The sequence below is a fragment of the Mobula hypostoma genome, chromosome 20 (assembly GCF_963921235.1).
Source record: "Mobula hypostoma chromosome 20, sMobHyp1.1, whole genome shotgun sequence".
NCBI classification, from domain to species: Eukaryota; Metazoa; Chordata; class Chondrichthyes; order Myliobatiformes; family Myliobatidae; genus Mobula; species Mobula hypostoma.
Window position 1 is genome coordinate 29,707,126 of NC_086116.1, and position 144,179 is coordinate 29,851,304.

A 144,179-nucleotide genomic window follows, 5' to 3' on the forward strand; every position below is an offset into this window, starting at 1 on the left:
AAAGCTGTTTGATGTACAGCTGCAAAATTGGAAATCTATACATTAAATTTACTGTCTAGTTTGCAGTTCATGATTGTTTCTGCCTAATGTTAGAACATAAATACTTAATCACACGAACATTGTTTTTCATCATTATGGAAAACACTAATGGCATCTAAGAAACAATAACCAAAATAGAATAGAATTACATTGACATTCATTATCTGCAAGTTTTTTTTCTACCTAGATCTTAATGCAATCTGGAATTTGCACAACAATGTTTTGCAAAAAATTATATTTACAAAATGCATTTTAGATTATAGCCATAATTATTGAATGACTCTAATTTTTAAATTGCAGCCATTTTGATGAATAGGACAGTTAATACAACTATTCACTCCATACTTGTAGTTAAAGAAACAGCAGATTTGTCTAAATAGACAAGTGAAATAGCTTTCATGCTTTTAAAATATTTTGATTGCAGCCGTTCTAAAATCAATATTGCCCAGAGAAACTGACATGAAACAAATCAATAAAAGAGGAAAGGAAAATAGTATTTGTGACAAAATAAATGGCTCTTTATTTGCAACTTCTCAAGCTTCAAAAGCAGATTTTGGAGGTAATAGCTATACTGTTCACTTTCTTATGTATTTTAGAAGTGTTCCCATCAACTAGAAGATAGCATCTGAAAAATTGTGTAAAAAGCTGACCTCTTTAAAATAGAAAGATACACCTTTGTAAATGAGTGAAACAAGGATCTATCAGCGAGATACCTGGGAATTCCTGGGTTAAGGGCATTGTCTGATTGAATTGATTACATGGGCGGGGGATGTACTCTGTGGTTTAGAAGAATGAGAGGTGAGCTTATTGGAGGATACAACATTTGTATTGGTATTAAGAGAGCAGACATATGGATTTTCTAGAGCTAGAGAAAATAAAGGGATAGCCAGTCAGGGCGGAGATAAGAAGAAATTTCTTCACCAAGTGGGTACTGAAGTTTAAAAGTGTTCTACATGAGAGATGTGGAAGCTCAGTCACTGAATATATTCAAGACAGAAATTGTTTTTTTTTGCGGATGGGGGGAGGGGTGGTGTTGATAAGGGAATCAAGAGATCTTGGATTATCAGAAAGAGGCACTGAGTTAACAGACCAACCATGATGATCAGATTTGATGCATTCCATATTGGCAAAATCTATCCATTCCTTTCTCCTTAACCACAAAAGAAACTTATCAAATATGATTTCTAATTCACAAATTCATGATGATTCTGCCAACTTTATTTACTTGTTATGCTCAGTTACCATTTCTTTACTCTGAGAATCTATCATTTTAGTGCACCGAATTGGTTAACTAGGATACAAACTCTACAAAATGCTAGAGGAACTTAGCTGGTCAAACAGCATCTATGGAGCGAAATAGAGAGTCAGTTTTTTCAGGTTGAGACCTTTCATCAGGACTGATTGATCCTGACCCAAAACATCAACAGTCCATTTCTAGGAAGAGGTACGGTCGAAGTTTCGGGCCGAGACCCTTCGTCAGGACTAACTAAAAGAAGAGCTAGTAAGAGATTTGAAAGTGGGAGAGGGAGGGGGAGATCCGAAATGATAGGAGAAGACAGGAGGGGGAGGGATGGAGCCAAGAGCTGGACAGGTGATTGGCAAAAGGGATATGAGAGGATCATGGGACAGGAGGCCCAGGGAGAAGGAAAAGGCAGGGGGGAAAGCCAGAGGATGGGCAAGGGGTATAGTCAGGGGGACAGAGGGAGAAAAAGGAGAGAGAGAGGGAAAGAATGTGCGTATATAAATAACGGATGGGGTCCGAGGGGGAGGTGGGGCATTAGCAGAAGTTAGAGAAGTCAATGTTCATGCCATCAGGCTGGAGGCTACCCAGACGGAATATAAGGTGTTGTTCCTCCAACCTGAGTGTGGCTTCATCTTTACAGTAGAGGAGTCCGTGGATAGACATGTCAGAATGGGAATGGGATGTGGAAGTAAAATGTGTGGCCACTGGGAGATCCTGCTTTCTCTGGCAGACAGAGCGTAGGTGTTCAGCGAAACGATCTCCCAGTCTGTGTCGGGTCTCGCCAATATATAGAAGGCCACATTGGGAGCACCGGACGCAGTATGTCACCCCAGCCGACTCACAGGTGAAGTGTCGCCTCACCTGGAAGGACTTTCAAATCTCTTACTAGCTCTTCTTTCAGTTAGTCCTGATGAAGGGTCTCGAACCAAAACGTTGACTGTACCTCTTCCTAGAGAAGCTGCCTGGCCTGCTGCGTTCACCAGCAACTTTGATGTGTGTTGTTTGAAATCCCAGCATCTGCAGATTTCCTCGTGTTAACAGTCCATTTCCCTTCATTGTGCAACTCCAGTTTTCCATGATCTGCAGTCTCTCTTGTGTTTGTGTACATCTGCTTCTGTTTCTTATATTCTTAAGTCTTCTACTCACCAAAGTCAATACTGAAAGTCATTTTTCATTGATGGAACGCAGGTTGAGTTTCATAATGTTTGCATGTGTAAACAAGCTGTCTTATTTTTATTGCTATCCCAATATCCAATAAATTAAGTAAACTTTGAATCTGCTCAGTGACGTAAAATGAGAATGATCCATGTTATTCTTATTCATTATTACTTGTGCACAATTGCAGCCATGCAGAAAATCCTTTTTCATTTTCACTGGAATTTTTCATCATACCTACAACTTCTACCATTTTAGTCGATACTTAGACCTACTACTCCAAATACTTGTCTGACATGTTATTATCATGTTTGCACAGCCCTATTGCAAACCCAATATGTATTGATTACTCTGGTGTCAAAAACAAACAATAGAAGAGGGATAATCATCATATCAATTATTTTTAAGAGGTAATTACATTGGTATATTGGAACCAATTCTTATACCTGCTCAGTGTTACAATTTCCTGCTCAGATATGTGTTGTTATCTCTGGAAAGAACAGAAATTTCTTTCATTAGAGGCAACGATGAATGAACTGGGCATTTTTTGTTTTACTAAACTCGTATCAGATTTATGGAAACACTTGGCTATCTTTTGCAAAACAAACCAAACACTAAGAATCCTTTGGGCATTTATATTCTCAGAAAAGCAAACCTGATGCTCCTTTGCATCAACATCTTCGACATGGTAAATCAGAGGCTTACTTTCTTCGTTAAGAGCTCCCACGTAAAATACATCTAACTTGGAACAATAATAAATGAACAATTCCATTAAGTACCAAAACAAAATATATCAATAACTTTCCTGAAATTTTAACAATGGACATATGGCAGTTTTCTACTGTGGAAAAAGTTGGGTTTAATAGTTTGTTGACAAATCTACAGTATAATCTGCCAATATTCATCTTCTCCAAGACTGGTGCGTCAAGAATATATATGTGAGGTAAACTATAACATTATTACCATAAGGCAGAGGGTCCATATAGCTACTTTACAGTTGGCATTTGGATAAACAATAAAACTAGAGGCAACATTACCCAACTAATCACGGCATAGAATTTGATTCTCCTACATATCGCTGCTCTGCTTGAACTTAAGCAGAACAAATTCAAAACTAAGATAGATTATAGGAGGGAGATTGAAAATCTGTTTGAGTGGTGCCACAACAACCTCTTACCCATTGTTAGCAAGACCAAGGAACTGATTACTGACTTGAAGAGGAGAAAACTGGAGGTCCCCGAGTCAGTCCTCATTGGAGGTGGAGAGGGTCAGCAACTTTAAATTCCTGTCCTGGGCCCAATATGTAAATACAGATACAAAAAAGGCACAGCAACACCTCTACTGAGGAGTTTGCAAGGATACGGCATTACATCCAAAACTCTGACAAACTTGCAGAGGTATGTGGTGGAGAGTATATCGACTGGCTGCATCACAGCCTGGTATGGAAAATGCTCCAAAAAGTAGTTATACAAGCCCAGCCATCATGGATAAAGCCCTCCTCTCTATTGAGCACATCCGCAGGAAAGTAGCATCCATCATCAAGGACCCCCATCAACCAGGCATGCTCTCTTCTCACTGCTGCCATCAGGAAAAGGGTACAGGAACAGTTATTACCCCTCAACCATCAAGAACCTGAACTTCACTTGCTCTATTACTGAACTGTTCCCACAACCTATGGACTCAATTTCAAGGACTCCTCATCTCATGTTCTTAATATTTATTATTTGCTTGCCTGCTTGCTTGTCTTTCTTTCTTTGTATTTGCAGTTTGATGTATTTTGCACACTGGTGTGGTCTTTCATTGATAGTATTATGATTAATGGATTTATTGAGTATACCCACAAGAAAATGAATCTCAGGGTTGTTTATCGTGACATATATGTACTTTGATAATAAACTTACTTTGAACTTTGATTGCTGAAGAAATGTAAGAAGCATTTGAATTCTTCATAGTAGCTTGAATAAGCATTTCAATATGACCCTGGTTTCTCTGTTGCTGATGATATACAATACACGAAACAGAACACATAGTTATTCACTATCTTCCTAGGTAATGATTGTAAAGCCATCTAGACTCGGTGAATGTTTACAGATTCATATTGCTTAATATATTATCTGAACACATCTGTTGCTTATCAGAGGCAAAATGCTGAATAAATCATGGGAAAAATATGTCTCAGAAACAAATGATGCCAAACATCCAAACCAAATGGACCACCTGATTCTACATGCCTGAATGCCTTCTGGAATGCAATCTTGTGGAACTAATCCATCACCATCAACAGTAATTAATTAAGTGTTTCTGTTAAAGCAAATTCTGCAGTTGACAGGAAGGAAGTGACAGCTAACTGGAATCCAACCAAGTACAGTATTTAGTTTTCACTGTAGGTGACTTATTTAAAACCAAGACTTGATAAACAGGATGAGTGAATAAAAACAGTAGTTCTGCTACTTGGCATAAATTTCACAACTCAAGGCACCTCTGTTAAAACTTATTCTACAAGACACCCTCTTCAGGGAGAACTATGCTGAATTGTATCTGATTAATGAAGCTGAAACATTTTTAACGTATTTTCAAAGAGTATGCCAACAGACGCTATTGTTTGAAGATTAAAATCCTCTTCAAATAAAATTTTCAACCTCACCAACAGAAAACACAGACATTTTTTTTTCTGTGAAATAAGCTATTTATACACTTTTAATATCTACAATGACAAAATTATTTTTCAAAACTTAATATGTTCAGGAAATAGAAAATTAATGTAAGATTACAGAAATATTCAAAGTTCAATGTACATTTATTATCAAAGTATGTATGCAGTATACAACCATAAAATTTGACTTCCACACAGTCATGAAAGAAAGAACATTTTCCAAATATTGTTATTGAGACTTGAAATCTTCATTTCTGGATACCATATTTACCAATACTAAATTGAAATTAATTTTGAACATACTTGACTATTGGGCATAATACATTTCACTATGACTATTTAAAGCATCCTCCAAGAGGATTACAACCAAGTCGTGGTTTGGAGGCGTGCATGCTTCAATGACCCAGAGAGCTATTCCGGCTGGGGTCAGGGCTTTATGCTTTGACTCTTGGTAGGGTCACCCATGCCAGACAGGTCAAAGGGTTGAGGCCAGACTTGGTCCACCAGTCCTTCAGGTTCGTGGGTTCAGCTCAGGGCTAACAACCCTGACCGGTCAAACAAAACTGTTACAGAAGCAGCAATGAAGAAACCTTCTACATTTGAGGGGGATGGTATTCCTGAGTCTCCACCCAGGACTTGCATGACTGACAGTAAACCGAGAGGAAGCTACTGACACGATGAAGGAAGCCATGGACACCGCCAGAGATGGTGGACCTTCATTGCTGACCTAGACGCCATCAGTGTAACACGCCAAAGAAGTTACAGCACACCAAGGATAATTTAGTATTTCCAAGTTGCAATAAAAGATGGAAAAAAGATTATTTATGTAGTTCATCACAATACTGTTAATCTTTCTGAAAATATTGTGGTTATAAAGTTTGACAAAATTAAATAGTTATGCAAATTTGTAAAAGAATCACTAAGATATTTGGAAACTGTGTTCTAATGGGGGCAAGTCTAATAATTTTCAGTAACTAGACTTGAAAATAACAGAAAATTCTGGAAACACTCAATGGTTCAGACCACAATCAAGAGAAAATCTGCATTTGCTGGAAATCCAAGCAACACACACAAAATGCTGGAGGAACTCAGCAGGCCAGGCAGCATCTATGGAAAAAAGTATAGTCGACATTTTGGGCCAAGACCCTTCAGCAGGACCCATCAGTGAAACGAGAAACAGAGCCAACGTTTCTGGTTGAAGAGCCTTTGTCAGCACTGGGAAGGAGACAAAAGCAGCTTATTAAGCTGCAGGGAGGGAGGGGAAGGGAAATGTTTTTGAAAGGGTAAAACCAGAATGACATGGGGATCAACTGGACATGGGGTTATCTGGTCCATGACTGAATGGGAGCAGATAGAGAGTCAGATAGACAGAAGATGAGAGCAGGAGGATTTCAGTGTGGGCATATTCTCTACTCCCACAGCAACATAAAAATGCAAAAAACCTAGCTAATATTATGAATGAATGACTGATATGGAGAGAATTCAAAGCACCTAAAGTTGTAGAATTCAATATTATGTCCAGATGATGAGACGCCATCTTTCAAGCTTTTTTGCATTTGGCCTCTTTATGACAGTGACATCACACACAAAAAAAAAAATCTGCTTAATTGGAGTATCAGGACCAATACATTTTGGCCTAATTAAGTGGCTGCCACAATTAGCCAAAGTTTCATGGAAATGCTTAAAAAGCAATAAAAACATCAGCTACCATTTAACTGAGAAACAAATTATGTATTTAAATGAAACAGAACAAATTAGACACTACCAATACTGCTACTGTACTATAACACTGTGTATTATAGTGCAGTGGTGTAAAATGGTATATTTAATACCATCATTCCAAATAAACTGACTCCTAAGCTCCGGAACCTGGGCCTTAGCACTCAGATCTGCAGCTGGATCTTCAACTTCCTCACAGACAGGACCCAGGCCGTGAAAATAGGGGACAAACTCTCCTCTACAATCACTCTGAGCACCGGTGCCCCACAAGGCTGTGTACTCAGCCCCCTGCTGTACTCACTGTACACCCATGATTGTGTAGCTAAGTTTCCATCGAACTCAATATAAGTTTGCTGATGACACAACAATTGTAGGCCATATCTCGGGTAATGACGAGTTTGAGTACAGAGAGGAAATTAAGAACTGGTGGCAAGGTGCGAAGACAATAACCTATCCCTCAATGTCAACAAGACGAAGGAATTGGTTGTTGACTTCAGAAAGAGTAGCGGTCCGCACCAATTTACATCGGTGGTGCGCAAGTGGAACAGGTCAAAAGCTTTAAGTTCCTTGGGGTCAATATCACAAATGACCTGACTTGGTCTAACCAAGCAGAGTCCACTGCCAAGAAGGCCCACCAGAGCCTTTACTTCCTGAGAAAACTAAAGAAATTTGGCCTGTCCCCTAAAACTCTAATTTTTATAGATGCACCGTAGAAAGCATTCTTCTAGGGTGCATCACAACCTGGTATGGAAGTTGTCCTGTCCAAGACCGGAAGAAGCTGCAGAAGATCGTAAACACGGCGCAGCACATCACACAAACCAATCTTCTGTCCTTGGACTCACTTTACACCGCATACTGTTGGAGCAGTGCTGCCAGGATAATCAAGGACACGACCCACCCAGCCAACACACTTTTCGTCCCTCTTCCCTCTGGGAGAAGGTTCAGGAGCTTGAAGACTCGTACGGCCAGATTTGGGAACAGCTTCTTTCCAACTGTGATAAGACTGCTGAACGGATCCTGATCCAGATCTGGGCCGTACCCTCCAAATATTTGGACCTCCCTCTCGTTTTTTTTTGCACTTCCTTACTTTCCATTTTTCTATTTTCTATTTATGATTTATAATTTAAATTAAAATTATAATTATAATTTAAAATTTTAATATTTACTATCGATGTGTAATCCTGGGAGCGGGAAGCGCAGAATCAAATATCGCTGTGATGATTGTACGTTCTAGTATCAATTGCTTGGCGACAATAAAGTATAAAGTATATTAGTTCCTAATAATTCATTGTACATCTTTTGATTGACTGTAAAGGAACAAAATCAGCAGACGTTTAGTGTACATAATGGATGCCTTCAGACAATGCTATCAATGATTTCATCCTCCAAATCTTCAGTTGTTTTGTAACATTCAAGATGACTGTTGATAATTTTCAGATTTTTCATTGCTCCTGAATTATTGAAGTAGTGAAATCATTTTTTATTCACTCCCAGTCATTTCTAGCATCTCCAAGCCTGAATGCTTGAAACCGCATTGAGCAAAACAGTTCCGAATTGTCTTATTGCTTATTTCTCGCCAACTATCAGTGACAAAAATCACTGGTTTTTGAATACAAGCACATGCAACTGACACCATTTAAAGATTGCTCGCTCTAAGCACGGTGTAACGTCTAAGAACAGCATGCAGCTGGTGCTAGTTGGAAGCTGTTCGGCAACAATCTCCTGCCCTAATTAAGCAGCATCGTGTCCCAAATAAACAAAGGGACTCCCAGCTATTTTATTGAATAGTTTTCGTTCTTTAAGAGTTGTCCCAAATAAGCAGGCACCCCGATTAACCAAAGGCAGTCTAAAAAAAATAATTCACTCATGTTCCTCACGAAATGATAACCACCAAATATTCTCTAGTTCATCTGTATACAACTCTGGACTAGGCAGTGTGGTTGACCCATAACTGTTCTTGAAGCAGCCTTACAAATCTTTCAATTTGGGAACATAAGAAATGGGAAAAATCACAAAGATGAGAAAATATGCAGATGCTGGAAATCCACAGCAACACACAACACAAAATGCTGGAGAAACTTAGCAGATCAGGCAGCATCGATGGAAAAGAGTGAACAGTCAACATTTCAAGCTGAGACCCTTCATTGGCACTGAGGAGAGAGCTGCCTGAATAAAAAAGTGGGGAGGAGGGTAAAGAGGTTAGCTAGAAGATGATAGGTGAAGCCTGTTGGGTGGGAAAGGTCAAGGGCTGGAGAGAAAGAATCTGGTAAGAGAGAAGAGTGGAGCACAGAAGGAAAGGAAGGAGGAGGGGACCCAGGAGGAAGTAACAGGCAGGTGAGAAGAACAGCAACATCCATGCTTTCTTAATAAAAATTGACAATTTTGTATTTATTTATAAAATTCAGAGACAGATACACTGCTGCAAGAATTTAAATTTTGTGTATATTTCAAGACAATGATTATCAGCATTTTAATATTTATGTTCCACTGAAGTCAAAAGTTCTTACCAAACAATCATCCTCTAAAACATTAAAAGGACAGAAAATAGTATCAATTAGGCACGAGTTGAAATAATAGCGCAACTAGAAATATCTATTTTTGCTTTTGTTGTATTCAATTTAACTTCAGCCCAAAGTATGACCAGTTTAATCTGTACACCAGAGAATCAATATAATTTGTGATCCATTAAAAGTTCTTATAACAAAGGAGAACTGAAGTGAACTCATGTTTTCAATAGCACTCACTGGACTAGTAGTTTGATTCATTATTCCTTTCCAGCAGATGAAATCAGAAGCATGATTAAATAGTTATACTTGGTCTTATTTTCAATATAATCAGGTACAACGTGAATGCATAATTATCATTTGGTCTTGTGCAATAAATCTGCACTTCTTAAAGATAAAGTGATTGAAATATCACTTCCATTGTCATCCAGTTTCCTTTCCACTCATTTCAATGTTTGGAAAATTATGGCACACACCCAAGTAAAATTCTTGTCTCCATTTTCTTCATTATAACATTGAGAAGGATATATTGCATTTTTTAAAATCAAAAGAACTTGAAGGTGTAGAAATACCAAATTGTGCTAGTAACAAATGAGCAATTTTTCTTTACCTTGGCATAACTTAATGAACAACATCTTCACAACATCACACATTATTGCAGACTCCCAATTAGTGCTGTGAATTAAGATTTTCTTTTGTAATAAATGGCAGAATCAACAGGAACTCACAGAATTTTGGTAGTCTTAATCACTGAGCAAAATGGGCTACATTTTATTTTATCTTTTTCTCATTAATGTGCGTATTTTTTCTAGTGCCACTAATTTTGTTTCCATTTTAATGTAAAATGGAGGTAATCGAGAGATATTAAATCCAATCCCACTAAAGCCAGAAATATTGAACATTATCCTATGTGTGTTTCTGTACTGTGATACGTAATTTGGATCCATTTCCATTAGGTTGTGTGTGTATTCTTCGGTGCCAACTTCTCCTGGTTTAAGATCTTCCCTCTTGTCATACCTATCACAAAGAAAAAAAAAGGACAATTTTTACAGATAAGATTCCCTGGTCCACACATCCCTCTCCACGGATTTCCCACCTGGCACTTATCCCTGTAAGCGTAAGTGCTACACCTGCCCCTACACCTCCTCTCTTGCCACCATTCAGGGCCCCAAACAGTCCTTCCAGGTGAGGCAACACCTCACTTGTGAGTCTGTTGGGGTCACCTATTGCATCCGGTGCTCCCAGTCCGGCCTCCTCTACATCGGTGAAACCCGACGCAGATTGGGGGACTGCTTCATCGAGCACCTCCACTCCGTCCGCCACAACAGACAGGATCTCCTGGCTGCCACCCACTTCAACTCCGCTTCACATTCCCATTCAGATATGTCCATACATGGCCTCCTCTACTGCCAAGATGAGACTAAACTCAGGTTGGAGGAGCAACACCTCATATACCGTCTGGGTAGTCTCCAGCCCCCGGGCATGAACACCGAATTCTCCAACTTCCGGTAATTCCCTCCCCCTCCCTTCCCCCATCCCTGTTTCACTCTGCCCCCTCCCCCAGCTGCCTATCACCTTCCTCATGGTTCCACCTCCTTCTACTACCCATTGTGCTTTCCCCCATTCCTTCTTCATCTTTCCTGCCTATCACCTCCCTGCTTCCCCTTCCCCACCCTTTTATCTTTCCCCTTACTGGTTTTTCACCTGGAACCTCCCAGCCTTCCCCTTCCCACCCTCCCCCCCACCGCCTTTATAGGGCCTCTGCCCCTTCCCTCTTCAGTCCTGACAAAGGGTTCCGGCCCGAAACATTGACTGATGCTGCCTGACCTGCTGAGTTCCTCCAGCGTGTTGTGAGTGTTGCTCTGCCACCCTTGTCATTCTGGAGATGTGCAGCCCTTTCATCCCCCGTCTCTTCATCTCTTCTGCTGTTTGTTGTTTGTCTCTGATCCTGGAGACGTGCATGCCTCTCCTCCTCTGTCTCTTCTTCTCTCATCTTTTTTTGTCCTGACTCTTTGATCCTGGAGTCATGCGGCCTTGGCCTCATCCGATTCTTGTTCTCTACCTCTCCTTGCCGCTTCCCGAAGACGTTTAGCGTCATCTCTTAACCATAATGTCCCCCTTCCCTTTCCACCTGGCATACTTAGGCTGACCTTTCTTATAAACCTAATGCAGGATAGAAGATATGAAGCACTAACACCAAAGGATGCTGACGATTCTTGGTGATGTGGTTGGCGCTCTCCTAAATGGATGTGATATAGTCACCGCTGTCCTTTGACTGCAGCAAAGGGTTTCATGGATGTCTCGAAGTACGTCATTACAATAAGGTTTAATTATCTCTTATTGATGGGTCCCAGTTAGATCTGTCCCAATCCTGCACATGCTGATGGTGATTAGCAGAATGTGACCCCTCGAAATAGAGCTGCCCTGCCCTTTTGCTCCGGTAGGTGTCTCTGCTGAGGCTGCCCGTGCACATGCGTCAGGCTGTCGCATCCCGATTTCCATGATGGCCGATTGGGTCTCGGGTGAAAGGCAGCCTGTTGATTTTTGGCGAATGAGCAATTTTATACAAATATATAACCCTGAACTTTGCCTGCATTCTGCAAGTTAGCGCCTTTTAACTCGATTTAGCCAAAAAAAGTGCCGCTGTAATGCACCATTTGCGCTAATTGGAGATCACAAACAGACAGACAGAGCATGAGAGTTTTAGTAGTATACAGATAGAATCACTGAAAAGCTGTGGCAGGGTTTGACAATTTTATGCAAACTCATATTGCACTTGGCTGGTCAACAGCCTAATGGTAAAAACAGTGAATTTTCCAGTATGAGTAACACACATCTCCTGTGTCTCTCCCCCTCTTTCTGATCGATCCAGTCCTCTCCAGCAACATTACCCTGCTTCTCTCCCCACCCAGTTCCATCTGCCCATCTTCCACAAGCTCAATCTACAGGCTCTCCTATATATTTTGCAGCTGATTCCACCCACCCAATATTCCACCCTTGGTATGGGTCCCAGCTATGCCTGCCTTTTCCTTGGCTTTGTGGAACGATCCATGTTCCAAGACTATACTGGTATCTGTCCCTCTCTTTTCCTTCGCTACACTGACGACAGCATTGGCGCTGCTTCCTGCATGCATGCTGAGCTTGTTGACTTCATTAACCTTACCTCCAACTTTCACCCTGCCCTCAAGTATACCTGGTCCATTTCCGACACATCCCTCCCCTTTCTTGATCTTTCTGTCTCTACCTCTGGAGACAGCTTATCTACTGACGTCTACTATAAGCCTACGGACTCTCACAGCTATCGGACTATTCCCCTTCCCACCCTGTCTCTTGCAAAAATGCCATCCCCTTCTCGCAATTTCTTCATCTCCGCCGCATCTGCTCTCAGGATGAGGCTTTTCATTCCAGGACGAAGGAGATGGCTTCCTTTTTTAAAGAAAAAGGTTTCCCTTCCTCCACCAACTCTGCTCTCAAACACATCTCTCCCATTTCACACACATCTGCTCTCACCCTATCCTCCCACCACCCCACTAGGGATAGGATTCCCCTTGTCCTAACTTACCACCCCACCAGCCTCCAGGTCCAATATATTATTCTCCGTAACTTCCACCACCTCCAATAGGATCCCACCACCGAGCACATCTTTCCCTCCCTCTCCCCTTTCTGCTTTCCGCAGGGATCGCTCCCTATGCGACTCTCTTGTCCATTCGTTCCCCCCCATCCTTTCCCACCGATCTCTCTCCCGGCACTTATCCTTGTAAGCAGAACAAGTGCTACATATGCCCTTACACTTCCTCCCTCACCACCATTCAGGGCCCCCAGACAGTCCTTCCAGGTGAGGCTACACTTCACCTGTGAGTTGGCCGGTGTGATATACTGCGTCCGGTGCTCCCAGAGCGGCCTTCTATATATTGGCGAGACCCGACGCAGGCTGGGAGACCATTTTGCTGTACACCTACGCTCTGTCCGCCACAGAAAGCAAGATCTCCCAGTGGCCACACATTTTAATTTCACTTCTCATTCTGATATGTCTGTCCACGGCCTCCTCTACTGTCAAGATGAAGCCACACTCAGGTTGGAGGAACAACACCTTATATCCCGTCTGTGTAGCCTCCAACCTGATGGCATGAACATTGACTTCTCTAATTCTGTTAATGCCCCTACTCCCCTTCACACACCATCCCTTATTTATTTAATAAATTTTTTATTTTTCCCCCCTTTTTTTCCTCTCTCTTTTTTCTCCCACTGTCCCTCTGACTATAACTCCTTGCCTGCTCCCTACCCTCTGGGCTCCCCCCCCACTTCTCTTTCTCCTGAGGCCTCCCGTCCCATGATCCTCTCCCTTCTCCAGCTTTCAGAGCCACCCCTCCCCTCCCTCTTTCAAATCTCGTACTATCTCTTCTTTCAGTTAGTCCTGACGAAGGGTCTCGGCCCGAAATGTCGACTGTACCTCTTCCTATAGATGCTACCTGGCCTGCTGCGTTCCATCAGCATTTTTTGTGTGTGTTGCTTGAATTTCCAGCATCTGCAGATTTCCTGGTGTCTGCGTTTTTAAAGTCACTGCTGCGAGGCCTCTTCCAGTGATGCCTACACTGAAGAAGTTCAGATCTTCTCTTCCACAGGAGTTCAGTGAAACCCTCTCACATCCCCATCTATAATTTCTTCGGCCTTTCAACTTTTCGACCACATTTTGACTCAGACTCGCTATTACAGTCATATATCCTTCCTTGGAACGTGCCTCCACCACAAACTTACTCCAGTTAGCTTTAGGATTCGTTTTCGAGCCTCTCAATTTGGACCTCCTGAGGATCCCAGGTACTCATATTTTATTGACCCTGCCTCCCGTCAAGCTCTGAAGGCGACCCTCTCCGCCATGAGGAGGTACTTAGCATCCCTATCCTAGACCCTTCCACACCTCAGGGACACTTTCTTCGCTGTTTGTAATGGTCCTACCCGTTAATTCATCCTCCGTCGGATCCATAAGTACAATCGCCTTTTCTTGGACTTTGTCATTTTAGGCAAGGATCGCAGGATCTTACATCTGCAGGCCCCAGAGCCTGCTGGCCTCGACGCTAGCAAGCATGAAATCAATCTCAGCGGCTCCAACACCCCAGGGCATATTCAAAACCCAGACTCTAGCAACGGCCATGGACACCTTCAAAGCGATTGCACAACCACCAACTGCGACTCGAGTCTTGAACTCCAGGCCGGGTCTTCACGTGCTGCCATTGTGACTCCTGTCTCCCCTTCCCCCACCACCACTCTGCGACCCCATCTCCCTTACACTACATCATCTGCTCCTGGGCCCTCAGAGGCTCCATCTTCCTCTCACCCCAACCCTCCGCTCTCCACTGACACCCCCAGCCTCCCCCCTCCCCCCTCTGATCCCAGCTCTCATCCATGCTGGGTACGCCATGACGCTGAACTCTTCTTCCGCTGGCTCTATCTTCGAGCCCACTTCTTTGGCAAGGACTCTCCCACCCCTACCGATGACACCTTCTCCCGTCATCCACCCTCCTCCTTTTCATGGACACCCCGCTCTGGTCTTCTGCCTGCTCTGGATCTCTTTATTGCTAACTGCTGACGGGATATCAACCGTCTCGACTTCACCACACCTTGTTCCAATTCCAACCTCACTCCTTCCGAACGCTCTGCTCTCCACTCTCTCTGCACTAATCCTAACCTTACTATAAAACCTGCCGATAAGGGGGGTGCTGTTATAGTCTGGTGTACTGACCTCTACCTTGCCAAGGCACAGCGTCAACTCGCGGATACCTCCTCTTATTTACCCCTTGATCATGACCCCACTAAGGGGCACCAGGCCATTGTCTCCCACACCATCACTTATCCGCTCAGGGGATCTCCCATCTACTGCTACCAACCCTGTACTTCCCGTTTCTACCTCCTACCCAGGATCCACAAACCTGCCTGTCCAGGTAGACCCACTGTCTCAGCTTGCTCCTGCCCCACCAAACTTATTTCTGCATACCTTGACATTGTTTTATCCCCCCTTGTTCAATCCCTTCCCACCTATGTTCATGACACTTCTCATGCTCTGAATCTTTTCAATGATTTTAAGTTCCCTGGCCTCCATCGCTTTATTTTCACCATGGATGTTCAGTCCCTATATAACTCCATCCCCCACCAGGAAGGTCTCAAAGCTCTCCACTTCTTTTTGGATTCCAGACCTAATCAGTTTCCCTCTACCACCACTCCCCTCCGTCTAGCGGAATTTGTCCTTACTCTTAACAATGTCTTCTCTGGCTTCCCCAACTTCCTCCAAACTAAAGGTGTAGCCATGGGCACCCGTATGGGTCCGAGCTATGCATGCCTTTTCGTTGGCTTTGTGAAACAATCCATGTTCCAAGCCTATTCTGGTATCTGTCCCTCTCTTTTCCTTTGCTACATCGACGACTGCATTGGCGCTACTTCCTGCACTCATGCTGAGCTTGTTGACTTCATTAATTTTGCCTCCAACTTTCACCCTGCCCTCAAGTTTACCTGGCCCATTTCCAACACTTCCCTCCCCTTTCTTGATCTTTCTGTCGCTATCTCTGGAGACAGCTTATCTACTGATGTCTACTATAAGCCTACGGATTCTCACAGCTACCTGGACTATTACTCTTCCCACCCTGTCTCTTGCAAAAATGCCATCCCCTTTTCGCAATTCCTCCGTCTCCGCCGCATCTGCTCTCAGGATGAGGCTTTTCATTCCAGGACAAAGGACATGTCTTCCTTTTTTAAAGAAAGAGGCTTCCCTTCCTCCATCAGCAACTCTGCTCTCAAACGCATCTCTCCCATTTCATGCACATCTGCTCTTACCCCATCCTCCAGCCACCCCACTAGGAATAGGGTTCCCCTTGTCCTAACCTTCACCCTACTAGCCTCCGGGTCCAACATATAATCCTCCGTAACTTCCGCCACCTCCAACGGGTTCCCACCACCAAGCACATCTTTCCCTCCCCCCTCTTTCTGCTTTTGGCAGGGATCGCTCCCAACATGACTCCCTCGTCCATTTGACCCCCCCATCCCTTCCCACCGATCTCCACATTTGATTTGGCCTATGACAGTGGTCTTCAGCAAACTTGAAAATAGCACTGGAATGTGTTTAGCCACACAGTTATAAGTGTAAAGCAAGTAGAGCAGAGGGCTAAGCACATAGCCGTGTGGTGCACCATGCATCTCTCTTCATCGCATTCAGTCCTCAAGCTGGTTCTCAACACAAAACATTGACTATCCCTTTTCCTTCATAGATGCTGATTGATCTGCTGAGTTCTTACAGCAATATGGTGTTTTTTTTTAAAATCAATTTTATATTAACAGGAACATTAGGTATTTGTTGAATAATAAACTGAAGTGTATCATTAAATACAAACATGCATAAAATAAAAGTGTACTGAAAATCCATTTGGAAATAACGTACCTCCAATTTTGATTGAGTTCAAGAAACCGAGAAACACCGGTCTGAGCAGAAGCGACATCGATATGCACGGAAACAGCTGGACGGAAAGATAATGGTGAGAATGAAGCTTAGGAAAATCTTCTCCATCGTGAAATGTCCACGAAGAAAATTTCAAAAGAGTCATGAAATAAAATGCTGTTTTTGAGAAAACAGCCACAGTGGAACAAGAATGCTTAAAAAACAGAATTTTAAGAAATTGCTAAACCTAGTAATCAACGAAAAACAAAAAAAAAAATTACAGAATGCTGTGATGGCTGTAGTGGTTGAGCAAGCAATCAAGTGTTAGGTTAACAAGGCTATGTATCAGAGTCTGGGAGTCTACCTGAACACTGTGTGATATATGATGTGCAGATGAAAACTACTACTGACTGAGACTTAAGGAAAAGTGGTACGCCCAGACTGCTTAGGGTGACAAAGGTATGAATGTGTTGAATGGTTGTAGGGTAGAGGAAAGATCATGAAGTACCTTTTTAAAAGTGGTAAGAACGTGGAGAGCATTGGTACAATTGCAACAAGATGGACTAAATTGCTGGGAAACACACACAAAGTGCTGGAGGAACTCAGCAGGCCAGGCGGCATCAATGGGAAAAAAGGACAGTCGACGTTTCGGACTGAGACCCTTCAGCAGGACTGCTGAAAAGAAAAAGATGAGTAGATTTTAAAAATGGGGGAGGGGAGAGAGAAACACAAGGTGAAACCGGGGGGAGTGGATGAATTAAAGAGCTGGGAAGGGGGGCCATTACTGGAAGTTCGAGACACAGTATATGACCCCAACAGACTCACAGGTGAAGTGTCACCTCACCCCTAAGGACTGTTTGGGGCCCTGAATGGTAGTGAGGGAGGAGGCGTAATGTGTCCGGTGCTCCCTGTGTGGCCTCCTGTATATTGGTGAGACCCAACGTAGACTGGGAGACCCGTTTTGCTGAGCACCTACGCTCCGTCTGCCAGAAAAAGCAGGATCTCCCAATGGTTCCACTTCCCACTCCCATTCCGATACATCAATCCACGTATTGACTGTTGCGATGAAGCCACACTCAGGTTGGAGGAGCAACACCTTATATTCCGTCTAGGTAGCCTCCAACCTGATGGCATGAACATCGATTTCTCCAACTTATGGTAATGGTACCGCCCCCCCCCCCCTTCACCTTCACTATTCCCCATCCCCTTTTCCCTCTCTCACCTTATCTCCTTGCCTGCCCATCACCTCCCTCCTTTTCTTTCTTCCATGGCCTTCTGTTCCCTCCTATCAGACTCCCACTTCTCCAGCTCTGTATCTCTTTCACCAATCAACTTCCTAGCTCTTTACTTCATTCACCAACAACCCCGCCCCCCGTTTCACCTATCACCTTGTGTTTCTCTCTCCCCTCCCCCACCTTTTAAATCTACTCCTCATCTTCTTTTCTCCAGCCCTGCTGAAGGGCTTCGGCCCAAAACGCCAACTGTACTCTTTTCCATAGATACTGCCTGGCCTGCTGAGTTCCTCCTGCATTTTGTGTGTATTGCTTGGATTTCCAGCATCTGCTGATTTTCTCTTGTTTGTAAATAGCTGGGACCTGGTGAATTAACTGCAAATTATCAAGATTCAGTACACTTGATAAAGTTAACAACTACATCAAGATAAATCATGTCATAGTGACCGCAAGGGAGTATACCAGAAGAGTACTCCAGCACAGTCAAATATTTACAGAATAAAGGTATTTCCCTACAAATTTGGCAATTTAAGCTTTAACTCATACAATCATTATATTATCGAGACGAAGTAACTGGCCGTAAAAGTATTTGGCTCTCTTCCTGTGATTGGGAAATCAAAATAAATAAACCTACGAAAACGTGCACTGATTCGCACTTGGGCACCATTACTGCTCAACAGCAGAATGGCCTCATGGGGCGCCACGGTAGCTTAGCGGTTAGCGTGATGCTATTACAGCTGGGGATACCAGAGTTCAGAGTTCAATCCTGGCGTCCTCTCTAAGGAGTTTGCAGGCCCTCCCCGTGGAATGTGCGGGTTTCCTCCGGATGCTCCAGTTTCCTCCCATAGTTCTACAGTTAGTTCAGCAGGTCAATTACTTGTTACATACACCTGTAAGGGTACATTCCTAAATTGTCCTATGATTAGGGTTAAATTCTGGTTGCTAGAGGCGCGGCTCAAAGGGCTGGGAGGGCCTATTCCGCGCTATATCTCTAAACAAATAAAATAAAACCTTAAACAATTCAACTGGTAGCCCTCATCTTAAAGATTGAGCTACAAAAGCAAAATGATTTGAATGCTAGAAGGTGTTCACAGCATACTATTAAAGCATGAGCAACTATTAGAGATTCCTAATAAATAAGGAAAGCATTAAAAAAGTATAATAGTATATATTTTTAGTAATCTAATAAATCAAACACTTCATTTAAAACAAAAATCACAAAAAAATGCTAAAATTAGTTAATAGAATTCTGCAATGTTGTGGCAGGTGTCCAAAGAGACTCATTCCAGACAATGCTATCTCCAAAGTTCTTCTCATCTGCAAAATCTGAAGTTGATTGGCCAAGATAAAAATACGAGGCTTGATCCAGGACTGATCAAGGGTCTCAGCCCAAAACATCGACTGTTTAGTCTTCTCCATAGACGCTTGCCGACCTGCTGAGTTTATTCAGCATTTTGTGTGTGTTGCTGTGGATTTCCAGCATCCGCGGATTTTCTGTATTGTTGCTAACCCTTATAACAATGGAAATGTAAGTATGCAAGCAGATGTAATTCAACACTTACTTTGCCTTCTCTACCACGGTCTAACTCCTAGTAACAACAAACACACATAACTTGTGTCTGAAAAGATTACACTGAATGCTGGTTAGTGATTATTCTCACACAATACATGATAGCATTTACACTGGCATCAATTCAAGGAAATGAGGCCTTTTTCTGCTGGCTAATGTTTGTTTTCCAGTACAGTGTAACACAAAAACAAAGAACAGCAAGCACTGCATTATTAGCGTAGTTTTAACTCAAACTAGTAAAATGCTAATACCGACTTGTTTTTCTTCTTCCTTTACTTGTTTTCTCCGCAATATTATTTTAAAGCTTAGAACTTCTAACTTGTATGCAGTGCTGCAACCAATAATTTCCTATTTTAGTTCTGAAATGTTATGCTAACTGCAATTGTTTCCATCCAGACCCCACTGTACTTTGAAAACAAGGCATGAATTAATCATCAGCTGTAAAGTGAAAACTGAGGAAGAACAGAAATGATCACACCCTCACCTCATGATAACCCTGCTTTACTAGGGCAAATGTAAATGTGAAAATTTTAAAATACTATAAAATTAGATGAATTAACACCTTCACCAGATTATGGTTCTTAGCTAAGTGAACAAAACAGTTATTACTGGTGCACGGCAACAGCCCACAGACAGCAAATCAATAAAAACCTGATCTTGTGGTATTTCGAAAGAGGAACATTGCTATTTAAGTGCCTTTGATGGATAAACAGGCCCTTTATTTACTATTTGATTCTGAAAAATCGCTAACTATACAACTTAGTAATTTATCTGTATCAATCCAGGCAAAATACCCTCAGATTCCAAGTGAAGCTTGAATCCAAGAACATGCAGTTCAATTGAATTAGAGCTTTATTATCATTGCTGAGGACAAGGAGATTTCAGTGCTACTCTATTCAGTACAAAACAGCATACTGCAATTCAGTTACTAAAGACACAAGGATGAAATTTAAAATAATATCCAAGTTATTTAGAATGATATGTAGGTTACAACTGAATTAAAAACTAACAACTCTAAAACTAAAAGAAATAGTGGCTGCCCCTTTCAAGTATTTTTTGTAGAAGCCATGCCTCTATTCTTTATCTGCACTGTCTTCTGTGTTGTGTGTTTACTATGGTAACTAGTCACGTGAGTGAGAAGTGTGGTAAAAGCAAAGGGAATATATATCCGTGCTTTGTCCTGGGCAGTTTGGAGCTGGGGACAGACGGCTGTCATACAGTATCCTTTTGTTGAATGCTTAATTCCATTTAGTTACGCTTAATTATGCTCAAGTTTCATCGCTTCAAGATTGTATGTTTTGCCGGTTGTTGATGAAAGATCAAAAACAGTTCTTCGACTTGCGGAACACTATCACTGTAGTGATCAGAGGGCGCATCGTACAAGGATAACAATCCACACTAGGTTGCCAGCAGTGGCAATTGGTTTGTTAGAATGGCCGCTACAAGCATTGCCCATGCCCGTGTTATAAAATACCATGATTAAGTATAAAATAGCATCAAGAATTACAGCCAAGATTTTCAAGAAGTCCCATTGAAGGGTCTTGGGCCAAAATGTCAACTTTATTCCCCTCTATAGATGCTCCTGATTTAACGAATTCCTCCAGCTTTCTGTATGCTGCTCTAATTCAGAGGTAAGGATACTAGTAAATGAATCAAGATAATTATCCATGCAGAATATTTAATTAGTTCTCATAAGTGGAACATTTTTTAAAAAGCCAAATAAGTGTACCATTTCTTGTTGTTAATGGAACAACAATCAAACTGCAGTCAGGTAATATCTTATGCCAAGATCATCGATGTCAGGCACCCCAACAAAATGCAACAATAATAGTAAAAGAGCAACTAATTGCAACTGAATGCCATCACCATTGGATTTTAAAACAAGACAACTGTAAAATGTCACAGACCTGTTGTTGGAGGCACCATCTCATGAAGTTTTTGCATAGCAACTCCACCTGGGTAGTTATGGTGGGATACATATAGTAACGACCCAGTGTAGCAGACATTTGCTATGAAATGTGCAATCACAGCGAAGAAACCCAATTTATAAAACAGCGATTTGTGGTAGTTGATCACTCTGTGCAATAAAAGAAACAAAATAGTAATTAGTGATGTTAAATCACCAAAAATCATATTTAGGAATGTGGGTTCAGGAGGCCTGCCTTAAAATCCAATTGAATCATACATTCAGAACAACACGGGTAAAGCCCTCCCAGACACTGACTACTTCTGCATGAAATGCTGTCATAGGAAAGTGGCGTACATTATCAGAGATCCCCACCATGCACATGCTTTCTTCTTTCTGCTGCCCACAGGTAGAAGGTACAAGAGCCACAGGACACACACCACCAGGTTTAGGAACAGTTACTACCCCTCACCCATCAGGCTCTTCAATACATGGAGCTAACTACACTCTTACTGAAGTGTTCCCACAACCAATGATCTCACTTTGAACATTGACTTCTCTCACTTCCGCTAATGCCCCACCTCCCCCTCGTACCCCATCTGTTATTTATTTATTTATGTACACACATTCTTTTTCTCTCCCTCCTTTTTCTCCCTCTGTCCCTCTCACTATACCCCTTGCCAATCCTCTGGGCTTCCCCCCTCCCCCTTTCTTTCTCGCTAGGCCTCCTGTCCCATGATCTTCTCACATCCCCTTTGCCAATCAACTGTCCAGCTCTTGGCTCCATCCCTCCCCCTCCTGTCTTCTCCTATCATTTTGGATCTCCCCCTCCCCCTCTCAAATCTCTTACTAGCTCTTCTTTCAGTTAGACTTGACGAAGGGTCTCGGCCCGAAATGTCGACTGTACCTCTTCCTAAAGATGCTGCCTGGCCTGCTGCGTTCACCAGCAACCTTTATGTGTATCTCACTTTAAAAACTCTTTTTTCTCACATCCTCGTTGTTTATTGCTATTTATTTATATTTGCATTTGCACAGTTTGTTATCTTCTGCACTCTGGCTGATCTTTCACTGATGCTGTTATAGTTACTATTCTATTGATTTGCTGAGAATGCCCACAAGAAAATGCATCTCATGGTGACATATATGTACTTTGATAATGAAATTTACTTTGAACTTTAAAGGTTATCATTACTTCAAACTCCTCTTAGCTCCTCTGATTCACATTCTCTGGTACTCACTCAAATCTTGTACATTTCTACTTATCAAATATCTACACGAGGAGAGGGAAGTTCCAGAAATCCAGCATCATCGATAGGATGCAAAACTGGGCTGAGAAGTGGCAGATGGAGCTCAACCCCGATAAGTGTGAGGTGGTTCATTTTGGTAGGTCAAATCTGATGGCAGAATATAGAATTAGTGGCAAGACTCTTGGCAGTGTGGAGGATCAGAGGGATCTTGGGGTCTGAGTCCATAGGACACTCAAAGCTGCTGCACAGGTTGACTCTGTTGTTAAAGAAGGCACACGGTGCATTGGCCTTCATCAATGGGGGATTGAGTTTAAGAGCCGAGAGGTAATGTTGCAGCTATATAGGACGCCGGCCAGACCCCACTTGGAGTACTGTGCTCAGTTCTGGTCACCTTACTACAGGAAGGATGTGGAAACTACAGAAAGGGTGCAGAGGAGATTTACAAGGATGTTGCCTGGATTGGGGAGCATGCCTTATGAAAACAGGTCGAGTGAACTTGGCCTTTTCTCCTTGGAGAGACAGAGGATGAGAGGTTACCTGACAGAGGTGTATAAGATGATGAGAGTCATTGATTGTGTGGATAGTCAGAGGCTAGATCCCAGGGCTGGAATGGCTAGCATGAGAAAGCACAGTTTTAAGGTGCTTGGAAGTAGGTACAGAGAAGATGTCCGGGGGAGGTTGTTGTTTTTTTTTAAGAAAACGCAGAGAGTGGTGAGTGCGTGGAATGGGCTGCCAACAACGGTGGTGGAGGCGGATACGATAGGGTCTTTTAAGAGACTCTGGATAGGTACATGGGGCTTAGAAAAATAGAGGGTCACAGGTAACCCTAGGGAATTTCTGTAGTAAGGACATGTTCAGCACAGCTTTGTGGATCGAAGGGCCTGTATTGTGCTGTAGGCTATGTTTCTATCTATCTGTTCCACTCCAAATGGATGACACTAGCTTTAGGAACATACCTCCTTTTCTACATTTCTCCATCTGCCTTATTCATTTTTTAAAATCATATTATACATACATAAATCACTCTTTATATTTCAAAAGCAAAAGGAATGAAAACCAAGTTAAAGCACTTCATCCTCATAATTGATTTTTTTTTCAATCTTGGAATCATTGGAGTGATCTACCATATCTTTTCCAAGGCCTTACACATCTTTACAAAGATTCAATGGCCAAAACCCAATAGGGTCAAAATATTGACACATCTCACCTTCTCTACTCAATCACTGTGTTAAAAGTCTACACTTTTATTAGTCTTTTTGATCACTTTTATCTGCACTAACTTTTGTTCAATGACTCCTTTTTAATTTTGTACTCCTAAACTTCGATATTGTTTCACTCAGATCCAAGGGTGATAAGCCTGCATTATTGCAATGACCTCGTCTCCCTAATCGTTCACATATACTACGCAGGACTCCAGATCATTAAAAGCACATTTCAAGTGAATTTTACTTGCAACACTAAGTTTCTTTACAGATAGCATAGTGATTTGTGCAATGCTTTACAACACTGCCTGCAAGGATTTGAACATTCTCCCGATGATCATGTGGGCTTCCTCTAGGTGTTCCGATTTCTTCCCACACTCCAAAGACATAAGAGTTAGGGCAGCAAGCATGGCGACACTTTTGGGCTGCCCCCAGTATATCTTGGCTTGCATCGATCATTGACACAAACAGTGCATTTTGCTGTATGTGTCCATGTGCATGTGACAGATAAAGCTAATCTTTATCTCTAAAAGATCATCATGTACCTTGTTGTATGACATAGGCAATCATGGTCTTCCATCTGTCTTTAATTGGAGAAGTTCTAATAAACTCAAAACTTTTGCTTGTCCATCTCTTGATGTAACTCGCGAATGTCATGCGCTATCAAACGCCACTTTTTCTTCCATCAGTTTTTCCAGTCACTGCAAGGTGTTTGAACTTCTCTTTCCTCAGTACATGTCCCAGAAATTCCAGCTGCTGTTTCCTGATTGATGATATCAGCTCTTTTCTTATTCTGGTTTTTCATAACACTTCCTCATTTGTTACCTTGTCCTTCCACAGCATATGTATTTTCCTCAAAAATCACACTTCTGCAGCTTTGAGTCTTCCCTCATTTTGCTTTGATATTGTCCAACATTCATGTCCATGTTAGTGTGAAAAGAACAAGGCACCACAACACTGAGTTTCAGGCCCATAGAAATCGTTATTCCTTGATACCTTGCTCAAACACTTGAATGTGCATTTAACAGACCCAATCCTTGTTCTAATTTCAGTATCAGCCCTACCGTCAGATGTTATCGTGCTCGCTAAGTAACTGAACTTTCATGTTTGTTTTGTTGGCCATTTTCATTTCGTATTTCTGTATTTCTTCCTTCTTCGTGCCAACCATACATTCGGTCTTCTTGCAGTTGATGGTCAATCCTCCCTTTACATTTTCTTCGACAACTTTATCTTGCAAAGAAATTATCTTAAAAGATCATCATCGTCATTGTGTGCCGAGTCATATCTTAAGATAGCTGTTTTAAAAAATTCAATTCCTTTCTCCAAACTGAAATTAGAAATAACTCTGCTAACCTGAATCAAATGCTACTGTCTAATACAAATATCCACATAAGAGTACAAGTAAAATATTTTTTCATCATCCCAAATAGAGTCCTTGTGTCATCTTTTTCATTACTCTCACATTTCTTCTCAAATTATATTAGACTGACACATCTGTGATCCGCTGATTATAATAATATATTTGGAGGATAATTACTATTTAATTCATTACTATTGAATTAAGGCTCTTCTTCAGTATTTCACTGCTAGATAGTCATAGAGGAGTTACAGAGGAGCACTTTCCTCCATCAGATTCCTTCTTCTTCAGCCCTTTACCTTTCCCACTGACCTGGCTTCACCTATCACCTTCTAGCTAGCCTCCTTCCCCTCTCCCCACTTTTTTTTAAAAATTCTGGTGACTTCCCCCTTCCTTTTCAATCCTGAAGAACAGTCTCGGCGCAGAATGTCAACTGTTTACTCATTTCCATAGATGCTGCCTGATCTGCTGAGTTCCTCCAGCATTTTTGTGTGATACTTTGGATTTCCAGCATCTGCAGAATTTCTCATGTTTATAAATAGTTACATTTTTATCACTCTATTAAAAATAAGTCCTGGTGACACAAGACTATTTCTTTTTGTACAATTAAGGCCCAAAATCATCCAAATAGTGTTTGTTTTACAAGTATAATCAATAAAGCTACGAATTTTTTTTTTAAAAAAAGGACAAAGTCCGTGAATACTTACAGGGATGAACATCCCATCGCTGCAACAACATTTAAGACAGGAAAAGTGTAGATTATAAAGCGCAGTTCTTTGTGAGGTAGAAATGAGTATAAAAAGATGAAACCAAGTGATGGGAAAAGCAGCTTCCAGCTCCTCCTGTCTTGTGCTCCAAGAGGCAGAAAAATAACAGTACAACCAAGAGCACGAGGCAGTACCGAGTAAAAATACCATAAAAAAGGTGACGTCTGAATAGATTCTCAGTTAAGGAACCACATGCACATGCAGATGCAGAATAATTCAAATCAATAAAAATATATATACACATGAGAAATTAGCAAGTCAGTGCAATTAATGCGTTGCATTTTTCCAGTCTGTCTTTTGGGAAATTAACTTAAATTAGCTAAGGGTATTAAAATAATTTTCCAAGGATACCAAGAGAAATGAGTCAAGGTTACTAACAGAACTGAACAAACTCTCAAATTAGTAACAGTCACTTGTTCAAACTTACCTCAAAGACAATTTCCAGTATTCCCAGATTCAGCATGGGGTGGATTTAAATGGAGGGAAAGTACCCTTGTCTATTCCAAAAATGATTTCCCACAACCACACCCCCTCCATCTAATAATTGATAGTAATGTGACACTACTCAAATCAGATATGGCTATAATCTCCTTGAAGTTAGATTATGAGTAAGTGACAAATTACATGTTATAATAAGCATTCATGCTGATTACCAATTCCCAAAGTGATTTCACAGAGCCTGGAGGCCTCAATTAAACTGCAACATCAATCAAGATTGAATTTCAACCCACAAGCTAGGTGAAAGGTCTGTTTAATTCATGGTATCAACAAGTTCAAATCATGCCACTAAAATGATTTTTTTTTTCCCCAGGATAGGGAAGGCAGTCTACATTGCAAAAGTATTTAGCCACTAATTGAATCACGCTTCTACGATCAGCAGAATATAGTATTATTCTCAGAGGGATAATACTATATTTACAAACAGTCTCACCTACCACAAAGATACTTCAGGAATTGTGCATTTTGTAATATTCTGCCCACTACTTTTAGTGCACAGTAACTCATAGTTTTGTTACACCAAATGTACTAAAGTAAACTCTTGATGTCTATTAAAAAACACATGTGATGTGTACAGTTAGAAAACATATTCCTATTTTATTCCTGGTTTTTCCAAATTAGTTCTGTACTTCTTGATGATCCTCAAAAATCGTTCATGAAAAACCTAACAATTTGACAAAAGACATAATGATTGCCAGGGAATAACTTTAAAAATAATAATCTAATTGACCACGCAGGTGCCACTGCTACCCTCAGGAAGGAGGTGCAGGAGCATGAGGGCACACATTTAACAATTCAGGAACAGCTTCTTCTCCTCTGCCATCAGATTTCTAGAAGGACATTGAACAAATGAACCCATTACTTTTCTTGCCATGCGGTTTCCAATATTTCAGACATGAAATAATTCTGGTTCATACCAACTATTTCTGCCATCAATGGGGAAGTTACAGGAGAGAATTCCAAGGGACAGATTGATAAACATTTTGGATAGACAGGGGTCTGATTTGGAGGAGTCAGCATGAATTTGTGTATGGAAAGTCATACTTCATATTTTTGAAGAGCTAACCAAAAAGGGAGATGGGGTAGGGCAGTAGATGTTACTTATTTGGACTTAGAAAAGCTTTGAACAAGGTTTCGTATGGCAGACTGGTAGGTCCCTTGGAGTCGATTAGGTGGATTCATGACTGGCTTAGATGTAGGAAGGAGAGGGATGTTTCTCCTGATGGAAGCCAGTGACTAGTGTACCTCGGGGTTTGGAGTTGGGACCATTGTTATTCGCTATTTAAATAAATGATTTGGATATGAATACACAAGGATTGATCAATAATTTGCAGGTGACACAACATTAAGAGTGGTTGGTAGTGAAGAAGGTTATTATATCTTACAGGGGAGTTGTGATGTTATGTAGATGTGGGCTAAGAAGTGGCAAATGAATTTCTGTACAGCTAAGTGTGGGGTGATACATTTTCGAGAGTCAAATAAGCTATGAAAGGTAAGGCAATAGGCAGCACAATGGAACAGAGGGACAGTTTTGGTCAGCCTTTAACAGGAAAGATGTGTTTCAACTGTAAAACAAGCAGGAAAAATTTATGATGAGGCTGGAGGGCCTGAGTTATAGGAGAGGTTGTCTTTTTTCCTTGGAATGTAGGAGAATGAGGGGCAACCTTAGAAAAGTGTTTAAAATTAGATAAGGTGAATGGTAACAGTCTTTGTCCCAGAGTAGGAGAGTCCAAAACTGTAAGGTTAGGATGAGAGGGGAATGAGTTAAACAGGGGCCTGAGGGACACGTATCATTTAAGAAGCAAATGGACAGATATGTAAAGGGGTGGGGGTTATAAAGATAGGGTCTGAATGCAGGACACTGGGGCTAGCTGGATGGTTGATCTGGACTGGTTGAGCCAAAGGGCCTATATTAACACTGTACTGCTGCTCAATGATTCTATGAATTATTATTGATATTCCCAATCTTCCTGTCAATGTGTAATGAAATGTTGAGTAATGAGCAATTATGCCTTTGAAAATTAACAGCAAAATCCATTGATAATATGAAAATTTTAAAAACGTGTACTTTACATTTGATTCCTTAAGGTCATCATAGCCTGGGGTAGTAATGAGGATAAGCTCCCACTACCTATTAAATACTACTAATGGCGTGCACTTCAAATAGCCTCTGACAACCAAGTCCAGCTCCTGGCCTGCTGCGTTTACCAGCAACTTTTATGTGTGCTCCTGGCCTTCATGTCTGGCTTAGCTAAGCCTGGTGGAGCCATTTCTACTGAAAGGAGAGAGGGCAAATGCAGGTTACTGGCACCTTAAAGCCTGTTGCTTCGGGCATATGGGGCTCATCAGCCGGGGTTGGCAGATCATCTTAGAAGGGAAAACTCTGACCTCAAACCCCCGTTGCCCTGTGGCCAAGCCGATTCATAAAGGCAGGCTTCGGAGTAAACCCTGAGGGAAAAATCCAGAGCTGGAGTCCCTAAGGCATTCCTACGATTGGCAACTCCTGAGACGCTGCTAGTGGGTGCCAAACTGTATCAGTCTCTGCCGTTCCACTGGATTCACTAGCTGCTTAGAGAGGGGAAGCTTGCTACAAGGGTTACAGCTTGCTCTCCATTTCGTTCTGCTCAGGCTTGCATATCTAGACAGCTAGGGTGCAACATCCACAGTCCATCCTGACCCACAGGGGCCTCAACTCAATACTTCATATTTCAGCTAACGTGCAGTTGGATTATATTTTTCAAATTATAGTACAATCCATGCAGGGTCAATCACATTTTAATTTTCCTCTGATCAGACTTTGCATTTTCCTACAGCAAGCTGAAGTTTGTGTAAAGGATAATCCCCATTCAGAACTCTTATTCAAGATTGTATTGTACCAAAGTACTTCTCCCTCAGGCCAGAGGAGTCGTCTCCAAAACACAGAATCCACCAATACAGTTAGAGCTGAAAAGAAATTCACAAGAATGTTAATGAATGTGTTAATTTAATGAATGATAAGTGCATGGACAATACAAACTCCTGTCAGGATGCTGTTTGTTGAAGAGAGCTCAGCATTTAACACCATCATTCCCACAGTCCTGATCAATAGTCTACACAACCTGGGCCTCTGTACCTCCCTCTGCAATTGGAACCTCAACTTTCTAACTGGAAGACCACAATCAGTGTGGATTGGTGATAATATCTCCTCCTCGCTGACAATCAACACCGGTGCACCTCAGGAATATGTGCTTAGCCCACTGCTCTACTCTCTCTATATCTATGATTGTGTGGCTAGTGGCTAGGTATAGCTAAAATGCCATCTGTTGATTTGCTGGTGATACAACCACTGTTGGTAGAATCTCAGAAGGAAACGAGAGGGTGTACAAGAGCGAGATATATCGGCTTGTTGACTGGTGTCGCAGCAACTACCCTGCAGTCAATGTCAGTAAAGCTTCAGAAAGGGTAGTATGAGGGAGCACAAACCAATCCTCAGGGGGATCAGAAGTAGAGAAAGTGAGCAATTTCAAATTCCTGGGTGTCAAGATTTCTGAGGATCTAACCTGGTCTCAGCATATCAATGCAGCTATAAAGAAGACAAGACAGCAGCTTTATTTCATTAGGAGTTTGAGGAGATTTGGATTGTCACCAAAAACACTCGAAAACTTCTACATGTACTGTGGAGAGCATTCTGACAGGCTGCATTACTGTCTGGTATGGGAGGTTGGCGGGGGGGGGGGGTGCTACCACACAGGATTGAAAGAAGCTACAGAAAGTTGTAAAGTTAGCCAGCCCCATCATGGGTATTAGCCCTCGTAGTATCCGAGACATCTTCAAGGAGCGGTGCCTCAGAAGGCCGGCATCCATTACCAAGGACCTGCATCACCCAGAACATGCCCTCCTCTCACTGTTACCATCAGGAAGGAGGTACAGAAGACTGATGGCACACACTCAGCAATTCAGGAACAGCTTCTTCCCCTCTGCCACATGATTCCTAAATGGACATTGAACCCATAAACTCTACCTCACTTTTAAGAAAAATATTTTGGTTTTTGCACTATTTTTAATTTAACTATTTAATATACATATGTATTAATACTGTAACTGATTTATTTTTTCTATGTTATTATGTATTGCATTGTACAGCTGCCACTAATTAACATATTTTTACAACATATGCCAGTGATATTAAACCCGATTCTGAAATTCAAGTCTATAAACGACATGCTACTCACCCAACCACACCAAGCCAGCTGGCACTGCATGGCAAAGAGTTTGGAGAATCGAAAGATGATGGCTCAATAAAGACAACAGCAGCATGAGACCCAGGAATATGGAAAGCTCGAACCGGAATACAATGATAGCTAGAGCAGAAAGCCATATAAATATGCCGTGGTTCTGCTGCATCCAGGCTGTAAACGCCAAGAGAACTGCAGGAGAAAGTGAAATATTCTGTTTACAAATGAATCAAGGAATATGCTTATGAGGAACACACACACACGCAACATGCCGGAAGAACTCAGCTGGTCAGACAACATCTATGGAAATGAATAAACAGTCGATATTTTGGGCTGAGATCCTCCTTCGGGACTGATTACTTAAAATATGAAACATTGAAGATATCAGCATTAGAAACATTTTTCAATATTGCACATTAAAATATCCCCACCCTCCTCTATCCCTCACTCTGACTTTTTACCTCTTCTCATCTGCCTATCACTTCCCCCTGGGCCCCCTTCTCCTTCCCTTTCTCCTGTGGTCCACTTTCCTCTCCTATCAGATTCCTTCTTCTCCAGCCCTTTACCTTTTCCAGCCACCTGGCTTCACCTATCATCTGCCAGCTAGCCTCCTCCCTCTCAACCCCACTTTTTTTATTCTGGCATCTTCCCCCTTCTTTTCCAGACAAGAAGGGTCTCAGCCCGAAACGTTGATTGTTTATTCATTTCCACAGATGCCGACTGACCTGCTGAGTTCCTCCATCATTTTGTGTGTGTGTGTGTGTTGCTTTGGATTACCAGAATCCGCAGACGTTCTCATGTTAATATTATGCTTATGAAAATGCTTCAAGCGTTGTTCTCTGGAAGTGAATAATTTATATATTGTTATTTAAATTCAGCACAGTCTCACAATACACTATACACATACACAATATATTCTCTTGCTACCGTCAAAGGTCAGTCTGGCTCAGCTGTAATGCTTGTCCTGATTTAGAAGTTTGTAAGTTCATGCTTCACACCGCATCTGTGTGCTTAACCAAGGCTAATGCTGGATTAGGACAGAGTCTTGCACTATCAGAGCTTCCAGCACTTTAGTGAAATATTTGTCAAGACATTTCCCATGATCTGGCAGACAAAGAAGACCTCATTTTCCCTAGTTTAATTAGTTATATTTTTGCTTTTGATTCCTTAACTAAAAATAGATTATATTTCCAATGATTCATGAGCCCTTGCTAACTGACCATTATGCTTTCCCACAACGATGGTGACGGTTGTTTCTGACGATGACAGGACACCTATGCAGGAGAGTTTTTATAAGTGGAAAAGCACTTGCACTGGGGTAGTTCCACTCGTGACCTCGGACATCCAGGTCCAGTAGTAGTCATCACATCTGGGGTTATCCTTTGTTGAAATGGATGACCATAACTTCTGTGCCTCGCCATGCCCTTTGCTCTATACGGAGTGTTGTAGAACCACCTCTCTGGCTGTTGGATCTCACCTATCTACAGGAGCTGCCGAAGGGTCTTGGCCCGAAACGTCTACTGTAGTCTTTTTCCACAGATGCTGCCTGGCCTGCTGAGTTTCTCCAACATTTTGCGTGTGTTGCTTGGATTTCCAGCTTCTGCAGATTTTCTCTCGTTTGCGATTATGAAAATGACTCACACTTTCTGAATTTATTGTAAATAAGCATGCTGCAACAACGAACACTATATCCCCAAATTAAACGAAAGGAATGGACAATAAAGTTGAACTCACCAATGGGCAGTGCAAATATATTTGGGAGAGTTCTTGTGCAGTAAAAGAGCAGGTGGAATTGTGTTGCTGAGATCCAACAGAAGAAAACAGCTACTCTTGTGCCATATTGTTTCCGGACTTCTTTCTGGAACTTCCAGAGTGCATAGATCACACAGAGACCGAGGCAGCCTCGAACTATTTAAAACACAAAGGAAGATGACCACAATTAAATATACATTAATCTTATTTTGCAATCATATTCAGAACATCACAAAATCAAAATAAGACTAAGAGACATACAGCACCGAACCAGGTCATTCAGCCGACCACATCCATACTGACCAATTTTTTCTCATCTATATTAGTCCCATTTGTCAACGTTCGGTCTATATCGTTCTATGTTTTGCCTATTTATGTGTCCGCGTCTCTGAAGGCCTCCAAGAGGACCACAACCTTGTCATAGGGTTTGCAGGCTTGCGTGGCTCAATGACCAGGAGAGCTATGTTGGCTGCAGTCAGGGCCTTGTGCTTTGGCTCTTGGTAGGGTCACCCATGACAAACAGGTCAAAGAGTAGAGGCCTGACTAAGAGTGGTCCACTGATCCTCCAGGTTCAGAGGTTCAGCTCAGGGCCAACAACCCTGACTGAAAATAAAATATGGAAAGAGCAATGAAGAATCCTTCTTTATCTGTATGCAACGGTAAGGACAGTCAGAGACGGAGGACCAGCAGTGTAATGGACAGCAAGTCAGTCTCTGAAGGGTATGTGATTCTGCCACCTCCTCTAGCAGAAAGTTCAAGATATCAACCACTTTAAGCAAAATAACTTTCCCCTCAAATCCCCCTTAAAACTCTTTACTCTTAGTTTAAAGCAAATTGCCTGTTTTTTCATACCCATACTATGGGGGAGGGGGAGAAAAAACTTCTGCCGATCAGCCTCGTTTATCCCTCTCATAATTTTATACACTGCATCTTTATCAGTCACTTCTCAGCCTGTTCCCCTCCAGAGAAAGCAAACTCAGCTTATCCAGTCTTTCCTCATACCTAAAGTCCTCCAATTCAGACAACAACTTAGTGAATTTACACTAAACTCTCTCTAGCACAATCATCTTTCTTGTAGTCAGGCTACCAGAGAGGCATGCAATATTCTGCTCTAAATGTCCACAAGAAAATGAATCTCAGGGTAGTATAGCATACTACCATAGTTTGATAATAAATTTACTCTGAACTATTACCAAGCCAATTTTCAATATAATTAGCCAGCTCATCTGGGATCCCATATGTCTAAACCTTTTGGTCATCATACCATGTTGCACCTTATTAAATGCCTTATTAACATCCACATGGAAAATGTCTACCACACTACCTTCACTAATCTTCTTAGTTCATCATCATCATTATCTGCCATGTCGTATGAAATGGACGATCATGGAACATGACCATGATTGTTCTTAGCAAATTTTTCTACAAAAGTGCAGTTGTTTGCCATTGCCTTCTTCTGGGCAGTATCTTTACAAAACAGGTAAGTCCAGCCATTATCAATACTCTTCAGAGACTGTCTGCCTGGGGTCAGTGGTTGCATACCCAGGACTTGTGATATGCACCAGCTCCTCATACGACCATCCACCACCTGCTCCAATGGCTTCACGTGACCCTGATCGGTGGGTTGGGGGGAACGGCTAAGCAGGTGCTAAACCTTGCCCAAGGGAGACCAACAGGCTGGCAGACGGAAGGAGCCTTATACCTCCTTTGGTAGAAATGGATCTCCACCCCCATTGCCCAAAATTGTATTCTTAGTCGTCCCCCTCAAAATACTCAAATTAGTTAAACTGAATTTCCCCCATGAAGCTATACTTTTCCAATAGTACATTAAGTTAGTGGCATTATCACTTCAAGGCAAGGAAGCTGTATCACTGAAAAATAGTTTTTTAAAAAATCAGCTTTAAAATATAAATTACATTGTTGTTTCTTCTGTATACAATTTGACTCCACAAAGTATAATTCCTGAAACTTGAATTCTAAAACTGTACTTCTGTGTTCTATTACATTAAATTGAAATATAAATATCACTTTGAAACTCGACATTTCTGTTGGGTTAGTAGAATTTTCTAAATAATTATGCTGTTTTTCCACAAATAAAGACTTGATACAAAAATGATGCGTACTATCCCCCCCATTTCTGCTAAATCAATATTGTGGTTAAATGACTCCCAATCAATGTTTAACATTGAAATACGGGAAGAAAATGCTCAAAATACTCAACTAGTCTGGAACCATCAATAGAAAGAGCTAGAGTTAATGACCTTTCACCTTTGACTTGATGAACTTTTCTCAACTGACTAAAGAAAGTTTCTACATTCAGGTGGACAATATAACAAAACCCAACCTGTCAAATTCATCAAAGGAGAAGTTAGCCACACAAGATAAGTTCAAATGTTTACAGTTTCCCCCTTTGAGAAACTACGATATTTCAACCACAATTACCATCTGAATATATAGCTGGATTTTTTTTTAAAAGTAGTCTTAAGAAGTTTAATTACTGTGATGATTGATAAACTTTAATGATAAACTGAACTATATACTGAGTATTTTAACTGACACAGGCAAAATCCAAAGTTCAAATTAAATGTTATTATCGAAGTACATATATGTCACCATGAGATTAATTTTCCTGTGGGCATACTCAGCAAATTTATAGCATAGTAACTATAACATGATCAATGAAAGAGCATAGAAACATAGAAAACCCACAGCACAATACAGGCCCTTCGGCCCACATAGCTGTGCCGAACATGTCCTTACCTGAGAAATTACCTAGGGTTATCCATAGCCCTCTATTTTTCTGAGCTCCATATACCTGTCCAGGAGTCTTTAAAAAGACCCTATCGTATCCGCCTCCCCCACAGTCGCCGGCAGCCCATTCCACGTACTCACCACTCTGCGGAAAAAACTTACCCCTGACATCTCCTCTGTATCTACCTCTACAACATGGACTCAGGCCCAGGGGGCCTCCAGGTACCTTAAAACTGTGCCCTCTCGTGCTAGCCATTTCCGCCCTGGGAAAAGGCCTCTGACTTATCCACACGATCAATGCCTCATTCAGCCAGGGTGTAGAAGAAGCCAAACAGTGCAATGCCAATATAAATAAATAGCAATAAATAACGAGATAAAAAATCATTAAAGTAACATTATTGTTTGTGGGAACTTCTCAATAGATGGGCAAGTGAGTGTAGTTATCCCATTTTGTTCAAGAGCCTGATGGTTGAAGGGTAGTAACAGTTCCTGAACCTGGTGGTGCGAGTCCTGAGGCTCTTGTACCTTCTACCAGACAGGTACCAATAAATTTAGCAGCCTGGTGACATGACAAAATGTCAGTCATTTGAGAGTGATACTCCAAAAAATAGTAAGGTAACTCCAATTTACACCAGATGACATGCTATCAGCTGTATCTACGTAGGAGTGCTATACTGTATGCGGCACATACATAAAAATAAATCTTTTCTTGAATATATTTTATGCAAATAATGACCGTGGGATTCCCCACCCCCACGCTTCTTAGTTTTGAAACCAAATAGAGTGCAACTTAATTTAGGCCAGTCATACCTAGAAGTTGTGAGTACAACTTGCACACGTTGAGAACCCAGAGGACACAAGCAGCTGGTGCAGAGAGCAGGGAAATAAAAAGCGGTCCCACAAAGGTCCTTGGAACAACTCCGGGAAATTCGTGATGATCGTACTGCAATGCAAGGGGGAGGGGGAAATGCCAGTCACATCTTGGTCACCAATAATTTATTTACTTATTACGATACAGCATGGAGTAGACCCTTCCAGCTTTATGAGCCACACCAGCCAGCAATCCCCTATTTAACCCCAGCCTAATCAAAGTTCAAAGTAAATTTTGTTATCAAAGTACATATATGTCACCATGTACTATCCTGGGATTAATTTTCCTGCAGGCATACTCAATAAATCTATAGAATCACAACTATAACACTATCAATGACAGATCAGCCAGAATGCAGAAGGCAACAAACTGTGTAAATGCAAATATAAATAAATAGCAATAAACACAGAGAACATGAGATAATGAAATAAAGAGACCTTAAGCAACACACACACACACAAACAGTTGGAGGAACTCAGCAGGACAGGCAGCAACTATGGAAAAAGTCCTTCATCCAGCCCTGATGAAGGGTCTCAGTCCTAAACGTCGACTATTTCCTTTTTTCCATAGATACTGCCTGGCCTGCTGAGTTCCTCCAGCATTTTGTGTGTGCTATTCTGGATTTCCAGCATCTGCAGTTTTCTCGTGTTTGTAAAGAATCCTTAAAATTAGATGAACACACATCAAAGTTGCTGGTGAACGCAGCAGGCCAGGCAGCATCTCTAGGAAGAGGTGCAGTCGACGTTTCAGGCCGAGACCCTTCGTCAGGACTAACTGAAGGAAGAGTGAGTAAGGGATTTGAAAGTTGGAGGGGGAGGGGGAGATCCAAAATGATAGGAGAAGACAGGAGGGGGAGGGATGGAGCCAAGAGCTGGACAGGTGATTGGCAAAAGGGATATGAGAGGATCATGGGACAGGAGGTCCGGGAAGAAAGACAAAGGGGGGGACCCAGAGGATGGGCAAGGGGTATATTCAGAGGGAGAAAAAGGAGAGTGAGAGAAAGAATGTGTGTATAAAAATAAGTAACAGATGGGGTACGAGGGGGAGGTGGGGCATTAGCGGAAGTTAGAGAAGTTGATGTTCATGCCATCAGGTTGGAGGCTACCCAGACGGAATATAAGGTGTTGTTCCTCCAACCTGAGTGTGGCTTCATCTTTACAGTATGAGGAGGCCGTGGATAGACATGTCAGAATGGGAATGGGATGTGGAATTAAAATGTGTGGCCACTGGGAGATCCTGCTTTCTCTGGCGGACAGAGCGTAGGTGTTCAGCAAAGCGGTCTCCCAGTCTGCGTCGGGTCTCGCCAATATATAAAAGGCCACATCGGGAGCACCAGACGCAGTATATCACCCCAGTCGACTCACAGGTGAAGTGTTGCCTCACCTGGAAGGACTGTTTGGGGCCCTGAATGGTGGTAAGGGAGGAAGTGTAAGGGCATGTGTAGCACTTGTTCCGTTTACACGGATAAGTGCCAGGAGGGAGATCAGTGGGGAGGGATAGGGGGGACGAATGGACAAGGGAGTCACGTAGGGAGCGATCCCTGCGGAATGCAGGGGGGGGGCGAGGGAAAGATGTGCTTAGTGGTGGGATCTCGTTGGAGGTGGCGGAAGTTATAGAGAATAATATGTTGGACCCGGAGGCTGGTGGGGTGGTAGGTGGGGACCAGGGGGGTGGCGGGAGGATGGAGTGAGAGCAGATGTATGTGAAATGGGGGAGATGCGTTTAAGAGCAGAGTTGATAGTGGAGGAAGGGAAGCCCCTTTCACTACTTAAAATTAGATCATTGGTTGTGGGAACATCTCAATAGATCGGCAAGTGAGTGTAGTTATCCCCCCTTTTTTGATCAACTAACCTATCAACCAGTACGTCTTCGTACGGTGGGAGGAAACCGCAGTACCTGGAAGAAACACGCAGTCACGGGGCGTAGGTACAAACTTCTTACAGAATGGGGGGAGGGAGGAGAGGAGGGGGAATTGAACACGGGTCTCTAAATAGTCAATTCTAACTGAACGAAAGCAAAAGGTAACACAGTTGCGACCAGCGGAGTGGCCAAAAAATTTGGTAGGTCACCAGGACTGATACCTTGTCCAAGTGCAGGCGGTGGTACAGTAGGTCGTGCATCGCTTGCAGGTTGAAGCTTTCTTCCACTTTAGTAAAAGGACAGATCAACAAGTGGATACAAGCCACAAGGACCAGGAGCAACAGTTCCCTTTGCATTAGTCGGCTGCCCTCAGCCATGGCTGTACTCCGGGCGACCGAGAACAAGATGCGAACAAGCCCGCTGAAGACTTGAGGAATCTCCTCCAGCACCACCACCTGTACTCAGCGCCTTGCCCTCCGATATTAAATACACATTTCACAACCTACTGCATGTACTCAACGGGCTTATTGCAAAGCCACACGAGGTCCTACAGTTCTCATTGGAGCGGAATTAAGGAAGACTCCATGATGAAACAAAATCTGAGGATAAGAACTCTGCCGCACATGCCACGGGCAGCTGAGGCCGGTTTGATGACGGCTAACAACATCCAGTTCATAGGCGACTGCGCAGGATGTCACCGCCTACGAAATGCTGGAAGGGCGACTGAGCCCGAGATTTTATTCTTTCAACCCGGCACCATTACCTCGCATTTATTCTGCATCTGATATTGCATTGACATACATAAATGTAGATTTATACATAGATGTGTGTATCTTTTGTTTTCCTGCATCAATGTTTACCTGTATTTTGGGATGCATATGAATGTATGCATGGATTGATGTTTTTTCTTGTGAGTATATATTATTGAAAATTGTTGATTATATGCAATTATGCGTAGCCATGTGTTTGTCTCTTAATGTGTAATTGTTTACTGTATCAAGCTGGCTTTGTTTGCCCGTGCATTCCCTGTATTAAATCCTTGGATTTGTTTTCTATATGAATGCATTGCTGATGTTAGTCTCCATTTACGTGCAGTTTTCAGATTGTCGCTAGCCGTGCCTTTGATTGAATTAGTGTCTGCCCGCAACAATCGTGATACATATCACCATTCAGATCGCCGGGCTACACGTGGGTGAGCGACCGCTCTCGGCGTGTCGAACCCTGGTTGGCGGCTGCGTTGACGGACATCGGCCTGGACCAATCGGGTGTGGAGGATGGCCGGCGGGGAAGGCGGGGTCTGGAGAATATCCGGGATTGAGCGCCCTTTGGGCCGGTGGTTACAGATTCAGCCAGAGGTGATGTTGTAGGGTTGGTCTAACCTGGTGATTACGGCACGGTCACCTGCCAACAGTGCAGAGAGCAGAGAAGAGCTCATGCTAAGGGCCCGCACTCACTTCCAGCACATCATTACTCAGTACTGCACAAGAAGACTCGCAACTCTGGAACGCAATAGGAAGTCATCTTTGCAACTGTCTTTTTTTTAGAATTTAAATTTCCATTGTATGCATAAAATGGATTGCAGAAGTCTCCAGTTTGTACTTGTTGGATTGTTGGTGTTATGCGGTCTTTCATCAAGCCATGACAATTTGTCGTGTTCTACTTGCAAAGAAATACGTAACAATTTCTTAAAGGTGAGTACTGATCCAATTATTTCTTACGGTTTTGAATTTCACAGTAATTGATCAGCATCTCGAAGGCTTTGTAGAGAATGTGTCCATCAGTAACTTAACCCAAATCAAATACTGGAAATTTGTAGCCCTTGGACATGTTAAACACGGAATAGAAAATTCTACAGCAGCAGAACAAGGAAAAATGTACTAGCTTCAAAAAATGGTTAAGTAATTAGAACACTTACAATGATGTTGCTGGGTCCGGAGGACCTGAGTTTCAAGGAAGGATTGAGTAGGTTAGGACTTTATTCCTTGGAATGTAAAATATTGAGGTGAGATTTGATAGAGGAATACAAAATTAGTTGTATGGATAGGGTAAATGCAAGCAGGGTCTTTTTTCCACTGAAGTTGGGTAGGACTACAACTAGAGGTCATAGGTTAAGGGTGAAAGGTGAAAAGTCTAACAGGAACATGAGGGGAAACTTCTTCACTCAGAGGGTGGTGAGAGTGTGGAATGAGCTGCCAGCAGTAATGGGGCATGCAAACTCCATTTCATTGCTTAAGAGAAGTTTGGATAGGTACATGGATGATAGGGTACAGCAGGCTGGTGCAGGTTGATGGGAGTAGGTGGTTTAAATGGTTTGGCATAGATTAGATGGGCCAAAAGTCCTGTTTCTGTGTTGTGCTTTTCTATGACTAATACAGGCTTTGTGAACAGTGCAGAACTATGAGGGGCAGGGGTTGGATGTTGGGGGCAATGTAAAAATCAGGTTTTATAAAAGGTAGTGAGAATCTGGATCATTTCAAAATACCGTTGAGGCAAGAATTTTTAAAACTTTCAATGAGATTGTTTTTGTGTGCAAGACACATTTTCATTCATTATGTCCCATGTCGTGTAAGACACTTGAGCTGTGTGAATCAGTTCAAATATACAGTAGACTGAATGGTTATCAGGAAAGTCCCAAGGTTTGCAGTGATGTTTATCCTACTAAGATCTGAGCTTATCCTGACGTTAGATTTCGCATGTTGAAGGCGACAGGTTATGAGCACCAAAATAATCTTTAGTGTGTTTGGTTTATGAAGGATTCCCCAATGTAACATTGGCTGGTACATGCATGTAAATTCATCTTTGAAACTTTTTATATTAGAAGTTCAAAGTATATATTCAAATAAACGTGTCAAGATATACAACCCTGAGATTCATTTTCTTACAGGCATACTCAATAAATCTATAATAGAATCAATGAAAGACTGCACTAACTTGTGTATTCAACCAGTGTCCAAAAGACAATAAACTGCAAACACAAAAGGAAAGAAAAGATAGCAATAAATATCAAGAACATGAGATGAAGAGACCTTGAAACTGAGTCCATAGGCTGTGAGAATATCTCAGTGATAAGGGCAAGTGAAGTTAGACGAACATTATATTTGGTCCAAGAGTCTGATGGTTGAGGGGTAATAACTATTCCTAAACCTAGTAGGGTGAGTTCTGAGGTTCCTGTACCATCTCCTCGATGGCAGCAGCGAGAAGAGAGCATGCCCTGGGTGGTGGGCGTCCCTGATGATGAATGCTGCTTTCCTGTGACAGTGCTTTGTGTAGATGTGCTCAGAAGTGGGGAGGGCTTTACTCGTGATGAACTGGGCCGTATCCATTCTTTGTTGGATATATACTGTACGTTTCTATTTCCTATATACAAATATGGAGACAGGATGGACACTTGAATGCAAACTCTTCACAATCTTTGACCAGTTAGATTTAAGGTGCCCTTGTTTATGTTTACATTTTTAATGTCTTTGCAAAGGGTGAAAAACGAACCTATATAGTTTTTTTTCCCTCAAATTCAGAGTTCCTTAGGAGCATAAATCCTAGAAATCTGTTAGTATTGAATATACAGTACATTAGATGCTTTTCAGACTAGATTAGCTTTTGAAATTGTCTTGACTGAGAAACGTACTCAATCAACAATATATGTTGGTGAACTCAAATCTGTAACTTGCACTAATAATTCTTAGTTTAAGTTTTGTCCAATGTAGCAGGGTTAAATTTCTAGGGCTAAATTATTTGAAATATTTCAAAATGGTTTTTCAAAATTATTACATTTATAAAATTAAATAGGGTGTCGAAAATACATCCAGGAAGAATTTTGGTGGTGGAAATACAGACTGGGAAGAAAGATATTTGTCAAAATACGAAATCAGGTATGTATGCAGTTTGTAATGAATCCTTTACAAGGCAATATTTTTACACCTCACTTAGGACATTGTGTTGCGAGACAGGAAGGTAGCAGTTGATCTTACAAGCTTGTTCCATGGTCTTGTTGCCCGAAACACGAGGCAGATTCTGCACATAACACATCTTCCATCCTTCATATTCTCCCACTTTATTCCCTCTTCACTCCACCTTTTGTCACCACTATGATTTGTGATGGTATGAGGTTCGCTGACCAAGAATTTGAGTTCAAATAAAAATCTTAAGCATTATCCTATATACATGGATAACAATGAGAACCCTCACTAAAGCTAAGTTTTAATGTAGCCACCTACTCTTCAAAGACTAGATCACTCCTCTGTTTATCCTCCATGCCATGGTTAGCTGCCAATACCCATTATTTGAGTGGTAGGTTTCTCCCCCCCCCCACCCCCCACCAGGAGACACTTCCAGCTACCAGTAGTTTCAACTCAGTTCATTTTTTATACTGATACGTTTGCTTAAAATTCTTAAAACACTTTAAAATTCAGAGGTTTTTCCTGTCTTATAAAAGACTTCCAAACTACAATCAATTTCAAAAACACGAGTATTTTTAAAATACAGATACAATTACTAAGAGCTAAAAAGACATGCAAGCGAGTCATCTGTTGCAGAAACTGCAGGCGGAAGAATGGATTCTAATCTTTCTGACATTCGTCTTGCTGTTCCTTGACCACTCTTAACAAACCTGACTGTGTTCTAGCAGTCATACTGTTCTTCTTTTTGCCACTTGAGTGAGACTTCACACAGATGTGATATTTTTTCAGATAACTTTGCACATAGATGGTATAGAAGCTTCTGGGGGCAGACACCCCAAATTAGTGCCATGAATGCTGACTCTTTGGGTACACAAATCTTCCAACTGTTGATAGATCAGCTGTTTGCTGTGCATCAATGATAGTACCAATCTGATCTGCAAGCTTCTTTGGAGTAAATGATTTAGCCAGTGTTGTCTAGTTTGATAGAGGTCAATTAAGATAAACCCCATTGTCTTGCATTGCTTCTCCTGAGCAGTCAGCCTCATGGGCCAGCAGTCTGTGCTCTGTAGACAATGCTGTTCGTTTGCCAAGCTGTCCTCCTAACTTCAGATTGATTATTGCTTGCTTTTTCCATTAAGAACCGAAGACTGGTTCTTGTTTATGACAAAAAGCTAAACAAAGAATATTGATTGGAAATTTAACTTGCTCTGAGCATCTTTATGATCTCTGAATGTGTCAGCTGTGTTGGAAAACTGAGCTTGGCAAAGCCCCCGCCTGACCAAGAACTGGTCAGCGTATATCCATCACAGATCACCATAGAGAGAAGCCCAGTAAGAGGAAAATTGTTTTTGAGAGATTGCTCTTACCCCAAAAGCAGCCCAGGAAATCATGTGAGTCTTGTATTATCCACAAGGTCACCTTTACTTCACCCTCTGTGATTGTCGTCCTGTGCTGGCTGAGCTCCTTCATTCGGATCACATTTGTATATAGTATGTAAAGCTTTGGCTGAGATTTTATAGTATGATAGCCAAGTATTACAATGGTAAATTAAGGTTCTGCTGATAACATAAGAACCGATCTTGTTATGGTGCCTCATGTTTTTTACTTATCAAAAGTTCTCTGGAAGTTCACATGTACAGTGCCTCCGAGACTTAACTCAGATTATGCTCGTGACTTTATTAAACATATTTATTAATCAAATATGGACACAGTTTATTTCTCCTGTACTTGCAGTAAGGAGCACAATGAAGGTTGCTGAAGTGCTGGGTAAACACACAAGAAGTTTTAAAGCTAATGTGCTGATACACTGTGGAAAAATTGAATGTATGGTTTCATTGCCGATGTCTCCTGGAGCAAGGGTGTCCACCTAGCCCTTTGTTATTACAGAAATTCAGACTATGTTCAAGGTTTTTAGTTGAAAGATGAAGAAAGTTGTCACGGTAACAGGTTGTATGTGTACACTCAAAGCTGAACTTTGGGTTGAGGAAGACGCTGTTTCCTCCTCACCCAGAGGCTGAATTCTGTACATCACTGATGGAATTCTGGCCTGGAGCATGGAGATGCTGAAGAGAACTGAAGGGTCTAAAAACAAAATACCAGTTTATCTCAAGTGTAGCAGTTACTTGAAAATGAACCAAAACCTCTGAGACTAAGCAAGGAGTACGATGCCTTCCAAATAATGAAGTTCCAAAGTTCAAAAGGGTACGTTTTATCCTTTATCATGAAACCAGCCAAGATGAACAATCTTGTAATGATTTTTTTAAAACTAGTGATCCAATAAGTCCAGCGGCAGCAGTCAATGAAATAAATCACCCTGTGACCCACACCCTGTCTCTACCTAGAGTAAATTGACCTAAAGGCAGAACATGATTATGTAACTGTACTCGTTCGCTTCTACGCTGCAACACGTGACAAATTACCCATAATAAAGGCGCAACACAAAATATAACACAGACAGAAAATAGATTCATGGCTCCTACTTCAAGTATTCAGCAATTTGTAATAGCAACTTTCTGAACAGAGTAAGGATGTATCAATTAGAGATGTGTTATCAGCTAGCTACAGGTAAGTAAAGGGCAACATTGGGGTGAAAAATATTGTTGCGAGTTACAGAAGTTTGCATTGTTAGGATAGGTCCTGAGTTCAGGAAGGTTTTACTGGCCCAATTCTTCTAATAGACACTGTCCTATGTAAGCCTGGCCTGCAAAGTTTTGGGAACTTGCTCCCGGCACTGCTTCAGAAATATTTCCTCTGAAAGCACATCCTGTCCAATGTAATTTATTGTCTACATCCTGGCTGTTCTTGCACAGACCAATGTTTTTGTCAGGGAGTTGACTTTATTCTCGCTGCCATGAAGTAAACTATGGCAAATTGATTTATTGTAGGTTAAACTAGTGTGTTCTTGTTAAATGGGACACATTGGAACCGATTCATTTTGGTGCAATTAGGCAGCAAAAGTTTCATGGAAATGGTTTAAAAAGGTATATTTAAAAAAAAGACAAACTACCATTTAACTGAGTAACAAATTATCTATTTGGATGAAATACAGAACAAATTAGAGCACTACCACTACTACTCCAGTTCTATAAAACTATTAGTTCCTAATAGTTATCACTGGAATTCATCCATTGTGCTGTGTTCTTCTAATTGACTGTAAATTAGCAAAATCAGTGCAGAAACTTAGTGTAGCTAATGGAATGCCTTTGTACAATGCTTTTGATGATCGCATCTGTCACATCTTCATTTTCATTTTAACATTTACGATGATTGTCGATACCTTCAAATTCTTTGTAGTTCCTAACCTGTAGTGAAATGTCATTTTCACTCCTGGCCATTTCTGGCATCTCCAAGCCTGAATGCTTGAAACCATAGTGGGAAAAATGATTCTGAATTCTTACTGCTTATTTCTCACCAACTATAAGTGACAAAAATCACACTTTTTTTTTAGACACAAGTACATGCAACTGGTTATATTTAAAATTGTTTGGCCACACAAGTGCATGTGATTAGCACTACTTAGAAACTGTTCGGCAACAGTCTCCTGTCCCAATTAAATGGAATAGTGTCCCAAATAAATGAAGGAAATGCTGGCTATTTTCTCGATTAGTTTTTGTTCTTTAAAAATTGGCCCAAATAGCTGGCCGCCCCATTTAATGGATGGCTCAATTAACTGGAATCCACTGTATGCAAACAAAAGGCTGTCCAGTAAAAGTGTGATTATGTCATAAAAAGCATATTACATTTAATTATTTTGTCCATATAGATTAGGAGTTTTTAACTGCTGTTTAGTAAAATGAGACGTAAGAATTTTCAGTTGTGTGAATAAAGCAGGATTTTATTTTTAATTTAGTGAGACTCGTCTTGTTGAAATTATGGAATCGCTGTGTGAGAGTTCTGACTTTGAATGTCATCTCATGGTGGAAACCAATGAAGAGCATATTGAACGTTGGTGGTTCACGATGTAAGTGATTTTCTGATTTGCATTTTTTTTTGTCTTACCAAACCTGGAGGATGGTGGGATGGAGATGTGTCCCTACCAGAGGAGGTGTGAGGAACTCCTTCCCTCCACTAGCCTACAGGGTCACCCTTGGGTAAGGTATAGCTTCTGCTCATGGTCACGTGAAGCCATGGGAGCAGATGGTGGATGGTCGTACGAGCAGCTGGTGTGTATCACAAGTTCTGGGTGTACGACCACTGATGCCAGACAGGCAATCTCTGAAGAGTATTGATGATGGCTGGGGTCATCTGTCTTGTAAAGACTCTGCCCAGAAGAAGGCAAAGGCAAACCACTTCTCTTCTTTTGGAAAAATGTGCCAAGAACAACCATGGTCATGGACCCTGACTGCCCACGTCACATAATGAATGAAAGGATTAGTTTTGAATGGCTTTATGCTATATTCTAGTGATGGAACTCCTGTGTTTTTTTTTGTAACTTCTATGCTAGGTGTTTGATCTGGTCAGGTCCTTGCATTCACCACCACCACTTGCACCCACTCTGTGTTTAAAAGTCACTTGGATACATACTTGAATAGGAAAGGTTAAGAGGGATATGAGCCAAATGAGGACAAATAGGATTATCTTAAGCACCACACAGAAAGTACTGGAGGAAGTCAGGTCAGACAGCATCTTTAGAATTGAATAAACAGTTAACATCAGGGGCCAAGACCCTTTTCTAAGACTGGAAAGGAAGGGGGAAGATGCCAGAATAAAAAGGTGGGAGGGAAGGGAGAATAGCTGGAAGGAGATGGGTGAAGTCGGATTGGTGAAAAAGATATAAGGGCTGGAGAAGAAGCAATCTGAGATAATGGAGTGGACCATGGGGGGAAAGGAAAGGAGGAGAGGATCCGGGGGAAGTGATAGGCAGGTGAGAAATGCTGGAGTGGGGAGTAGAGGAAGGGGGGAGGGGAAATACTTGGAATTCAAATCTTTGTTGACATAGATGTATTGGGCTCTAGGGCCAGTTTCTGTGCTGTATTACACTATGACTCTATCCTTTGAAATAGCTGCAGCCATTCTGTGAAGTATAGCACTCCAGAAGCTGTGGCTTGATCTCAGTGCTGGATCTTGAGGCTTTGCCAGAGACCACATCCCCAAACAAAACCCTCACAGTTATCAAAAAAAAGTCTTCAACTTTTTCTAACTGTCTCCAAGAACTCAAATTTATTACCCGAAGCCATGAGCTGCATTCAGTTTAGATTATCCACCCTGTCTGGTGCAGAACCCAGCATCTGAGGGTGAGTGTGTTGGTATCCAGTGTTCGCTCTAAGCTGTGTGGGTGCACGGCTGCGCAGTAACTGAAACGCTCCCGCGCATGTAGTCTTTGTTGCCAAGCAGCTGGAATTTTCTTTTATGTAATGCTAATATAATAAACGTATCGCAACTTTTACTTTGAAACATTTTGGAGCTTCAACATATTTAAATTGTCAGTGTTTCAATTTTCCTTCTAAATATTTTAATCTGGTTGTTGGTTCATTTATTGAAAAACAGCACAGGGTAGGCCCTTTGAACTGTGCTGCCCAGCAATCCCCCAATTTAATCCTGGACCAATTACGGGACAATTTACAATGACCAATTTGTCTACCAACCAGTGTGTCTTTGGACTGTGGGAGGAAACCAGAGTACCCAGAGGAAACCCACATGGTCACGTAGTGAATGTACAAACTTGGCTGGAATTGACCCTGTCACCTGTGCTGTAAATTGTTGTGCTAACCACTACACTACCGTGCTGCTCGTAGTATGCATGTTGCAGAAAAAAGCATTTTAAATGCTGTGCAGTTTTCAGGCCATATAAATAAATTTCCTCCTCAGACCAATGGTTGGTCCGCGCAGCTATTTAAAAATAAAATTAGAGGGAACATTAGTGGCACCTAACCTCAGCTCTTTCTTGCGCTGCGATAAACAGGCATAAAAATTGGGAATATGCTGATCTGCATACCTGGAATTGCTGGCTCATTCCTGTCCATTGCTGTAACTAAAACAAAATCTAGTGATTCTTGCAAGTGCACTTTTTTTTGTATTTACAGTGGCGTGCATTTGAAGGGGCTGAACCAGCAGGTTTCAAAGATAAATTGTATTTGCTGTTGAAACAAAAACACCCCCAGCACTATGAGAAACAGTGAAGGAGACTGACAATTTGTTCCTAAAGACTGTTCATTGTTATAGTGTGCCCAATGGTTCTGAGATGTATCGTTCTATCAGAGTGAACAATTTATGTTTCACATTTTGATACTCATTCATTCGATTTACTTTTTCTTCATCATAGGCAGAAAGAACATTCTGACTTCTTCCACTGGTTCTGTGTGGACACGATTAAAGTGTGCTGTCCAGCTGGAAGCTTTGGTGTAGACTGTGATGGTATGTAATGAACGGGTATAATTGCATTTTCTGATGACCTGACTTGCACGTATTGTAATTGTGATTACAACATTTACATTTTCTAAGTTTAAAAAAAAATAATCTGCATGAATTTGACAAAATATTTAAAGCAAAACACACAAAATGCTGGCAGTATCCGCCAGCCTGAGTCCCAATGAAGAGTCTCAGCCTGAAATGTCGACTGTTTACTCTTTTCCGTAGATGCTTCCTGGCCTGCTGAGGTCCTCTAGCATTTTGGGGGTGTTACTTTGGATTTCCAGCATCTGCAGTTTTTCTTGTGCTTGTGACAATATCTTTGTTTTAAATGTACCATTTTCTTGCGTTTGTGTAGTTTAGGAGTCCTTTTGTTTAATAACCTTCTTGGGGCTCCTTTAAGTAAGTACTTTGAGGTATATATACATGTACCTGCTAGACTGGGGTAAAAACTTTACATTTAAGCAGTTGGTGAATAATCGTAGTAGTTAATGTTTACCAGAATAGAATACCAAGGAAAGAAAATGAGGTTGAACAGGAGCAGCGTGAACTTAAGAAAGGAAAACCATATTGGACTAAGCTTTTGGAGTTTTTTTTAGGATAGGTCAAGGGGAGCTAGTGACTCAGAACCAGGTTTAATGTCACCCCCCCACATGTCATAAAGTTTATTATGCAGCTGCAGTACATTGCAATACATAATAAAAATTATAAATTACAGCAAGTTTAAAGTAAATTTATTATCAAAGTACATGCCTGTCACAATATACAGCACTTTCCTGTGGGCATACACAGCAAATCTCTGCAAATGCAAATATAAGTAACAAGAACATGAGATAGTTGTTATAGTGAGAGCATTGGTTATGGGAATAAATTAATTTTTCTCTGGTTGATTGAATGGGAAGGAGCGCTTTCACTAAGTGCATTTCTTGCACACACTCGCATGCAAGCATTGCCTTATCATTCTGCTGTTGTTGCACTGAGTGTATGCACTTCAATATCTTTCCCAGGTCTAATTTCATAATTCACCCACTGCCTTCCCTTTGCATTGCTACATACATTCAGAGTCAGACACCAAAGTTTAATATAATTTCGTCTTTATTTCTGGTTAAGTGCAAGTGTGCAATCGTGTTGAGCGTTCTGCTGTTTCACACAGTAGTTTTCCGGCTGTCCTGTGGCATCCACTGAATGATAAATTGATCTGATGTTCTCTGGTTGGTTTATGGTGCCTTTCCTGCCACGCAAACTGGAATATTCCAGTTCTTTAGTACTGGGGATGGGTATATGTTGTTTGCATTGTGTATTTAAGGTAATAAATTGTAGGCGGTATCTCAGGTAATGATGAGTTTGAGTACAGAGAGGAAATTAAGAACCTGGTGGCATGGTGCAAAGACAATAACCTATCCCTCAACGTCAGCAAGACAATGGAATTGGTTGTTGACTTCAGAAGGAGTAGCAGACTGCATGACCCAATTTACATCGGTGGTGCGCAAGTGGAACAGGTCAAAAGCTTTAAGTTCCTCAGGGTCAATATCACAAATGACCTGACTTTGTCCAACCAAGCAGAGTTCACTGCTGAGAAGGCCCACCAGCGCCTTTACTTCCTGAGAAAACTAAAGAAATTTGGCCTGTCCCCTAAAACCCTCACTAATTTTTATAGATGCACCGTAGAAAGCATTCTTCTAGGGTGCATCACAACCTGGTATGGAAGTTGTCCCGTCCAAGACCGAAAGAAGCTGCAGAAGATCGTGAACATGGCGCAGCACATCACACAAATCAATCTTCCGTCCGTGGACTCACTTTACACCGCACGCTGTCGAAGCAGTGCTGCCAGGATAATCAAGGACACAATTCACCCAGCCAACAGACTTTTCATCCCTCTTCCCTCCGGGAGAAGGCTCAGGAGCTTGAAGACTCATACGGCCAGCTTCTTTCCAACTGTGATAAGACTGCTGAATCGATCCTGACCCGGATCTGGGCTGTACCCTCCAAATATCCGGACCTGCCTCTCGGTTTTTTTTGCACTACCTTACTTTCCATTTTTCTATTTTCTATTTATGATTTATAACTTAAATTTTTAATATTTACTAATTTTACTATTTTTAATATTTAATATTTATAATCCAGGGAGTGGGAAGCACAGAATCAAATATCGCTGTGATGATTGTACGTTCTAATACCAATTGTTTGGCGACAATAAAATATAATACTTCTGTTGATTTTGTAATATGATTGCAGCTACATTGTGGGGTGCCTCATATTCTGATTTGTGTGTAATCTTAAGTAAACTCTGTTGATAATTAAAGATGGTATGTCCTGGTGCCAATAAAAGGAACTCATCACCCTCTCAGTGAGCTAGAGATTGGGGCCAGGAGTTCACACTCGACAAGTATAAGTACAGGGTTATTATTGTTCCTTGTAGATAACTTTTTGTAATATTGACATTTTTCTTTCCACTACTTTCACTAATTTTTGTAAGCTTGATTTTTAACACACCTAATAAACATCCTTGCACTAACGTGCTAAATGATGGCAGCCATTTTTTCCCTTTGGTAAAATTAAAGGTCATAACCCACATTTTTAACTACTGTAGCAGTAATGTAACTTAAGTACCTCAGCAATTAGTGCTTGGATCCAGCTGTTCTCATCTTGTGTCAACAATTTGATTGAGGGGGCAAAGTGCTACTTTCTAAGTTGATGATATAGAACTGAGTGTATTTGTACATGGGGAGGAGAAAGGATATAGAGAGATCTCAAAGATCTGTAGACTGTGATTGTACTAAGTGACCTAATTTAAGATTCTGAGGGGAGTTGACAGGGCAGATGCTGAGAGGGTGTCTCCTAGTGAGATTATCTAAAATAGGGGTTCCCAACCTTTTATATTTCATGCACCAATAACATTATGCAAGGGATCCGTAGACCCCAGGTTGGGAACCCGTGATCTAGAACTGAGACATACAGTGTCTGTAAAACATATTCATCCCCTTTAGAAGTTTTCATGTTTTATTGTTTTACATCAGTGGATTCAATTTGGCTTTTTTTTTGGACACTGATCAGCAGAAAAGAACTCTTTCATGTCAAAGTGAAAACAGATCTCTACAAAGTGATCTAAAATTTTTACAAACATGAAACACAAAGAGCTACACAGGAATGGCTTAGAAACAACAAAGTTAATCTCCTGGAGTGGCTAATTCAGAGTCCAGACCTCAATCCAATTGAAAGTTTGTGGCTGGACTTAAAAAGGCTGTTCACTCACAATCCCCATGCAATCTGACAGACCTCGACCAGTTTTGTAAAGAAAAATGGGGGGAAAATTGCAGTGTCCAGTTCTGCAAAGCTGATAGAGACCTATCTACAGATTCAAGCCTGTAATTGCTACCAAAGGTACATCTAAATACTGACATGAAGGGGTTGGGTACTTATGAAATCAATTATTTTGTGTATTACATATGTAGTTAATTTAGATCATTTTGCAGAGATTTGTTTTCACTGACACCAAAGAGTCTTTTTCTGTTGATCAGTGTCAAAAAAAGCCAAATTAAATCCACTTTGATTCAATATTGTAATACAATAAAACATGAAAACTTCAGGGGGGCGGGGGTGTGCATACTTTTTATAGACACTAACTCATGTAATACCTGTTAACTTTGAGATGAAGTGTAATTTTTTTTCCTAGTAGGTACAAATCTATGCATGTCATTTCCCCAGAATATCAGCTGCTGCTTGAGAAATGGTGGTAGGCTAAGGTTTTGCCCAAATGCATGAATGTTTTTGTTTTTTCCGGTAATTGCTACAAGGTCATTGGTTGTTTTTGATTTTTGGTGTCTAGGTGTTCAGTGTTTGTTTCCTAGCCTTCCAAATAGTTGTATAGATAAGTTTGGTTGCATCTGTTCAAGCTTATTGTCATTCAACCATATAAACGTATACAGCTAAAGGACACAACTTTTCTCGGACCAGTGTGCAAGACACTGCAAATAGTCATATTCAGCAAACAAAATACTTAATGCCATAATATGAAAAGAAAAATTATGTATTATATTGTGTTAATATTTTCTGTAGATGTAAAGGATGTATATTGTATGCGACTTGTAGTGAACTATACAACAATTCAGATAGTGGGGCATATATCTCTACCAATGAAGGTGTAAGGCACCCTATTCCTCTGCTAGCCTGCAGGTCACCCTTGAGTAAGGTGTAGCACCTAACCCCCCCCCCCACTCCACTCCGGATCAGGGTCATGTGAAGCCATGGGAACAGGTGCATATCACAAGTCACATGTCCTGGTTATGCGACCACTGACGCTAGGCAAGCACACTCTGAAGAGTAGTGATAGTGGCTGGAGTCACCTGTCTTGTAAAGACACTGCCCAGAAGAAGGCAATGGCAAACCACATCTGCAGCGATGCAGCACAGGGTAATCCCTTCCAGCCATTTGAGCCACGCTGCCCCAGCAACCCCTGACGAGCTCAATTAACTCTAACCTGGTAATGAGATAATTTACAATGAGCAGTTAACCTAGCCGGTGTGTCTTTGGACTGTCCAGATCACTGGAGAAAATCCATGCGTTCCACTGGGAGGACATGCAGAGACCCCTTACAGATGGCGCTGGAATTGACATCCGGAATGCCCAAACTGTAGTAGTGTTGCTCTAGCCACTGTTAATGTCACTGGCAAATTGTCTGCCAGCCATTAATATAAATCACAAATGTGCCTTTTTGTGTTCGTACAGATTTTAGTTAGGATAACGTTGGCATCGCAGGAACTTGGCATTGGTGTGCATGACAATCACCTGTATTTCTCACTTTGAGATTCCTTAATAGTGGCTACTGCAGGTGGGCACGCTTGTTGGGATGCAGTCGTATCCATTGCCACAAATCCTTCTGTGACCTTGTAAATTTGCCAACATTCTAAGTAATTACAGTTGGACACTGCATCCTCACTAAACTTTATGGAGGATATTAATCTTCAGGTCAGTGATTATTTTGCCTAAGTGGCAGCTTGTGAACAATAATGGTGTGTGATTTCAGGGTGTCCTGGTGGGATGGACAGGCCCTGCAGTGGGCACGGTACCTGTGATGGTGATGGGACGCGGGCTGGCGATGGCTCGTGCAGCTGCACGAAGGAGTACAAGGGACCAGAGTGTCTGGACTGTGCTGATGGCTACTACAGTGAATTCCAGAATGAAACAGATTCGCTCTGCACAGGTAAGCTTTCCTTTGTGTACTCCTGAACGATTGTCCTAAACTGCATCACAATTCACTTTTTTGATAGTTTACCAGTTGATCAAACAGGTGGGCACAGACAATTCATAGAAAATGAGGTTCCTTGTGTATAAATGGAATTGTGACCAGTTAATTTGGTGAAGTGGTCTGGTTGATATAAGCTTGTTTTAATAATTAAAAAAAATTGGAACTGTAATCTTAGATCGGGGGTTCCCAACCTGTAGCGCGCAAGACAAGCCAGAACCAAAACCGAAACAATTGCCGCTGCCGGTGACCCGATGGATTTGTTATACTTGTATGACGCACCCTCACTCTAATTGCTCCAAACATCAAGATGTATTCGATCCTTTATTGGGAATTAGCAGACATACAATCTGGAAGCAGTAAAACTTAAGCATATCCAAATGTAAGCTAAGTGTTATTGTGCAGTCACCAAAAGATATGACCTCCGCCAGTCCCCAGCAACTACAAACTGCAGTGAACAAAGCATGAAGATGTAACTTATTCCCTTCGCTTTTACCACGCCCCCACTTGTGTTGCCATAATAAATGAGCAATACAGTACAATTCAAAAAGAATTGGCTCCTACACCAATTTATTTTATGCCAAGGACCAATACCATTAAGCAAGGGGATGGTGGATCCCAGGTTGGGAACCCTTATCTTAGAGCAATATTAACCAACAATCATACATTTAATACCAAAGAGAAAAAAATTTGGATTGTTTTCTGCCTGTGAAATATATTTCTACTGAAATTCTGTTAAATTGAGAAATGGTACTTTTGAAATGCAAAAAAATCATTAGAACTGTATATCTAAAGTGTCTGTGTACACCTAATACTGGCATATTTGGTATGATTCTCTAAGTGATGAGTGTCACTATGAAACAATTAAATACTCTTTATCTGGTGTCTGCATCAAGTGGAGCAAGTATGGCGAGGTCTGGGGCAGAATGAACGTATTTGAACTCTGCTTCCACAAACTGTCTTAAGCAATGTGTAAAAGAGTGCACTTTTTTCTGCTTGCTGTTCAGCTGATGCTGCTGATCTGCAGATATGACCATAGATGGTGCTTTGGAGAAGGTGTTTTTAAATGACCATAAGACATAGGAGTCGAATTGGGTCTTTTGGCCCATTGGGTCTGGTCCACCATTCCCTCATGGTGTCTGATTTGTTAACCCTCTCAACCCCATCTGCCTCCTTCCCCTAATTTTAGGTGCTCTTACTAAGCAAAAACTTATCATCCTCCGCTTTAAATATACCCAAACGACGGCTTCCACTGCCGTCTGTGGCAATAAAGTCCACAGATTCGCCACTGTCTGGCTAACGAAATATCTCTTCATCTGTCTTAAAGGGATGTACTTCTATTCTGAGGCTGTGTTGTCTGGTCCTAGACCACATCACTACATGAAGCATCCTCTCCACATCCACTCTATCTAGACATTTCAATATTTGGTCTATTTCAGTGAGCTCCCCCCATCATTCTTCTGAACTCCAGCAAGACCCCAGGCCCAGAGCCATCAAATGCTCCTCATGTGTTAACACTTTCCCTCTGAGATCATAATTGTAACTGTCTTCTGGATCCTCTCCAATGCCAGCACATCTTTTCTTAGATATGGAGCCCAAAACTCCTCGCAACACTCCAAATGTGGTCTAAAGCTTCCGCATTACATTCTTGCTTTTATATTCAATTCCTCTCAATAAATGCTAACAATGGATTTGCCTTCCTCACAACTGACTCAACCTGCAAGTTAACCTTTGGGGAATCCTGCAGAAGGACTCCTAAGTTCCTTTGCGCTGCCAGTTTCTGAACTTGCTCCACTTGGAAAATAGCTTACGCATCTATATACTACTAAAACTGTCTTGCTCTGTGACCTCCAATTAGTGTAAACGGTGCATTACAGCGGCACTTTTTTTGGCTAAATCGAATTAAAATGTGCTAACTTGCAGAATGCAGGCAAAGTTCAGGGTTATATATTCGTATAAAATTGCTCATTCGCCAAAATAAACAGGCTCTCTTTTAACCCGAGACCCGATCGGCCATCATGGAAATCGGGATGCGACAGCCTGACGCATGCACACGGCCAGTCTCAGCAGCGACACCCACATTCTGCTCATCACCATCAGCATGTGCAGGATTGGGACAGACCTAACTGCCACCCATCAATACGAGATAATTAAATCTTATTGTAATGACGTACTTCGAGACACCCATGAAACCCTTTGCTGCAGTCAAAGGACAGCGGTGACTATATCACGTCCACTTAGGAGAGCGCCAACCACATCATCAAGAATAATCAGCATCCTTTAGTGTTACTGCTTCGTATCTTCTATCCAGCATTAGGGTAAAAGAAATGGTCAGCTTAATTATGCCACGTGGAAAGGGAAGGGGGACATTATGGTCAAGAGATGATGCCAAACATCGGGAAGTAGCAAGGAAAGGGAGAGAACAAGAATCGGATGAGGCCAGAGCCGCACGACTCCAGGATCAAAGAGTCAGGACAAAAAACGATGAGAGAAGAAGAGACAGAGGAGGAGAGGCATGCACGTCTCCAGGATCAGAGACAAACAACAAACAGCAGAAGAGATGAAGAGACGGGGGATGAAAGGGCTGCATGTCTCCAGAATGACAACGAGAGGCACAAGGGTTCCAGATAAACCAGAAATGATGCCATCAAAAGTGTCCTTCGTTAAATGAGGAGCAGCTACATTTGTATTGCTACGTGTCGTTCTTCTTCAATAAACTGAGGTTTTCTACTTCAGTTTCCAAAGCAAAGTGATACCAATAGCATTCAGGAAAATTTAATGTTCATTCTGGTCACATCAGACTGCACTATCCTTCTCTCAAAGGGTGCCCCAACGGGTTATCCTGTTGTCCAGTTTATTTCTAATGCTTCAGGAAGAAACCAGAGCACCCAGAGAAAACCCAGGCGCTCTACGGGGAGAATATACACACTGCTTACAGAGGACACTGGGATTGAACTCTGCACTCAAAGCAAATAGATTATCAAAATACATACATGACACCATATACAGCCCTAGATTCTTTTTCTTGTGCACATGCTCAATAAATCCATAATAGAATAATAACCATAATAGAATCAATGAAAGCCACACCAACTTGGGTATTCAACAAGTGTACAAAAGCCAAACTGCAAATACAAAAAGAAAAGTAAATAATTAAATAAGCAATATATATTGAGAACTTTAGATGGAATCCTTGAGAGTGAGTCCATAGGTTGTGGGAATATTTCATTGCTGGGGCAAGTGAGTTTGAGTGAAGTTACCCCCTTTGGCTCAAGAGCCTGGTGGTTGTGGGGTAAAATGACTGTTCCTGAACCTGGTGGTGTGAGTCTTGAAACTCCTGCAGAGCGAGAAGAGAGCAGTTCCTGGCTGGTGGGGGTCCCTGATGCAGGATGCTGTTTTCCTATGACAGTGCTTCATGTAGATGTGCTCAGTGGTGGTGAGGGCTTTACGTGTGATGGACTGGGCCGTATCCACTACCACTTGTAGAACTTTCCATTCAAAGGCATTGGTGTTGCCATACGAGGCTGTGATGTAGCCAGTCAATGTACTCTCTTGCATGCATCTATAGAAGTTTAGGAAGTGGAGCAGTTGCTTTACTTTCTTCGTAATCATTTTTATCATTTCTTAATGTATGCATTACTGAATGACAGTAAAAGGGGACTGCGTGTCCTCATAATCATAATAATAATCTGATTCCTAAGCTCTGGAACCTGGGCCTTGGCACTCTGATCTGCAGTTGGATATTCAACTTCCTCACAGACAGGACCCAGGCTGTAAAAATAGGGGACAAGCTCTCCTCTACAATCACTCTGAGCACTGGTGCCCCACAAGGCTGTGTACTCGGCCCCCTGCAGTACTCACTGTACACCCATGATTGTGTAGCCAAGTTTCCATCAAACTCAATATATAAGTTTGATGATGACACCACAATTGTAGGCCGTAGCTCGGATAATGATGAGTTTGAGTACAGAGAGGAAATTAAGAACCTGGTGGCATAGTGCGAAGACAATAACCTATCCCTCAATGTCAGCAAGACGAAGGAATTGGTTGTTGAGTTCAGAAGGAGTAGCGGACCACACGACCCTATTTACATCGGTGGTGCGCAAGTGGAACAGATCAAAAGCTTTAAGTTCCTTGGGCTCAATATCACAAATGACCTGACTCGGTCCAACCAAGCAGAGTCCACTGCCAAGAAAGCCCACCAGTGCCTTTACTTCCTGAGAAAGCTAAAGAAATTTGGCCTGTCCCCTAAAACCCTCACTAATTTTTATAGATGCACCGTAGAAAGCATTCTTCTAGGGTGCATCACAACCTGGTATGGAAGTTGTCCTGTCCAAGACTGAAAGAAGCTGCAGAAGATCGTGAACACGGCGCAGCACATCACACAAACCAATCTTCCGTCCGTGGACTCACTTTACACCGCACGCTGTCGGAGCAGTGCTGCCAGGATAATCAAGGACACCACCCACCCAGCCAACACACTTTTCGTCCCTCTTCCCTCCGGGAGATGGCTCAGGAGCTTGAAGACTCGTACGGCCAGATTTGGGAACAGCTTCTTTCCAACTGTGATAAGACTGCTGAGCGGATCCTGACTCGGATCTCGGCCGTACCCCCCAAATATCCGGACCTGCCTCCTGGTTTTTTTGCACTACCTTACTTTCCCTTTTCTACTTTCTATTTATGATTTATAATTTAAATTTCTACTATTTACTATCGATTCGCGCTCCCTGGAGTACAAAGCACAGAGTCAAATATCGCTGTGATGATTGTACGCCCTAGTATCAATTGTTTGGTGACAGTAAAGTAAAGTAATTGCAACTTGCGTGTTGGGCTCATGACCCAAGAACATAAGAAAGAGGAGCAGGTGTAGGCCATCCAGAATGTCACGCCAGCTCCACCATTCGATAAGATCGTGACTGATCTGGCCCTGGACTCATCTCCACCCACCTGTCCCTTCTCATAACCCTTAATTCCCCAATTCTGCAAAAATCTATCCAACCTTGTCCAATCTCTCCAACCTTGTATGACAAGTCCTACAAAATAATAACACTGAGGAATTTAAAGTTGCTAGCCCTCTCCACCTCTGGTCCTCTGAGGACTGGCTAATGGGCCTCTGGTCTCCTTCTCCTGAAGTCAATAATTGGCTCCTTGGTCTGTGTGGATTCAGAATTGGCTTGCTCACGGCATTAGATGCTCCGTTTTATTACTGAAGGTCTGTGACCAGTGGTATTCCACAGGTATCTGTTCTGGGACCCCCTGCTCTTTGAATTATTTTTTATAGATGACTTGGTTGAGCAACTGGAAAGGTGGGTTATTAACTTTGCTGATTACTTGAAGGTTGGTGAAGTTGTGGGTATTGTAGAAGGTTCTATAGGTGTGTAGTGGGGAGTATATTGACTGGCTGCACCACAGCCTGGTATGGAAACATTAATGCCCTTGAAACACTACATAAAGTAGTGAATATAGTCCAGGCCATCATGGGTAAAGCCCTCCCCACCATTGAGCACATCTACATGAAATGCAGGAAAGCAGCCTCCATCATTAGGGATAGGCACCACCCAAATTATGCTCCCTTCTTGCTGACATCAGGAAGAAGGTACAGGAGCCTCAGGACTCGCACCACCAGGTTCAGGGACAGTTATTATCCCTCAACAATCAGGCTGTGAACCAAAGGGGATAACTTCACTTGTCGTATCATTGGGGTTGCTGGGGTGGCGTGGCTCGAAGGCCTGGAAATTTTCTGGATGTTTGGGAAACTTAATGGAACCAATTAAAGCATCATTTTTATTATTTCTTTTTGTATTTGCAGAGTTTGCTTTCTTTTACACACTGGTTGAAAGCTCTAGTTGGGTACTCTATTATTGATCCTGTCGTGGTTATTAATCTATAGGTTCATTGAGCATGGCCACAAAAAATGAATCTCAAGGTTGTATATGGAGACACATGTACTATGATCAATTTCCTTGAACTTTGAGTTTGTCACAGACTGCAGTGGGGCATTGATAGAGCTGGGCTGAGAAGTAGCAGGTGGAGTTCAACGTGTAAAAGTGTGAAGTGATTCCTTTTGGAAGGTCAAATTTGAAGGCAGACTGACAAGGCTCATGGCAGGATTCTTGGCAGTGCGGAGGAATCTAGAGACCTTAGAGTCTTCATCCATAGATCCTTCAAAGTTGCTGCGCAAGTTGATTAGTGTTGTTAAGATGATGTATGGTGTGTTGGCTTCATTAGAGGGGGTACAGATGTTGCAGCTCTATAAAACCCTCATTTGACCACATTTGGAATATTGTGTTCACTTCTTGTTGCCTCATTATAGAAAGGATGTGGAAGTTTTAGAGGGTGTGGAAGAGACTTACCAGGATGCTACCTGGACAAGAGGGCATGTCTTGTGCAGACTGGTTGAGCAAGGTATGGTCGGTCCCCCGCTCCCGCCCCCCCCCCTCGGCGCACCACTCCTCACACTGACATTTGGCAGTATCTTTCCCTTTTGTTTTACGAGGTCGAGTTGCAGTCTCCACACTGAACCTGGCACGGATGGAAAACATACTCGGGAGCGGCCCCAACTGGGTTCAAACCCGGGAGCCTCCGTTCCAGAGTCCGGCGCTGATGTCATTGCGCCACCATCTGGCCCAGTAGGGCTTTTTTTCTTTGGAGTGAAGGAGGATGAGAGGTGACTTGATAGAACTATACAAGGTGACATGAGGCATACAGTAGATCGAGTGGAAAGCCAGAGATTTTTTTTTTCCCCAGGGCAGAAATGGCTAACAATACAGGGCACAATTTGAAGGTGATTGCAGAAAAGTGTAGCAGTGATGTTAGAGAGAGATGGTGCGTGGAGTGCCCTGCCATGTTGGTGGTAGAGGCAGATACATTAGGGCCAACTAAGAATCTCAGACTGGCAATTGGATGATAGAAAATAGAAGGCTGTGTAGGAGTGAAGGGGTAGATTGATCTTGGAGAAGATTACAAGGTCAGTGCATCATGGACCGAAGGATATGTACTGTGCTGTTAAGATCCATGTTCTATGAACTATGCTTCTTTTCAATTTAGTCTCCAAGTTGCTTTTTTCCTTTCTAAGTACTCTCTTACTTATTCTGGAGTCTTCACTAACCTGTCCAGCATTCTCCTTCTTTACTTTAGTCATACTTTTCCATGCTTTTGAACCCACTCATCACTATCAGCAGCTGCATTTTGTGGTATGTTCATGATGTTGGTGATCAAGGTCTCATGACTATCATTCTTGACAAATTTTTCTGCAGAAGTGCTTTGCCATTGTTGCCTTTACAAGACAGGTGACCCCAGAGATTATCGGTGCTCTTCAGTGGTCACAGGACCAGCAGGTGCTGCACCTTACCCAAGGGTGACCTGCAGGCTAGTAAAGGGAGAGATCACCTTAAACTTCTTTAGTAGAGACGCATCTCCACCTTGTCACCCATTGAACCCACTATTCAGTTTAAAGCCCTATTCAGTCCTAGTAATATGATTCGCCTGGACCCTGGTCCCAACATCATTTGGGTGGAGCCGTTCATGTTGGAACAGCTCTCTTTCCCCCAGTACTTGTGCCAAGAATTCATACTCATTTCTGCAATATCTTTAGGCCACACATTTAACTTGCTGCTCTCACTAACCCAGTGCCAGTTTACTCGTGGCTCAGATAGCCATCCGGAGGTTATTAACTTTTTATTGTTCTGCGTTTTAATTTAGTCCTTGAACCACAGTGCCACCGTTCAGCTTGCTGATCCTTCCTGCTGCAGCTACCACTCTTATCCTGGCAGGGAGCAGCCGTCTCAGACAGGTTCGTCTGCCCAAGGACCAAGGCTCCTCCAGCACAACCTTTCGGATCCCCTACCTTCCTCACTCACAGTCCCTGGCCCTTGACCGAATTTTTGAAGCAGTTAACCAAATGGGTGTAACTGCCTCTTGAAAGAGTGTCCGGATAACTGCCTAGCCCCCCTTCCCCGATGCCCTGACGCATTGCAGTGTTTGAAACTTAGATGCCAGGTCATTAGCTTTGAGCCCAAGTTCTTCGAGCAGCCAACACCTGCTGCAGACGTGGTCACCAGGAACCAGGGTTGCCAACTTTCTCACTCCCAAATAAGGGACAAAAGTAGCAGTCGTATACAGGACACGTGTTTACCCCGAGAAAGACTACCATGACCATGAAGCCTTGCACGGGCACCTGTGTGCGCATGCGTGACGTACCGATTTTTTTCCTCTACAAATTGGTTTTGGCGATTCTGTTCAGTGAAACTACACTACATACATTATTTCTACTTTATATAGGCTGTGTATTTATCATATCATTTCTGCTTTTACTATATGTTAGTGTTATTTTAGGTTTTATGTGTTATTTGGTAGGTTATTTTTTGAGTCTGGGAACGCTCAAAAATGTTTCCCATATAAATTAATGGTAATTGCTTCTTCGCTTTACGCCATTTCGGCATGAAAGGTTTCATAGGAACGCTCTACCTTAGCGGGGGAAATATGGGACAAGGGCGGTCCCGTATGGGACAAACCAATTTAGCTCAATAGACGGGATGTCCCGGCAAATACGGGACAGTTGGCAACCCTACCAGGAACCACAATGGAGACCGCCAGCTGCCACATCATGCAGATGCAACACATCTTCTGATCTTTTATCCCTACTGTAATTCAAGTCATTTTTTAGTTAACTTGTTTGTTTGTTATGTACCATGTCATATGACATAGGTGATCATGGTCTATCTTTGACTCTGATTATTTTTGGCAAATTTTCTACAGATATGCATCAGCTGCTCATATGACCATCCACCACCTGCTCCCATGGCTTCACATGGCTCTGATCGGTGGGGGGGGGGGTGCATTTGCTGCGCAGGTGCTACACCTTGCCCAAGGGTGATCTGCAGGCTAGTGGAGGGAAGGAGCACCTTGCTCCTCCTTTGATAAAGACATGTCTCCACCCCGCCGTCCATTTAAGTAACTACTGCATTTTTAAAAAGGATCTGACTCACTTGTACCATCTTGCTAAAGCTTCTCCAGTCAAATCCTCGAACCTCAGACCTGGCCCACTCACACAATGGCCATTCCAAAAATTGACTTCTCTGCCTCTCCTCACCAAAGCCTCAGTTCCCATAATGGCCTCTGTCCGCTCCCACAGTGGCCGCTCTGCTTGTATCTAGAATTTTATTGACCTTTGCCAATTGCCTAATAACTGATTCGATCTCAAACTAAGCAGAAATCCCCAAAAGAACAGGCTTGCTTTTTAAATCTGCACTACTCACTAAAAGTAATGGCTCAGGCAATCTCAAACTGTGCAGAGGAAAAAAATGACACAGAATAAGCCGATGTGGAAGCAGTAGGCCGAAAGACATTCAATCCTGATTCTAATGTTGCATATTAGCTTTAAACTTTGATATACCAAATAACTTATAAGCCCAATACTCAAGACCTCTGTTCCCAAACTGACAGTGACTTCAGCATATCATGGAGAAGTCAGCCTCCCTCCAAGGTCTATTGTCTACAGTGGTTAAGTAGCCAATCTAACCAAAGGTCCCACCTACCCTGGATAATCACTCTTCTCTTCTCCCCTCTCAGCCTTCAGGCAGAAATAGAAGACCCTGAAAGCATGTACCTCCAGGCTCAAGTGCACCTTCCATTTTCTGTTATAAGACTATTGGGTAGTCCCCTAACATGGTAAAATGGGCATTTGACCTCATAATCTTCCTCATTGTAGCCTTGCTGCTTATTGTCTACCTGACCACAATTTTCCTGTAATATGTTTTATTCTGCAATCACTCCCACCACTGTGCAAAAGTCTAATTACCTGTCCAAATACTTGTACATATATTTTTAAAAATTTCTTGGTCTCTATCACGACCTTAAGTCAACTAGGAGGAAGATGCTGTGGCAAGGTAAGTTGCTTTTACCGTCGCATACTGATGTAACAAACCTGTTTTGTTTGCGGTCCGTGCAAATAATTTATTGATAATAGTGTGTTGAGGTTGTACAAGGGAAAACAATAACAAAGCAGAATAAAAGACATTACAGGAAAATTGTGGTCAGGTAGACGATAAGATGCAAGGCTACAACAAGGAAAATTGCAAGGTCAAATGCCCATTTTTATCATGTTAGGGACTACCCAATACTCTTGTAACAGCAAACGGAAGGTGCCCTTGAGCCTGGAGGTACATGCTTTCAGGCTCTTCCTGGCCGGTGGTCTCACTGAAGATCTCATCTGCCCGTTCTGCCAGAGCTGACTTTGCGTGCTAGGATAGGCAGCCCTATTCATTGGGGTATGAGGCCGCCAGCTGCCCTCACCTGGTTTATCTCACCTGCTGAATCAGTGTACCGGGTGTGGCTGCTGTCGCATGCAAACAGCTACTTGGAGCCACAGGTGAGAGTTGGGTGTCCGGTGGGGACCAAAGGTGAGTGAGTGGCCCCAGAATAGAAATGACAAGCCCCCTGACCAGAGGCGCTACCCCTCATTGGACACCCCATACACCCTTTGTGCACACATATACACAAACATACATACACATACCATGGGTGAAATGGGCTGCATTCTGTCCTGTATATTTCTAAGAGCTTTGAGAATACATTTCCATGTCTGAGGCTAGAAATTGTGGAATCGAGAACCAAAATGAAATGTCTTCCTTTCCAGTGAGTGGGCTTGCAGTCAGTTATATAAAAATATTTTGCTTTGCACAGCTTGTCATCCTGCCTGCAAAACATGCAGTGGCCCGTCGAATCACAACTGCAGTGAATGTGCAAATGGCTGGGTCGAAACAGTCACGAATGAAGACGGAGTCGCATGTGATGGTAAGCACACCTGTATTACAGTGCTGTGCATTGTGCTTTCCCGGGTTTCCAGTTTTGGGTTACAGGTACCTTGAAAACTCTTCAATGCTGAAATTCTCCCAATACTGATGATGCTGCCTGTTATTATCATTGAATGAATAAACTTTCTCCTGTGAGCTTCTGAACTCTCCAAATGGTCCTTTAAGATTGTCAATCACAAACAAGAGAAAATGTGCAGATGCTGGAGATCGAAGCAATGCACACAAAATGCTGGAGGAGCTGAAGGATCTCAGCCCAAAACATTGACTCTACTCTTTTTCCATAGGTGCTGCCTGACCTGCTGAGTTCCACCAGCATTGTGTGTGTGTGTGTGTGTGTGTGTGTGTGTGTGTGTTGCTTTGTGATTATCAAGTGTTTTTTGTTTGTTTAATTATTGATCAATTAATTGATTTTGTATATAGAGAGAAAGCCATGCTACCCCAGAACCCCAGTTAATCCTAACCTCATGGGGCAATTTATAATGACCGATGAACCTACTTTGGACCGTGGGAGGAAACCAGAGCACCCAGAATAAACCCACGCATTCCATGTGGAGGACATACAGACTCCTTTCAGATGACGTTGGAATTGAGCTCCAAACTCCGACACCCCGAGCTGTAATGTCGCTCTTACCTCTAAGCTACTGTGGCACCCCACATATACAAGTACTCAGAATTTAATTTAGATGTTCTATAAATTCTCTCTTTACTCCACCCCCCCCCTCCACACACCAGCCTGTAGTTTCTACTAGTCATTAATAGGAGCATTTGGTATTATGGTTGGTAGTTGATTAAGTGCATTTACTTAACCCTTATATACTGTTTGGGTCAAATTTGACCCACTTTGTCATTTGCCAGCACTAAGAACACCCTAAATGCCATTTTTTTAGCCGAAATTTGATGACTTTTCCTAGTGACCCAAAATGCGCAAAAATGAAAATAGTAAAAAATTTTTAAAACGGGTGCTACAAATTTTTGTACAGTGAGGCTATTCCGGGTCAAATTTGACCCGTATCTTTTGAAATGGATTTTTAGATCTCTGAAACATCAATGAATGGGTGATTAATCCTTAATTAATGTCAGATAGGCTATTTATACATTCTAAATAGATCTGTGGTTCAAAATTTGATATAGACGCTTGTTATGAGGGGATTCTTGGGCCAGGTCAAAATTGACCCAGACCATACTGTGAAGGGATAGAATATGAACAGGTTGCCTGGGTTAAGTGCTGCAAAAGTAGGTTGCATCTATATTTTGTATAAACTTGATTGGGAAATACTTGCACTGCCACGTTCCTGCCAGCAGATGGCTGTAGAGTTGTATTAAATACAAAATGTCTCATTAGCTCTCGACATGGAGAACAGATACAGATAATAGTGCTGAAAGTACCCAAAGCCATGTCAGAAAGATTTATTGTGGTACCATCATTTGTTGCGAAGTATCCTGTGCTAATGTGTGATTGACTTGAGTGGGGACTTTTTCCATATCAGATAGTGTTCCTTTGGTATCTGGTTTTTTTGTTCTTCAAAAAAAAATGCAGTGGTGGAGATAGCCAACAAGTCAGACAACATCTGCAGAGTGAGCAAAAGATCAATGTAGAAGGCTGTGAGCTTTCTTCACAATAAGAAAACTTGAGGAATGCATGTCTTTTAAACATTAGAGACAGAGAGTGGAGAGAATAATGTCTTTCACAGGATAGAATCAAAAATGACACACTGATTTAGTGTGTAGGTAAGGGTAGTTTTGAAAGCTTGTTAACAAGCTTCCTTTAACAAGCCTGCAAAATCTTCTCCTGATTAACACCAATTTCTGTCACCCATCATTTCCTGACCTTCTTGCTATCAGAAATATTCTTTGTTCATTCTAGCTCTCCCTTCCCAACAAGTTTAAATACAACTGTTTTCTAAATGTTCCAGATCTGAAGAAAGGTCATCAACTGAAATGTTAACCCTCTTCCCCTCACCACAGATACGGCCTGACCTGCTGAATGTTTCCAGCATTTCAAGCTTTTTATTTCAGATTTCCAGTATCTGCACGTTCCTTTGGCGGTTCAATTGCTTTCATATCCACTGGCCATCTTAAATGTCTCTACTTGTTTTGCAGACGTTGACGAATGTGCAGCAGAAACCTTTCCATGTAAAGAGCACAAGTATTGTTCAAACACGGAAGGGTCTTATTCCTGTGAAGGTACATCTGTTTCCTTTGCCATAATGTATTTTGATTTTTAAATAACACACACAAAATGCTGAAGGAACTCAGGAGGTCAGATGGTATCTATGGAGGGAAGTAACTAGTGATGTCTCAGACCAGGTAAGAGTCTTTGCCCGAAACGCCACTGTTTCTTTCCCTACATAGATGGTACCTGACCTGTTGAGTTCCTCCAGAATTCTGTGTGTGTGGCTTAAGATTTTCTTTGTGTCCTTGATTGTTGAGTGTCTGGTTGCTTGCTGCTGTAAAAATGTGCACTACATTCCGCCTCCAGTGTACGCCTGGAAACAGCTGGTACATATAGCGTAATCGTTCTGCACTCCAGTGTCGAAATTTAGAGACAGCAATGTTCCATTCATGCCCTGACAAAACGACTCCTTCCTAACTACAGTGGAAGCCATGAGGAAACTTGAGGTGGTGAAAAGTACGACCTACACCAGTAATGCATTCTGCTGCCACTCTCTGCTTGTTTCGGAATGACTCTTTAGTCTAAAGCAGGGGTTCCCAACCTGGAGTCCATGGACCGTTTGCTTAGTGATATTGGTCCATGGCATAAGAGGTTGGGAACCCCTGATCTGAAGGGAACACTATTACAGCTTGGGGCATTCCAGAGTTTGGAGTTCAATTCCAGCACCGTTCTGTGAGGAGGACATGCGTACAGACTCCTTGTGGAACGTGTGGGCTTCCTCTGGGTGCTCCAGTTTACTCCCACAGTCCAAAGACATGCCGGGTAAGTTAATTGGTCATTGTAAATTGTCTCGTGGTTAGGTTAGGGTTAATCGGGTGTCGGGGGTTGTGCGGCTCGAAGGCCTGGAAGTTTTCTGGATATTTGGGAGAGTTAGTGGAACCAATTAAAGCATCACAGTAGCCTAGCTGTTAACACGACGCTATTACAGCTCAGAGCATCAGAGTTCAGATTTCAATTCGATGTCCTCTAAGGAGTTTGTATGTCCTCTCCATGGAATGCATGAGGTTCCTCCGGCTGCTCCAGTTTCCTCTCTCAGTCCAAAGATTTACTGGCTAGCATTGTAAATTGTCCTGAGGTCAGGCTAGGATTAAGTTGATTGCTGGGTGACACAGCTCAAGGGCCCTGAAGGACCTCTTCTGCACTTTATCTCAATCAATCAATTTAGGTGTTTAATTCTACCGTTTCATCTTGGCTGATCCATTTTCCTCTCAGCCCCAATCTCCTGCCTTTTCCCGTACGCCTTCGTGCCCTGACAAATCAAGAATCTATCAATCTCTGCTGTAAATATACCCAATGGCTTGGCTTCCACAGCTGTGTGTGGTGACGAATTCCACAGATTCACCACCCTCCGGCTGGAGAAATTCTTCATCTTCATGCTAAATAGACATCCCTCTTTTCTGTGTCTTCTGCTCTTAGACTCCCCCATAGGAAATATCCTCTCCACACCTATTCTGTCGAGGCCTTTCAACATTCAATACGTTTCAATGAGGTCACCCCTTGTTCTTCTGAATTCCAGCGAATACAGGCCCGGAGCCATTCAATGTTCCTCGCAATCAGTCTTTCAATCCTGAAATAATTCTCGTGAACCCCCTTTGCACCATCTCCAATGTCAGCACATCCTTCTTTAGATAAGGGACCCAAAACTGCTCACCAAGCGAGGCTTAACCAATGCCTTATAAAACCTTGGCTGAAGGGAAAGTGACCTATGAACTTGAAGCCAATTTTTCCAGCTTCATGTGAAGAATAGTCATTTAACCTAATCCACTTTTCTTCAGGAGAGGGCAGAAAATAGGAGTGAATTCGGCGGGGGAAGCTGGATGGTGGTGGAATATATGTTTAGTCCTACAGGTTAGACTTGTCTTTTTTTTAACATGACAGCCAAGCATGAAGATTCAGAACATTTGGAACTACTGAAAGCCGATGGTGTTCTAAAGCATGTTGCCTGATCTATCTATATACTACTAAAATTCTCATGCTCTGCTTGTGACCTCCAATTAGCCCAAACGGTGCATTACAGCGGCACTTTTTTTGACTAAATCGACTTAAAATGCTCTAACTTACAGAATGCATGCAAAGTTCAGGGTTATATTCGTATAAAATTGCTCACTCATCAATCAACAGGCCCCGCTTTCCACAACCCAAGCCGATTCCACCTTCCATGGAAACCATGACGCGACACCACGATGCATGCGCACGGCCAGCCTCAGCAACGCATCATGATGCTCACAGCAGCAATAGGGCAGGGCTATCACATCCATTTAGGAGAGTGCCAACCACATCATCAAGAAAAATCGGCATCCTGGAGGCTTCGGTGTTATTGCTTCATCTATCAAGCATTAGGGTAAAAAAAAATGGACAGCCTAATTATGCCGTGTGGAAAGAGAAGGGGGACATTATGGTCAAGAGATGACGCCAATCGTCGTCGGGAAGCGGCAAGGAGAGGGAGAGAACAACAATCAGATGAGGCCAGGGCCGCACAACTCCAGGATCAGAGAGAAAGAAACAAATGGTTGAAGAGACGAAGGATGAAAGGGCTGCACGTCTCCAGAATGACAAAAACAGGCAGAGAAGAACGAGAGAGGAAGAGACAGAGGAAAAAAGGAAAGATCAACTGGAGAATATGTGGCAAAGAGTACCCTATTGAATAATGAGCAAAGAGAAGTATATGAATATGTGTGCGACTGCTTGAAGGGTGGCAGATCAACCAGAAATGTCAAAAGTATCCTTCGTTAAACAAGGAGGAGCTATATTTGTCTTCCTATGCGTATTTCTCCTTTAATAAACTGAGTTTTTCTTCTTTAATTTCCAACACACATCACATCAGACTGCACTACCTTTCTCTCAAAAGGTGCCCCAACGGGTCACACGGTTGTCCAGTTATACTTAAAGCAGAGGTTCCCAATTGGTGGTTCATGGACCCCTCAGTTAATGGGGGTCCTGTGGCATAAAAAGATTGGGAACCCCTGACTTAAAAGGACTCGTAGGTGCATACGTGAATCTTGAATTCTGGAGGGGTTCTCTTTACCTCTAAAAGTCACTTGGTTTTACCTGGTAATTGATATAATGGTCATCAAATTGATTTCATTAGGTACAATATAAGTTGCTTGCAGCCAGAGAAGTCATATTCACACTATATCTGAGATGCATGACTCCAATAGATTCTACAAAGAATGTACACATTGCAGAATGGATTTTGTCTCCTCTCCCTTCCCCCACTTCACTCCATCTACTTTGTACTACTTTTCCCATTTTTCCCTTCTGTCGGCTTCCATCTATCATTCACTTGCCACAGTGTCCCAAGGCCACCCCTTCCTGGCATTACTTCCTGCCATTTTTCACCCCTCTTCAGTCCACCAATTGCCTCTATCCTTTCTTGCCACTCAACTGTCAGTCCTGATGCAGGGTTTCAGTCCAAAGCGTCGACAGTTCTTTCTTTCCACAGATGCTGCATGACCTGTTGTTCCTCTAGCACACTGTTTGTAGCTTTAGATTTCCAAGACTTCGGACCATATCTGGCTCTAGAACAGGAGGTATTTCTGTTCCAAAGCACACGCGTAAACTTCATAAGCCCCCGACCTTCTGAAATGTTTGTTATTCTCTTTACTTATTTGTGGATAAATTGATCAGATTTCACTTTGATTTGAGAAGAGAAGAAAGGAGCCATTAAAACAATGCAGAAAGTTAAAGATTGTGAATAATGATTCAAAGTAAATTTATTATCAAAGTATTTATGCAGTATGCAACTCTGAGATTTGTCTTCACCACAGACAGCCACAAAACAGAGTAGAACCATGGAATCCGTTCGGGGAGGGGGGGTATCAACCCCTCCTTCCACCCCCATGTTAAAAAATAACAAATTGTACAAATGGCAACAGAAGAGTGAAAACACCAGAATATGAAATGCATAACCGGAAGGCATATTTCAGTTCAGCTCTGGTGTTTTACAAGGGTATTTTAAAAGGTTCCCCTACAAGCAGGTCTACCGTCAGGAATTTTATTTATGATGTTGTCATACTGTACTGTAGTAAACTTTAACTGGTGAAACTTTTCATTGTGCTCTTCAGCTTGTCATAATGCCTGTGATGCATGTACCGGAGAAGGACCAGAAAGCTGTTTAAACTGCACCACTGGATACTCAATGGAAGGATCAAAATGTGTAGGTATGTGAATTGCTAATGTTGAAGTAACTATTGTCACCGAAAATGAAATAACTGAGGCCAGAACATGCAAGCTCTTACAACTCAAGTATTCTTTTTATTTTGTGCATAAGGAGGACAGCATGGTCCCTGTATCCCACACTGTTCTGAAGTCTGAATAGAAAACTGCTGTTTTTATACAGAATTAGTTTGAGGGTATGCATCATTGTAAATTGTACATGTTTGAATTCCTTACTCACAAATCAATCACCATTCACAATAAAGTTGTTAAATTCAACCAAAACTTCAAGCGGACAGCAGATGATATTTTGAAGTTGGTAAAGACGATGGATCCTTAATTGTTTGGTACGTTTGACATCCTTCTGTTAGCTCATCTGTCTCCGGCATTCCCTCTTGTGTAAAGGGATATTATCCCTCAGGCGGACCTTTCTGGAAAATTCTTACTACAGAGGTCCCACTCGTTTGGCTTGAGCACACACCGTCCATCTTGTCTGTAGTAAGCACATGTGTCTCTGGCAGTCTTACTTCAAAGATCTTTCTTGACTACAGCTGCCCCAGGGTCTTGTTGTCTTTACTGCAACGTCCATACTAATAGTTGGTGAGATCAGATTTGAATGAATTGAGAAGTTGGTACAGCAAGAAATATTTTCAGAATCTTAAAGTAATTCTCACAGGCATCTTTCAACTTGAGAGGAAAGCAAGGGAGGACAATTTATGGTATTTTTCTCAAACACAACATGTAGTTTAATGGAGGGTTCTTTAAGTTGTAAAGTTTATTGTTCTGGAGTGAATAACTGCTTGCTTCCTGCTGGCCAATGAAGTAATCAGCAAGCAGAAACTTGGCCAGTTCAACAGTATGTATTTTATGTATTGTACTGGACTGCTGCCACCAAAAAAAACATTTCATGGCATATGTGAGTGATGATTAACCCGATTCTGATGTGAATCTCTATTGCGGACTGAGAATGGGAAATGGGGAGGGAGAGGGAAGCACTAAAGAGACATTCTGTAATGACCAATAAACTGAATGTTTGGAATTAAATGACCTTGACTAGTGTCTCAGGGCTGGGTGTGTCTATACCAGTGTTCTCCCTCCCCTGGCACTCCCTCTCTGCCACCTGTCCCACGCACCTCCCAAGGCGTTCCACACTCACCCTTCTCAACATCCTTTGCTCCCGTCAGATTTATAAAATTGCTTTTCGCTCCACGTTGACAAATACAGTGCAAAAATCTTAGGCACCCTAGCTGTATATATGTGCCTAAGGCAGTTGTACGGGACTGTAGATTGCCATCATTTTACAAAAAGATAACACAAATGTTGAGATCATGTGTTATTCTTGATTTTGTAATCAGGATGTAGTTGGTTATCTGGGAATTTTGATTCATTTAGGTGGTTGGTGATTAAGCTGTCCTTTGGCAAGTATTTTGAACAAATTTCTAGAGCAGCAGAGGCCAAGGGGAGATCTGATAAATGTTTGTAAGATTGGGAGGCATGGTCAGGGTAGGTAAGTATCTTTTTCCCGGGGTAGTAAATGTCTAATACCAGATGGCATGCTTTTAAAAGTGAGAGGGGGTAGGTTCAAGGGGGATGAGGGGTAAGTTTTTTACTTGGTAGTTGATACCAGGCAGCACATTCCAGGTATGATGATGGAGGCAAATAATTTAGACTTTTGAGACATTTATATAGGCAGATGAATGTGAGGAGGATGGAGGGATATAGACGTTGTGTAAGTAGGAGGGATTAGTTTTTTGGGGTTTTTTGATTACTTTTTTACTGGTTTGGTACAACATTGAGCTGAAGGGCCTGTTCCTGTGCTGTACTGTTGTACATTCTGTTCAATATAAGAAAGAAGCCTCAATAAATCTAATTCTAAGTGCAATATGCTTCAGTTCTGATTGTGTTGAGTAATTCACAGCGGTTCTATGCAATAGTATAGTCTACAGAGAAGAACAGGCACTTTGAAAGTAAACAAAGGAAGAGAAGGGAATTTAACACTAATTTTGGCGATGGGGGTCCTGAATAGTAAAATACTTAAGTTTGAGTCATTTTAAAATGTTATGTTTTAACCCCAAATTCTTTCTGTTAGATATAAATGAATGCAGCCTGGCTGAAGAAGTATGTACACGTGAAAATGAAGACTGTGTTAACACTGAAGGCAGCTTTGAATGTGCCTGCACAGCAGGCTATCAAAACCAGAATGGAGTCTGTGTAGAAGTAAAAACACCAGGTATGCTGATAAATTTTAATTCCAACTGATGCCTTGTACCCAACTTAGAAATGAATGGAAGCATGCTGCTTAAAAGGATAAACAGCTAAAATCTTTTCCTATACTATATAATCATTCATTCTTGTATGTGCCATGTCGTATCGTGCAGGTGATCATCGCCTTTCTATGACCATGATTGTTCTTGGCAAATTTTTCTACAGAAGTAGTTTTCCACCTCCTCGGCAGTGTCTTTACAGGACTGGTGACCCCAGCCATTATCAATGCACTTCAGAGATTATCTGCTTGGCGTCAATGGTCACATAACCGAGGCTTGTGATATGCATCAACTGCTTGTACAACTGTCCACCACCTACTTCCATGGCTTCACATGACCTTGATTGGTGGGGGTAGAGAGGGGCTAAGCAGGTGCTACACCTTGCCCAAGGGTGACCTGCAGGCTAGTGAAGGGAAGGAGTGCCTTGCACCTCCTTGGGTAGAGACGTATCTCCACCCCAAGCTATATAATACCACAAAAATATTAACAATCCTAATGTAATCACAATATTAATGACTTTGAGCCTGGAAAACGTAAGGTGAATGGAAGTAATTGGCTCGTTTAATTTCTTTTTAGCTATTTTGGTGTAGCCCTTGGATATATACTTGACATTCTGAATCCTATCAGTGTTACATTCTGTTAATGTGTAGTGTACATGCTCTGCTGAGGGACAAATTTTGAGGTTAACACTCAAATCAAACTTTCCATCTGCTGTCACATTAGATCTAAGGTTAAAATCAGTTCTTTTCAAGAGCATGAAGAATTTCCTGACATTTTTAATAAAGTTCAAAGTAGATGTTATTAACCAAGAACATGTATGTCAGTGTGTACAACCCTGTGATTCATTTTCTTGTGGGCATATTCAACAAATCCATAGAATAGTCACTATAACAGGGTCAATGAAAGATCAACCAGAGTGCAGAAGACGAAGTGTGCAATGCAAATATAAATAGCAAAAAAATAACGAGAATATGAGATGAGAATTCTTGAAAGTGAAACCTTTGTGGGAACACCTCAATGATTGGGCGAGTGAAGTTATCCCCTTTAGTTGAAGAGCCTGATGGTTGAGGAGCAGTAACTGTTCCTGAACCTGGTGGTGCAAGTCCTGAGACCATCTTCCTGATGGCAGCAGAGAGAAGAGAACATGTCCTGGGTGGTGGGGTTCCCTGATGATGGATGCTGCTTTCCTACGATGGCATTTTATGTAGATATGCTCAGTGGTTGGGAGGGATTTACAAGTGATGTATTGGGCCAAATCCACTACTTTTTGTAGGATTTTTCATTCAAGGGCATTTGTGTTTCCATACCAGACTGATGCAGCCAGTCAAGAAACTCCACTACACATCCATACAAGTTTGCTAAAGTCTCGGGAATATAATAACCCAAAATTCTAAATACAGTACTTAATGTAATAAAAGCAAAACTAAACGATGGTCTAAATGCTATAGAGAAATGTCCTGCGTAGTTGTTGGCATGTCTGGGATTTCTCTGCCCCCATGTACTTGTGTGGACATTCAGGGTTGCTTGGATGCAGTGGGTCTGTGACTTTGGCCTGCTACTCAGCTCCTTTAAAGAACTGGTATTGCAAGATTTCAAATCTCAGCCCTTGCATGAGCAGTCTCTGTCAGCTTGGACCCGGTACAGAAATGTCGTCTTTAATTTGTTGCAGAGGAACTTGTGTAAGAGTCTAAGGCAATGGTTCCCAACCTGGGCTCCACAGACCCCTTTGTTAATGGTAGGGGTCTATGGCACAAAAAATTTAGGAACCCCTGGTCTAATGTATTTTGTAATTTAAAAAGAAAAGAATGTTCACTGTTCAGTACTGTGCAAAAGTCAGGCATACATACATACGTATTGCACTGTCCTGCTGTCACAAAAAATCAAATTTCATGACATGTGAATGATGATGTGGTTCTCTATTATGGAATGAGAGTGAGAACGGGCTGGGAGAGGGGAATCATGGTTGAGTAAAGGGAACAGTGAGAAGCATCAGAGAGACATTCTGTAATGTTCAATAAACCAATTGTTTGGAACCAAATAACCTTGCCTGATATATCAAGGCTGGGTGTTTCTGCACCCACAGCACCCCTTAGCCCCTGGCACTCCTCTGCCATATGTCACATACCCTCGCCATGAGGAAAACTAAATGGGAACACTATATCTCCATTGACTCTAAAAATCAAAGTGGAATGAAGGTGAAGTGGTCTGCTCATTTGGCATCTGCCATTTTGCACCGTAGCTCAAAGTTTAATGTCATTCAGTGACATCATAGATATCAGTTCTGTTCTTGGTCATCAGCTATATTAATAAGGTATATTTGCTTACTATAACTCTTCATTTCTATTTCCTGCAGCTGAAGTAGAGATGGCAGAAGAGGCAAATGTTGAACCTAAAGAGTTAGCAGATGATGCACTTCATGAAGACCTTTGACCCACAATTTGACATTTATTTTTCTTCTACAAGAAATCTCTGTATATTTTGAAAAGGACAGCCTTTCAGATACAGGACTGATATTGTTTTTACAATAGTTGCATGTTGCCAATGTAATTTGTTTACATGAAGGACCATCTTTTCATGGCCTGTTGTATTTTAAACTCCTTGGGTCAAAATGCTGTCTTCTCATTTCTATATGTCATCGATACTTCACTTTTTATCTATTTTATGTGAACAATTCATCAATTAAAAAAGACATTTTGTAATGCTTCAGATGCTAGTAAATTCCTCTGGAATGCTGACTGTTCCAACATTGCACAATTGCTGCATAATGACATTGAGTTATGTATCTGAAAGAGGTTTTTTGTTGTGAATCCTGTATCATTGTTGGAATGTAGTTTTATTTATGAAATTGAGAAGTTATTTTGGCACTACATTATATTATCACATGTTTCACTTTGTATTCCATCTGTGTAGCCTTGAGCCCAATAATTTATCCCCTCCCACTCCCCTCTTCCTCTATTACTCACTCTGGCCTCTTGCCTACTTCCACCTCCCCCTGGTGCTCCCTTCCCCCTCCCTTTCTCTTATAGTCCACTTTCTTATCCTGTCAGATTCTTTCCTGTCCAGCCCTTTACCTATCCCACCCACCGGCCTTCACCTATCACCTTTTTGCTGTCCTCCTTTCCCTCCCCGCACCTTTTTATTCTAGTGCCTTTCCCTTTCCTTCTCAGGGTCCTGGTTCACAATGCAACTGTTTGTTTATTTCCATGGATGCTGCCTGACTTGCTATGTTCCTGTGTGTGTGTGTGTGTGTGTGTGTGTTGAAATTAATTGTTTTGACACTACATTATATTACCACATTTAATTTCAATGTCATCCCTGTAATCTTTTGATCCCTCGTGTTAACTGTCGATCACCTGATGTTTCCTCACTCTAGACCATAAACATTTGAGAGAATATTTTTCACGTGAGATCGTCTGTGTAATCTAATCAAGAATTGTACCTATGTTGTACATGGTAACCGCCCAAAGTATTAATGTATTTGTTTTTGAATTTACCTTTGAAATTCTTTCCATGGACTTCAATTTCGGAAGACCGAAAGGCTGTTGTAACTCCAATTTATACAATGAGGAGATATATTTACCTTGCAGCCTGTACTTCAGCTGTATATTTTTTTCTAAACTAAAGGCTAAGCACTTATTAGGACGATGTGCCATTTCAAACTAAAAACATTAATGCATTTGCTGCAAATATGTGACAATTTCCTTTTTTTAAAAAAATGCTGAGTTTGAGAAATTTGTGATTTTATTTCTGCATTTACTGCATAAACTCCGCTGGAGTTTAGGGTAGCAATGAAAGGTCATTGCTTCATCTCTGCTAGTGGCCAGGACTACTTCATTGTAATAGCTCAGTTTTTACTACTGTCAGTCATGAAAATTCCTGGTGAATACTCAGGAATACTGTTGGAAAATTGGAAATCTACAGCATATTACAGGCTGACCATGTAACCTACTCTAGAAACTACTGCATAGCCCTCCATCTTTCGAAACTCATTTATGCAGAAATACAGAAAATTCTACAGTGTTCACAAACTTTCTAGAACCACTATAGGTACCACTTTGAAAATTAGTTACATAGGGAGTTGATATCTTGGGTAAGGATTTTTTCAATGGATTTGGCATCATTTGATTAGAAGGCAGAGGCCCAGTCATCAGCATATCCAAATTTAGCAGATTTGGTTTCAGGAATGTCACTGAGGTACAGATTGAACGAAGTTGGAGTCAGAAATAAATAACAAGAACATGAGATATAAAGCGCAATTATTTATTGTGGGAACCAGGTTAATGATGGGCTAGTGAGTGTAGTTATCCCCTTTTATCAAGAACCCAGTTGAGGGCTGGGTCCATTGTTATTTGTCATCTATATCAATGATCTGGATGATAATGTGGTAAATTGGATCAGCAAATTTGCTGGTGATACAAAGATTGGAGGTGTAGTAGACAGTGAGGAAGGTTTTCAGAGCCTGCAGAGGGACTTGGACCAGCTGGAAAAATGGGCTGAAAAATGGCAGATGGAGTTTAATACAGACAAGTGTGAGGTATTGCACGTTGGAAGGACAAACCAAGGTAGAACATACAGGGTTAATGGTAAGGCACTGAGGAGTGTAGTGGAACAGAGGGATCAGGGAATACAGATACAAAATTCCCTAGAAGTGTCGTCAGGTAGATAGGGTCATAAAGAGATTGGCCTTTATTAATCAAAGTATTGAGTATAAGAGCTGGAATGTTATGATGAGGTTGTATAAGGCATTGGTGAGGCCGAATCTGGAGTACTGTGTTCAGTTTTGGTCACCAAATTACAGGAAGGATATAAATAAGGTTGAAAGAGTGCAGAAAAGGTTTACAAGGATGTTGCCAGGACTTGAGAAACTCAGTTACAGAGAAAGGTTGAATAGGTTAGGATTTTATTCCCTGGAGTGTAGAAGAATGGGGAGATTTGATAGAGGTATATAAAATTATGGGTAGAGATAGAGTGAATGCAAGCAGGCTTTTTCCACTGAGGCTAGGGGAGAAAAAAACCAGAGGACATGGGTTAATGGTGAGGGGGGAAAAGTTTAAAGGGAACAGTAGGGGGGGGCTTCTTCACATGGAGAGTGGTGGGAGTATGGAATGAGGTGGTAAATGCGGGTTCTTTTTTAACATTTAAGAATAAATTGGACAGATACGTGGATGGGAGGTGTATGGAGGGATATGGTCCGTGTGCAGGTCAGTGGGACTAGGCAGAAAATCGTCTGGCACAGCCAAGAAGGGCCAAAAGGCCTGTTTCTGTGCTGCAGTTTCTATGGAGGGGTAGTAACTGTTCCTGAACCAAGTGGTGTGAGCCCTGAGGCTTTTGTACCTTTATCTGATGGCAGCAGCGAGAATTGAGCATGGCCTGAGAGGTGGGGATCTCTAATGATGGATGCTGCTTTCCTATAACAGCATTTCATATAGATGTGCTCAATGGTTGGGAGGGATTTACCTGTGATGGAATGGTCCATATCCACTACTACTTGTATGGTTTTTGATTCAAAGGCATTTGTGTTTCCATAGCATGCCTTGATGCAGCCATAATACACTCCATTACACATCTATGGAAATTTGTTAACATTTTAATTGTCCCGTGGTTAGGTTGGGGTTAATCACTGTTGGGGGGTTGCTGAGACGACTGGATGAGCCTAATTTGTGCTGTATTGCTAAATAATTACAATAAGTAAAAATAAATCATCAACTTCTCTGCAGGGACCACAAATATAATGTAATTGTGACCATCTTCAACAGAAGCTAGAGCTGAGTCACTTTGCTGTCTGTCACAGGGCAAGTCATTGCCAGGGTCCCCCTTAATTTCATCCTCCCTGTGGCCCAGAAAGCAGCTTCCCAAATTGGAGTGTGGATTCTGCCTGCTTGGTGGACTCGATCATTACTCTGTGACAAACCGATGAAGGCAGAAATCCCAACTACAATATGTGGCCCTTTCAAACCAACCTTTATCTGCGTCAGCAGAAGTGAGCATGGAAGATCCTTCTCAATTTCAATGGTCTGCCGAAACTTGTGATGCTGTGCATGTCCTGATCCACAGCAGAGACAATTACAGTGAAGAACAGCATTAAACATGGTTGGATTTATCTGTCAATAAACAATTCCCCCGCCTACGTGGAAGTCAAAAAAGACTAGGGACTGAAGTATTTATGTTCCGTGCTAGCAAATAAAAGCATATCTGTCCTCATGATTGTCAGCTGGATTTCACCCACTTCACATTCTGTTTGCTCTCTTTAGTTCTGCACTATTTTCTTCATTTATTTACTTATTGAGCAACAATGTGGAATAAGCCCTTCAGGCCCTTCGAGCCACGTTGCACAGCAATACCCCAATTGAATCCTAGCCTAATCACAGGACAATTTACAATGACCAATAGACCTACCAACCACATGTCTCTGGGAGGAAACCCATGCCGGCACAGGGAGAACATACAAGCTCCTTGCAGGCAGTGATGGGAATTGAATCCGGGTCATCTGCACTTAAAGCGTTGTGCCATGCTGCCCCAATTTATGTCTGTAGTTGTCCATGGGTGGCAGGGTGGAGATATTTCTCTACCAAGGAGGGTGTAAGGCACTCCTTCCCTCTGCTAGCCTGCAGGTCACCATACGGCAAGGTGTAGCACCTGCTTAGCCCCCGATCGGGGTCATGGGAGCAGCCAGTACATATCGCAAGTCCTCCTAGACAATCTCTAAAGAGTATTGATAATCGCTGGGGTCACCTGTCCTGTATAGACACTGCCCAGAAGAAGACAATGGCAAAATACTTCTGTAGAAAAAGTTGCCAAGAATATCATGGGCATGGAAAGTCCATGATCGCCCACGTCATAACATGGCCCATAATGAATGACTGAATGAGTTGTCCTCAACAAGCAGATTATTCTAATTCCTTTACCCTTATTTGATGAAGAGGCAACCAAACACACTTATTAGTATTGTTTTATTTTGTTGCAAAAATGTAATGAAATTCGAAATAGGCCTTTACTTCATTGGCTGGAGGAAACCCATAGAAAATGGGTTGCATATAATCTGTGCAAGGGAAGTTTGAAAAACAGAAAATTAAGAGTTAAATCAGAGCACTGAAATGTAAACGTTAAGCATCAAATCAGACGCAGCTCTCTGGAGGCCCTTCGACAGATGGCTGTACTTTAACTAGCTAAGTAGTCTTGTTGTGATGAGGGGGGGTCAGACTTGTTTGTCAGGCATAAGTAACTCCTCTGTCTGGTTATTGGTTACACTTGTAAATTCTGTTGATATTGATTTTTGGTAGGAACATCCAAAAAAAAACAGACAGCGTGGCTCCCAATAAGAACATGTAAAACCTTTTCGTTCTATTGAATTTTACAGAAAACTTATAAAAGGTAGATCCAATTACTGCTCCTTGGTTAACTCCTGTCCTCTGACTTTCAAATCTATATCTTGATAGGTTCTTGGGTTACAATAAATGTGAAGCTGAGATCTCAATTTACATGTAAAATCAATTCAACTTTCACAGTCTTGACTATGGTCAAAACCCAGTTATATTAATGGTGAACCTCCAAACAGAAGCTCATTAATGGGGCACTGTTTCCATGGCAAAGAGCTTGCAAGATCCATCTGTTGGGAGGACAAAGGTTGTCAAGACATGAGGTCACAACTCTGCTTCCATTTATATCTGTGCAATAAATTATTTTTGCAGAGTTTACACCAGGATTCTCATAGTTTTTGAATTAGATTAATATTGTGTTCTCACTATAAAGCAACACAAGGAACTAAAACTAGAGTTCAGAAGTTCAAAGAAAATTTTAGTATCAAAGTACATACAGTATGTGTCACCCCATACAACCCTGCGGTTTGTTTCCCTGTGGGCATACACAGTAAATCCAATAACCATAATAAAACAATGAAAGACCACACCAAACAGAGCGGACAAGCAAGCAATATGCAAAAGCCAACGAATTGTGCAACCACAAAATGAAAAAAAAAGAAATAATAATAATAAATAAGCAATAAATATTGAGAACATGAGATGAAGAGTCCTTGAAAGTCACTACCTGGTTGCTTGGACCAGGTTTATCACATGGACTGTGGGAACAGTTCAGTTATGAGTGAGTGAAATTGAGTGAAGTTATCCCCTTTTGCTCAAGAGCCTGATGGTTGAGGGGTAATAGCTGTTCCTGAACCTGATAATGTGAGTCCTGAGGCTCCTGTAACTTCTTCCTTATGGCAACAGTGAGAAGAGAGCATGCCCTGGGTGGTGGGGATCCCTGATGATGGATGCTGCTTTCCTGTGACAGCGCTCTAACTAACCACTAACTGGTTGATTGGACCAGCTTTATCACTTATTTGAATCAATCAATTCACACCAACCTTTGGAAGGTAACTTAATTGTTTATCGTCAATGCATTAAGGATTACATTGGTGGCTATTAATCCATGGTCCATTATCTTTGTAGGTTCAGAAAAGACACATAATGTCTAACTGCTCAAACATTTCTTTTAGGAAGAGATATCCCAACTGGGGATAGAAATACAACATTCTGGGATTTCTGGTGAAGCTTTTGGGGAAAAACAATCTGAATGCGAGGCTACTATATGTTAGAACTATAGAGATTAGGTTTAAAAAAAGCACATTATCGAAATAAAACCAAAACAAGAAACCTGAAAGAACCCCTTAAAAAATTTAACAAATACCCAATGTGCAGAGAGAGAGAGAGAAGCACAAATTGTGCAAACAATAAAACAAGTAACAACATTCAGAATGAAAGTGAGTACATAGACATGAAGCCAAGAGCAGCAGGAGCAGGCCCACAGCCTCGGCCTCAGTGCCACGGAGAGCAAAATAATCATCGCAGAGCAGCAAGCAGAGCTGGCCTGACCCTTGCCTGTGGTTCCTGACGCCCGGCCTTTTCAATCTATCCAGCCCCGCGCTTAAATTCTCCCACCACAGGATATTTTCTATGGTGGGAGAGTCTAAGACCAGGGGACACAGCCTCAGAATAGAGGATGCTCATAAAAATGACTTTCAGATCATCCTCTTTTAATCATTTGCTTTGTGCTTTGAGGATTGGGCATGGATGTTGCATTTCTAAGGAGAGAAAAAAGAAAGCAAGATGTGTTTTGAGCTTAAACAATTTCTGTTTAAGGAAAACATAGTTAAGTTTGTGAAGAATTAGAGATGATTTGAAATTACGTAGGGGTAGTATTTCTAGAGGAGTTTCCCCATTGCCTGTCATGAAATTATGGGAATTCCCTAAACATGATGTAATTAGTTGCTTAGATTGCTTCAGCGGAATTTCCACTAATATTTACTAGTGGAAAACATGTGTGAAAATAGAACTCGCTAACATTTATGCAATTCAGAAACATGAGAAGTTTTCAAATCACAAACAAGAGAAAATCTGCAGATGCTGGAAATCCCGAGCAACACACACAAGATGCTGGTGGAACTCAGCAGGTCAGGCAGCATCGATGGGAAAAAGTACAGTTGACGTTTCAGGCCGTAACCCTTCGGCAGGACTGGAGAAAAGAAGCTGAGGAGTAGGTTTGAAAGGTGGGGGAGGGGAGAAAGAAACACCAGGTGACAGGTGAAGTTTGGAAGAGGAGGGATGAAGCAAAGAGCTAAGAAGTTGATTGGTGAAAGAGACAGAAGGCCATAGAAGAAAGAAGAAAGGGGTGAGGGGGAGGAGCACCAGAGGGAGGCGATGGCAGGCAAGGAGATAACATGGGAGAGGGACAAGGGGATGGGAAATGGTAAAGGGTGGGGGGGGGTGGTGGAGACATTACTGGAAGTTTGAGAAATCGATGTTCATGCCATCAGATTGGAGGCTACCCAAATGGAATATAAGGTGCTGTTCCTCCAACCTAAGTGTGACCTTATCATGACAGTGGAGGAGGCCATGGATGGACATATTGGAATGGGAATGGGAAGTGGAAATAAAATGAGTGGCCACTGGGAGATCCCACTTGTTCTGGTGGATGGAGCGTAGATGCTCAGTGAAGCGGTCTCCCAATCTACGTTGGGTCTCACCAATATACAAGAGGCCACACTGGGAGCACCAAACGCAGTATATGACCTCAACAGGCTCACAGGTGAAGTACCACCTCACCTGAAAGGACTGTTTGGGTCCTGAATGGTAGTGAAGGAGAAGGTGCAGGGGCAGGTTCTGCTTGCAAGGTTAAGTGCTAGGAGGGAGATCAGTGGTAAGTTTTCACATATGATTCCACTGAGCAGATAAAAATGACTTGTAAATCATTATGGAGACTTGCATTTTACAAATATAAAAAACTAACTTGACCTCAGGATATCCCAAGTGGCTATTTTTGAAGTAATGTCACTGTTCTAAGTCGGAAGAAGATGGTGTCAGTGAACAATGTGACTAAAGGCGACATCCTCTAGAGGAAGCTGTTTCTTTCACGTCTTCTTTTTCTTTCGAATGTGGTTGGAGCCTGTGATCTACATTTTGGTTGTGTGTTTTCAGACCGATTGAGCAATCTGGCGCTTTGCTGTCTCCAAGGTTGTTCAGTGAGGTTTCAATCAACACATGTGGCCTGGAGACAGGTCTTCATGATTGACGCCATTTCTGTCCTATCTTGCCGATCAACCACCGCGGAAGATTGGAATCATTAATGAGAGTGTGGAATTTGAGGGGGTGTTCAGTGTTGCCCTCCAGCCTCTCGCGCACTGCTATTGGAGGAAGGTTCCTGTATTTGAATGAGCTCTCCCCATGCTGTTGGAGGGTGGCGCGGAGTCCTGGGTTTCGGGAAAGGTTTTAATCGACGTGGTTTGTGGGTTGGACTCTGTAGTTCACGTTATGATGTGTTTGAATTGGGGCGGCCTGCAGGTAACAAACACTGTGCTGAACGGAATATGCTGGGATTTTACGACTTTGTGTTTTATACTCTGTGCTTCTCTCTCAATTTTTTGTTATCATATGCGTGATTTATTCTTTTTTGAGTGTGGAGGCGGGGGTGGGTTTGAATTTTATCCTTGAATTGGTTCCATGATTTTCTTTGCTTCCTGGCTATCTGTGGGGAAGATGAATCTCAGAGCTGTATACTTTGGTAAAAATATCTTTTGAAACTTTGAAACACAGCAGCCAGTTGTACCCAGCAAACAAATGTGATTTGATGTGATTTTGGTTGGTGGCCAAATATTGACCAGCCTACCAAGGGCGATTTTCCTGACCTCCTTTGTGGAGGATCATGGAATATTTGCAATCTCTCAAGAAGACAGGAAGAGCTTCATCCAATCTCCAACATAACTGCATTCCCAGTGTACTGTAGTAGTGTCCATGTAGATGTTTCAGTTCTATCACGCAAGCACAAGAGTTACTGTTTCTTCAATCACCATTTCCTGAACAAATTCACAAAATATGCTCCCAGAATGTTCTGTGCAGCATGTTCTTTCATTCCATACTGTGCTGCACTATGATAAAGGTACTGACATTGTCCTAAACTATTTCAGAATCAGTATCAGGTTTAATATCACTAGCATATGTCGTGAAGTTTGTTGCCTTTGCAGAAGCAATAAAATGCAATACATAATAATAGAAAAAAACAATAATTACAGTAAATATATATATATATATATATAATATCGTTAAATTAAAATGGTGCCCGTGTGTATTGGCGATTCTGCAGGCTGCAGGAATTCATATCAATTTTCCTCTTAAGTATGCCCCTTTTGAACTACTTTCATTGCAAACTGCAGCATGTAAATTTCCTCTTAACAATGTTCTGCAGGATTACATCAATGATCTTCAGATGTCAAGTTTGCAGGTTAAACGCGGGCCCGTAAAGTGTGGTGCCTTTAAAGGTCAATGCCAAGGCTGAAAATGTGGCAGGAGAGGCAGGATTCAAAGCAGGCAGAAGCACAGAGGGTTGAGGCCTCCTCTGCCTACCACCTTGTTCGCGAATGTGCGGTCACTTGCAAATAAGATTGATGATCTCAGGGCAAGGCAGATGAGGCAAATCTCAATTGTTTGTTGCACTGAGACTTGGTTATCAGTGAACCCGCCGGATGCAGCTACCCGACCTGAGTGTTCTACGATTTTCAGAATGGCTTTTGAACCTTGAATTCTGGTAAGGAGAGACGTGGAGGAGTATGTTTTTCAGTCAATTCTCATTGGTGCATGGATGTTGAGGTTATGTAAGCTTCTTGTTCCTCTGACTTAGAACAACTAATGACTAAATGTAGACTATTCTGTTTGCCTTAAGAGTTCTCATCTGTGATCCTGACCACAGTTTACATACCCCAGTGGCAATTATAAGCAAGCACTCACAAATCTATGTGATGCTGTCAGTAAGCAAGTAACAGCCCATCCTGATGCTCTTCAAGTTATAGTCGGTGACTTTAACCAGGCCTGTTTGAAGAAAACCCTACCAATTATCACCAGCACGTAACCTGTCTCAGCACATGAGACCGCTGCTGCATTACAATAAGGAATGCCTATCGTTCCTTTCCAAGACGGCATTTTGGCAAATCGGATCATTTGTCTGTACTCCTACTACCTGCATACAGACAGAGCCTAAAGACCATGGCTCCAGAGATCAAGGCAATCAAGAGGTGGTCATGGGAGGCTGAGAAATGGTTACAGGTTTGACTTGAGTCAGTGAACTGGGCCATGTTCAAGAACTTATCTGAGGACCTGAATGACTACACCAGGGTCATTATGGACTTCATTAAAACAGCTGTGGATGACTGTGTCCCCATGAAATTGTTCAGGGTTTACCCCAATCAGAAGTCCTGGATGAACAATGAAATCCGGAACCTGCTGAGAGCCAGATCAGAGGCATTCAAGTCTGGAGATCAAGGATGCTACAAGAGGTGCACGTATGATCTCCAAAAAGCCACCCCTCGGGTGAAGTAGCGATTCCGGACTGGACTAGAATCATCAAGGGTTGCTTGACAGCTGTGGCAGGGTTTGAATGCCATAACCTCCTACAAAGTTAAATCTTGTGACATAAGGGACAGCAGAGCTTTGCTTCCAGATGAGCTCAATGCCTTCTATGCTCACTTTGACCACCAGAACGGGGAGGAACCATCACTCACCCCCAAGTCTCCCAATGATCCTTCGGTCTCAGTATCTGAAGATAGCATGCGGGCTGCCTTCAGGAGAGTGAATCCAAGGAAAGCATCTGGTCCGTACTAAGTACCTGGCCAAATACTGATGACCTGTACCAGCCAACTGGCTAGTGTATTCACAGATATCTTCAGTCTCTCGCCCTGGCAGTGCGTGGTACCCACCTGCTTCAAGCAGGCTTCAATCGCACAGGTGCCCAAGAAAAGCATGGTAACCTGTCTAAATGACTATCGTCCAGTGGCACTTACATCCACAGTGATGAAATGTTTTGAGAAACATATCAGCTCCTGTCTCAGTGGTGTCTTGGATCCACTCCAATTCGCCTACTGAAGCAACAGGTCTACAGCAGATGCTATCTTGTTAGCGCTTCACACAACCCTAGAACATAGGACAGCAAAGACACATACATCAGGATACCTTTTATCAATCACTGCTCAGCATTTAACACCATCATCCCCTCAAAACTAGTCAGTAAACTCCAAGACCTAGGCCTCAATAACACCTTGTGCAATTGGATCCTGGCAATTGGATCCTGGATTTCCACACTTGAAGACCCCAGTCAGTTGGGATTGGCAAAAACACATCCTCCACAATCTCCATCAGCTCAAGAGCACTGCAGGGACGTGTGCTTAGCCCCCTGCTCCCTTCACTCTACATCTGTGACTGTTTCTAAATACAGATCTAACACAAATTTGCTGATGACACCACCATTGTGGGTTGTACCAAAGAGGGTGATGAATCAGCATACAGGAGGGAGATTGAAAACCTGGCTGGGTGACGAAATAACAACAAGCTCTAACTCAATGCCAGTAAGACGAAGGAACTGATTATAGAATTCAGGAGAGGGAAACCAGAGGTCCATGAGCTGGTAATCATCGGAGGGTCAGAGGTGGAGAGAGTCAGTAACTTGAAATTCCTGGGTGTCACTATCTTAGAGGACCTGTCCTGGACCCATCATATAAATATTATTGCAAAGAAAACACAACAGTGCCTCTAACTCCTCAGGTGTCTGTGGAGGTTTTGCATGTCGTTGAAAGGCTTGGCAAACTTCTATAGATGTGTGATGAAAGGTGTGCTGGTTGCATTATGGCCTGGTATGGGAACACCAATGCCTTTGAGCAGAAAATCCTATGAAAGGTAGTGGATTCAGCCCAGTACTTCATGGGTAAAACCCTCCCAACAAGTGAGCACATCTACATGAAACTTTGCTGTAGAAAAGCAGCATCCGTTATCAAAGATCCTCACCACCCAGGCCATGCTCTTTCCTCGCTGCTGCTATCAGGTAAAAAGTACAGGTGTCTCAGGACTCACACCACCAGGTTCAAGAACAGTTACTACCCCCTCAACCACCAGGCTCTTGAACAAAAGGGGGTACTACACTAATTTAAAGAGTCTGTTATATTGTTATTTCATGCTCGTATTTTTTTTTGCTATTTATTTCCTTTATTTCCTGCGGCGCATCAAGAAAGCTCACCTCTGTCCCAGGATACTGACTGACTTTTACCGCCATACCATAGAGAGCATACTCCCCAACTGCATCTCAGTATGGTATGGCATTTGTCCCATATTGGACCGCAAAGCACTCCAGCAGGTGGTGAAAACTGCCCAGTGGATTATTGGCAACCAATTGCCCACCATTGGGAACATTTACCATAAACGCTGCCTGGGCAGGGTGAAAAGCATTATCAAGGATGCATCTCACCCTAACCATGGACCTTTTACTCTCCTCCCAAACAGTAGGCGCTATAGGAGCCTCCGCACCCGCACCAGCAGACTCAGGAAGAGCTTCTTCCCTGAGGCTGTGACTCTGCTGAACCTCACATCACAGCGCTAAGCAGTATTGCACCCATATTGGACTGTCTCGGTACTTTTATATTTGTATGCTGTAGCACTTACTTTTTATGCACAGTTATTTTGTAAATAATACTATTCTTTTGCACTTCTGGTCAGATACTAATTGCATTTCATTGGCTTTGTATCTGTACTCGGCACAATGACAATAAAGTTGAATCTAATCTAATCTAATCTAATTTGCGCAGTTTGTTGACGTTAACAATTCCTGATGTTTACAGTTTACAGTTACTGTTCTATAGATTTGCTAAGTATGCCCACAAAAAAAGAATATCAGGGCTGTATGTGGTGTCATGCATGTCCTCTGAAAATAAATTTTACTTTGAACTTGGAAGTAGTACAAATATAGAAATAAAAATGTAGTGAGGTAGTGTTCATGGGTTCAATATCCGTTCAGAACTTGGATGGCAGAAGGGAAGAAGCTGTTCCTGAATTGTTGAGTGTGTATCTTTAGGCTTCTGTACCTCCTTCCTGAACACCAAATACTTACTGCAAGATGCAGAGTTTTGACCTGAAATATTGACAACCTCTTCCCTCTCAATGATGCTGCTGGATCCACTGATTTCCTCCAGTAGGCTGCTTGGTGCTTTGGGTTCCATCATTGTAACACCATCTCTTGCATTACAATTTATTGAATGTGCCCAGTTATTATTCCTTCCCAGATTGATGGTGTACCTGGTTATTCTGCTATATATTATCCACCCCAAATGGACGGATGTGAATCAAACACATTGCTCTGGGATTGGGAAGCCAGCAAACAATGCTACCAAAGGCGACGTCCTCAAGATGAGTCTCACGAAGCAACTCCTTTCACTTCTTTTATGTCTTCTTTTTATTTCTGCTTTTGCACTACTTATTTAATTTAATATACTTACTGTTATACAGTTTTTTCTATATATTACCATTGTACTGCTGCCACAAAGTTAACAAATTTTCTTGACATATGTCATGATAATAAATCTGATTCTGATTATTTCAGCGATAGTTCTGCTACAGTTGGAACCTGTTACCTCCATTCTAGTGGTTTGTTTACGGACTCATCAGGCGATCTGGCGCTTTGCTGTCTCCGAGAGCGTTTCACGAGGCTGTGAACAAAGTGTGCAGCGCAGAGGCCAGGAAGTCGGGGGCCAGGGCTCAAGCCGATGACCGACTCCATCTCTTGCTGATCTCACCAATTAAAGCGCCCAGGGTGTGGAGGGTGAGCAAGTGTTCAGCACCGTCTACCAACCTCTCACTCGCTGCTGAAAGAGGAAGTTGCCTGTGTGTGATGGTCTCTCTCTCCCTCTCGCTCACTGCTCCCGAGCGAAGGTCCTTGTGTTTGAGTAATCCCTCTCTCTCCCCCTCGATTCTGTCGGAGTAAAGTGTCTGTGTGTGACGGTCTCTCTCTCCCTCTCGCTCACTGCTCCCGAGCGAAGGTCCTTGTGTTCGAGTGATCTCTTTCTCTCTCTTCCCCTCCATACTGTCAGAGGACACTGTCTGTGTGTGAGTCTCTTTTTCTCCCTCTCATTCACTGCTCCTGAGTGAAGGTCCTTGCGTTCGAGTAATTGTTCTCTCTCCCCCTCGATTCTGTCGGAATAAAGTGTCTGTGTGTGACGGTCTCTCTCTGTCCCCCTCAATGCTGTCGGAGGTTGTTGCCGGAACAAGGTTTACTCATTGCAGTTTGTGGATTGCGGACTCTAATTCATGTATGATGTATTTATAGTTTTTCTGGTTCCTCCTATTTTGGTCGATTTTGAATCAGGGCAGCCTGCAGATAAAGAACACCGAGCTTAACTGAATATGACTTTTGATTTTGTTTTTTTTTATATTCTGTGTTTTCGCTCTTTTTTGTTGCCATTTGCACAATTTGTTTTTTTTTGCGCGTGGGGGTGAGGTTTGATAATTCTCGGATTTTACTGTTTTCTTTGTTTCGTGGCTGTCTGTCTCAGAGTTGTATACTGGATACATACTTCGATAATCAACGTAGTTTGAACTTCGAACTTTGAACACGTAAGCCAGTGCAGTCAAAGGAAATTAGCAGCAATTTGTAAATGGCTTATTTGGGTATAGTGCATTATGCCTTTCATGAATGCAAATCTTTAATTTGTCACATCAATCCATAATAACTGTCACATTTTTTACATAATGGATTTGCACACTATATAAATAAAACACTTAGGCATGTGGGTACACGCACACAAAATAGAATTAGCCTCTATCAGTCTTAAGCATTAATTCAATTTGAATTCCCTGCTGCACTGGTGGGATGTGAACTTGTGATTCCAGGTCAGCACTCTGGATAATAGTCCTCCAGCAAGTACTACACCACTATATCTCAAAATGTAATGCCTTCCCACACTTCTACTAAAGGTCTTGCATTCATTTAGCAGGCCTAGGACTTCAAAATGGCAAAAATGTCTTACTAACAATATGTAGCACCCTTACTGGGGCTCGTATACAGACTTGGCTCGTTAGCTACTAACAGTCATGTGACTCAACAGTGAGAAGGTCACATTTCACAAACAATGTATATCTAGGATTGGGACGATTTGGGGTTCATCCAACCAGGAACGTTGTAACATTGCAATTAAAGGACAAATCACACAGCGAATGCTGTGTGAATACTGCTCTATGCAAAGTTATCATTCGCTGGAAAATTAACAGATCGTACACCAGCATAAAATTATAAAGAATATATTCACCAAATTTTACAGTTAAAGAAAATAGAGAAGAAAAATAAAAGGGCCTATTCCAGTTAAATCGGTCCAATGTTGCAGCTCATTTCTGGAGTAGTCGGGAGCGTATCACTTTACTCACATGCTGAACTCAGTCTGTGTGAAGCCACCCACCACAGTCTGAACTTCCCTTGAAGTCCATCTCAAAAGAACTGGCTCTCTCTTTCTCTCTCTCTCAGGAGTATTGGCCCTTTCTCCTTGGAGCCTTTCATCTGCACAGAGCACTTCTTGCAATGGGGATTCCCCATTCTGCGCCACCTTCCCATCTGCCCCATTCCACAGCTCCTGCCAAAAAAAGACTCCAAACCAAACTACTGTCCTTCAGAAATCTACTCCCACCCAGTACTCTCGGATGTTCCCCTGGGTAGAAAGTTACAACACATACCAAGGCAACCCCGACTGGCTGACACCACATTCCGAAGTTGGACACCATGGCTCCTTACCTTTAGCTGAAATCAAAACATTCTTATAAACAGTACACACTGCTTCTACAGAAAACTGCTAAAATAAAAATACCTCACAGCAAAACAGTGGAAATCTTACTCAGGGCTTTACAAATATTTTCTTAGTTTATTACTATTTAACATAGGATACACAAAGTTAATGTTCATGGAGAAATGTTGCAGAAACAGACCTGAGTTGGTCTTTCCAAGTATTTTCCTTTTACAGAATTTCGTTGAAAGAAAAGTAACAGCCAGTCTTTGGAATGCTAATGCCATTCTCTATGAGCAGATAGGGCCTCATTTTAATGTGTGTTCCAAATGACAATATCTTCATCAGTGGTAACCCTCTCACGCTGCCATTCTACACTTTCAGACTAAACGTCTGCAGTGCATCTTAACTCAAAGATTCAAAGTACATTTGTTATCAAAGTATGTATGTAGTATACAACACCCGGGTCTCATCTTCCCACTGACAGCTACAAAACAAAGAAAAGCATGGAACCCATTCAAAGAAAAACATCAAACTACCCCACACAGGCAAAAAAACCCACGAATTTGCAAATGGAAACAAAAAAACAAGCAAACACACAGCATACAAAACACAAAATTGAAAGAGTCCAGGCACATTCAGTAGAGCTTTGTGATCTGCAGGCCACCCCAATTCAAAGTTGCCCAAAATAGCAACAAAAAAAGGAGTGACCAGATAACAGAAACACATCATAACTTGAACTACAGAGTCCAATCCACAAACCATGTCAATCACGAGACACAGGATACTGGTACCATCCTTCAACGGCATCAAGGGAGAGAGAGAGACATCAATTTTCTGACTCAAGCAAGTGTTTTACCAGCTGCCTCACATATGTGCTTTCAACTTTTATTCTGAGCAACATACTTAGATGGCAGAAGTGACCATTGGTGATGGTTTGTAGGCAAAGCTACTAGATACTCTATAGATATACTTCTTCTTCTGAACTGTGATCACTGTGGTCTGCAGCACAATCTGGTGCTTTTGTGATCTCCTGGGTCTGGGAGGGGTGTGTGTTGGTGAAGTAGACTCTCGAGAGTGCAGGTACAGATGGGGAAGTCATTGCCGTGGGAAGGACACTGTGTTGAGACCTGATGGTGGAAGACAAATCTGTGGTCATCTCCATTTCCCTGTGACGATTAGAGCATCAAGCAAGGTTAAAATTGTTGAGGATGAGAGCGGAAAATGATCAAGTGCTCAGCACTGTCTGCCTGCATTTGACTGGCCTCCCTCTCTTCTCCCTACTCCCACCAGGCGGGAGATGCAGAAGCCTTGGGTCCCGTGCCGTGAGGTTCAGAAGCAGTTGTTACCCTGCCACCATCGGGCTCCTGGACGGGCCTGACTCGCCTCACCGCTGAATGGGCTCCACGCCCCTGTGGACTCACTTGCGCGGATTCTGCAGTTCACATTCCATCTGTTTTTATTTACTTTTTTTAAAACTATCTGTACAATTTGATCAAGGCGCCAAGGCTGAGAGTAAAAAATGAATTGGTGTTCTGCTCACTACTCTGCACGGTTTGTTCACTTCAGTGCTGAATGTGCAACCTGTGGTACTCGGTTCAGTGCTGATCTGACTCCATGGCTGTGGCCTGCAACCACCGGGCTCCTGGACTGGCTTCACTCGCCTCACTGATGAACAGGCTCTACTCTCGGTGACTCTGCAGTTCATGTTCTATAGAACCATGGAACCATAGAAACTACAGCACAGAAACAGGCTCTTTGGCCCTTCTTGGCTGTGCCGAACCATTTTCTGCCTAGTCCCACTGACCTGCACACGGACCATATCCCTCCATACACCTCCCATCCACGTATCTGTCCAATTTATTCTTAAATGTTAAAAAGAACCCGCATCTACCACCTCGTCTGGCAGCTCATTCCATACTCCCACCACTCTCTATGTGAAGAAGCCCCCCCTAATGTTCCCTTTAAACTTTTCCCCCTCACCCTTAACCCATGTTCTCTGGTTTTTTTCTCCCCTTGCCTCAGTGGAAAAAGCCTGCTTGCATTCACTCTATCTATACCCATCATAATTTTATATACCTCTATCAAATCTCCCCTCATTCTTCTACGCTCCAGGGAATAAAGTCCTAACCTATTCAACCTTCCTCTGTAACTGAGTTTCTCAAGTCCCGGCAACATCCTTGTAAACCTTCTCTGCACTCTTTCAACCTTATTTATATCCTTCCTGTAATTTGGTGACCAAAACTGAACACAATACTCCAGATTCGGCCTCACCAATGCCTTATACAACCTCATCATAACATTCCAGCTCTTATACTCAATACTTTGATTAATAAAGGCCAATATACCAAAAGCTCTCTTTACGACCCTATCTACCTGTGACAACACTTTTAGGGAATTTTGTATCTGTATTCCCAGATCCCTCTGTTCCACTGCACTCCTCAATGGCCTTACCATTAACCCTGTATGTTCTACGCTGGTTTGTCCTTCCAACGTGCAATACCTCACACTTGTCAGTATTAAACTCCATCTGCCATTTTTCAGCCCATTTTTCCAGCTGGTCCAAGTCCCTCCGCAGGCTCTGAAAACCTTCCTCACTGTCTACTACATCTCCAATCTTTGTATCATCAGCAAACTTGCTGATCCAATTTAACACATTATCATCCAGATCATTGATATAGATGACAAATAACAATGGACCCAGCACTGATCCCTGTGGCACACCACTAGTCACAGGCCTCCACTCAGAGAAGCAATTCTCTACCACCACTCTCTGGCTTCTTCCATCGAGCCAATGTCTAATCCAATTTACCACCTCTCCATGTATACCTAGCGACTGAATTTTCCTAACTAACCTCCCATGCGGGACCTTGTCAAAGGCCTTACTGAAGTCCATGTAGACAATATCCACTGCCTTCCCTACATCCACTTTCCTGGTAACCTCCTCGAAAAACTCCAACAGATTGGTCAAACATGACCTACCATGCACAAAGCCATGTTGACTCTCCCTAATAAGCCCCTGTCTATCCAAATGCTTGTAGATTCTGTCTCTTAGTACTCCCTCCAATAACTTACCTACTACTGATGTTAAACTCACCGGCCTATAATTTCCCAGATTACTTTTCGATCCTTTTATAAACAACGGAACAACATGAGCCACTCTCCAATCCTCCAGCACTTCACCCATAGACAGCGACATTTTAAGTATTTCTGCCAGGGCCCCCGCAATTTCAACACTAGTCTCCTTCAAGGTCCGAGGGAACACTCTGTCAGGTCCCGGGGATTTATCCACTTTAATTTTCCTCAAGACAGCAAGCACCTCCTCCTTTTCAATCTGTATAGTCTCCATGGTCTCACTACTTGATTCCCTCAATTCCATAGATTTCATGCCAGCTTCCTTAGTAAATACAGACGCAAAAAACCTATTTAAGATCTCCCCCATTTCCTTTGGTTCCGCACAAAGCCGACCATTCTGATCTTCAAGAGGACCAATTTTATCCCTTACAATCCTTTTGCTCTTAATATACTTGTAAAAGCTCTTTGGATTATCCTTCACTTTGACTGCCAAGGCAACCTCATGTCTTCTTTTAGCCTTCCTGATTTCTTTCTTAAGTATTTTCTTGCACTTCTTATACTCCTCAAGCACCTGATTTACCCCCTGTTTCCTATACATTTCATACAACTCCCTCTTCTTCTTTATCAGAGTTGCAATATCCCTTGAGAACCAAGGTTCCTTATTCCTATTCAATTTGCCATTAATCCTGACAGGAACATACGAACTCTGCACTCTCAAAATTTCCCCTTTGAAGGCTTCCCACCTACCAAACACATCTTTGCCAGAGAACAACCTGTCCCAATCCATGCTTTTTAGATCCTTTCTCATTTCTTCAAATTTGGCCTTCTTCCAGTTCAGAACCTCATCCCTAGGACCAGATCTATCCTTGTCCATGATCAAATTGAAACTAATGGTGTTATGATCACTGGAACCAAAGTGCTCCCCTACACAGACTTCTGTCACTTGCCCTAATTCGTTTCCTAACAGGAGATCCAATATTGCATCCCCTCTAGTTGGTCCCTCTATATATTGATTTAGAAAACTTTCCTGAACACAGTTTACAAACTCTAAACCATCTAGACCCCTAACAGTATGGGAGTCCCAATCAATGTATGGAAAATTAAAATCCCCTACCACCACAACTTTATGTTTCCTGCAGTTGTCTGCTATCTCTCTGCAGATTTGCTTTTCCAAGTTTCGTTGACCATTGGGTGGTCTGTAATACAATCCCACTAATGTGGCCATACCTTTCACCCATAAGGACTCAGTAGACAAGCCCTCTAATCTGTCCTGCCTGAGCACTGCTGTAATATTTTCCCTAACAAGCAATGCTACTCCCCCACCTTTCATTCCTCTGCCTCGATCACATCTGAAACATCGGAACCCAGGAATATTAAGCTGCCAGTCCTGCCCCTCCTGTAGCCAAGTTTCACTAATTGCTACAACATCATAATTCCACGTGTCAATCCACGCCCTCAATTCATCCGCCTTCCCCGCAATACTCCTAGCATTGAAATATATACACCTCAGAAGATTTTTACCACCACTCACAATCTTTCTATCAGCGGATTTGCTTAAACTTTCAATATCATTTATTTTGCTGTGTGTTATTTGTTCATTTTTTTGCTGTTTGCATGATTTGTTCTTTTTTTTTGCACATTGGATGTTTTACAGTCTTCTGTGTAGGGATTTTTTTAATGAGTTCTTTTGTGTTTCTTTGTTTTGTGGCTGCCTGCAAGAGATGAATCTCTAGGTTGTATATTGTATACATACTTTGATAGTAAAAGCACTTTGAACTTTGAACTTTGAACATACAAGTATGACCAGCACTATCACCCTTCCCAAATTAACAACACAAGCTTTTTTTTATAGTGCAGTATTTATCACCATTAATAACTTTGCTGTTTGGAACGGCTTGTAAGAAAAATTCTGAAACGTTAGTGGTAGAAAAGAAAGAAAGAAAAGAAAGAAAAGAAAAGAAAGTCTTTTGGAGATAAGAAATCTCTGATGATATTGAAGCAGAGTTAGCTCATCAAGTACATATGCATTGGAGAACAGTTAAAACTCAATGAAAACACGAGGAAATCTTCAGATGCTGGTATTTTAAGCAACACACATAAAAAGTGCTGGTGAACGCAGCAGGCCAGGCAGCATCTCTAGGAGGAGGCAGAGTCAACGTTTCGGGCCGAGACCCTTCGTCAGGACTAACTGAAAGAAGGGATAGTAAGAGATTTGAAAGTGGGAGGGGGAGGGGCAGATCGGAATTCATAGGAGAAGACAGGAGGGGGAGGGATGGAGCCGAGAGCTGGACAGTTGATTGGCAAAAGGGATATGAGAGGATCATGGGACGGGAGGCCTAGGGAGATTGAAAGGGGGAGGGGGGAAGACCAGAGGATGGGCAAGGAGTATAGTTAGAGGGACAGAGAGAGAAAAAGGAGAGAGAGAAAAAAATTAATAATAATAATAAATAAATTAATAATGGATGGGGTACGAGGGGGAGGTGGGGCCTAGCGGAAGTTAGAGAAGTCAATGTTCATGCAATCAGGTTGGAGACTACCCAGACTGAATATACGGTGTCGTTCCTCCAACCTGAGTGTGGCTTCATCTTGACAGTAGAGGAGGCCGTGGATAGACATATCAGAATGGGAATGGGATGTGGAATTAAAATGTGTGGCCACTGGAAGATCCTGCTTTTTTCTGGCAGACAGAGCGTAGGTGTTCAGCGAAACGGTCTCCCAGTCTGCGTTGCGTCTCGCCAATATATAGAAGGCCGCATCGGGAGCACCGGACGCAGTATATCACCCCAGTCGACTCACAGGTGAAATGTTGCCTCACCTGGAAGGACTGTCTGGGGCCCTGAATGGTGGTAAGGGAGGAAGTTTAAGGGCATGTGTAGCACTTGTTCTGCTTACAAGGATAAATGCTGGGAGGGAGATCAGTGGGAAGGGATTAGGGGGACGAATGGACAAGGGAGTCGCGTAGGTAGCGATCCCTGCAGAAAGCGGGGCAGGGGGGTAGAGAGAAAGATGTGCTTAGTGGTGGGATCCCGTTGGAGGTGGCGGAGGTTACGGAGAATTATATATTGGACCCGGAGGCTGGTGGGGTGGTAGGTTAGGACAAGGGGAACCCTATTCCTAGTGGGATGGCAGGAGGAAGGGGTGAAAGCAGATATACGTGAAATGGGAGAGATGCGTTTGAGAGCAGAATTGATGGTGGAGGAAGGGAAGCCTCTTTCTTTAAAAAAGGAGGACATCTCCTTCGTCCTGGAATGAAAAGCCTCATCCTGAGAGTAGATGCGGCGGAGATGGAGGAATTGTGAGAAGGGGATGGCATTTTTGCAAGAGACAGGGTGAGAAGAGGAACAGTCCAGGTAGCTGCGAGAGTCAGTAGGCTTATAGTAGATGTCGACTGTACCTGTTCCTACAGATGCTGCCTGGCCTGCTGCATTCACCAGCAAAACTCAATGAAACTGCATTTATCTCTCAATCAACACTAGGTGGCAGGTTTGTCCCACACATGGAAGTGTAACTGTGAGCAAGTTGCTAAAAGGTAAATATTCCAATTAATTCAGATTCGATTCAGAGGCAGCGAACACTTAGATAAAATGGTGACCAGGGATACCATTTTGAGGATATTTACAGGTATGTACCTCCATTGAAAAGGAACAATCAAATTAGAACGAAGACAGATACCTGCAGTGGTTAAAGCAAGTATCAAAATGGATTATACAAGTTATACAAATAGATACAGCACTGTGCAAAAATCTTAGGCACATGTATCTAGCTAAGGTGTCTAAGACTTTTGCAGAGTACTGTATCTGTCAACGTGGAGCAAAGAGCAAGTTTGTAAATCTGGCAGTAACGAACGATGTTGGGAATGGTGAAGGTGGAGTGCACTGGGAGGGGTGTGGGACAGGTGGCAGAGAAGGAGTGCCAGTGGGGACAGGGGAGAGTGGTGCAGGTGGGGACACACCCAGCTCCGAAACACCAGTCAAGGTTTTGTGGCAGCAGTACAGAGCAATATGTAAAATGACTATAGTACTGTGCAAAACTCTTATGCATCCTAGCTATATATACTTTTCCACAGTACTGCCTGTACACTACCCCTAAAGACCACTGGCCAAGATGCATTGTTGTAACTCACCTTGACTATTCGAGTACCTGCTATACCATTAACCTCTGCTCCAAGTCAGTGGGTACATGGGCACAGAACCATCAACAGGTTCCTCTGTAGCTCGTATGCCATAAAGAATTGGAAATATTTTTTCATTTCTTTGCCATTGCTGGATCTAGACTTCCTGTGTGTGATCTCAAATTCAGCTCCTGTCCATGTTTATTGGAGGAATTAAGGATGTGTTGTGCACATTGACATTCTCAGTGAAATTCTCAGTACGTTAGTAAATTGAAAACAGTGGCACTTTCTTCCTGCCTGTCACAATCCTAAGATCTGCACTTCCAGACCACCCTAGATGTGGCACGTGGGAAGCTAACAGATCACTTTCATGTTTCCACAGGAAGCAGTCATCCCCACTTTTCGATACTGTGTCATTGTGAACCAATGGTTTGCTTCTTGGTAATCATCACACAGCCCTCTTTAATCGTGAGCTCCACCCTTAAACAACAGATAATTTAGAGGATTTAGAGACGGTGTCTCATTGGATAATTCATTATGTTTCGTTACCCCTCCTCCAGTTAAGCTGTCGGCACTACATATGTACTAACTCAGCACCATTGTTGTAGAACTTGCTCTAATCTGGGGTTCCCAACCTTTTTTATGCCATGGACCAATAACATAGTCGTAGTCATAGTCATAGTCATACTTTATTGATCCCGGGGGAAATTGGTTTTCGTTACAGTTGCACCATAAATAATTAAATAGTAATAAAACCATAAATAGTTAAATAGTAATATGTAAATTATGCCAGGAAATAAGTCCAGGACCAGCCTATTGGCTCAGGGTGTCTGACCCTCCAAGGGAGGAGTTGTAAAGTTTGATGGCCACAGGTAGGAATGACTTCCTATGACGCTCTGTGTTGCATCTCAGTGGACATATCGGTAACATTAAGCAAGATGTCCATGGACCCCAGGCTGGGAAACCCTGATTTAAAGTCTAGTTATTCCTCACATACAGTTGCTGCTTTTCACAGAGAACAAAACGTTATCTTCTCATCCGTTGATCGATGGAACTCGGTTTGGGATTGGCACAACAAGGCAAATCAGCATTCATCGAAACATTCACTTGGTTTCTCTCTGCAGGTGTTGCCCAACCTGCTGTGTGTATCCAACATTCTGCATTTTATTTCTGTTTTCCAGTGTCTGTAATTATTTTGCTTTTTCATAAACACGAGGAAGTGCAGATGCTGGAAACCTAAAGCACCACACACACACACACAAAATGCTGGAGGAACTCAGTGGGTCAGGCAGCATCTATGGAAATTATTAAAACAGTCGACATTTCAAGCCAAGACCCTTCTTCAGGACTGTAAAGGAAGGGGGAAGATGCCAGAATGAATAGGTGGGGAAGGGGAAGGAGGATAGCTGGAAGGTGATAGATGAATCCAGGAGGGCGGGAAAGATAAAGGGCTGGAGAAGAAAGAATCTGGTAGGAGATGAGAGCGGACCATAGGAGAAAGGGAAAGAGGAAGAGTCTCGGGGGAGGTGACAGGCCTCTTCCTCTTCCTACCTGACTATCACCTCCTCCCGGGACTCCCCCTCCATCCTTATCTCCTATGGTCCACTCGCCTGTCCTATCAGATTCCTTCCCAGTTTTGGAGGGGCCAGGTCAAAAATTATACTTGGTCAGTTTTCTCTTCCAAATAGAGCTCCACTTTTTTCAGTATCAACATTGTTCGATAGTCTCCAAGTTATTTTTTATTTAGGAGCATAAGAAGAGGAGCGGGAAGGAGACATCTAAGTCTTCGAGTCCACTCCGCCAATCAATGAGATTTAAGAAATGATCTCGATGACAATGACACTCTCCGATTTATTCCCATAACCCTTGACTCCTCTGTTAACTAAAATACTTTCTCAGACTGGCGAGAGAAGAAATTCCACCTAATCTCAGTTTAAAATAAGCTATCTATTATCCAGAAACTGTGCCCTCTAGATTCCCTCACAAGGTGAAACATCCTCAGCATCTACACTGTCAAGTCCCCTCAGAATTAAATGTATTTCAATAAGATTGCCTCTTGTTCTTCTCTTTCCAATGAATGTAGTCCTAAACTGTTCGGTTGTTTCTCACTAGACAACCTCTTCAAACCAGGAATCTATGAGAGAAATGTGAATTGCCTTCATATTGAGTACACTGCTCCTTAGACTAGATCTAGTTGACGAGGAAGTGAACTCAGCTATAGAGGCAGTAAATAACTTATCATTTAATCTCTCCTTGGACTTTACCTCTAAACTGCAACAATGCAGTCAGGCTACATAAGTTAGCATTATGAAATAAAATAATTTTGAAGTCTTACAAACTGAGGAACACATTACCCACCCCACTGTTGTTATGTAATACTTTTATTAATTTATTTTAATTAAAGATGCAACGTGGAGTAGGCCCTTCCGGCCTTTCAAGCCGCACACCCAGCATCCCCCGATAATCCTGATTTAACCCTGATTTTACAGGGCAACTTACACTGGCCAAATAACCTATCTAGCACATCTTTGGACTGTGGGAGGAAACTGGAGGAGCTGCAGAAAATCCACGCAATTCACGACGAGGACTTACAGAGACTTCCTACAGAGGATGCTAGGATTGAACTCCAAATTCCGACGCCCTGAGCTATAATAGTGTCCTGCTAACGGCTACACTACCATGGTGCCCCGTATGGTAGTGTTTGTATGCACCTAGCCCCTATTAATAGTAAATTAGATGGAAAAGAGCCAATACATTTTTTTTTGGCTTGGTTGGAGAATGTGCCCCAGCCAGGATTCCAGAACTGCTTGTTCTCTTCAAAATGTCTCAAAGGTTCTTAAGAACAAGCGCATAAGGTCTTGATTAAACGTCTCATTTAAAAGTTAGCTCCTTTGACTATATAAAGCTGCTGCAGTACAATGGCTTAGATTTTAATGTGAAACCTTCTGACTCAGGCAGAAGTACTGCCAGATGAACAGATCTGCCTCTATGAGCCTTATCAAGCGCAGTAAACTAAACACAAGAGATGTTGCAATTACTGGAAATCCAAAGCCACACACACACACACACACACACACACACACACACACACACACACACAGAAAGCTGGAAGAACTCAGCAGGTCAGGCAGCATCTATGGAAACAAATAAACAGTTGACATTTCGGACCGAGATCCTTCTTCAGGACTGGACAGTAAACTGAGTTGGTTTATCATGGCTTTTCCGTGAGGTTTACACTAATTTAATGTGGATATTGCTGATTAATAAAGGAAACCAGAGGTCCATGAGCCAGTAAACACTGGAGGATCGGAGGCTCAGTAACTTTAAATTCCTGGGTGTCACTATCTTAGAGGACCTGTCCTGGGTCCATCGTATAAATGCAATTGTGAAGAAAGCACCTCTCCTTCCTCAGGAGTCTATGAAGAATCTGCAGGTCAAAAACCTTGGCAAATTTCTATAGATGTGTGGTGGAAAGTGTGCTGACTGGCTGCATTACAGCTGGGTATGGGAACACCAATGCCTTTAAGGGTAAAATCCTACAAAAGGTAATGGATTTGGTCCAGTGCTTCACGGATAAAGCACTCCCAACCATTGAGCACATCTACATGAAATGTTGCCATAGAAAAGCAGCATCCACCATCAAAGATCCTCACCACCCAGGCCATGCTCTTTTCTTGCTGCTATCGTCAGGTAGAAGGTACAGATGTCTCAGGACTCGCACCACCAGGTTCAAGAACAACTATTTCCCCACAATTATCAGGCTCTTGAGCAAAGGAGGATAACTACACTCATTTAAGCACTCACTTATCTTGTTGTTTCATGCTCCTTATTTATTGCTGTTTATTTATATCTGTATTTGCACAGCTTGCTGTCCATTGGTCCTGTTTACACCACTCACATATGTCATGAAACTTGTTTGTTTTTTTTGTGGCAGTAGTACAGAGCAATACGTAAAGTTACTACAGGACTGTGCTAAAGTCTGAAGCACCTTTGCACAGTACTATACATTTGATTGTTGAATTTAACTATTTATGGAAGCTCTTACATAAATACAGGTGTTTATAAGTATGACTGCAAGACGATGAACTTCAGGGCTGTATATGGTAAAGTTACTGTGAACTTTGAACTCTTAACTTTGAAGTCCAGTGATAATAACCCAGGGATGTTCTATAGCGTTGGATGGCTGGTGTAAAGAGCGAGCTCAAGACCCTGTCAAGATTCAGTGCTCTCTGAATCTGTGACGTTTTTAGGAAAATGATAATCCTAATATATTTTGCAGTTTATATAGCAAATTGCGGATACATTTCCCCATTCTATGTCTTCATTGCCAAAATATAATTGAAAAAAAATGGAGAAAATGTGCTCCTGGTGATATGGACTAATGCATGGGATAAGAGGCTGACATTGATGCATTTAAAATAGTAATATTGATTGTTAAATGTAATGGCAAATCTCAAGTGCACAGTGCAGATGGATATAATTTATGGAAGTGGTATTAGGTTCCTGTGAAATTTAAACCGAATTCCATCCGGGGTGTGAGTGTGTGTGTGTGTGTGTGTGTGTGTGTGTGTGTGTGTGTGTTTTTGTGTGGCTGTTTGTATGTGTGTGTTTTCTTTATTGGCCTCTTACTCAGTATCCAGTCTCCGACATTTCCAAACTGCCGGTGATTAGATCAGCTTAGTAAAAACGAAGCAGTGTCTTCTTTTTAATTTGTTCAAGATGGGTGAATGAGCTGTCAGCCCGTTAGATTTACGTCTCAACACTACATTTCAGAATGCTCGCAGTCATGACTTATTTGTCCAGTGACAAGTTGGGGAGGAGGTTGTAATGCCAGAGCGTACAGTGAGATGTTAATGAGTTTTAACATAGCTGAACACTGACGGCCTGGATAACTATGGTGGGTCACTGCAATAAGATCTGCAGGAGTCTTCAGAGAGACTGCAGCTTACAGTATTCCAAGAATTTGCTTCCCTGATTCTTAGCTCTGCAGCTTGGCCTGAAGCAAAGTCCTTGGCATTCCAAGTTTTTCTCCTACATCCCAGTAGCATAGTGATTAACACAACACTTCACATTACCTGCGACCCAGGCTCAATTCCCAATGCTATCTGTAAGGGGTTTGTATGTTCTCCCCATGACCTGGTGGGTTTCCTTCTGCACTCCAAAGACATATTGGTTAGCAGGCTAATTGGTCATTGTAAATTGTCCCGTGATTAGGCTAGGGTTAAACATGTAGGATCCTGGGTGGCATGGCTCAAAGGGCCAGAAGGGCCTATTCTGCATTGTATCTCAATACAATCTCAATTGGAGGAGAAAGAAGAAAGGAGAAGAAAGGTTCCAGAGCTGTCAAAACCACTTCCTGCAGCCCTGGAGTCAACTCCTATACCCACCATGGAGGAGGCTTCAGATCCTGAAATGTTTCAGAGATACAAGCATCACCTGCCAAGCAGAGTGAACAACCCTCCAGTTAGGGAAGACATTATCCAAGGAGAGTAAGAATTCCTCCACAGATTAAATCTTTAGGCCTTGATTGGACAATTTAAAATTTACTCTGCAGTGGATGTCTATATAGTAATTGTATTATATAATAATCTGTGGATATATAGATATATATATATATTCACAGATTACTCTCTCTCTCTCGCTCTCTCTCTCTCTCTCTCTCTATATATATATATATACACACACATACATACATACATACATATATGTACGTAAGTTGAGAAGCATTGAGTTGGAATTTATAACTAAGCAAGGAGGAACAATTGCATCTCAATTTCTAAAGTGAAACCATTGGCAAAGCATAACTTCTCCACACTGGTGAAATTTGAAAAAAACATTTAAACAAAACCAGTAAAAATATATGATTAAAACACAGGATACATAAACTATTAAATCTTAACTTGAAGCTTCTTAGATAAAACTTCATTCTGTGATTATTTTGAAAATCCTTAAATCATAATGAGGACAACAAATTCAGCATCCTCAATGTTTTTTTCCCATTTGGGTTGTAGTGTTCTCGTGCAGTGTGTTGAAACTCTGACTAAACACCAAGTTAAACCGGAGCCAAAGAAGACAGAGTCGTAATAAGGTTAACCATTTACTGTTCACTCTCCCACATTAACATTGTATGGAGAAAACTGCTGATAAAAAAATACAAACATAAATAGCGTCCGTTTCATTCTGGAGACCACGTGTGCTCTCTTCTTTTAGCGAGTGTCTCCAGCCACCCCAAGAAGCGGGTGAGGGGGTCCCGTCAAACCACCATCAGGCCCGAGCCGACCTCGCGTTTGAAATTGAAAAGCCATCATGCACGCTGCCCCAACCGCCGCTTCCTTAACAGAAACCGTGTTAATATCTTTACTTCAAGTACATGGAGCTCTTCACGATCACGCTGCACGCGTGGCACCCACCTTCACACCTTCTCCAAACCGGAGGTTACACATAAGACGTGGCGAAACTGGAGGTGATGTCATCACATGCCGCGATATACCATAGACAATGAATTTACCTTTGTTAAACTGTAACATAATTATCAACCTTTAACTTTAACTAGAAAATAGTTACCAACAAAGTCAAATAAATGCCTTAAGGGCAACACGTGGGTAGTTATTCAATGAATACTACAGCTGTCCTCTTTCCCCATGATACTAAGTACATTTGTTTTTGATTTTAATTCAAAAGGCGGCCAATGAGCACACTGGGTATAGCCCAGCAACCTTGCAGCTATTTTTATGGGAATATGCTGGGTAACTGCAGAAACCCATGTACTATAGGGACAATATGTAAACTCCACAAAAGCAGAAACTGAAATATGAAAATTCCACAAATTCAGAACAGAACTGGGTACCTGGGGCTACATGGTAGTAATGCTAACCTCTCTGCTGCCATGCCATCCTACATTTGAAAATTCAAGCATTTTCTCCCTTACCACCACCCCCTACCCTGCCCCCAGCAGTGATGGTGCTGAGCTTGATGAATTCTTGCAGCATTTTCTGTTTGTTTCAGATTTCCAGGATCTGAATTTTGCTCCATTAAATTTCAAATGTAATTTCTGGCTGACGGCATAGAGGCATCAGCGCCGGACTTCCGAGTGAAGGCTCCCGAGTTCGAATCCAGCCGGCTCCCTTGCACGCTTTCCATCTGTGCTGGGTGAAGTGTCGAGCTAGCAACTCGCCTCGTAAAAATAAGAAAGCCTGCTAAAAAAATACCATCATGACGGCGTCCCAATGACTCCAGTTGGAGTTAAGGGCTTTCTTCTTCTTCTTCTTCTTCTTCAAGGAGGAGCATTGTGCATTTAATATTTCAGGAATATATTCTATTAAGTTTACATAAAGCATTGCAGGTTATATGTAAAAGTACGTGAATGACATATGTTATTATGCCATCACGTCATATGCACACATCTCGCTAAAAAGTAAAAACGTAACTAAGACATACATTCCTGGCTCAGGGTTTCCTATCAATTAGTTTTATATTTTGGAGTTGCAAAACATAACAAGAAGGGTGGTGAATCTGTGGAGTTCATTGCTACAGATGGCTGTGCAGGTTAAATCACTGGGTATATTTAAGGCAGAGGTTGATAGATTCTTGGTTAGTAAGGGTGTCAAAGGTTACCGGTGAGTGCAGGAGAATGCAGTTGAGAGGGATAGCAACCTGCCACGATGAAATGGTGGAGCAGACAGGATGACCTGAATGGCCTGATTCTGCTCCTGTGTCTCACGGTCTTATGGTTTAAACTTTTTCACCTTGCTAACTCTCATTCATTTTTCAGACCATGTCTCAGACAACATCCCTGTGAATCTTTAGTCCTCTTCCACATTTCTCCTTAAGGATAAATATTTGCTTTCTGTTTGATAACACTCCCATGAAGTACTTTGGCACATCTTGCAACAATAAATATTCTATATAAATGCTAATCTGCTATTGTTCTGTTGGGTGCTCAAGTTCCTAAGGGCCCCTAGCAAATACTTGGACATCTACTGCAAAAGAAAATGATTTCATCCACTTTTAATCCTTTGCTCATGATTTCTGGATGAATGTTATTGCTCGTGTCTGATGATGACAGGAAACCTGCGCAGGAGAGATTTTAAAGTTGCACTGGGGTAGTTCCACTCTCACGACCTCAGAAGTCCGGGTCCTGTTGTACGAACATATTGGGTGTTCCTTGGTTGCAGTAGATGACTGTGATATCTTCTCTGCCTTGTCATACTCTTTGCTCTCTATGGAGTGTTGCGATACAGCCTTCCTAGCCATTGGATCTCACTGTACATCTCATCCACCCAGTCCACCGGGGCTGATTTTTCATGCTAGGATAGGCATGTCCCATTCTCACTGGGATATGGGGCCTGCCAGCTACCCTCACCTGATTTAGCCTGACCATTCAATCAGTGCAACAGTGTGTGGCCGCTGTCACAAGAAAATAACTAATTAGAGCCATAGGTGAGAACTGGCTGTCCAGTGGGGACCAAAGGTGAGTGAACTGCCCTGGAAGGGATACAATAAACCCCTTCACCAGAGATGCTGCCCATCCCTGGACAACCTATGTATCCCAGTTTCTGTATAGTAATGAATTAATATCCAACACTGTGCAAAGATATGGTCACAGGCTCAGAGTCAGGTTTTGAACGTACATCTACCTTGTGTTGGCTCAGTTGGACGGTGGGTTATAGAGAGTGGCTTGGTTAAACTTTAAATTCAACACCAATGGTAAAAATAGACAATGCACAACAGAAAACAGTGGGATGCAAAATTTACTGTGATTTATTACACATGGTTCTTCCGTGGATAATCTAAACTCTTGTGGTTTTCTGCTTACTGTTTTCCACAGCGTTAGAATCACCCTTCTATTTTTTTCATTAAGTAGGATCATTTGAATTTAAAGTAAGTTTTTCTAGTTCTACCTGTGATAAGGTCTGTTGCAATAACGAAGAATCTTTAATATTCAGCTATGATTCCTGTGAGCTGCCTCTTTAGCTGTGAAGAGACTCATCTCGCACGTTCCTAGGAACAGATTGTAGCACAGTCTTTTAGCTTTAAGACTTGGCAATTGTCTCTGTGAATCTATCTTATAATACATTATTTCTAATAAATGGTTCACTTCTTTGGTGGCTCACATCGGAATTATTAAAATAATGGATTATTTGTTGTCGCTGCATGATTTGCCAGTGCCAACGCCTGGGTTCACTTGCTGCATCAAACTAACTTCAAATCCTTGAGACCTGCACATGAAGTAAAAGGAGTAAAATACATTTTAATTTAAAGAGTAACAAATATTTAAATTCTGATCTGCATCAAAATGGCTGCACGAGGAAAGTGCTTTGGTCTTCCTATCATGATTTATTTACTTACTTGTTGTTTATCGAGATGCAGTCGAGACTAGGCCTTTTCAGCACTTTGAGATGCACCACCCAGTAACCCTGATTTAACCCTAGCCCAATCACAGGACAATTTATAATGATCAATTAACCTACTAATCAGTGGATCTTTGGAGGAAATCGGAACACCAGGAGGAAACCCACGGGGATGAGGGGAGAATGTATAAACTCCTTGCAGACCGCAGTGGGATTTGAACCTGGGTTGCCTGTACCGTAAAGCGTAGTACTAACCACTACACTCCTCTAAGAGGAGAGGACCACAGCCTTCTTGCAGGGTCTGGAGGCCAGCGTACCTCAATAACGCAGAGAGTTACGTTGGCTGGAGTCCGGGCCTTGTGCTTCGGTCTTGGTAGGGTTGCCCATGCCAAATAGGTCAAAGGGTAGAGACCAGACTAAGAGTGGTCTAACGGTCCTCTCGGTTCTGGAGTTAAGCTCAGGCCTAACACTCTAAATGATCAAAAAACATTTGTTATGGAATCGCCAATGGAGAATCCTTCTATACAGACAGAGATGAAGGACCTTCATTGCTGCCCTAAATGACAGTGGTGCATTAGGCGGTAAGTAACCACTATGCTACCGTGGTATGAGGCCCTCCATTGGTCAGGGTCAACCATGAACATTGTGTCCTAGCTATCTATGTGATAAGCAAGCCAGGGCAGTAGGATGTGGAGGGCAAACTGTTGTCAATGTAGCAGACTCCCTCTCTCCACACAGCTGATGAATCCAAAGGAACGGTAGAGACAGATACAGTTTGGCACCAGAGGCATCATAGGAGTTGCCAGTCAGTGTTGAACTCAACATAGGACTGCCTTAGGGACTCCAGCTCCAGATTTTTCCTCAGCCTGTACCCCCGAAGCCTTCCCCATGAGTGGATATAGTGACAAGGCAGTGCAGGTTTGAGATCAGAGTTTTCCTTCTCTTAGATGAGCTACCAACCACAGCTGACAAGCCCAAACTGCACGAAGTGACTTGTCTTAAGGTGCCAGTAACCCTCCTTTGCCCCTTCTCCTGTCAGTAGAAACAGTTCTACTGTGCTTTGTAGCTAAGCCACATGTGAAGTCCAGGATCTGGACTTGGTTGTCAGAGGTTATTTGAGACACACATCATTGGCAGAATTTAACAGGCAGTGGGGCCTTATCCACTCTATGTCCCCCGGCTACTTCAACATTAAGATTCCCTATCATGGTAAGTCCAAAACTAAAAGTTATTTCCGCTCTTTTGAGGATAAAGGATCCATGGACACTCTTTAGCATTGCTGCAACATGTAGAATATTCTACCTTCTGGCAGCAGAGATCAGGATAACACTTTTTCACAGAAGTCCAAATTCCCAATGGCCATTCTTTCTGAGTGAGTCTGCTTTACAGGTAAGTTATGAACAAGACACCAGAGAAGTGAAAGGAGACAGAATTTGTTATGCACAGGTGGGGGCTCAGAGACATTGGAGAAGGTTCAGAGAAGATTCACAAGAATTATTCCAGGAGTGAAAGCATTACTGTATGAGGAACGTCTGGCAGCTCTTGGGCTGTATTCCTTGGAGTTCAGGTTAATGAGGGGAGATTTCATAGAAACATTCCGAATGTTAAAAGGCCTGAACAGATTAGATATGACAAAGTTATTTCCCATGGTAGGGGAGTCTAGGACAAGAGGGCACGACTTCAGGATTGAAGGACGTCCATTTAGAACAGAGATGCGGAGAAACTACTTTAGTCAGAGGGTGGTAAATCTGTGGAATTTGTCGCCACGAGCGGCTGTGGAGGCCAAGTCATTGGGTGCATTTAAGGCAGAGATACATAGGTTCTTAATTAGCCAGGGCATCAAAGGGTATGGGGAGAAGGCAGGGGATTGGGGATGACTGGAAGAATTGGATCAGCCCATGATTGAATGATGGAGAAGACTCAATAGGTCGAATGGCCTACTTCGGCTCCTATATCTTATGGTCTTATGATCCTATGGTTGTAATTCCTCTTCGCACATTGTGGTGCATTGGGTGGCAACCCTGCCATTTCTTTAGCATTTATCTGTTCTTTATGAGGACAAGTTGCTAGCTTGAAGCTCAACCCAGCATGGATGGAAAGCGTGCCAGGAGCTGGCCGGATTCGAACCTGAGACTATGCACCTTGATGTCCGGAGCAGATGCCACTACACCACAGGTGGGGATGGGGAAAACTTATAGTTCTTTTAGTCATTGAAATCAAGGGCAAATGATATAATAGTTGGATTCTACAGTACTGTGCAAAAGTCCTAGACACTTAGATATAGCTGGAGTGTCTAAGGCTTTTGTACAGTAATGTATTTGCCAAAGTGGAGCAAAGAGCAAATTTTTAAATCAGGTGAGAGCAAACAATGCTGGGGATGGTTGAAGGGTGGAGTGCTGTGGGACAGATGGCAGAGAAGGAGTGCTGGGGTGGGGGTAGTGAGGGTACAGACACACCCAACTCGGAGACACCAGGGAAGGTAATTTGATTCCAAAGAATTGGTTTACTGATCATTACAAAATGTCTCTCTGGTGCGTCAGACTCCCTCCCCTCTCCCTTCCCCTTTTCCCAGCCATGATTCCCCTCTCCCTGCCCCGTTCCCACTCTCAGTCCACAACAGAGACCCATATCAGAATCGGGTTTATCATCACTCATGAAATTTTTGTTTGCAGCAGCAGCAGCAGCGTTGAGGGGGAGTGTGGCTTATTTGCTAGTTGAAAACCGCTTCCACCATGTCGGTCATTGATTGGTCCATCTGACTGCAGCCGCTGTTTCCTATTGGTTGGATTGCATGTCACGGCACCAATTTATGTTTCCAGGCACCTTGGAAGCATAAAATAGCATGCATGGGAGGCTTGGTCTCTTTCTTTCCTTTGTCCCCAGGGCATGCTTCACAGAACCTTTGGGAAGGTATGCTTAACATGCACTCTTAGCTAAGTATCTGTCTGTCGAATATTTAGTTCTGTAGTTTCTGTAACTTGGGGAGAGTTAAATGGTTGAATTCTGATTTATTGTTTCCATCAACCATTTCCAATTACCACCACACTCTCTTCCCCCGCACTCTTAATCTGAAAATACATAGGCCACACCTCCTCCAATCCTCCTATCATACAATTCTCTAGCACAGTGATGTGACTTACCCCACACACTGCTGTAATGTCATCTTCAGCTCAGTCCCTCTCCATCTCACCATCACCCATAACTGAAGCATGACAGAGACTCAATGCTCCACAATGCCCATCCCTAGCATTGTGCTGCTCCTTGATCTCCTTAATCATCCCACCCATGCCAGATACAGTTCTCTGACCTCTCCAAGCTCCTCAACCACATCACATCACATCAAGCCTTCCAAATGGCTGCCAGAAATTCCAGCCATTGCTGCACTGTCATCATCCCTGCCAGTGTTCTTTTCCAATCAATTCTGGCCAACTCCTCTCTCATGCCTCTGTAATTCCCTTTACTCCATTGTAAAACTGATAGATCTGACTTTAGCTTCTCCTTCTCACATTTCAGGGTGAATTCAATCATGTTATGATCACTTTCCCCTTAGGGTTCTTTTAGCTTAAGCTCTCTAATCAATTCCAGTTCATGGCACAACACCCAATCCAAAATAGTTGATCCCCTAGTGGGCTCAACCATGAGCTGCTCTAAAAAACTATCTCATAGGCACTCTAGAAATTCCTTCTCCTGGAATCCAGCACCAACCTGACTTTCACAATCTACCTTCATATTGAAGCCCCCATGACTATTGTAACATTGCCTTTTTGGCATGCATTTTCTATCTCCCATTGTAATTTGTAGGTCACATCCTTACTGCTATTTGGGGTCTGCATACAACCCCCATCGGGGTCTGTATACAACTCCCATCGGGGTCTTTTTACCCTTGCAGTTCCTTTGCTCTATCCACAATGATTCAACACCTTCCATCCCTATGTCACCTCTTTCTAATGATTTGATTTCATTTTTTACCAACAGAGCAACACCACCACCAACTCCGCCCCCCCCCCCCGCCTTCCTGCCTATCCTTTGGATACAATATACAATCTGTATCCTTGGATATTAAACTCCTGGCTATAATCTTTCAACCATGATTCAGTGATACCAACAACATCGTACCTGCCAATCTGCAACTGTGCTACAAGTTCATCTATCTTATTCCGTCTACTGCACGCATTCAAATATAACGCCTTCAGTCCTTTATTCACCCTTTTCGATTTTGTCTGCCTTTTACATTGCATCTCATCCTGTTGTCTGGATTTTTGCCCTATCAACAGGCTCTTCTCACTACCCATTGCCTCTGTTTGTAAACCAGCTACCTCATCTTCAGCACTATTATCTACCTTTCCTACAATACGTATTGCTTTGAAATATAGAATAAATAATGAACACACGGGGAGCCAAAATTCAAAAAAAGCTACTGGCACTTCACTGCAAATCTATCCAGTGCATTCTTAAGGATGAACTACAATTCCTTGGCCATATTTCTACTAAAATAAACATCCATCTGGTAGGAAAAAAATACTTTATCCGAAATGAATCATTAATTCTGTAAAGCTCTCAACACTCTGGTACATTAAAGCCATTTATAACACTCAAGTGGTTCCAATCCTGCAGATACATTAAGAGTGTCCAGAAATGTAGAATATTGCTGTGAACTACATATGGTTTCCCCCTAACCATGTGTAAAATAGCAACAATTTTAAAATTAAAATGTGTGATTTATTATAGTTCCTGAGGGTAGGCCTGAACTCTCATTTCATCATTTGGAAATGTCACGGTCATCTCACTGGTAAAAACCATTAATTTATTGCACCACATGCCACATTAGACAAAACACAGCCAGAAAGCTACAGGAGGACTATTCATAGACGCTGAAAGCTGGAGTTTGACTTTCGATGTTCTTTCTTAACAAAACAATTAGTGTCTGTAAATTGGAAGTGTCCCTGTCGCAGCGAACCGGCAAAGATGCTTACAATGACAACCAGCATCTGAGTTTTGCCTTACACTAATAAATCCAAATGTCCTGTGAAGTTTGCAGTCAATGAATGCTGACTGAACATTATATACCTTCAATTTATTCAGAATCAGGTTTAATATTACTGGCGACGTCATGAAATTTATTGACTTAGTGGCAGCAGTACATTGCAATACATAATAGAGGGAAAAACATGAATTACAGTAAATATATATATATATATAAACATAGTTAAATTAAATAAGTAGTGCAAAAATAGAAATAAATAAAAGTAGTGAGGAGGTGTTCATAGGTTCAATGTCCATTCAGAAATCGGATGGCAGAAGGGAAGAAGCTGTTCCTAAATTGCTGAGTGTGTGCCTTCTGGCTACTGTACCTCCTCCCTGATGGTAGCAATGAGAAGAGGTCATGCCCTGGGTGATTGGCGTCCTTAATGATGGATGCCACCTTTTTGAGGCATCGTCCTGGAAGATGTTCTGGATGCTGGGGAGGCTGGTGCCCATGATGGAGCAGACTGAGTTTACGACTCTCTGCTGCTTATTTCGATCCTGAGCAGGAGTACCTCCGCCCCATCACCCCATACTGGATGGTGATGCATGCAGTAGAAGGCTCTCCACACTGCATCTGTAGAAAACGACGCTCAGAATAGAAGTACCATGAAAAAGAGAAACCAGAGGAAATGTTTCATGCATTAGGTAAGTTAGGAAGGAGCAGCGGCATCCTGTCAACATCACCAGGAAAGGGAAATGACTTCCTCATTAACTTTCAATATATTGCACATGCACACAATGTATACCACATCCTTAAAGACAAAGTACATAGTTCAATTAAAGAGAAACATAACTGTCAAAGTCACTCATGAACTCTAGTGCAGGAATCCCAGAGACTTTGGCAATTTAGATTATGAGAACACTCAGTCCTCGTTTATTGTCATTTAGAAATGCATACATGCATTAAGAAATGATACAATGTTCCTCCAGAGTGATATCACAGAAAAACAGGACAAACCAAAGACTAACACTGACAGAAGCACATAATTATAACATATAGTTACAACAGTGCAAAGCAATACCATAATTTGATAAAGAACAGACCATGGGCACGGTAAAAAAAAGTCTCAAGTCCCGATCGACCCCCGAATCCCTGATAGCAGGCGGCAAAAGGGAGAAACTCCCTGCCATAAACCTCCAGGCACCGACAACTGCCGATGCATTGGAAGCACTGACCACAGCCGACACTGAGTCCGTTCGTCCGAAAACTTTGAGCCTCTGACCAGCCCCTCCGATACCACCTCCCGAGCGCCATCCTCTGCCGAGCGCCTTCGACCTCGCCCCGGCCGCCGAAACAAGCAAAGCTGAGGATTCGGGGCCTTCTGCTCCAGAGACTCCAGACCACACAGTAACAGCGGCAGTGAAGCAGGCATTTCAGAAGTTTCTCCAGATGTTCCTCTGTACTCTCACGTCTGTCTCCATCAAATCAGAATTGTGCACGGTACCCTACTTGACACATAACAGATATCATTCACCGGAGAGGCCGCGTGCGCTGTGTCGCACTGCCATCTTCTCCTCCTCCTCCTTAATAACCATTATAGTTATATGGTTATACACCGTATAATCTTTTGTTTAAACAGAACAAAAGATTTATTACAGAAATCAACCAGCAAAACTAACAAGAACTCAGGCATCCTATACAGAATCTTGAAGAACTGGAATCACTCATGATATATAGAAGAACTCGGACAGAGTTTCACCAGACAAAGACCCACAACGACCAAGCAAAGAGGGGTTGGCAAGCCCCCCTGAAATACACCCTGGAGCACGTAGGAACTCAGGACCAGTCAGACAGCCCTGGTGTCCAGACGAAGCAATAACCCTGCAAGATAACAACTACAATGCAAGACATTGAAAATTCCATGCTAATTCAATTATCCCAAATTGAATAAAAGTGATAAATACAAAGAGAGTTTAACAATCCCCATGATCCCAAATGAGACACCTGAAACACAAAGCTAGTCCAAAGACAAACAATTGGACATAAAAGGTAACCAATCCAAGGAACACAGCATACTGAGAAAATACAATCCACACACTAACTGAAATGAAATATTTTCTTTGTTTTTTTTTGCCAAATGGCCCATGTTTGTGTCAATAACATAACAAAACATATTATATAACATTACATCCATTTCAATTGATTAGCTTCACTTGCACCATCTTTGGGCTGTTCCTACAACTAAAGGACTCACTTACAAGGTCTCTTCATCTCATGTTCTCAAGATTTATTGTTTATTTATTTATTATTGTTATTATTATTATTGATTATTATGATGTATTCTTTTTGGTATTTGCACAATTCGTTATCTTTTGCATTCTGGTTGTGCAGTCTTTCATTGATTCTATCATGGTTATTAATCTATAACTTAGTGAATATGCCTACAAGAAAATGAATCGTAGGGTTGTATATGTACTTTGATAATAAAATTTACTTTGACCTTTGAAATTAACAATGTTGCTAAAATCTTTCCACCATATGGACATGGCAAAGATCCAGGGCAATACTTTGTCAGGCGAAGATGCCACCTACCAGTAACAATGCACAGAATAACGAGAAATAATTCATTTGTAATATTTTCCTTTGCATGTATCTGGTCTGTCTGCTTATTCAGAAGGAAGCTGTTTAATCCTTTCAAGTAAATGAAAGGGATCACTTGAATTAGCAAGCAATCATCACGGTCTTTATTTACAATCAACAAATAGTACCACGACTCTATCAACCTTTCTGGTAATTTTACCCTCCTCTTCACTCTGCAGTGTGTCATCTGCAACATGGAATGACTGGGGTCTGGACAGAGTGAAATTGTTTCTAATGGTTTGATTGCCAACATCAAAGGAAACCAACAGCACAAGCTGGTCTCTAATGAATTTCCCAGATTTTCCTTCTGAAATCAAAGGAACCACTTTGAACCATGGGTTAGAGCTGCAGTAACAAATTCTTGGCTGAAGCTAAAGAAGGACGGATGACGATGAGTGTCTGGTACAAGGCGGAAGGTAACACAATGGCCATTAATAGAAAATGTGGAAACTACATCATCCAGAGCTCATTAGTCAGAATTAGGGAAATATAGTATAGACTCAGCATCATCATTGTGTGCCGTATCAGTATCATGGGTAATCATGGTTTTCCATGTGTACCATGACTGTTCTTGGCTAATCTTTTCTACAGAAGTGGTTTGCCATTGCCTTCTTGACAGATTGTCTGCCTGGAGTCTGTGGTCACATAACCACGACTTGTAACATGCATCAGCTGCTCATACGGCCGTCCACTACTTGCTCCTATGGACCCTGATTGCGGGGGGTGGGGGGGAGCTAGGCAGGTGCTACATCTTGCGCAAGGGAGACCTGCAGACTAATGGAAGGAAGGAGCATCACACCTCCTTTGGTAAAGACACATCTCCACCCCACCACCATCATTGTTCAGTGTAAAGGAGAACAAAGTGATTATTACTTTGGATCAAATGTAGCTCAAAAAAACACAATAAATATAAATATAAAACACAATGTACTAGTATCTGTTAAGTATGACTGTATACATATACATAAAATAAGCTTATATACATATTCCATATGTACATAAAGTATCTGAATATAAGGTGACTCTGACAGGAAATGATAAAGCAACAAAATGACTTTCTTGTTGCCATTTGCATGATTTTGCACTTGGGGGCATTGATGCTCTTGTTGCTGTTTGCGTGATTTGTTTTTTTTTGTGTGTGGGTGGGGTTAATGTCCTTGTAGTTTGCACAATTTCTTTTTTTTGTGCGCGGGTGGGGTTGATGTTCTTGTAGTTTGCGCAATTTGTTTTTTTGTGCGCGGGTGGGATTGATATTATAGCCGTTTGAGCAATTTGTTTTTTTTTGCGTGGGGGCTGTTGATGTTCTTGTCGTTTGCACGATTTGTTTTTTGTGCATGGGTGGGGTTGATGTTCTTGTTGCTTTTGCACAATTTGTTTTTTTTTGCGTGGGGGCTGTTGATGTTTTTCTTTGAAAGGCTATCATAGTTTTCTTTCTTTCGTGGCTGTCTAAGGAGAAGACGAATCTCAGAGTTGTATACTGTGTACATACTTTGATAATGAATGTATCTTAGTCCTTGAGGTGTGGAGTATAAGAATAAAATGGCAGGGCCTATTAAATGCCGCTATCATAACTTACCACTGTGCTGTTTATTTTATTTAATTGTAAGTTCATAGAGAAGAAGCCTCTAATGGCCATCTTACCTCTATAGCCTCCATCATTCTTCCTTCCCTCATTCACCATTCTCTTCACTTTGTAAACCTTCTCAAAACCCCCATTTCAACTGAGTTTGTTTTGGCAGCTTTTTAAATCCTTCACAAGTGCTGGACACACAATGCTTTATAAACTGCTTGCATCTTCTTTTCCCTCTTCCCATGCTGAGGATCTTGTTTGACTGGATGTAGGACACCCCATGCTTTATCAGATTTCACAACTCATTTAAAATTCCACTGTCTGCTTCCACCATTACCCCCGGCAGCCCATTTCAGATTCCTACCACCTTCTGTGTAAAGAAACCTGCCCTGCATATCTCCTTTAAACTTTCCACCTCTACCATAAATGCATGTCCTCTAGGATTTCATCATGGGCATGGATTCCAAGTTGTCATCACCAACACACACGTTCCTTCTCTGATTTGGTAAGTTGGTAAATTGGCTCATTATTGTCACATGTACAGTGAAAAACTTTGTTTTGAATGTTGTCCAAACAGATCATTTCATTACACCAGAGCATTGAGGTAGTACAAGGGAAAACAACAACAGAATGCAAAATAAAGTGTTACCGTTTCTGAAAAAGTGCAGTGCAGGCAGATAATAAGCTGCAAGGCCATTATGAGGTCGATTATGAGGTCAAGAGTCTATCTTGTCATACCACGGGACCCTTCAATTGCTATAAACCAGGAATTCCAAGGAGTCCTTGGAAGTTATATTTATTCAGCACATTTATGAATCATTTCCTTTCTCTGCCTGGTGATCTGCAATGCTTATCTCGAGGATCATGCAGCAGGCATGGGAACAACATTCCAGTTATTATCGATTTCTTCCTAGTTTAGGTAATAAAACAAATTTATTTCTCCTCTGCATCAAGTTCCGATACATAGTCATAGTCATAGTCATACTTTATTGATCCCGGGGGAAATTGGTTTTCATTACAGTTGCACCGTAAATAATTAAATAGTAATAAAATCATAAATAGTTAAATAGTAATATGTAAATTATGCCAGGAAATAAGTCCAGGACCAGCCTATTGGCTCAGGATGTCTGACCCTCCAAGGGAGGAGTTGTAAAGTTTGATGGCCACAGGCAGGAATGACTTCCTATGATGCTCTGTGTTGCATCTCGGTGGAATGAGTCTCTGGCTGAATGTACTCCTGTGCCCAACCAGTACATTATGTAGTGGATGGGAGACATTGTCCAAGATGGCATGCAACTTGGACAGCATCCTCTTTTCAGACACCAATGTCAGAGAGTCCAGTTCCATCCCCACAACATCACTGGCCTTACGAATGAGTTTGTTGATTCTGTTGCTGTCTGCTACCCTCAGCCTGCTGCCCCAGCACACAACAGCAAACATGATAGCACTGGCCACCACAGACTCATAGAACATCCTCAGCATCGTCCGGCAGATGTTAAAGGACCTCAGTCTCCTCAGGAAATAGAGACGGCTCTGACCCTTCTTGTAGACAGCCTCAGTGTTCTTTGACCAGTCCAGTTTATTGTCAATTCTTATCCCCAGGTATTTGTAATCCTCCACCATGTCCACACTGACCCCCGGATGGAAACAGGGGTCACCGGTACCTTAGCTCTCCTCAGGTCTACCACCAGCTCCTTTGTCTTTTTCACATTAAGCTGCAGATAATTCTGCTCACACCATGTGACAAAGTTTCCTACCGTAGACCTGTACTCAGCCTCATCTCCCTTGCTGATGCATCCAACTATGGCAGAGTCATCAGAAAACTTCTGAAGATGACAAGACTCTGTGCAGTAGTTGAAGTCCGAGGTGTAAATGGTGAAGAGAAAGGGAGACAAGACAGTCCCCTGTGGAGCCCCAGTGCTGCTGATCACTCTGTCGGACACACAGTGTTGCAAGCACACGTACTGTGGTCTGCCAGTCAGGTAATCAAGAATCCATGACACCAGGAAAGCATCCACCTGTATTGCTGTCAGCTTCTCCCCCAGCGGAGCAGGGCGGATGGTGTTGAATGCACTGGAGAAGTCAAAAAACATGACCCTCACAGTGCTCGCTGGCTTGTCCAGATGGGAGTAGACATGGTTCAGCAGGTAGACGATGGCATCCTCAACTCCTAGTCGGGGCTGGTAGGCGAACTGGAGGGGATCTAAGTCTGGCCTGACCCTAGGCTGGAGCAGCTCCAGAACAATGTTGATGGAAGGGATTGAAATTGGGCGGGGGGTGGGGGGGGGGCGCTTTGTCGAGCACCACTGTTCCATCTGCCAAAAGCAGAACTTCCCAGTGGCCGAACATTTTAATTCCGATTCCCATTCCTGATCTGACGGGTCGGTCCAAGGCCTCCTCTTGTGTCACAATGAGACCACCCTCAGGGTGGAGGAACAACAACTTATATTCCATCTGGGTAGCCTCCAACCTCATGGCATGAACATCAATTTCTCCTTCTGGTAAAAAAAAATTCCCTCTCCCTTCTGTTCCCCTCTCTGGTTTCTTACTCCTCTTTCCCTGTCTCCTATGGTCCACTCTCCTCTCCTATCAGTTTCTTTCCTCTCCAGCCCTTTTTTCTTTCCGACCCACCTGGCTTCACCTATCGCCTTCCAGTTATCCTCTTTCCCCTCCCCCCACCTTTTCATTCTGGCGTCTTCCCCTTCCTTCTCGGTCCTAAAGAAGGGTCTCAGCCCGAAACGCCATTTCCATGGACGCTGCCTGACCTGCTGAGATCCTCCAGTGCTTTGTGTGTGTTATGCAGGGATTGAAATTGATTCAGTAATATCACTGCTTGAACTTCAATATCAACATCTCATTTACCATCCATAGGACATGACACAAGCAAATTCAATGTAGGCTTTGGAGGGATTTCAAACTTTATAATATGAAGAGGGTAAGGTTGCATTTTTTATTCTGAAATTGTTCCTGAATTTGTACATTTATGTCATTGCTCCAACTGTACCCCAAGTGGGAACTTGCCGGGATAGTTGGAATCTCTAAGATGTCTTGTCCTAATCTTCATTTTGGAGCAGGACTCCCCAGTGTGAGTTGGATCCTGGACAAGGCTTGGGCTGGACCGGTGAAGATAAAGTTTATTAAGTGGTTCACTGCTGTTGTTTTCTGGAAGAGAATCATCCCAATCTACCTCAGTGTAACCAATTGCTCTAACCAACTTCACTCTAGTCAATTACAATCCACCCCATCACTACACCATCTCCCAAACTACATGCAAAACACCACGCTCCACCTTCCCCACAGTACCCAACACCACAATACCCATCCCTTTCTACCTGATTCCAACCCACCACATGCCAAAACTTTGGACCCCATAACACTACACCCCACACAATTCCAACTCATTCCAATCCAGTACATTCCTTTGCACAAACAAATCCACCTGCCACCACCTACCTCACCACACTTCAATCCACTCCATCCACTTTTCCCGGCTGCACTTCACATCATCCTATTCGACCCGACTCCACTCTGTCCTGAGCTGCCACTCCAAACCATTTCCTTCCAATGCTCTCCTCTCCTGCCCCATCCAGCTTTGCCCACCTTTTTTTTTTAACTGTGTCAGAATCAGAATCAAGTTTATAATCACCGACATATGTCGCAAAATTTGCAGTCTTTGCGGCAGCAGTACAATGCAGTACAAAATAATAGGAAAAATATTGTGAATTACAGTATGTATATATATTTATTTGGCTGGTGGTGTAGTGGCATCCAGACTGGTCTTTGAGGCAAGTGGTCCTGGGTTCGATTCCAGACTGCTCCTTGCTTGCTTTCCATCTGTGCTGGGTTGAGTGTCATACTAGCAACTTGGCCGTTGTAAAAAATGGACAAATGCTAAAACAAACGGCAAGGTTGCCACTTGATGGGCCACAAGGTGTGAAGAGGAAAACAACAAATATATACCAAATAGTTAAACTAAATAGGAAAAAATAGAACTAAAAATGTAGTGAGATGGTGTTCATTCAGAAATCGGATGGCAGAGGGGAAGAAGCTGTTTCTGAATCGTTGAGCGCTACTTTCACAGTTCTGTATCTCCTTCCCGATGAGAACAAAGCTTGTACTGGGTGGTGGCAATCTTTAATGATTGGTGCTGCTATTTGAAGGCATCATTCCTTAAAGGTGCCCTGGATGCTACGACGTAGCTGATTGAGTTCACAACTCTTTGCAGCTTATTTCAATCCTGTGCAGTAGTTCCCCCATACCAGACAGTGAGGTAGCCAGTTAGAATGCTCTCCATGGTACATCTGTAGAAATTTGCAAGTGTTTTTGGTGTCATACCAAATCTCCTCAAACCATCCAAATCTAATCTACCTCAACCCACTCACCAAAGCACACTGCCAAGCACTTCCCAATCAGATATTGTAGGCCTCTCCCTAACTATATGTACTTCAGAAAGAGTGAGTGGACAAGGCATACACCTAACTGCAGATCCTCAGGGCCACTGCAAATAATACCAAAGTTCTGCAACTCCTTGTCTACATTAATTATACTCTGGTTAGAGCCAGACCCTGGCTTCTGACACCACATCAGAAGCATCAGCAAAGAACAGCCCTTCAGTCTAAAGTGACTACGCCTGTGCCAAAAATGTACATGCTTCATCAGAGTGATACAGGTGAATTACTGATATGATCAGATAGTGTTTAAAAACAGAAAGCCAGTTCAATGAAATGGATCTGTACTGTGCGTGATCAGGGCCTATTGAAGGTGCATTGAACTTACATAACCAATGAAGAATGCAGTGAGCCCAATATTTTAATCTCGTGTTCCAACAGCTTTAGGCACCAAAATAAGATCTTTAACATGAAGTATAAATAACGTAGTTAAATATTGTGGGGTAGCTTTCATCTGTCTGTCATTAAAGACCTTCATGTAATTATTGGTTAAAGTTCACCTTCAACTATTGCCAAAATGGGATGCAGCAACAGGATGAATCATAGCCGGCAGGAAGTTAAGCCAACTAGTTCGGAATCATCCTCCATAATTAGAACCTAGTAAATTAGCTGCCAGGAAATGATTCTACCCACATAAAACATCAATCCGAACATGCTGAACATTGCTGCAAAATTTTACGTTAAGAGCAAGGGCTCAATTTTTTGATTTTAATCTGCCAGTCATTGTGGAAGATTGTGATTGAGGAAGTCAACCATTCCTCTCTCCTGCCTGCAATCTACATTGAAGGAAGCAAACAGCATTCAGTCTACTTTGCCTTGGATACTACAGAGACATCTTCAAGGAGCGATGCCTCAAAACCCATCTCCCAGGTCATGCCCTGTTGTCATTGCTACCAGAGGTACAGAAGCCTGAAGCCACACACTCAAAAATTCAGGAACAGTTTCTTCTCCTCTGCCATCTGAATGGACATTGAAGCCATGAACACAGCCTCACTATTTCTATTTTTTGCACTACTCATTTTAATTTAACTATTTAATATAAATATAATTATTATAATTCTGTTTTTTTTGTATTATTGTGGTTTGTGATGTACCGCTGCCACAGAGTCAACAAATTTCACGACATACATCAATGATATTGAATCTGATTCTGACATTGAAAAGATCAAACAGTTGCCCATCTCTACTTGTTGAATAACTATTCTGATATAACAGGGTTGCCAGCTTAGTAACGCAGTGTAATCATATAACTGAACTGTTCAGGCACATTGTGACTTTTATAACTATTGTTGCTAACATTCCATCAGTGTAGCTCTGCAGAGAGGGCAAGGGACTAGCAACCTGTGTTATAACTTATTGATTTCTCTTTTTTTTTGCAACACAAACACTCTGCAGTCGCGTCAGATGGAGGTAGATGTGCTTTGGAAGGAAGATATCATATCTGACTTGTGAAACACCTCCTCAGTCCATAGCTCCTCCGATCATTAACCTTCCTTCCCGAGGTTCAACTCATTTCGTGGAACATTACTTTAAGGTCACTTTCAATAAATCTGCGAGGGTGTTGCATGGAACCTCCTGTTCTGTTCTTGTCAATTCCATTCATCCAGACAACCAGCCCAGCACTGAGGTTTGCACAGTAATAAAGCCTTAATGTTCTTGGCAGTGCTGGTGGAATCTTCCCATACAAAATGGAAAAGTACACATCATGAGCGGACAGGAAAGGGATTGCAAGCGAGGTCGGGACATTTTCAATACTGATCTGCATCTGAACAGGAATTTCTCCTTTATTCTATCCCTCATGTTTCAGCCTTCTGACCTCTGTTTCTAAATCCTGTCCTGGTGCAGTTTCACAGTTTGCTAATGTAGTACTGTTTTGAGCACAGGGTTGTTTCAATTAAGATGCTTTGATGAGTGGAGTAGGTGTTCTTAATTAATCCCAATGATGATAATTTGATTATTATGACATCAGTGACTGCCTTTACGATCCATGCTGCAATCAATTATCCTGATTATCACAGTGGAATATTCCACGAACAGTGATAAGCTGCAAATCAGGCCTATAATAATGTCCTTTTCTGCTATTATTTGTGGGAAAATGGGACAAATAGATAGGGATTTACCATAAATAATAATTGAATACTAATTATTGGCTTTGTAAACACCATAAAGTACTTGAAAATGTTTTGGCGCTCAGATCTCATATAAAACCTGTTCAATAAAAGGCTAACCGTAATTTGCAGACAGTGAACACTTTTATAACACTCTTATATTTGAATGCAAGGGTACCGTGCAAGAGACCCTTTTCTAACCTCAAGGAGCCCCTGATGCAATCTAAAATTTTAAAAGTCTCCAAATTTATTGAAGACTTTTTACCGAATTTCAAATGACTTCATGATTTATTATTATTCATGAATTTACTCATTTTGAGCATAATGTTAAAAGTAAAATTCTCTTGTTAGATTTTTGCAATGAATTTCTTTGTTGGCTCATGGATTCCTGACCCTCTGTTTTCTAACTATTAAAAATGACAAGAAAATCCCAAATTGAATCGTGAGCTTATAATGAATTAGCTACACTCATCCAAGGATGAGGTAGGGTACCATAATCTGCCTCATTCCCTCTGCAGTGAGGTATCAACATGATCATTATGTGCCATGCCATATGACGTGGGCGATCATGCTCTTTCCATGATCATGATTGTTCTTGACAAATTTTTCCACAGAAGTTGTTTTCCATTGCCTTCTTCTGGACAGTGTCTTTAAACGACGAGTCACTCCAGGCATTGTCAATACTCTTCAGAGGTTGTCTGTCTGGCATCAGTGGTCATATAACCAGGACCTGTGATATGCACCAGCTGCTCATACGACCATCCACCACCTGCTCCCACGGCTTCACGTGACCCTGATCAAGGAGGCTAAGCGGGTGCTACACTTTGCCCAAGGGGGACCTGCAGGCCAGCAGAGGGACGGTGCATATTACTCCACCTTTGGTAAAGACATACCTCCACTTCATCATTCAGCAATCAGATATAGAGATAAAATTTGGACACTTGCACAAGGTCTGATAGTAGAGTGCTTGGTGGTCCATAACATCGTGCAATCTGGTAACACCTACGGATGAAGCAACATATAAACAACAGCAAGTTGCAAGGGAATGCAACTAGGCAAGCATCAATGACTTTAGTAAAACTTAAGGAAAAATGTGTTGGGCACATGGCCAAGTGGTTAAGGCATTCGTCTAGTTACCTCAAGATTGCTAGTTTGAGCCTCAGCTGTGGCAGCGTGTTTGTGCCCTTGAGCAAGGCACTTAATCACACATTGCTCTAGTGTCTGTGCGAGGAGTGGTGCCCCACACAGGCTTCCAACCTACACCTTATAAGGCATGAAAATACCCGACGCAGGCCTCTCATGGTCTGAGTCGACGTTCCCTAAGGAAAAATAGTTTTGGAATAATACATCAAGCTCTCCACAATTTTGAAGAGCATTTTAGAAATTAGAGTCTACACTGCAGTGTGAACATGAAGGGGACAGGAAGAAGCAAAGCCTATGTCGTCAGGGATGCCTTGTAAATTGTAAATCACATCTATACAAATGCAGCGAATAACATTATCTATGACAGAAATCGGCAGGCAATAGTGCTGCCATACAAGAAACTATTGCCTTGGTGTTGAAGTCGTAGGTTTTGAAACTGAGGGGATACTTGCCTAGCAAGCAGCTAGAATACTTAGTGCACGGCACGCACTGCAAGCACATTGCACTTGTGATGCAATGTTTACGGCAGGGATTCCCGACCTCTTTTATGCAATGGACCCCTACCATTAACTAAGGGGTGCACAGACCTCTGACTGGGAACCCCTGGTTTAGGGTGATGTTTGGGGGGGCGGGGTTGATCAATTAAGTGCTTTCTCATCCTCATTTGTGCATTGAGTTACACTTGTCTCGACAGTTGAAATGTGCCCTGTCACACTTCTGTCTTGTATATGTCAGAAAGATTCTTTGGTGTTTGGAGATGCTGTAGAATTCCCTGCCCCTGATCTTCTCTTGTTGCCATGGTGTCTTTAACAGTGCAGATGTGGTCCAGTGAATACTCCGGGTTTATAGTGCAGATGTGGTCATACAAAAGCCATTTATAATTGTGGCAAGACATTAGAGTCAGAGTCATAGAAAGCTACAGAACAGAAACAGGCCATTCGGCCCATCTAGTCCATCCTGAACCATTTAAATCGCTTACTCCCACAGCCCTCCATACCTCTCCCATCCATGTATCTTTTCAAACTTCTCTTAAACATTGAAATCAAAATCACATCTATCACTTGCTCTGGCAACTCGGTCCACACTCTCATCACCCTCTTTGTGAAGAGGTTTCCCCTCAAGTTTCCATGGGACTTATCACCTTTCACTCTTAACCCATGACCTCCAGTTGTAGTCCTACTCAACCTCAGAGGAAAATGCCTGCTGAAGTTACCCTATCTACACCCCTCATAATTTTATATGCCTCTATCAAATCTTTCCTCAATCTTCTACATTCCAAGGAATAAAGTCCTAACCTATTCAATCTTTCCTTATAACTTGAGTGCTCCAGACCCGGTAACATCCTAAATTTTCTCTGTACTCTTTCAATCTTATTTATATCTTTCCTGTAGGTGCTGAATTCAATATACTTTACCTTTATATTTTTCATACCAAAGTGAGTAATTTTGTATTTTTCCTCATTGTACTGCTTCTGTCAAGAATTTGCTTATGTTGCTTTAAAATTTTATTTTTGCATCGGCCTCACAACTGGCTCAATTACTGGCTCCTTTCATTGGTCAACACCTCCACCCATTGACCCAGCCCAATACACTGCCCACCATCATTATTCTGTCATGTCAGCGTCACCTTATGTGCAGATACTCCCGGATCTAGTGTCACTTTCTGGACATACAATCAGTCTATGTATACAGGCTAATCTTTATGTTTTTATGTTTATTGTGTGTTTTTAATTATGCTCTTTATGCTTATTGTATTTTTTATGCTACATTGGATGAGTAACAATTGTTTTTTTCTCCTTTACATTTGTGTTCTGTTGAGCGTCAATAAATAATCTTGAATTTTGAATCTTGGCAAACCTAGAAATAAAATACTTAATTCCCTTAGACAAATCATTGATTTTTATTTATTTACTTACTGTTTGAGATACAGCGCAGTTTTTGCTCTTCCAGCCCTCTGAGCCACGCCACCCAGCAATTCCTTGATTTAATCCTAGCCTAATCACTGGACAATTTACAATGACCAGTTATCGTTTGGCATGTCTTTGAACTGTGGGAGGAAACCAGAGCATCTGGAGGAAACCCACACCGTCACAGGGAGCACATACAAACTCCTCAAAGGCAGTGGCAGGAATTGAATCCAGGTCACTGGTACTGTAAAGCTTTGTGCTAACCACTATGCTACCAGATGGGGCACAACATCCCAATGGTCACTTCCTACAACATTATAAGAGTCCATTCATGCTTCTCCCCTGTTTTCTGTGTGTTAACTAATTTTCAGTTCATTACTCACAATCCCATGTGCTTTAATTTTTCACACTAACCTCATTTGCGAGACTTTACCAAAAGCCTTTGGTGAATCCAATGCACCCAATATTGTCCTGCCTTCCTTTATTAGTATTCTGGAATGTAGATTAAGAAGTCCTGGAAATTTATTGGCCTTCAATGCCGCTAATTTTTCCGGATTCCAGAACTAAATGACAACAGTTCCCTGAAAGTGGCTGCACACACAGGTGGGGCTGTGAAGGAGGCTTCTGAGACATTAGTCTTCATCAATCCGGCCACTGATTAAAGAAGCTGGGATTTTACATTGCAGCTAAATGAGACATTGGTGACGTCATACTCAGAGTATTATCACAAACACAAGGAATTCTGCAGATGCTGGAAATTCAAGCAACACACATCAAAGTTGCTGGTGAACGCAGCAGGCCAGGCAGCATCTCTAGGAAGCGGTACAGTCGACGTTTCGGGCCGAGACCCTTCATCAGAGGGTCAGAGCATTATGTTCATTTTTGGTCATTGTGCTGTGGGAAAGATGCCATTAACCTGATAAGAGTGCTGAAAAGATTTACAGGGATGCTACCAGAACTTGAGGAACTGGCTTAAATGGAAAGGCTGGGTAGTCTAGGACTTTATTCTTTGGCGGGTAGGAGCCTGAGTGGAGGTATCTGCAATACTGCACAAAAGTTGGAGGCATATGTATACGTATATAGCTAGGGTGCCCAAGACTTTTGCTCAGTATTGTAGTAATTTTATGTATTGCACTATACTGCTGCCATAAAAAATGAATTTCATGACATATGTGATTGATAATAAACCTGATGTGTTTCTATTGTGAACTGAGGGTGGGAAGGGGGCAGGGAGAGGGGAATCATGGTTGGGAAAACGGGAAGCCGGGGGGGGGGGAGTGGGAAGCACCAGACATTCTGTAATGATTAATAAACCAATTGTTTGGGATCAAAAGACTGCCTCATGCCTCAGGGCTGAGTGTGTCTGTACCCACACCACTCCCTCTCCTGGCACTCCTCTGCCACCTGTACCACACTCCTCCCACGGCGCTCCACCCTCACCATTCCCAACATCCTTTGCTCCCACCAGATTTACAAGCTCGCTTTCCACTCCATGTAGTGAACTACAGTACTGTGCAAAAGTCTTAGGCACCCTAGCTAGGCACGCTATGTGCCTAAGACTTTTGCACAGTACTGTAAATTCATGAAGGGCTTAGACAGGATAAATGCACATAGGCTTTTTTCCAGTGTTGGGGATCAAGAACCAGAGGGATAGGTTTATAGTGAGAGAGGAAAGGCTTAATAAGCGCCTGAAGGGCAACATTTTTACAGAGGGGGTGATATGTATGTGGAATGAGCTGCCAGAGGAAGTGTTTAAGGTAGGTACAATAATGATGCTTAAGAGACATTTGAATTTGAGCCAAATGGGGGCAAATGGGTCTAATTTAGATGGGCATCTTGGTTAGCATGGACTAGCTAACTAGCAGAGCCTATTTCCATGCCAAAATACTAAAGATTCAAGATTCAACGTACATTTATTATCAAAGTACATATGCAGTATACAACCCTGAGATTTGTCTGCCCACAGATAGTCATGAAACAAAGAACAGCCATGGAACCAACCACTTAAGAGAACACATACCAAATATCAAACAAAAAAAAGTCATGCAAACGAGTGAAAACACAGAATATAAAACACAAAATCAAAAGGCGGGTTTCAGTTCAGTTCAGCCCAGTGTTCATTTTCTGCCGGCCAGCTTGATTCAAAAATCGCCCAGCAGTTGTAACAAAAAAGAGCAATTGTTACTAGGAGAATTAGAACACATCATAAATCTGAACTAGAATCCAAATTGACAATCCGCGTTGATTAAACCCTGCTCCGGCCCATTTGCTGATAGCATCAAGGGAGAGAGAAATGGCTTGAATGCAAGGACCTTCCCTCAGGAACAGTGAGCAAGAGATGGCCACATGCAAACACCCTCCTCCTGCACCAGCAAGGGAGAGCCTGGTAGATAATGTTTATAGAAGTGTTACATGCACGTCATAGATTAAAAGAAATGGGGTGAAGAGATAAAAAGTAACAGAGGCATAGAAAGCAGATGACAAAATAAGAGCAAAACTAGTGAAAATTATAATCTGGAAGTTTTGTTTTTATTCTGAGAGATCAAGGAGTACTTTTTCCCAGACGATATTAAAAAAAACTTCAGAAAACATTGATAGATGGCAAGGAGAAAACATAGTTTCAAATGCTCTTGTAGTAAAATGAAAAACTTGGTGTTAGTTTCCTTTTTTGGAGAGGTTTTGCAGAAAAAAATTTCTGCTTTACAGTAGCTCAACTCTGTGTATTAGCTTCCACTGAAACAATTGATCACAGAGTAGAAATCTGCCTGTGAAATGACAAAGCAAGCTTTGTCTTTGCTTCACTTTTGGTGTAGGGGAAAAAAAACATATGACTAACAAAATCTTAGGCAGCAAATGAAAGCACAGTGCTTTTAATCTGTAATGAAATATTAAAAGCATATGTTAGCTGATAAAGCCAATAAAGAACAAATACATTGCAGTCTGTGGGGAACCCTGACAAATCTGGGGAATAATTTATGGTGACACCATGTGATAATGCACCCCCTGGGCTTGGTCTCTTGTCTTTTATACCGTGCAAACAAGATGAAGAGGAATTTTAATCTAGTGAGATTCAATGTTTCCTATTATTGGCTAAACCATTCGCAAAAGCTATGTATGACGCAGTAATAGTATATATAGCTATGTTTTTATCAGTGAATAAAAGAACTCCATTGATGACATTTATTATCATTATTGTTACTTTTTTGTATCTGCACAGTTATTGGTCATTCCTTTTTTGTTGCGATTTTGATCGGGGCAGCCTGGAGTTAATGAATGACGCAGAGCTCCAGTGAACTGAACTGAATATGCCTGGATTGTGCGATGATTTGTGATCCAGTGTTTTATATTCTGTGTTTCTCACTCATTTTTTTTTGCCATTTGCGTGATTTGTTCTTTTTTTCTGCATGTTGGGGGTTGGATGTTGTTCTTTGAATGGGTTCCATAGTTTTCTTTCTTTGTTTCGCAGCTGTCTGTGGGAAGACAAAGAAGGGTTGTATACTGCACAAATACTTTGATAATAAATGTACTTTGAATCTTTGCTGTCTTTTGCACAATGGTTGTTTGTCCGTCCTGTTTGGTCTTTCATTGATTCTATTGTGCTTCTTGGATTTACGACGTATGCCCGCAAGAAAAATAATCTCACGGTAGTATATGTACTTTGATTAAAAAAATTACTTTGAACTTCGAACTTTGATAAGTATTAGTAGCATAATCGAAGTTTACATGGTAGCACATAGATCTTAAAAATTTTATTTCACAAACACTGTTCTGTATCTTATTTCTTTAGAGTAATCCTTCAGATATGTTTGATCATTTCTATGATATAAAGCATAATGGTTACTCATAAATGGAAAATGCAATAATTAATTAATAATTAATAAATAACTATTTATTAATAAGTACACACTTTCGAATCTGCTGGGGTCATCTATCGTGTCCGGTGCTCTCGATGCGGCCTCATTGGTGAGACCCATCGTAAATTGGGAACTGCTTCGTCAAGCACCTCTGTGTTCCACCTGTCAAAAGTGGAACTTCCCAGTGGCCAAACATTTCATTTCCAATTCGCATTCCCGTTCCAACATGTCGGTCCATGGCCTCTGCTTGTGCCAAGATGAGGCCACTCTCAGGGTAGAGGAGCAACACCTTATATTCCGTCTGCGTAGACACCAACCTGACAGCATGAATTTCGATTTCTCCTTCCGGTAAAATACATTCCTCCCCCTACCCTCTTTTTCTATCCCCCACTCTGACCTTTTACCACTTCTCACTTGTCTATCACCTCCCCCACATCCTTCCTCCTTCCCCTTCTTCTATGGTCCACTCTTCTCTCAGGTTCCTTCTTCTTCAGCCGTTTACCATTCCCACCCACCTGGCTTCTCCTATCACCTTCCAGCTAGTCTCCTTCCCTCTCCCCCTACCTTTTTATTCTGACATCTCCCCCCATTCATTTCCAGTCCTGATGAAGGGTCTCGGCCTGAAATGCCAACTGTTTGTTCAATTCCATGGACGCTGCCTGACCTGCTGAGTTCCTCCAGCATTTTGTATGTGTTGCTTTGGCTTTCCAGCATCTTTCTCGCATTGATAATTCCTTCAACCTAATCATCAACACAAATTGTACGCACATGTGGCTGTTTAATTAGACAGTAAAATGTATATTCACGCACACTAGGTTATTGCTTCAACTGAAAATGATTGTGTCTCTTTTATCTGTACTTCTGAGAGACTATGTACATAGAATAATCCAAGGATAAAAAAGTCCAATTTCATTTATTAGCTAATATTCAAAATCCTCTGTCCAAGCATCGTATCCAAAATATCTTGTACCTAGAAGATCAGTGACAACTATTACTTTTATTAGATGTCAAAATTATTCCCGATAACTGACTTTTAACGAACTTGGTGTTAAGTTAGCAAGGCAGTGTAGCTGACCTTTAATTAAATTGATGCTAAGTTAGGGCAGCATAGTTGTATAGTGGTTGCAGATAATGGTTCAATTTAATATCAGAGAATGTATACAGTATTTCGGCAGTGTAGTGGTTAGCACAACGCCTTACAGTACATGCCGACTTGGGTTCAATTCCGGTTGCTGCCTGTATGATGTTTGTGCATTCTACCCATAACCACGTGGATTTCCTCCAGGTGCTCTGGTTTCCTCCCACAGTCCAAAGACATACCAGTTGGTAGGTTAATTGGTCATTGTAAATTGTCCCATGATTAGGATAGGATTAAATTGGGGACCTGTTTCACACTGTATCTCTAATTATACAGTCTGAAATTCTTACTCTTGGCAGACAACCATGAAGCAGAAAAAAAACCCAGAGGATGAATGACAGAACCCCAAAGCCCCCCCTCCCCCCTCCCCTGGGCAAGCAGCAGCAAAACCATCAACCCATACGGCTTCCCCCACTTTCACCACCCAAAGCACCTTCCTCCACCATGCAAAGCCTTCAAAGAGACCACGATTTAGAGTCGATCAAAAAATTGCTGATAATACTACAAAAAAAGGAGAAAATAATGAAGGTTTAAAAAACCAGGCAGATTGAGACAACCAAAAATGGAGTCACAGTATGCAACTCCATGATTAATACAATTACTTCAGAAATATAAACAAGTACAAATTGGCTAATTTTGCATTGATACCCAAATGATCATTTTAATTGGTTTATTATTGCCAAATAGGGGTTTGTTGTTTCATGGACATCTGTCAAGAGTAAGAATTTCAGGTTGTATACTGTATACATTCTCTGATATTAAATCAAACTATTTGAAATGTACTGAGATACAGTGAAAAACTTTTACTTGTGTACCATCCAGACAGATATTCTATACACAAGTACTTGTACATCAAGGTGGCAGACAAAGGAATAGCAGAATGTAGAATATAATGCAACAGGTAAATTGGAGTGTACATATCAAATAAATTGTATCTTCAATAAGGGAAAGTTTTCTCCCCCTGAATTAGTCCTGAATCTGTGACAGTTTTACAGAGTGTGCAGCTTTTGTCAGAACTAAAAGACAGTGCTGGTGGCAGGAGAGACATACAACTCTATTTAAGGAGGCGTAAGGTGCTCATTCCCTCCATTAGCCTGCAGATTACCCTTGGGCAAGGTGCAACCCTGCTGAAACAGGGTCACATGATCATGGGAGCAGGTGGTGGATGGTCAAATGAGCAACTGGTGCATATCACAAGTCCTGGTTATCCGACCACTGATGCCAGGCAGAAAATCTCTGAGGAGTATTGATAATGGCCGAGCTCATCCATCTTGTAAAGACAATGCCCAGAATGAGGCAATGGTAAACCACTTCTGTAGAAAAAATTGCCAAGAATAACCATGGTCATGGATAGAGAAGATGGAAGACCATGATCGCCCCTGCCATATGAGACAGCACATAATGATAATGATGAAAAGACAATGCTTCTCCATTGAATTCAATATAGCCAGTAATTAACAATGTGTCCATAATCTGGAATCAGAGTAACCTTTCCTTTAATTCATAAGTAGTGCAGAGCATGCAATATAACCTGACACTTGTCGGAAAAAGTAAAAGTAATAGGTGCAATCTAACAGTTCCATTACAAAGCTTCAAAACAAGTGTTGTAGTGTCTCATGACTGTATGTGCTATGTTGCAGAGGACAGTTAATTTAAGAGGACTAAAACAGGATTTTTATTGGAAAATTCTATTAAATAAAGTGTCAGAACCTTAACTTTTTTCCCCACTAAAAATTGCCTCATGCATGTTGATCTAATTATCATTCTGATAAATTCTGAACATGCTATAACAATAACATGACTATCACAATAAACCATTATTCCATGTATTTATCAGCAAATAATTCAAAGAAGTAACTTTTTCTGGGAAAATTGCATTGGCAATCATTTCCAGGATTGATAAAAGCTGCGGAAAGCTGTAAACTTAATCAGAACCATCATGGACACTAGCCTCCCCAGCGTCCAGGTAATGTTTAAAAAGTGATGCTTCAAAAAGGCAGCATACAACATTAAGGACCCCCATGAATCCCATGCCAGTACTTTTCCTGCTATGTTTTTTGCTCTATTTAATCAATTTAATTTTCTTTATAGGTATAGAACTGTGCAAAGGTTGTGTGTGTGTGTGTGTGTGTGTGTGTGAAATAGCTAGTGTGCGCAAAATATTTTCACAGTACTGTATTTGTCAACATGAAGTGGAGAGTGAGTCTGTAAACTCGGCGGGAGCAAAGGATGTTGGGAATGGCGAGGGTGCGAGGGTGGAGTGCTACAGAAGGGGCTTGGGAAAGGTGGCAGGGAAGGAGTGCCGGGTGAGGGGTGGTCCAGGTGCTGTCATGATTTTTTTGCAGCAGCAATACAGTGCAACACCTAAAATTACTACTGTACTGTGCAAGAGTCTTAGGCACCCTAGCTATATATATGTGCTTCAGACTTCAGCACTGCACCGTATACTTAATGCTCTTTACAATTTTTATTTTTATGTCTTGCACGTTACTGCTGCTGCAAAATAACAACTTTCATGACATATGCCATTGAAATTAATCCTGATTCTGATTGAGATAGATACATTGGTACGGCTGATATTTGCCTGATATCAGCTATGTGTCTAATGCAGCTTCATGTATTAGACTATTTCCCTGAATACCCATATAAATCAGTGAATATAGGTACAATCTGCAATCTTCAATCACCCCCCACCCCCACCCCACTTACTTACTACATACTACCCATTATGCCACTGGCGTTTAGGGCAGCAATGAAGGTCCTCCATCTCTGGTGGTGTTCAGAGCTTCCTTCATGTTAACAGTTTCCTCTCTGTTTTCTCTACTGGCAGCATGCAAGTCCTGGGTGGAGACTTGGGAATACCATCACACTCTGATGTAGAAGGATTCTTCATTGCTGATTCTGTAACAAATTTTGTTTCACCAGTAAAGGTTGCTAGCTTTGAGCTGAACTGCTGAACCTGGAGGACCAGTGGACCACTCTTAGTCTGGTCTCTACCCCTTGACCTGTTTGGCCTGGGTGAACCGACCAAGAATCAAAGCATAAAGCCCTGAGTTCAGCCAACGTAGCTCTCCAGTTCGTTGAGCATGCAAGCTTCCTAACCATAACAATGTTGTGGTCTTCCTGAAGGAGTCACTGTTATGTTTGTTCTTTACCAAAGGCAGACTTGCATGGGTAACATCACCAGAGTTATTTCATTTACAGATTTAAAGAATGAGTTCGGCTTTGACCACATTTTACTCCAGACTCTCCAACCCGCCAAGGGCGTGTGTGTCTCGTTCACCAATGTCACTTCTGGTCCTGGGTGAACTGCCTGCATTCCACACTGGGAACTTCAGTTCTTTATTATGTACACACATAGTGACACATCTTCCCCCTTTAAAGAAAGCAAACACTATAGTATATCCTCATAAACCTGCAAGATTCAATGATGCTTTCCAATAATGTTAATTACATTAACTTCAATTGTAATGAGCAAATATAGTCCCTTTTTCACCCAGGGACTCTCAATCCTTCTCTGTGGTGGCTGTTAAAGATAGAAAGTCTCTTTCGGACTGTTATTTGTTTCAACAAATGTCCTGCATTCACGTGCTGTACTACTACCAATCTACTTTTGAGAACTCCGATCAACATGTTCATTTCTTTCGCATCCTTCTGCTAAGATCCAATCCATTTGTTTCTGTTTTTCTTCTTGCTGTTTAACCATGTGCCTCATAATGGAGCCATGAACTACATCCAGAATCAGAATTAGAATCAGAATCAGGTTTATTATCACTGGCACGTGACGTGAAATTTGTCTACTTTTCAGCAGCAGTTCAATGCAATACATAATCTAGCAGAGAGAAAATAATAATAATAGTATTAATAAAATAAAATATAATAAGTAAACAAGTAAATCGATTACTTATATTGAATAGATTTTTTAAAAAGTGCAAAAACAGAAATACTGTATATTAAAAAAAGTGAGGTAGTGTCCAAAACTTCAATGTCCATTTAGGAATCTGTTGGCAGAGGGGAAGAAGCTGTTCCTGGATTGCTGAGTGTGTGCCTTCAGGTTTCTGTACCTCCTACCTAATGGTAACAGTGAGAAAAGGGCATGTGATAAGTGAGTCTTTGCACAAATTCCAACTGAGTCTGTCTCGATTCACATAGTTCCTCCTGTTGGCTATGTATCCTCCTGTTGGTTTGTGTTGAACTGATACTGTTGCCCTGACCTTTGGGATTGTATGGTCTCCTCATCTTCCTTTTTATTTCTCCTATTCAACTTCAGAGAAGATCATGGAGGTATTTTTGATTTTCAGTCTTTAAGTGGAAGTCAATAAGAGACAGACATTGAACCACAGCTACATGATGTGGAAGCAAGTCTGGCAACTTCTTCGTCATGATCACTCCATTCAGCACGGGCATCCTGACTGTTGTGCTGGTGTGATGGTACAGATACCTGTGGAAGGTGGAGTTCTTGTGCTTCTCTTGCATAACCTCTCTAGACCTCTCTGGATGTTGTTACGGGTTTGAGTTTGTTACATCTGAGCCCTCAAAGACATCTGCGTATTCTTCCATGAGTGAAGTGTGGTCATCTTTGGTCTGTAAAGCCACTATGAAAACTCTTTTCAACAACTTAAGCTGTTCGCATGCACTCAGACCTTGTCACTTTTAAATTCACTGCATAAATAGTACTCTTTATTGTGACAGTCTTGTAATCATCCAGGGATAAAAGATTCACCTGGGCTCCAGTGTCAGGCTTGAGTGAAATTACTGTCTCATTCACAGACAGTGGAACAAGCCATTCTGTCTTACCAGCACCAGCAATCTGCAGAGAATCTACAAAAACTTCCTTCATTTCCTCAGCAACTGTGTGCACCTTTCTCCTGGTACGTTGCAGCAACTGTGCTCCTCTTGTGCGAAATGACTCCTCTTCCCACAATTATTGCAGGACTTTCCCTAAGCAGGACACTTCTTTGGCATGTGCCTATCTCCACATTTGCTGCATTTACAGTTTGAGTCTATCCCTTTGGTTTGTGGTTGCTTTGTGAAATGCCTTGTGCTCTGCCCCTCTGATTTCACACCATGAACTGTTGCCTCTGCCCTGTGCAGCTGTTTAGTTTGTGCTTGTGTGCTGTCCACTGCCCTACACATACTCACAGTCTTTTCCAGCATTAAAAGGAGGCTTTCTCTGACCAGTCCTAATGAAGGGCCATGGCCCACAATGTCGACTGTTTACTTTTTAGCATAGGTGCTGCCTGGCCTGCTGAGTTCCATCAGCATATTGTGTGTGTTGCCTGGATTTCCAGCATCTGCAGATTTTCTCTTGTTTAGGCTTTTTGTGAAGTCCATTATCTGGGATTCCACAGATTATTCTATCTTTAAGTAGTGAGTCTCTCAAATCTCCAACCTCACAGGACTGTCAGTGTGTGTGAAGCTCAGCTAAGTATTGGTCAAAGCTGACACCCTGCTTCTGTTCACAGGAGAAGAATGTATACATCCCAAACGTGACGTTTTTACTTTGGACAAAATACTCCTCGGGTTTTGTCATCAGAGAGTCCCATTTAAAGTCTGTCTCATCAATTTAAAGCTGCTGTAGATGTCCAAAGCATCTTCATCAATTACGTGTAGAGAGATACTCTTTCAATTGTTCCTCCACACCTCCGGCTCTGCTCGCCAGTAAATATATATTGAATCGCTGTTTGAAGTGTTTCCAGTTATCAGCTAGATTGCCGGTAAACTGCATAGTGTAAGCAGGACTTAAGCTGTCGGTTGCAAAATTTTCGGGCTGTCTTAGTGAATCCAGTGGATTTCGACAGCTTCAAGACACAACGTGCTCTCCGGGCGGCAGCTTCTCCCTGTCAGAACTAGTGTCTCTTTCTTCGTCGCTTGCGGTATTCATTTACGCTCCTTATTTACACCTCCCTCTGGCTTTTGATACCATGCTGTTCTTTAGCAAAGACAGAGTTTCGTGGCAAAAAAAAAACTAAAACTATTTTATTTACAGATTTCAGCTCGACCACCATTTTACTCAGGACACTGCAGCCCGCCAAGAGCGTGTGTGTCCCGTTCACCAACATCGTTTCCAGTTCCAGGTGAACTGCCGGCATTGTTTACTGGGAACTGAACTTTATTATGTACATACATAACAACACAGTCACACCCCCGCCCCCAATCTCCCAGTAAAGGAGAAAATCCTACAGCGGATCAACAGTGAGAAGTGAGTTACAGGATCTCAGATTGAGTTAAAGGCAGAGCTTGATAGGTTCTTGATTGGACACAGTATCAAAGGCTATAAGGAGAAGGCTGGGGACGGGACTGAAGAGGAAAGTAAATGATCAGCCATGATAGAATGGCGGAGCAGGCTCGATGGGTTCAATGGCCTAATTCTGCTCCTATGTCTTATGGTCTTACAATTACATGGCAACCGGAGTTATTGGCATATACTATTTTAGTGACACACCCAGTGGAAGATGCTATGCTCAAGCTGATCTATCAGTACTTCTCACTGGAATTGGATCATGTGGCGAGGGGCCGCACACACTGGCAACTGCTGCTTCCACTTCCCTACCTCCACCAGCTTTCCCCTCCTCGATGGAAGCAATTTCTGCAACTGGCTTGTGGCTGCAAAGAAAGAGACTCATGGGGATCTGACCATCAATGTAGCTCTCAAACAGCTCCTGATGAAAACTGCACAGACCCTCTTTTAGTGTATGTATCTTTGTAAGACCCCATAGTGCTGCTTTTGACCTATTTTTGGAAGATGTGAGTGGATGAAGTGGGTGAAATCTATCATTAGAATTTTAATTTTCTACAGTCTTGATTGGGTGGTGGTGTGGAGATAAATTACCAAAGGAGGTGAAAGGCGGTCTTTTCCTCTGCCTTGGGCAAGGTGTAGCACCTGCCCAGCCTCCCTGATCAGGGCCAGGGGAGCAAGTGGTGGATGGTTGTATGAGAAGCTGTTGCATATCCCAAGCCCTGGTTATGCAACCACTGATGCCAGCCAAAGTCTGAAGAGTATTGATAATGGTGAGGAGACACCCATTGTGTAAAGATACAGCCCAGGTGAAGACAATGGCAAACCACTTCGGTAGAAAAAAATTACCAAGAGCAATCATGGTCATGATACAATAAGGCACATACTGAACAAACGGATGGTTTTGAGGCAGGAAGTGAGGTTTGCATTCTGGCATCTTCTTCACCGTACTGTGTAACATCACCCTTTGCATAATCATTGGAATCCACCTGTCTCCATAATCAGGCTGGTTTCAGTTATTGGATTTATTTGTTTGAATAAACTTAATCCAGACAGTGTGGAGTGGCTATAAACATCTGCACTGAGTTTGTTCGTCTCCAAATCACATCTGGTGCTTTGAGAATGATTAAAGTCTTAACAGCAAATGGAGCCAGTTTTATGAAGAAGTTGGAGACATACTCTACCTGGACCAGACATGTTATGTGTACTAGATGCAGAGTTAAACAACGATTGATTGTTCTGTCATGAAATTTTCATCTGAACATTGTTAGCTATATTTTAAAATCACCTCTGCTTGCTGAAGTGAAAAATTAAGGTGCAAAGCAACATTTTTTTGTAAAAACAGTTGTGGCATTTTTGCCTTCAGAAAGCTGTTTTGATATTATGGATTTAACTTTGCAGCAAATCTGTCAATTTTAAATTACAACTAATGGTAATTCCTGAATGTGAACACATTGAGTGACAAGTGCGGATGAATAAAGATAAGCCTGATAATTAAATAAACTTCAATTCAAAGTTCAAAGTCAATTTATCATAAAAGTATATACAGTACTGTGCAAATGTCTTAGGCACATATATATATATATAGCTAGGGCATCTAAGACTTTTGCACAGTACTGTAGTAATTTTTCCTGTAAATGTATGTGAGAAAATGAACCTCAGTGTGTATATGGTCACATTTACATACTTGGATAATAACATTACTTTGAACTTTGATGCGAAATACTATTTGTGATGTTCATGAAGTCCATTTAGGTAGCCACTTTGCTACTTTCCTCATCTTCCCCAGCTTCTCTGCTGGCCACCAGTGTAGCGATGCACCCATCTCCAATGCTCAGAGAGTGCTCTGTCATGGACTCAGCAACGTGTTAACGCTGATCCCCAACTTGACATGACTGCTGCATTTGGCCACATGGGGAATTCCAATTGTGTTGAGTCATTGGAACCCAAAGACCTTCAGACATTCTTCCTTAAGTAGAGAGACCAATTCTTGTACCCAGTGAAGTCCTCTCACCGGGCTCGTATGCAAACTTGGCTTGTTAGCTGGCTGAGAAGACCACCCTTCATAAACAATATACTTCTAAGGTCTTTGGAGTGTATGGGATGTCAGGGAGGGGTAGCATCTTTGGTGGGGGAACATGTCGCGTCTTTTTCAGGGCGGTTTGTGCACCTTTGGTCCCCACCTGGAACGGAGTTCTTACCTGTGGCTGCCCGTAGCCGTTTGCATGCGACAGCCGGGCCGCTCCCAGGCATGCTTTCCATCCGTGCCGGGTTGAGTGTTGAGCTAGCAACTCGACCTCATAAAAAGTACTAATGGTGTCGAGGTCTTCATCGATGACGATGGACGAACCTTACGCTTCTAGGGTCGGTATGACTTAGGGTTCAACTGAACAGGGACATCGTGATGTTCTAATTAAACACTGCCCATACACAATTGTCAGTCAGCAAGAAATAACAGATCATACACTGCTTAAAATTATATTTACAAATTTCAGCTTTGTTGAACAATTAGTAGGAAAGAGAAAAGAAAAAGAATGAAAGGGCCCTTTACAGTTAAACCAGTCTAAATGTGAACATTAAGTTCAATAGGTACATATAGAACATAGAACATAGAATAGTACAGCACAGTACAGGCCCCTCGGCCCACAATGTTGTGCCGACCCTCAAACCTTGTCTCCCATATAAGTCCCCATCTTAAATTCCTCCATATATCTGTCTAGTAGTCTCTTAAACTTCACTAGTATATCTGCTTCCATCACTGACTCAGGCAGTGCATTCCACGCACCAACCACTCTCTGAGTAAAAAAAACCTTCCTCTAATATCCCCCTTGAACTTCCCACCCCTTAGCTTTAAACCATGTCCTCGTGTATTGAGCAGTGGTGCCCTGGGGAAGAGGCGCTGGCTATCCACTCTATCTATTCCTCTTATTATATTGTACGCCTCTAGCATGTCTCCTCTCATCCTCCTTCTCTCCAAGGAGTAAAGCCCTAGCTCCCTTAATCTCTGATCATAATGCATACTTTCTAAACCAGGCAGCATCCTGGTAAATCTCCTCTGTACCCTTTCCAATGCTTTCACATCCTTCCTATAGTGAGGTGACCAGAACTGGACACACTACTCCAAGTGTGGCCTAACCAGAGTCTTACAGAGCTGCATCATTACATTGCGACTCTTAAACTCTATCCCTCGACTTATGAAAGCTAACACTCCATAAGCTTTCTTAACTACCCTATCTACGTGTGAGGCAACTTTCAGGGATCTGTGAACATGTACCCCCCGATCCTTCTGCTCCTCCACACTACCAAGTATCCTGCCATTTACTTTGCACTCTGCCTTGGAGTTTGTCCTTCCAAAGTGTACCATTTAAGGTCAGAGAAATGTATACAATATACATCCTGAAATTCTTTTTCTTCGCAGCCATCCACAAAAATAGAATTCCCCAAAGAATGAATGACGGTTAAATGTTAGAATCCCAAAGGCCCCTCCAACTCCCCCCTACCATGCATAAACAGCAGCAAAGCAATGACCCCCCCCCCCCATTTCCCCACCAGCAAAAAAGCATTGGCACCCTCACCGAGCATTCAAGCATGCAGCAAACCATCAATAAAGACACAGACTTGTAGTATCCCAAAGACTACTCGTTCACCGGTAATTCGACACACCACAGGCTCTCGTTCTCTCCCTAATAAGGGAAAAAGAGGTTTCCCCATTTCACAACGAAAAGGGAGACATAACAAAGCAACTGGCTGATTTATGGTGTTAAAAGTTGGAGCTCATCCTGGAGTTGTCGTTTACTCATGCACTGGACCCACGGTCTGTGTGAAAGCACACACCACATTCTGACTTTGCTTTAAATACATCTTGAACAAATGGGTACTCTCTCTTGGGAGTATTGGCCCTTCCTCCTTGGAGCCATTGATCTGCACAAAGCACTTCATGCAACAGCGACTCTCCCCACAACAGCTGTCTATGGCATTTTCCCTCCTGTCCTCTCTGCAGCTCCTGCCAAAACAGAAAACCCAAATCAGACAATTCTCAATCACAAATCTCTCTCTGTTCTGCCCTGCTCTCTGGAACTTCCCCCTATTTTCGCCATCCTGATTTGCTGATGCAACATTCCTAAGCTGAGCTTCTTATCTCTAGCCAAAAACAAAACATTCTGCCAGCAGAAAACTGCTAAAATGCAATATCTACAGCATGACAGTGGAAATCTTAACCAGGGCATTACAGATGTGGTCTCATCTACGCCCTATATAAATGAAGTATAGCCTTTACTTTTGTATTTGATTCTCTTAGCATTGAATAATAGCATTCTGTTAGCTTACCTAATTGTCTGCTCTATCCATACACTGACCTTTTGCAAAATCGTGTGCTGGGGATGCCTCGATCTCTTCTGTAATCTTTCACCATTCAGATAAAATGTTTCCATCAATTTTCCTTTTGATATGAACAACTGCACAGTTTTCCACATTATATTAGATTTGTCAGTTCTTTGCTCATTTCCTTATTTATCTTCATCCCTTTGTAACCTCTTGTCCTCTTTGAAATTTGCTTGCAAACCTTTTAGCATGTCATCAGCATATTAAAGATCTATGCCTTCTTTCGTATCATTTACATAATGGTATAATTTGCCTCTCGTGGATTTCATTTTTTATCTCTGATTTCCTAGTCTCCTCTCTGACCAACCAGTCATCCATGTTTTTATAACAGTCTATTGTTCATTCACTTCGACAACCTACATTTAAAGATGCCCTCAGTAATCTGACCTTGGATATTTTTGCAATGCACACAAAATACTGGAGGAACTCAGCAGGTCAGGCAGCATCTATGGAAAAGAGTAAACAGTTGACATTTTGGGCTGAGACCCTTCTTCAATACAGTGGCTTGTCAAGTAAGTTTATGAAGCACGTATGTAGGCGTAGAGCAGTTAATTGAATCAATTTGTTGCTCATATTCTGGTAGCTAGCTACAAATCGCCATTCTCAGACTTTAAATGGGAATAGGCAAAAATCTTACATTAAATTTGACCATCCCACACCTTATGGGTAGAGTAAGGTAGAAACTGTGATTAATCTGGTAACTTACATGCATTATCTGCTTCATTGGAGCTGGTGGTAGACCTGAGGAGAGCTAAGGTACCAGTGACCCCTGTTTCCATCCAGGGGGTCAGTGTGGACATGGTGGAAGATTACAAGCACCTGGTGATACGAATTGACAATAAACTGGACTGGTCAAAGAACACTGAGGTTGTCTACAAGAAGGGTCAGAGCCGTCTCTATTCCTGAGGAGACTGAAGTCCTTTAACATCTGCCAGACGATGCTGAGGATGTTCTACGAGTCTGTGGTGGCCAGTGCGATCATGTTTGCTGTTGTGTGCTGGGGCAGCAGGCTGAGGGTAGCAGACACCAACAGAATCAACAAACTCATTCGTAAGGCCAGTGATGTTGTGGGGATGGAACTGTACTCTGACAGTGGTGTCTGAAAAGGGGATGCTGTCCAAATTGCATGCCATCTTGGACAATGTCTCCCATCCACTACATAATGTACTGGCTGAGCACAGGGGTACATTCAGCCAGAGACTCATTCCTCCGAGATGCAGCACAGAGCATCATAGGAAGTCATTCCTGCCTGTGGCCATCAAACATTACAACTCCTACCTTGGAGGGTCAGACACCCCGAGCCAATAGGCTGGTCCTGCACTTATTTCCTGGCATAATTTGCATATTACTATTTAACTATTTATGGTTTTATTACTATTTAATTATTTATGGTGCAACCGTAATGAAAACCAATTTTCCCCGGGATCAATAAAGTATGACTATGACTATTGAGGCAAATGTGGAAGGCGAGCGAGGTTCAGCATCAATTACGCGCATTTTGATTGCTGAACGGATCACTCTGCTGCCATAGAAACAGCCTGTGTGGCCTATCGCTGTGCCCGGAGAGTAAGCCTCTGCATTCGAGCGGTGTCCCTCTCTTTCGACGGTGTTGGAAGATGTTAGCAGCATTCTGGGTTTATAGATTAAGACTATGGACTTTTTTAGTCTTATGGATTTTATATTCTGTGTTGGTGCCCATTCTTTATTGTTGTTTTTTTTTGTGTGTGTGGGAGGGAGTGTGTCGATGTTGTTGTTGCATTTTTGTTATTTTTTTTAACTGCAGATTTGGGAGGTCGATGTCCTTGTTGTTTTTTGTGTGGGGGGGAGGTGGATTTGAAGGCTGATGTTTTAGTTGCATTTCGCATGAGGGGAGGCAGGTATTAGGAGCCGATGTTCTTGTTGCTGTTCTTCTTTGTGCAGGGAAGTGTGTTTGCTGTTTCTCTTTGAACTGACTTCCATGGTTTTCTTTGTTTCGTGGCTATCTGGAGAAGAAGAATCTCAGAGTTGTACACTGCATACATACTTTGATAATAAATGATCCTTTGATCATTAAGCCTTTAAATCTTTGTTGAGTTCCTCCAGCATTTTGTGTATGTTGCTTTGGATTTTCAGTATCGGCAGACTTTCTTGTGTTTGGATATCTCTGTCCTCCTTCCCAACACCCGGTGATCCTATCATTCTATAAAGTATTTTCTAGCTTCTTCAATTCTCTTAGAACCTACAGATTCTACACTTTACAACTCTAATTCAGTCCAGTTTAAAAAGTAAGTTGGGCTTTCGAAGTGCAACCTATTTTAAGAATAAATGAGCCCTATGTCGGGAACATAGAT

General features: G+C 42.1%; 2 protein-coding genes across 2 annotated transcripts; one reads left to right on the forward strand and one right to left on the reverse strand.

The window, feature by feature from the left end:
• Positions 1-5,118: 5,118 nt before the first annotated feature.
• On the reverse strand, positions 5,119-38,604 carry alg12 (ALG12 alpha-1,6-mannosyltransferase). The gene is made up of 9 exons (XM_063072587.1): positions 38,182-38,604; positions 36,040-36,172; positions 32,461-32,634; positions 30,724-30,918; positions 29,352-29,455; positions 25,955-26,178; positions 21,443-21,612; positions 16,737-16,812; positions 5,119-10,330 (listed from the first exon to the last, which is right to left on the reverse strand). Exons 1-9 carry the CDS (start codon positions 38,335-38,337, stop codon positions 10,090-10,092), a joined length of 1,473 nt encoding a protein of 490 aa, XP_062928657.1. The 5' UTR covers positions 38,338-38,604; the 3' UTR covers positions 5,119-10,089.
• Positions 38,605-38,659: 55 nt separating this feature from the next.
• On the forward strand, positions 38,660-76,551 carry creld2 (cysteine-rich with EGF-like domains 2). The gene is made up of 11 exons (XM_063072588.1): positions 38,660-38,870; positions 39,056-39,651; positions 41,747-41,829; positions 45,707-45,817; positions 48,119-48,210; positions 53,228-53,404; positions 64,130-64,240; positions 66,361-66,444; positions 70,498-70,593; positions 72,678-72,818; positions 75,206-76,551. The coding sequence occupies exons 2-11, from the start codon at positions 39,523-39,525 to the stop codon at positions 75,280-75,282; spliced, it is 1,101 nt and encodes a 366-aa protein (XP_062928658.1). The 5' UTR covers positions 38,660-38,870; positions 39,056-39,522; the 3' UTR covers positions 75,283-76,551.
• The last annotated feature ends 67,628 nt before the right edge of the window (positions 76,552-144,179 follow it).

Bases quoted from the DNA above. Each gene is read 5' to 3' on its own strand.
- creld2 (XM_063072588.1), top strand. From the start codon at position 39,523: ATGCATAAAATGGATTGCAGAAGTCTCCAGTTTGTACTTGTTGGATTG. The intron at 64,241-66,360 runs GTAAGCACACCT...CTTGTTTTGCAG, and splicing joins AGACGGAGTCGCATGTGATG to ACGTTGACGAATGTGCAGCA. The intron at 70,594-72,677 runs GTATGTGAATTG...TCTTTCTGTTAG, and splicing joins GGAAGGATCAAAATGTGTAG to ATATAAATGAATGCAGCCTG.
- alg12 (XM_063072587.1), bottom strand. From the start codon at position 38,337: ATGGCTGAGGGCAGCCGACTAATGCAAAGGGAACTGTTGCTCCTGGTC. The intron at 32,635-36,039 runs GTATGACTGGCC...TGTTTTAAATAG, and splicing joins GTTGTACTCACAACTTCTAG to TTCGAGGCTGCCTCGGTCTC. The intron at 16,813-21,442 runs GTCTGTGACATT...CTTTCCGTCCAG, and splicing joins GATGGTGCCTCCAACAACAG to CTGTTTCCGTGCATATCGAT.